Consider the following 144179-nt stretch of genomic DNA (forward strand, 5'->3'; position numbering starts at 1 on the left):
GTGAACTACACTGTCAACAAAATTCTCAGGCATGGACAGGAAATCTTTAGCTAAGTGATTTGAGTAAGATGATCGTTTGATAATATTGCCAAGGTGGCAATCATGCAGGAAATGATGCTGCTCTGCCTTTTATCAGGTGCATAAGTGATGAAGACACTGTTAATTGCTGTCTGAAGGAAAGCCAGTTTAAAGTAATAGGACATTAGAACGGACTGTATTTCAATCAAGCAGGGATTGGACAAAAATTAGAAAACCAACAAAGGTTAATTATCTGTATTCCTGTATTATATCCTAGTCCTGTATCTTGGCTTTCTGTCTTGAATTTTGTGGAAGCAGTTACAATTTGTCAAAGCCTCCATACAGTTATATACAGTTGAGTCTGCTTGAGCCCAGGGCTGAATGGCAGAGTGTTCAGGATGAACTTTTACACATGTGCAAGCTTCCCCATTGACAATTGCATTATGATGCAGTAGCTGAGTTAATTGCTGCAAACAAGATGTGATTGGTTATGCAAGAATTGTAAACCAAGTAACATGAACAATACGTAGGTGACAGAATTATTTAATTTTGTACACCCTATTTATTCAACACAATATTTGAGTGAATGCAATCAAAATGACTTGGGACATTTGCACCATCGAAGGTAAATGGGCAGTACAAACTAAAATAATTGAAAGGATTCTGCAACAGTTTATTTTCAAAACGGATCTAAATTGAATACCATATATCCTGTAGGTTATCTACATCAAATCTGGCTTCCCAAAACCATGACTGCTTTTAATGCATCTTTTTGATGGAAAGATCTGCACATCAGAACATGAAAAGCTGCTGCTGTGATCCCACCAAAAGATTGAATCTTTTGTGAAAAACATTGGACGGTACAAATTGTAACGCTTCCACACTGCTTGCATCAAGAGCTTACTGAGAAATGATTACGCATACATTGTTCTCAAAGGACAACCTTTTTGCTATTACATTTAAGTAGCTGTTTTGACAGCATCAACTTCAGTGAAATTATAGAAAATGGCAGATTCCTAGGCATTGGGGAATTGTCTTTCTTTTACTGAAAGACAGCACTAATTTGAGTCTGCAAGGTGTTTAAATTGTTCTGAATAATTACCTTTTCTAAATCTTCCAGGGAAGCGAGGGTGGAAACCTGATACAGTGATTCCAGAGTGGTGCATGGATTCATTGCTTTTAAGACTATCAAGTCTTGGATACAGCCCTGCCTATCAGATCTCTGTCAAAGCCTTTCAGATTGGGTCCCAGAGTGGCTCAGCTGCTAAAGGCATGGCCACATGGTGCGCAGTGCGAGTGGTACAGTCAGAGGAGCGCAGGTTCGCGTCCTGGCTGTGAAACATTGCTGTTTCTCATGGGGATTCCACAGGGAGCATTGCATTCTCTCTGGCATTCCTGCAGGATGCAAAATCATCATTTTAAGTTAAAGTTTTAAAAACATTATAAATAATAAAAAAAAAAAAAAATACAAAACTTTCAGATCTACTGTCTTACCCATGATGACTGAAACTGACTCAACAGGGAGATGCAGCTTTTATAAATTACAGAATATATGTCTGGTATTTACACACTATGTGTTTTGATGGGGGTTTTTTTGTGAAGCCCTGTATATAATCGTGAACCTCCGATGAAAAATAAAAATGCCTGAAGGTTTCACAACAATAAAGAACTTGTAGAGAACTAAAAATATATTTGACAGGAAGCCAAAAGAATCTTGCGGGCAGTGTCTGTTTCTTGGTATTACTCACCATGGGGTTTCAAGAACAGTGTGTCAAAACCCAATCATTACATAGCAAACCACACAATGCACATTTCTACAGCATACCCTGAACCAGGACTGGGCCTGGGTTCCTGGAATACCAGCAGCTGCTCAGTGTTCAAACAAGCAGAACTTTAAACACTCAGTGACTTTGAGTCAGAACAAAAACATTTGTTTCTTCCTGTCTCGAGTGGATCCTGTGATACCATGAATTAATCCATCTAAACATATTTGGTAATCCTGAGAAGAAAGTCTGGCTTCACAGGCCCCTATTAGCACTAATCTTGGACTACCTAATGTTAGTTTAGGTAGTCCAAGACATGTCTGTGAAACCAGCCGTATGTCTGCATTCTCATAATATTTCATTGTGTCTCTGTTTATCACCCTATGACCCATGTTCTATGTACAGTGATTCACCAGTGGTCATTAGCCTTCGATCATTATTTGCTTTTGAAATGGCTCCTAAAAATCGAATGTCTGAAGTGAGTTCATATCAATAACTACTAGGGGCGTGCAGTTCTAATAAATAAATCTGAGAGGGTGTTTTTTAAAATGATTTATTCACTGCTTTTTTTTAAAGAGCAAGTTGTTTCAAATGTTATTTGCATGACTTTTTTTCATTTCTGTTACTACTTGATTGTGATTGCAATTATTAAGGGTTCTGGGTTTTTTGTTTGTTTGTTTTCCCTAAATCTGCCTTTTGAGTTCCTCTTTCCAATCAAATCATATGACAATGTGAACTTTCAACTCTGCAAATCCCACCTATTCTAGATGTATGTAGACAGGGATTAGGCAGGGCTAGGAGTTAAGAGGTCACATTTATATGCTATGCACTGTGTGTTACAATTCTGCTCACATAGGGTTTATTATCAACATTTTGTGTAGGCGAAAACGAGACCTTTAAGACCTCTTCTTGAATGGCTGAAATATAACAATTCTGGTACCATACAAAGTGGTTATTTTACTGTCCATGTATACTCTTGGTCTTAATTGAAACCTTTATTGGTGGGCATTATCAATATCGATCAGAAATCATACTCTTGTGGTGCACTGGCTGCTGGAAGGGTCAAGAGTTTTGGCTATCAGTAGCAGCTGTACACAGGAAAGTGTCAAAACTTTCACCTGCCTATGTAATAAATGGATAACCCTCATAAACTGCTGTAAAAACATACAAGTGCCAGTATAATAGCCACAGATGAAAAACTGCCTTTCTACCAAAGGAAATTACATTTTAAAATATATTTTAACATTTTCCCCATAATCAAATCCAGCAGTCTGATCTGTGGTTCTAGTTTACAAATTCAATTTAAATCTGACACTATTGTGCCTGTTGCCTGGTTTCCTATTTGCAATACATTTTGAATAAGATTCAAAATCTGTCTTGCTGGACATAATGCAAACTGAATTAAAAACATGTAGTAGAACTCAGGATTGCCGACAGTAACCAATATGTATAAGGTGATTTTATATTTTGACTTTTCACAAGGCTTGGATCCTAGCCATGTGATCTTTAAAACGGATCATAAAACAGGTGCTGATCCTAGCCATGTGATCTTTTAATGCAGGTTGTATAAACATATAAACAGGTGCTGGATCCGGGCAGCAGTGTGGAGTAGTGGTTAGGGCTCTTGACTCTTGACCGGAGGGTTGTGGGTTCAATCCCCAGTGGGGGACACTGCTGTTGTACCCTTGAGCAAGGTACTTTACCTAGATTGCTCAAGTAAAAACCCAACTGTATAAATGGGTAATTGTATGTAAAAATGATGTGATATCTGTATAATGTGAAATAATGTATAATGTGATATCTTGTAACAATTGTAAGTCGCCCTGGATAAGGGCGTCTGCTAAGAAATAAATAATAATAATAATAACATCCATACTTCACAGTGAAAAATGAACATAGTGTAATTGGGACATTTTTCATGGCTTAGGTTGCTCAGTTTGGGGCATTGTTCCCTCTGAGCTCAGCCAGCTTGATGCTAGTATAGGGGTGTCATGTAGCAGATGCCATCTTTAGGGATTAACCAAACTTTAAAAATCCCATTGCCCTTTAACTTTGAATCATGTTTGCAATCATTCTGAGTGCTACTTCTTGCAATTGCTCAAATATTGTGTGATTTCTATAGGTCTGTGTTCAGGTGCTTTCACCAGAGTGCAGGAGATATTCTTCAGTTCCAGTTGCCTGCTATAGGTATTTGTAATGCAAGTTATTGAGTGATCTACCAGTCGAGTTTCCTTTTGTTTTGCTGGTAATGCACTGTAGCACGCAATATGGTGGTGGCCCTTACTAATATAAAGAGAATGCCGCCTACATTACATGTCAATGGCAGGCATCTAGAATTGAAGAGCTGCTCCTGAGCTCCTAGTTAAAGCACCTGACAGAGTCTTACAAGAAAAAAAGAAAATGCAAAAGAACCACTGAGGAGTACAAACATATAAACAGGTGCTGTGATCTTTTAATGCAGGTTGTATAAACATAAACAGGTGCTGATCCTAGCCATGTGATCTTTTAATACAGGTTGTATATCATAAAACAAGTGCTGATCCTAGCCATGTGATCTTTTAATGCAGGTTGTATATCATAAAACAGGTGCTGATCCTAGCCATGTGATCTTTTAATACAGGTTGTATATCATAAAACAAGTGCTGATCCTAGCCATGTGATCTTTTAATACAGGTTGTATAAACATAAACAGGTGCTGATCCTAGCCATGTGATCTTTTAATGCAGGTTGTATATCATAAAACAAGTGCTGATCCTAGCCATGTGATCTTTTAATACAGGTTGTATATCATAAAACAAGTGCTGATCCTAGCCATGTGATCTTTTAATACAGGTTGTATAAACATAAACAGGTGCTGATCCTAGCCATGTGATCTTTTAATACATGTTGTATATCATAAAACAGGTGCTGATCCTAGCCATGTGATCTTTTAATGCAGGTTGTATAAACATATAAACAGGTGCTGATCCTAACCAAGTGATCCTTTAATGCAGGTTGTATAAACATAAACAGGTGCTGATCCTAGCCATGTGATCCTTTAATACAGGTTGCAGAAACATATAAACAGGTGCTGATCCTAGCCGTGTGATCCTTTAATACAGGTTGCATAAACATTTTTAAATATTGTAATGCTATACCTAAAGGATGAGCACAGCAAAATGTTTTTGGATTCTGATAAATCGAAACTAATTGAAGGGGATTTCATTTGACGATTTTGTCTTGCTGATAACGTTTTACAGGAAATGCTAGATCCGTTATTTCGATATTGGCTCGCAGGTGACTTTTAAAACAGTATGCAAGCAGTGTACAAATGCACCTGCTGTCACCTGGCACTTTCTATACAAGTGAATGAGAGAGGCACCTTGAAAGCCATCTGCACACTGATAGGAACCCTGTTAAAAGCAATCTCTTAATCACAGAGGGCATTCATGCTATGAAGGATCGATTTAATATTGCAATTTTTTTTTTTTCTGGATTGCATTTAGGGTTGCTTGAAATTAAGCATCAGTTACAAAGATGGTATGTTACTGTTTTTTGTGGTTTTTTCCCCCAATGAATGAAACATTCTACATAAGAACATAAGAAAGTTTACAAACGAGAGGAGGCCATTCAGCCCATCTTGCTCGTTTGGTTGTTAGTAGCTTATTGATCACAGAATCTTATCAAGCAGCTTCTTGAAGGATCCCAGGGTGTCCGCTTCAACAACATTACTGAGGAGTTGGTTCCAGACTCCCACAATTCACTGTGTAGGAAAAGTGCCTTCTATTTTCTGTTCTAAATGCCCTGTTATCTAATCTTCATTTGTGACCCCTGGTCCTTGTTTCTTTTTTAGGTCGAAAAAGTCCCCTGGGTCGACATTGTCAATACCTTTTTAGAATTCTGAATGCTTGAATCAGATCGCCGCATAGTCTTCTTTGTTCAAAACTGAATAAATTCAATTAATTCAGCTGTGCAGAATTCTATTAGTCAGAATTGGAAGATACTGGTTGGTTTGCCTTAACTAATTGGTTGTACAATCCAAAATTTGTAGACAATTTAATCAGGTCCTGGCTATGATGAACACTGTTCCAAATATAAACAGTTAATTCTGTTGAACTGTGGTTGTTATGCTTGGAGGAAGACGAGATTTAGCTTGTATTAGATTTAAGGCAAAAGCTTGTGGCTGGGAAATGCATGGTTGTACGGAACTGTTTATAGATGTATTTCCCCAGGCCAAGGTTAAATAAAGATACATTTCCACTTCTAGAAGCTTTTGAAAGATGGAATGTCCCTACAGTTTTCAAAATAGTGCATCTCACATTAAAAAATATATATATATATTGGTATTTCCTGTCAATGTTATCTTTATAACAAAACATACTGGGGGGGGGGGGGGGGGGTTGCAAATCTTAAAGTGGTTGTAGCTTACAAAATAATTCCATGAATTCTCCATTCACTACACAGTTTAGTGTTGAAACAAACCAATGTTTAAAGGCAAGGCCAGCAAACTGAGAATGCTCTCTTATTTAGTACACAAATGTCGTGTATTAAAATGAAAATACATGTTTTCAGTATATTAAAAAAAAGAAATACTTCTGAGATCTATATAGTGAATGGAAATGCCCAACAGGTAAGATTTAAGAAATGAGTGTGATACACTCATGTAGAGTGTATCATAGATACAGCTGATTGTAAATGTATTTCTCCTGTTTGGAATATGTATTTACTTGTACTTGAGTATTTCTCATTTCGCAAGTCACTGGCTGCAAAGCATGTTAGTTGTTTGGGGAAGCAGCTGGGAAGAAAGAAGAAAGTGTTGAAGGGGAGGGGAATTTCACTACCTGAAGGTAAGGCTTGCAGATTGAGGGCTGCCTTAACCTGTTGTGGTACCTGATATCATTTTTTTAAACATGTACTTCTCTCAGAATTGCACATTTGATCCCTACATCGCCAACAAAAGCACAAGATTTTAAGAATTGTTTCATTAGCTAGACCCATTTGAGTACCATACAATCAGTCATCAAGCATCAGATGCATTACATTTACATACAGCCCTCTTTACATTTCCCTTACTCTTAAAGTGTTTTATAGTTTTTGAGGTTTGCATTAAGGGACATTGACATTGCTGTGACAGTAATAATGAAACTCATAAGTCAGTAGAGGTGAGGCATTATCTGGAAACAGGAGTTCCATTATTACAGAGTGTCATTAGTTAGTAAGGAACCAATTTTCAGGGAGGCTCAGCATACATGGTGAGCTGCTGTGTGGGAATGAGTTAAACTGGAATCTCTTTCTATCGAAATGTTCATTTTGTAAGTGTCAGGCCTGACTGAGTTACTGAAGACTTGAGTATTTCTCATGAAAAGTCACATGCTACATTGCAGGCTATGGTGATTCTGGGGCCTGTAACATGTTACTCACATTCTTTGTAGGGGATATGTATGTCACTGACATAGTTTGCTATACACTATAATTAAATTAGTAGGAAGTTGCTTAGATTTTGATTTACCTTTTTATATTGAGGTGAAACGTGTAAGAAACTGATGAAGGTATTAGCTATCTTGATGTTTCTTATAAATACTACCTCAGAATTTATATTGAAATTTTTTACTGAATAGATGTTTTTGTGTATTGGCTTTAATAAGCACATTAGACCTCACAATAGGTGGGCCAGGTGTCTCTTAAAGTCTGTGGTCATAGTCGTTGAATGTCTCCATGAATGAATACTTGTGGTTTGTGCAAGTACCTGTGTTTATAGCAGTGTGGTAACAGATTCTAAAACATTATCCGTCTCTCTAGGTGTATTACACAAAGTTTCCACCATCAATGTCAATCCAACCCCCGTTGGGCATGTTGCATAGTATGTTTCCATGGTGACTGAGATGGAACAAACAAACAGAGGTTAAGGAGGTTAAAGAAACAAGCCAGTTATATTCTGTAGTACACATTTACCAAAATAGTCTACTAAAGGACTTTGGTTCTTTTGAAAGAGAGTTAGTATGTGTTGACAATTAACTAAGAAAGAAGCAAATGAGACTTCTTACTTCTAACCACGCTGCGTGGTATTAGCAAATGAGGCATTTCTTGCATCCATTAAGGACATAGTGTTGCAGGGAGACAGGTTAATAGTTAAATCTTGGTGAACGGGATGATGTTTGAGTTTAGAGATGTATCTGGATGAACTATTGAGGCCACAGGGGTGTTTTAAACTTTTAAAAAGTCACCAGGGTTACTGAAATGGAAACACAAGGTGAACCGAAACAACGAGAAGATAACATCAGTGTATACACATACTGTCCAGCAATGATAGAATTGTGTACTCTTAATACATGCAGAGCAGTAACATGTGAGATTAGAGGAGCACAGTGCTGACCAGTTGTTAATTCCCTGTTCCAGTAACAGCTAGAAATGATGTATTACGGGCCCTCTTCATTAAGTTTTGAAGTAATTGTACCTAACAAAATAATTCCATACATCTGACTTGTTTTGCACTTTCATTAGCTACATAGGTCTCAAATGAGATTTTTGTTTTTAAGAAACCTCACAAACATTTTTAAAACAGGGTATCTGTTATGACTTTATACTAAAGAAAGTTCTAATTTTCTATGCCTTTTTCTCTATCTGCACACTTCCGGAGTCATTTCAACTCCGTGTCCTCGGGGTCACAACATGTTACTGACTGAAAGCATGTCAGTTGATAGGGGAAGCAGCTGATTGGTTATTGACTGGAAAGAAGCCATTGAATGGGTGGCGACCATTTCATCCTCCAGGTGAAATGACCAAGCAAGAGCAACACAATCAAGCATTGATATCAAACAGAGGTTTATTTAACCAAGAGTAGTACCAGATATCGCAGTTCAAAATAAAAATATGTGTTTAAAATAAAGTTCTTTAAAAAAATGGACATTGGAGAGCTATATAGAGAACAGAAGTGCGCAAGGAAAGACTTGCAAGTTTTTGCAATCTTTCTCAGTGGTTCAGCTCTACCAGACCCACCTGCTTTGCACTTACAGAGACAGTGGTGCGGTCTATTAAAGGTCGCACTGTCATATGATTTGAATGGAATGAGAAAGGCTGTTCAGTCTGGGCATTTAGAATTCTCCAGACATGCTCAAAGTAGCTGGAAGATAAAGGTAAAGCTAAAAAAGTTCATAACTCAATATTGGAGAAATTGAACCCTGAATCACTCCAAATGCTAACAAACACCATAAAATAGCAAGTGAAGATGATGACAACAGTGTAGATCATTTATATGACTACAAAATGTAAATGAGTTATGTTGGGGTTTCCTCTAAAATGTATAAGGAAAACTTCTGTCTTTGTTCCTGAGAGTTATAACCTCCCACTGCTGCAAATCGTTGCTTGATAGTTTCAAGAGAGTGGCCTAGTGGCAGACAGGTTTTAAGGTTGAGGATGCTGGTGGCCTTTCAGATGTTTGTTTATGGTGCATGCAAACAAACTGGAGATCAACAAGGGTGGTTGTAAACATGAAACTTGTGTATTGTAAATTGACCGTGATGTTGCGGGCCACTGCAGCTTTAAACACATAAGAATGATCTAACAGTTCTTACCCGGCATATTTGCCAGAGAGTTCAAGGAATGTCAATGTTACATGAGTAATTGTTACTTCATTACAGTATAAGATGCTGTACCATCGCTTGAGGTTATTTGAATGAAGCTTACTAGTGTGCGCGCTGCAGTGGTAACAATGTAATCAGTTCTCAGAGTCTTGTTTTACAGTGTTGCAGGTGTGGCAGAGTGGGTGTGTGTTTTTTAATGAATGAATCAGTAATGCCGTGTGTGGTGACGCATGCATCACTGAATCGTGTTTGCACAAAGGCAGTAATTAAATCGACGCCTGTCGCTTCTAAGAAAATGAACTGCGCCTTATCTTGAAAATATTGTTACTGATGTACTGCAGGGCAAGTCGGCGATGACGCATTAGTTGTAAAAGTTATCATTTTTAAAATATATTAACACTATCACATAGTTTAAAAAACAAAACATTTCATAACTGTGCTGCATTTCCTGTTTTGGATTTCTAATATCATTTTAAGTGTGCATCAAATCGTAATTTTTACAGATTTTTGAAGCTGATGGTCACTTTGTATACTTGATATACATTTACAATACAATCATTACACGAACAAAAGCTCTTTTCAATATTTAATATCACAGCACAGCCAGATTTGTTGTTGTTCTGTAGACGAGAGATTAGTGCTGCAGAATCGGAAGCTATCTCGTCCTCGGTTCCTGGGATAGAACAATGCAGTCATTTAAAATATTTTGTCTGTGAAATGTTACCGTCAAACATGGGCTATCATTTTCTGAAGGGCTGTGCTGTACAGCCATGCATTTAAACTGTAATTTAGATCCTTATAGTTACCATTGTCGGTACGTGGTATATTCGATGCATTAAATTAATGGTACGGTTTGAGGCATGCGTCTGCACCCCTAGTTTTATCACGAGTCCGGTGATCTGTGGTGTGCTAAATGAGACGGCACTGTTGTGAATGTAAAAGGGCTGACTGGGTTTGTGTTTTTATGAATGGAGGAGGAAACTCGTGTCGTGTGAGACTCACCGTTCAAAAACCTGTTGTTTTTCATTTCAACCAGCAGGGGGAATTTCGGAGATGCTGCTTTTGTGAGCGGGGTCGTTGCTTTTGAAGAAAGTGGCGACACAGAAACATTAAAGATTGCAATACAGCGACAGAGGAATGCTTCAAAATCATCACCGTCTGTAAAAGAATAAAGTGATGCTTAACAAGGATTGATTATGGAACTTTTGCAGTGTTAACAGCGACCCGCCTTTGAGCATTCATTTTGGATTTTAAAAAGCCTTTTTTTTCTACACCATTAGACTGGACGATTTTTTTTAAAGGAGAACCAGATTGTTTTTCCTCAAAAAAAAAAAAAAAAAAAAAGTTAATGTAGTTTTCGAATCTGTGTATATTACTCAATACCTAATTAACTATATGTATAGACCTATAGATTATTTAGATTTATTTTTATGTCGCAATAAAGTAGATGCATATTTTTGTGTACTGTACATAGATCTGGATATATTTTAGTTGAGTTTGAACAAGTTTTTAAATGTGACGTTTTTTCACAAACTGAATTAAGACGCTATTATTATTATTATTATTATTATTATTATTATTATTATTATTATTATTATTATTATTATTTTTTTTAAATAGACTGCATTTTGCTTCAAGAAAAAAGGAAGACTTTGGATAGTTACTAAATCTAAAGAATGGCAGCGCACCTAACGGCAGAAGAAGAACAGGTAAAAAAAAAAAAAAAATCAATGTTTGTATTCCGTTTTGTGTTTTCTTTTGTTTAACGTTTTAAAAGTCTGTTAAATATTTTTTAGGGGAAAAAAAAACGTTCATAAATATTGTAATTATTCATACTGCAAACTACACGTTTTACATGTGTATAAAAACTAACATGTTTATAATTCTATATGTGTGCATGTTTACATTTTAGCTTTGCACACAAGAAATAACATTTGATATAGCAATGGGTGGCCCTTTAATGTTTATGTTATGTTAACTTATCCTGTTTAATTACTAACCCGGGTGTTTCTTTGCAGTTTCTTTGCGATATTAATATAATGCGTTGTGTTTTTAATATATCTCATGTGTGACAGTTAAATAAAATTAAAAAATATAAAAGTTAAATTAAATATTGTAAAAGTTGTTTTGATATAAACGCACTGTTCTCGGGCCTACCGTCTGAGTTTACGACAAACAGAAACACGAGGAAAGACATTTTCGCCTGTATTTCCACAGTATAGTAAATCTTGTTTTTTTTTGTTTTTTTTTTTAAAGGCAACCCCCCACCAGAATTGCTCATTTAAACCTCGCTTTTGATGTTACCAGTTCCTAATCATTTAAAACGTCAGAAAGAACATTGTTTCCGTTTTATTTTGGTTGCTGCGGGGGTTGGTAGAACGAGAGCATGGTTAACTGTGTATGTGCCAGACAGGATTGGGCTGAATCGAGACGTGGGAGAATTTATGCTGCGTGGACGAGGGGAAAAAAAGTGCTTGTATGCATGACCTGACAATTACGAAAAGTCGCATCCCAGGCAGTTTATATCTAATGTATTACTAATGTCGCCATTGCTTACACAAATGTCAGGGCATACGAGATAAAACCATACAGGCTGTTACCACATCTTTGCCGGTCCTTTTTGTGTAATGATGAGACTGAAAGTGTTTTCATGCCATCATGCCACGGCGAACGAGCCCTCGTGTAATAATTGCATTTATATTTTTCCACTCAAATAATAGCTGTATTAATTTTTACTTTGACATGTGTCTATCTGCTTAATTTGAAACTTTATGACAAATATAATATACACCAGTTATCCTCCTAGAGCTGTGACCTGAGGATGGGTTTACTGTCCAACAATCTCGTCTTGAAACTGATGGCAAGCACACACAGGTTGTTTATAATGCCAGACCTGTCTTCTGTTTTGTTTCTAGGTAGCAGTGCCTGAGTCTTGCCCATATACAGGGGGGCGCTAAACCTCTGCAGGACATTCTCAAATTAGTTGTACAAGGAGCAGACTAAAACGTGTTGTACTTTCTACACTTTTGAAAGCCATGTAGGAACACAAGTTTTTTCCCCCTTGAAACCTGCTTTAGTGTGTGAATAAAACACGAATAACCCTCTTCAGTTTGTTGCAGTAGAAGGTTATAACTGTCATGCTCCTTGGTAGCTTAGGATGCAAAAATGAAAAAGTGGGATGCTTTTTTAAATTGTGTTTGTTGTAACATATGTGAATATATATTATGTAAACACATCTGTCTCGCTTAGTGAGATGTGAAACAATCTGTTGCTTAAATGTAAACCTATGTATACAGTCTAATTTCTCCCCACTGTCAAACCACATGCAGCTGGCAGTACTGTAACCCTGATACAATTTTCTTCCATGCTGTTAATGATATTTCCTTTACTGTCAAGCGTCTAATCCACTGTTCCCATCCCCATCGCCTCATCTGGCAAGCAGCTTTATCTGGGCACATCATTTCCGCGAGTCTGACTGCAGTGGAAGTGTGTTCGCTGGTAATTGGATCACAGGCTGACTTTGTCCGGAGATCAGGGCCCCTAGGGGGGCTTCCCAGCCCAAGGAGCTCTGCACTCAGGCAGCTGTTAAAAGCGATTTAGGCTTTGGAGGGGGAGGAAAAAAAAAAGCTCCCAGGAAATGGATTGGGAATGATGATTGCAACCTTTTATTCCAAAGCATTATTGACTTGGACCGGCACTGCTTCACAGGAAAGCACAGTGCCCGTAGCCCATTAGCCTTCATGACTCAGTGGTTAAGGAGCCAGGACTGTAGTAGTGAAACTGAGGCCTGGAACAGCCAGGCTTATCAATTTAGGTTTAACATGCCCATATTTTGCGAACCATTCATCCAAGTTTGATGGAGACTTTCACTAGCAGTAGTTCTGAAGATTATCATAATGTCATACTTTTTCGACTGTGTTTAACTGAGCGATTGAAGGACATTTGTTGACACTTTGCATGGACACTAGTCTGTTACTAATTAAGGCTATATCTTGGAAACCACACGTCAGATATGAAGGACATATTTTGGGAAGTAAATGGCCAGAACCAAAATTGTGAGTTCTGATACTATCAATAACTTGTGCTAAAGAATGTCCTTGGGAAATGTCATCACAATTGGATAAACAGTGCTAAAGAATGTCAGGTAGCCTACAGCCTCCACTGTATCCTGGGGTTTAAGTGTAAACGAGGCTAGTAAAGAGGATTGTAAGGGCTAGTCCATGGTACTGCAGGGTTTGTAGGGAGGCCTTGGTGCAGAAGACTATTTGTGATGTTGAGGAACCAACAATTGTGAAGTTCAAAGCTTGCATTGAAAAGTGAGAACTCTGTGAATTGTACTTTGTGTGGGGATTGTGATTGAGTCCCAGATACAAACGTTGACAATATGGGTTATGTCAAGGAAATCTTCTGTCACTGTGCGATTATGGTGGGGAAAGGATTTGCCAAAATATTGCTGGTCCAACAGTGATGTACAGCTATGGCCAAAAGTTTTGCATCACCTAGAATTTTAGAAAACTATAATTTATTTATTTTATTTAACATCATGTAATCAAGGAAACTACAAAATGATATCGCAGAAGTCTACCAGAAGCCATAATAGTAGTATTTCATGACAGATTTTGAAATGTTACATTTTTCATTTTTTTGTTTTTTCGTTAAGTGTAAGGAAAACTACAAAGCGGTGTGTAATTCAATATGTTAACGCAACATTATTCAGCATGTTTCATTCGACATTATGAAGCAAAATGAGTTAATTCTACAGGGTGCTGTAGCATTATTTGAGGAAAGGTGCGCAAGGTTGTGGTGTGTTCAAGTAGACTTGAATAATGGTCTTTGGTGGCTTTAGCTATGTAGTTACTCTAACAAACATTCATTGTGGAAGCTACCAGAAAGTTTAAATTCCACAAGCAGAACCAGGTCAGTTTTGAAGTGTCACTTGGCTCGCGTTCAGAAAGAACTGATGATGGCAGCAATCGACAACATCCGGTTTGGTTTTGTAAAGGGGGAGGGCACTTTCAGGTAAGGGTTGGATTTTTGGGATTTCATTCCGATGATGGCAGGTCCCAAACAGAGCTCTGCATCCTGTCCTTTTAAGGGAATGGGGAGCTGGCTCACAGCCTGCTTTATGGGAAGTCGGTGACCTTGGCGCTTGTTCCTGGGGAATTAGCTGTTTTGTTTGGTTTGCGGGGGGGGGGGGGGGGAGTGAGATAGTACTTAGCTTTTTTGTAAAGTTTATTTTTATTAATGGAGCTGAGAAATGTGGGTCCTAAAATGCTCCTGAGATGTTTTTAACCCGTGTGATAGATGACATAGCGTTCAGCGTGGGTGCCTGTGCATTGGTTTGGTCCCTGACATGAGCTCAGCTTAGGCCAGTAGTGTACAGATTAGGGAAGTCTTTGAGGGGGGCAGCTAGTGAGCTAATAGCTGCTCTTTAATCAATAGATTTCATCAAAACTGTACTGATAAGTATTAACGAGTAAGCAGCTTCAAGCGTCATTTGAATTGCTTTTTTACATGCCGTTGCTATTTTATGATTTTGGTATTCTGAGTGGTTCTCTTACATTGAGTTGTCTTTTTTTTCTCTTATTCTACCTGGCTTTGAGCTTGTTTGAAAAAAGTGCCAGCCCTCCTCATTCCAGTCATAAAATGCTATTTCAATGAACCCAGAACCAATCCGAATGGTTCAAAACAACATCAATAATAAGGGAGTAAACATGCAATCTAAATGACGTTTGACTCTACTTACTCTTCAATAAATGACAATGGAGAACTTTGTGATGCTTTCGTTTCTACCCTGAATCCAATTGTGATGACACTTGGTATGGTCATTCCTTAGCATCACAAGGATATTGAAATACTGCTCACGGTTTTGCATGAGTTATATGCTAGAAGTTTAAAGGTTTAGAGTAACTCTAAAATGAGATGTATCCTTGCACTCTACGTACACTGTGGACATACAGTATCCTCCAAGAAGACCAGGGAAGTGTAAACTCAAAGACCTTATCCCTCACCTGATTGTCTGAGCTGAGGAAGGCTATTGTGATACCTTTAAAACTTTAGAAAGTGCATGATTTCTTGTTGAAAAATATCTTGCTGTGTGTTATTGATCTGCATTTGTGCAGATTGTCTGCTGTATAGTTTGTGTTAAGTACAATATACATTAAAGCATCAGTTCTGTTTATTTCTTGTGTAAGTGTAGTACAGTAGGCACATGGTAGGAGAGTAATACAGTGAGTTATGCACAGTAGTCATGGCTAATACGTTTTGCTAGTCCCTTGGCTTTAATGCGATTTGACTATACCTTGTTAAACCATGGAGTATTTAAGTCACACAGAGCCACATTTGCCAAGTTTGTTGTTATTATTATTTATTTCTTAGCAGACGCCCTTATCCAGAGCGACTTACAGTCATAAACAAATACATTTCAAGAATCACAGTACAAGTAATAATACAATTAAGAGCAAGATAAATACAATGACTGGTTCTAGCAATTACAAGTATGACAAAATATGATTCAATAATGGAACAGATAAGTGTCAGTGATATAATTAAATACAAAATACTACAGATTAAATAACACTTGACAGATTACAGTACTCTAAAGTACAGCATTAAATGCAGTACAATAGGGGGCAGATAAGAGCAAGTAAAGCGCATTTAAGGAAGAATGTCCAGGGGGAAAAACAGAGGAGTTCTACAGGTGCTGTCTGAAGAGGTGAGTCTTGAGGAGGCGCCAGAAGGTGGTCAGGGACTGGGCAGTCCTGACATCTGTAGGAAGGTCAGTCCACCACTCGGGGCGAGGGTGGAGAAGGAGCAGGCTCTGGAGGCAGGGAGCGTAAAGGAGGTAGAGCCAGTCTTCTAGTGCAGGAGGAGCTGAGAGGTCGAGTGGGGGTGTAGGGAGAGATGAGGGTCTGGAGGTAGCTGGGTGCAGTCTGGTCAAGGCATCTGTAGGCTAGTACAAGAGTCTTGAACTGGATGTGAGCGGTGATCGGGAGCCAGTGGAGTGAGCGGAGCAGTGGAGTTGCACGGGAGAAGCGAGGCAGAGAGAACACCAGGCGAGCAGCAGAGTTCTGGATGAGCTGGAGCGGATGGGTGGCGGACGCAGGGAGGCCAGCCAGGAGGGAGTTGCAGTAGTCTAGGCGGGAGAGTACCAAGGCCTGGACCAGGAGCTGGGTGCCGTAGTTGGTGAGGAAGGGTCGGATTCTTCGGATGTTGCTCAGGAAGAATCGGCAAGTGCATGTCAGAGTGGAGATGTGCTGGGAATAAGAGAGGCAGGGGTCCAGGGTGACTCTGAGGTTCTTGGCTGTGGAGGAGGAAGAGAGTGTGGTAGATTCCAGAGCAACAGAGATAGAGAGATCAGAGGAGGGGGAGGAGGAGGAGGGAAAGAAAAGGAGGTCAGATTTAGAGAGGTTGAGTTTGAGGTGATGTGAGAGCATCCAGGAGGAGATAGCAGACAGACACGGGAGAGGATGGTGGAGTCAGAGGTGGGGAAGGAGAGGAAAATCTGAGCATCATCAGCATAGAAATGGTATGAGAAACCATAGGATGCGATGAGGGGGCCCAGGGAGCGTTTTTGAGTCCCTTAAATTTTTTGAGAGTCGCTGGTTTTCTTGCAATAGGTGACATGACTTCAACAGTTAAAAATGGTTGTAGGAGTGGTTTTAGTGATTGACTGGTGTCAATGTATATGCAAGTCATTAGAACACAAATCTGGAATTTGTGTAAACACCCCCGCTCCCCTCCCTCTGAAATAGGTTGGGCTTGTTTGAAAGCCAGAGCCGCTGCACAGAATTTGGATCTGCAGTTCCATCCTGAAGGGAATTGCTTCAATGAATCAGCTGACCAGTGTTTGTAAAGAAGGACCTTGCAGATCCTGTGTGGATGGAAACAGCTTTCTGAAGGACCGTATATACAGGATGTAAAAGTGGCTGCTTTCTTTTTTTTACGACTTCCCCCAGGGCTCTGCTGTGTTTATCTTTTCTGAGTGTTTCAGTGCAGAGTCGAAACATGCAAAGCGTAATGACACGCTTCTGTTGGATCCAGAACGATCAAATACGTGAATAGAACATTGCAATGAAGCGTTTTATTATTGAAGATCTTTTTAATTGTTAAACAATGTCACTTCCCCGTATTCACTTGTGCAGAAGAAGCCTCTCTTTATTACACATTGGTTTCTGTTCCTCTTAATGATGGAGTTTAGACAGTGCTGATGACTTACTGGATATTGAAGGTGGTGACATTTTAAAGTGTTTTTACTGGAATTATTTATTTTTTTAGTGCATTACCCGTAGTATATATTCATTTCTCTAAACCAAGATGAGTCACTTGCAGAAAAGCTGCAGCGCCTCCTTTTAAACAGTCAAGAGATTTTGGTGCCCTTTTCAAAAAAGCAGACCTTATTCACTGTCAACTTTGTTTTTCCATTAGAAATCGAGTAATCAACCAACCACCAGTAAGGATTTGTCAGAATTCTAGAACATCTTACCCAGTGTGCACATAGAAGAAACGGCACCATTCTAAAGTTAAAAAGTCACAACACTATATTTTATAGCACTCTTTGTATGCCTGACCTAACAAAGACTGTGTGAGAAATATACTCTTATGATTAAAGGTAGCCACTGAACACTTCCAAGCATACAGTAGAGACTCAGGCTTCCCCCTTTAAATTAGATGTAATAAAAGTTATTGTATTCCTTCTCAAATGTGTACCACACTTGTAAAATAACGGAAGCGCTATCAAAAAAGATTTAGTGACAGATCTATTTCTAAAAATATGGAACCATTTTTTCCAGCTGGATGTATCCATCTTGTGTAATGTATTCTTCAGTAACTTTGATTACTTCAGATAGTCAAATATCAATATAAGTCATTTTCTTCTCCAGGTCATATGCTACTATGTGATAAATGCAAGGACAGCAATGTTCAGCCTGCTGATGCAATAGTAATTGCCCTCACACCAAGATGCAGTAGCTTTCTACCATTAGTAATTTGCAATTGTTCGGACTGAGGTATATATTGCTAAAGAAAGACAGTCTGGGGTGGTTCCCTCACATTATTGTATTTCTGAAGTGTGTGCTGTATGTGACGTCGAAGGAATGTTCAGTGGCCCTATTGCTGTAAAACTAAAGTAACAAGATTTTCATAGACTTGGTCTGTAGTCAACAATAGGCTGTCGCCACATTTGTGCTTCACTTTCAGGAAACTTGTGAAATCACAATGACCTGAAATTGACTTGAATATTACTGGCACAGCACATTAGAAATCCTGCAAATTATTCAGCAATAACAACTGGCCATAGTTTGCGTTTGACACATTTTACTTTGTATGAATCTACACAGTGAATCTGCAGTACACAGTATTGGTAGGTGTGCTGTATGTAATTACGAATGGCATACCTTGCACATCTTTTTGGTGCCCCTGTAGTTCACTGATCCATAATGAACAGCTGAGCTTGTAAATATGGAGATCATGCTTTTGTGCACATTCTGCAGACTTGCCACCTCGAGTGGCAGCATATGGTGGCCCTACACCTTATAGACAGTGTTGTGGCAGGTCTCTAAACCTGTAATCAGCTACAGCATGCCTGTCTGCTTGAAGCTGCTTGTAACATCAGCCTGTCTAGCTCTGAGTATCTGTGCATTTCCTGCTTGGAAGTGGCGCAGTTTGTTTTTCCTGCTGGATTTAAAGAGTGTCTCTGACGAGGGGACAGCTGTGTGTTTTGGAGATTAGAGGTTGTGTGAACACACTGGGGCGCTGACAGGAGTCGAATGCCATGCATGTCTTCCTGTGTTGCATGATGAATAGTCTTTGCCTAGATTAACCCTTTAATTGGGAGATTCCAGATGTGACTAGCACTGCAACTATGGATGGGGTGTGCACACTATTAAATTTGATATTTTACAGCTACAGTATCCCAGAGTCATGTTTCTATTTTGAACAATAATTTCATGGTCTGTGTTTACCATATACTTCCTGAGTTAGAAGTCTTGTCAACTCTCAAAGCTTATTTTAAGAATTTAGCCTTTTCTTTTAAACAGATTATCTGTATTCTATAAATAATCACCTAGGATTAAAATATATTGGAGACTCCTGTAGTTTGGAGTGTTTAGCTAGAGGATCGATGTCCACGAAACTTGCTTTGGACATTGTTTAGCAGATTGAAAGTATTAGGAAACACCTGCCCACCTTCCTTTATCTACAGATGTATGGCTCGGTGTTTACTTTCACTGGAGAATCTAGGAATATATGGATCAACTTGTCTGTCCAGCTGTATCTCACACTTGCATTTTACATGTACAGTACATATAAAGGGTGTTCAATGTGTCGTGGTGATCTACAGTGCATATAAAGGGTGTTCAGTAGGTCGTGGTGATCTACAGTACAGGGTGTTCAGTGTGTCGTGGTGATCTACAGTACAGGGTGTTCAGTGTGTCGTGGTGATCTACAGTACATATAAAGGGTGTTCAGTAGGTTGTGGTGATCTACAGTGCATATAAAGGGTGTTCAGTAGGGCATGGTGATCTACAGTACAGGGTGTTCAGTGTGTCGTGATGATCTACAGTACAGGGTGTTCAGTGTGTCGTGATGATCTACAGTGCATATAAAGGGTGTTCAGTAGGTCGTGGTGATCTACAGTACATATAAAGGGTGTTCAGTAGGGCATGGTGATCTACAGTGCATATAAAGGGTGTTCAGTAGGGCATGGTGATCTACAGTGCATATAAAGGGTGTTCAGTAGGGCATGGTGATCTACAGTGCATATAAAGGGTGTTCAGTAGGGCATGGTGATCTACAGTGCATATAAAGGGTGTTCAGTAGGGCATGGTGATCTACAGTACAGGGTGTTCAGTGTGTCGTGATGATCTACAGTACAGGGTGTTCAGTGTGTCGTGATGATCTACAGTGCATATAAAGGGTGTTCAGTAGGTCGTGGTGATCTACAGTACATATAAAGGGTGTTCAGTAGGGCATGGTGATCTACAGTGCATATAAAGGGTGTTCAGTAGGGCATGGTGATCTACAGTGCATATAAAGGGTGTTCAGTAGGGCATGGTGATCTACAGTACAGGGTGTTCAGTGTGTCGTGATGATCTACAGTACAGGGTGTTCAGTGTGTCGTGATGATCTACAGTGCATATAAAGGGTGTTCAGTAGGTCGTGGTGATCTACAGTACATATAAAGGGTGTTCAGTAGGTCGTGGTGATCTACAGTGCATATAAAGGGTGTTCAGTGTGTCGTGGTGATCTACAGTACAGGGTGTTCAGTGTGTCGTGGTGATCTACAGTACATATAAAGGGTGTTCAGTAGGTCGTGGTGATCTACAGTGCATATAAAGGGTGTTCAGTGTGTCGTGGTGATCTAAAGTACAGGGTGTTCAGTGTGTCGTGGTGATCTACAGTGCATATAAAGGGTGTTCAGTGTGTCGTGGTGATCTACAGTACATATAAAGGGTGTTCAGTGTGTCGTGGTGATCTACCTTAAGACTCACCTCTTCAAACAGCACCTGTAGAACTCCTCTGTTTGTATCCTGGGACACTATCACCCTTCATGTAAATGTGCTTTATTTTGCTCTTATCTGCCCCCTATTTTACTGCATTTAATCCTGTACTTCAGAATACTGTAATCTGCCAAGTGTTTAACCTGTAGTACTTTGTATTTAATCACATCCTGATGTAACTATCACTATTTAATCTTATCCTGATGTAACTATCACTATTATCTGCTGTATTATTGAATTGTGGTTTGTCACACTTGTACTTTGCTTGAACAAAAGTTATTGTATTTCTTGCTCTTACTGTATTACTTGTATTGTAACAAATGTATTTGCTTACAATTGTAAGTCGCCCTGGATAAGGGCGTCGGCTAAGAAATAAATAATAATAATAATAATAATAATACTGTGCATATAAAGGGTGTTCAGTGTGTCGTGGTGATCTACAGTACATATAAAGGGTGTTCAGTGTGTCGTGGTGATCTACAGTACATATAAAGGGTGTTCAGTGTGTCGTGGTGATCTACAGTACAGGGTGTTCAGTGTGTCGTGGTGATCTACAGTACATATAAAGGGTGTTCAGTGTGTCGTGGTGATCTACAGTACATATAAAGGGTGTTCAGTGTGTCGTGGTGATCTACAGTACATATAAAGGGTGTTCAGTGTGTCGTGGTGATCTACAGTGCATGTAAAGGGTGTTCAGTAGGGCATGGTGATCTACAGTACATATAAAGGGTGTTCAGTGTGTCGTGGTGATCTACAGTGCATATAAAGGGTGTTCAGTAGGGCATGGTGATCTACAGTACAGGGTGTTCAGTGTGTCGTGGTGATCTACAGTACAGGGTGTTCAGTGTGTCGTGGTGATCTACAGTGCATATAAAGGGTGTTCAGTAGGGCATGGTGATCTACAGTACAGGGTGTTCAGTGTGTCGTGGTGATCTACAGTGCATATAAAGGGTGTTCAATAGGTCGTGGTGATCTACTTTTTCATGATACCGATAGCTCTAATTTAGCATTTACATCCTTAGCAGGGTCTGTTTGTCTGTATAAACCTGTTTTGGGGTATACCACAATAGCACATCAAGTCAAGAGCATCCTGTATTCAAATTATGTATAGAGATTAAATAGTTTTGAAATTTTCAAAATTGTCGGGCACGTTTTAAAATCCTTTTTAAACTTAACAGAAGAATCCTTGTTTTGTATTGACTCTTAGATATCATAGTTTATTGCCTATTTGTTGTATATTCTGGTCTGTCCTTATTGCATTTTTTGGTTAGAAACTTTATGAAATGCTTCTTTGATTTGAAAATTGTACAACTCGCATTCAGATGGAAGCTGACCATTCATGTTGGACTATCTTTACAAAGTTTGAACTAACTCTTCACAAACATACCATGCTTTTGATAGCATTTACTTTGACAAATCTACACAGAATAAATAAAGGCAGAGCTACGTGAGGTGGTCAGTTTAACCTTGGCTTTTCCTCCATTCAGGCCACAGTTTTTTTTGGTTTTTTTTTTGACAAAGGCAAATCTACGAATAGATACAGTAGTCTTTATTTGAGTGGTGTCCTTGAAAAATCTTTCTCACAATTTCAGATTTTCCTCGTCTTGCTTAGTATTCCCATATGGTAGAAAAAAAGATATGGTGGAAAAACCCTCCAACATTACCTTTTTACCAGGAAACCCCTCATTTACATTATACATGTTGTGAAACTTCCTGTTTTAATCATACATTTTAATACTAAAATAACATTTTCAAATCTAAGATGAACTTAAAGCTTCAAAAGAGACAGATCCCATCTCTGGAGCTCTACAGCCTCTGTAGGGCTGGCACTACACCATGAATTAAGTGTGTTTTTGTTTTGTTTTCTGCCGGTTCTTCCCAATTCTGCCCCACTGTCCTCCCCTTTCCCAGGCTACAAAGCAGTTCCTAGAGGAAATCAGCAAGTGGACGACACAGCACAGAGTCTCCCCACTCTCCTGGAATGTGGCCGTCAAGTTCCTCATGGCCCGAAAGTTTGACGTCCTGAGAGCCATCGAACTGTTTCACTGCTACAGGGTAAGGGCTCTGTGTGGGAGTGGGTGTGTGTATCTGCTCGGTGTGGGTGTGAGCGGGAGTGGGTGTGTGTATCTGCTCGGTGTGGGTGTGAGTGGGAGTGAGGGTGTGTATCTGCTTTGAGTGGGTGTGAGTGGGAGTGTGTGTGTGTATCTGCTCGGTGTGAGCGGGAGTGGGTGTGTGTGTCTGCTCGGTGTGGGTGTGAGCGGGAGTGGGTGTGTGTATCTGCTCGGTGTGGGTGTGAGCGGGAGTGGGTGTGTGTATCTGCTCGGTGTGGGTGTGAGCGGGAGTGGGTGTGTGTATCTGCTCGGTGTGGGTGTGAGCGGGAGTGGGTGTGTGTGTCTGCTGTGTGTGGGTGTGAGCGGGAGTGTGTGTGTGTGTCTGCTGTGTGTGGGTGTGAGCGGGAGTGGGTGTGTGTGTCTGCTGGGTGTGAGCGGGAGTGGGTGTGTGTGTCTGCTGTGTGTGGGTGTGAGCGGGAGTGGGTGTGTGTGTCTGCTCGGTGTGGGTGTGAGCGGGAGTGGGTGTGTGTATCTGCTCGGTGTGAGCGGGAGTGGGTGTGTGTATCTGCTCGGTGTGGGTGTGAGCGGGAGTGGGTGTGTGTATCTGCTCGGTGTGGGTGTGAGCGGGAGTGGGTGTGTGTCTGCTCGGTGTGGGTGTGAGCGGGAGTGGGTGTGTGTATCTGCTCGGTGTGGGTGTGAGCGGGAGTGGGTGTGTGTATCTGCTCGGTGTGGGTGTGAGCGGGAGTGGGTGTGTGTATCTGCTGGGTGTGAGCGGGAGTGGGTGTGTGTATCTGCTCGGTGTGGGTGTGAGCGGGAGTGGGTGTGTGTGTCTGCTCGGTGTGGGTGTGAGCGGGAGTGGGTGTGTGTATCTGCTCGTGTGAGCGGGAGTGGGTGTGTGTATCTGCTCGGTGTGGGTGTGAGCGGGAGTGGGTGTGTGTGTCTGCTCGGTGTGGGTGTGAGCGGGAGTGGGTGTGTGTGTCTGCTCTGTGTGGGTGTGAGCGGGAGTGGGTGTGTGTATCTGCTCGGTGTGGGTGTGAGCGGGAGTGGGTGTGTGTATCTGCTCGGTGTGGGTGTGAGCGGGAGTGGGTGTGTGTATCTGCTCGGTGTGGGTGTGAGCGGGAGTGGGTGTGTGTGTCTGCTCGGTGTGGGTGTGAGCGGGAGTGGGTGTGTGTATCTGCTCTGTGTGGGTGTGAGCGGGAGTGGGTGTGTGTATCTGCTCGGTGTGGGTGTGAGCGGGAGTGGGTGTGTGTGTCTGCTCGGTGTGGGTGTGAGCGAGAGTGGGTGTGTGTGTATCTGCACCACATTCACATTTTAAGTATTTTTAAATTCAGCACTATTGAGTATTTCAATAGTAATGGATCAATTCATTAAAGAATCAGTGTGTTCTTTGTCTTGACTTTAAAGTGATTGTAGGAAATAAAATAATTCCATATACTATACCTATAGGCTTCAAATGTCCAGTTTTCAAAGAAACACATGTTTTCTTAAACAAGTATTTTTTTTTAATTTTATTTTAAAATATGATATCAAGTACTTCACTTCGTTAAATCTTTTGTTTGCAAGCCATGCATGCTGTCATTAACCAGTCAGCTGCTTCCCCTATTGACTTCACCTAGAAGATGCTACCGAAGTTAAATTACCTAGGAAGTGCAAATGTATCAGACATCTAGAGACCTGTAAACTGAGAACTTTCTTTAACTTTGTGCAGTACCAGATATCCTGCTTTAATATGAAAATACATGTTTTCTTTAAAACATGTTTCTTTTAAAACTGCACATTTGACACACATGTAGAAAATGGTAGATCAAAAAACAGGTATTTCGTTAGCTATAAGAAACGAAAAGATCTGAGTAAGCCAATCACTTACAGAAGATACACCCCCACCACGTCAGTTATAAGCTCATTTCTTCAGTCGTCTCATAAACAACTCGGATGGTGTTTGTTTTTTGTCTGTAATTTCCATATCACAGGATATGCCTGCACGGTTTAAACCTCACATGAGGAGGGCTGATTCACAATCATACAACATGATTATCCCAAAGCAAAGCAGCTGTGTCAACATGTCTATCTGTGTTTACAGAGACACACCTGCAGGGTTATGTGGGATCACAGTACAGTATCTCCTTCTCTCTTTATTAAACAGCATTTCACTGAAGCTGATATGCAAATATGTTTGACTAGATCTCTTCAGAGACGAGACAAGGATCAAGTTTTCTGCATTTCAGCGTCTGCTCAAAAGTACAGGCGATTGAATTCGTACACAGCCACATGTCTGTGGTGGTTACATTTTCTGAACAGTTTAGTTTTATACCATTTAAAATGCTGTTCCATTCAGAACATTGGCTCTAACAAAGGGCAAGGTTGTTTTTGTGTATAAGAGATGGCCAAAAAATGAAATATTTACTAAGGAAGTTGTTTCACCTTTAACAGAATCACCATAGTGTATATTTGCAGACATGAACTTGTCTATTGCCACATTTAGCATTTTTTCCATTTGTATCAAATCCTATCTAGGCCTACATCCATTTTCTTATGTTGTTGTTGTTGTTATTATTATTATTATTATTATTATTATTATTATTATTATTTAGCAGATGAACAATATATAAATTTGTCTTAAATTTAAAATAAAATAGAAAAAGAAAAATAAGGATACAGAGAGAAATGGCAGATTTAAAGATTTAAAATACAGAACTAACTAACTAATAAAATAGCATAACATAACACAGAAACACCCAGAACATCGTCAAAAACAGCCAGTGTCCTTTCCCGATGTTCTTACACGATCGCTGCACACGCTGCCACTCCCACCGGCAGGGAAGAGGAATCCATAGCAATCCTTCATCGGAGGCACTAGAAACAGGTGTGTGATGGACGCAGGTGAAAACAACTCATGTAAACGGCATCTTTAAACAATATATGTTAATATTATAGCATAATGCTAAACAGCAAACTGAAGCCTGACACTGTTCAAAGGTGGTGCTCACATAGAAAAATTGATGCAGAGTAGGAAAAATTGCTTTAAAATTAGAAAAATTGCACAAGTGGGCCTACATATCATCACTTGTCGGGAAAATTCCCATAGACCCTTATCCCTTTTCTCAAGCACTTAACGCCTAAATATGGTACCTTAATAATATACTTAGTTTTAAGGGACTGGACATAGAGAATCGCCTGTATTCACTCTATGACAAGACTCTATGACATTCTAAGCAGTGCTCAAAGCCAAGACAGGACACACCAAAAACTGTGGTGTATTTCATTTTGTTTTCTAAACAGCCGTCTATTTTGTTTGTAATGTCTTCAAGTGTAATTTGCTGCATTGTTGTTTACAGTAATCCGGCACAGTGTTGTGCACTGTTATAATGCACTCTGTCTCCCCTGTGCAGGAGACTCGCCTGAAGGAAGGAATCGTGAAGCTCAAACCACAGGAGGAGCCGCTGCGCTCAGAGCTGCTGAGCGGCAAGTTCACAGTGCTGGTGAGCCCCAGAGCTTTCTGAAGCACAGAGCCTCAAACACTGTGCTGACAATCTCTGTAATCAGAGTGTCACTACAGTAGTATCTGACTTCCTATTACCTGAATCAGTGTTCTGGTAGTCTTTGATTGGTGTTCTAATCAGTTTAAACACCCCTCTAGCAATGGATTTCCAATAGCTAATACATAGACGGCATGTAAATGAAAATAATGGTTGTCTAGTTGTGTTACCTTGCCAGGATCCCCTCGATGGATACTTACCTGGTTAAAATAATATGAAATAAGGGAATAGAGTAGCTGTGTGTCTTGCTGTGTTGGAATATTATATCCAGGGAGCCTGGAGTATTTAAAAATGAGGGTCGTGGTGACTCATCTAGTAAGGGCCATACAGGCAGGGGAGTCCATAACCTTGGGAAACCTTCATCTGTGATCCCCATTCTGTAACATTGTTGCCCTCTGGTGATGAGAGTTGAGATTCATTTTGAATTCTCAGTGCTGTACTGCCTGCACTATCTGAAAAGGAAGGAGTACACGTGTAGACAGTAGCTGGTGTGGTTTGTTAACCCCAGCCCTACTGGATGCATTCCCCAGCACAGCCAAAGCTATTGGATTTGTTTGTAGCCTTGCATTCATTCCAGCTCGCTAGGGAACTAGCAAAATAGGTAACGGTATCAAAACTGAGGAGATCACTAAATACGTAAAGCTACCAAAATTTAAAAGACATGGTGATACAATTGTTTAATATACTGTATTCAAAATGGCACATACAGTACTGTACGTTCAAAAATATTATTTACTTTTCATTTATTGTAATTTACTGTTCACGGAGAGTACAACACATTGTACTGTAACAAACATTTGATAATTTTTTTCTATTTAAGAAAACTGCATGCCCATAGCCCTGTCTTTGGTGCCAAATTGACTATTACAAGCATGGCATTTGGTTATGATATATAGTGGAATAAAATGCCTTGTATTGTAAAATACTGTGCCACTGGTGTGTACATAAAACCTCCTTTTCTTTCCAAAGAGTGTTCGAGATCCATCCGGTGCCTCCATCGCCCTCTTCACAGCCAAGCTGCATCACCCCCACAAGATGGGGCACCATGTGGTCCTGCAGGCCTTGTTCTATCTGTTGGACCGAGCCGTGGAGAGGTAAGGGGGGGCCATCGTTGCAGAGGATCTGGAAGCTCATTTTGACTCATCAAGTACTGTTGAAGGATATGTAGGTTCCTAACCCGTATGTTGTTGGTTTCTGTTCTTGTTTAGCTTTGAAACCCAAAGGAATGGCCTGGTGTTTATATATGACATGGCTGGCTCCAATTACACTCACTTCGAACTGGATCTCAGTAAAAAGATCCTGAGCTTGTTGAAGGTAAGATGTGAGATTTACCTATGCTAGACACACACAACACCCATAATATCGTATGATGTGTGTCCATAGTACCTCTCTTTCCTCTGCTAACTAAGAGTTGATAAAGTTTTAAACTAAAATACTGGATAATCAATACAGTGGTACAGATGGTGTATTTTATTAGATTTATTTCACAAGTTTTAGAAATGTTAATAGCAAGTTGTTCTTGCATTTGAAGAGATACTGGGTACATTAAGAAAGTGAGCTGCTCAGAGCAGCGTGCTCATTCCACTCCTGAGCAGCTCAGAGTGCTACAGAGCAGATTTCATCTGTGATCTGAATGAGCAGAAAAATTCTGTGTCTGAGCCGCTCGGTTACTTAACGCACCCACTGTTTATTACATTAAACGTTATATACAGACACTAGTTTCAAGACCTCATAACTTTTGGAACAACGGGCTACAAATCTGAAAGTACACAAAATATTCCATTGCTCTGGCAGTGAATGATGTCAAATGATAGCCGCTGCAGTGACACAAAACTGAAGAAGCAATAAACTGTAAGTGCCATGTCTCTCCCTGGTGTCTGCAGGGTGCCTTCCCGGCCCGACTGAAGAAGGTGTTTATTGTGGGGGCGCCTGTCTGGTTCAGAGTGCCCTACAACCTGCTGAGTCTGCTACTGAAGGAGAAGCTGCGCGAGAGGGTGAGGCAGGGAGAACAGGGCAGCTGGGGGTCTGCGGGGAAAGACGTTCCTCTGTGGACAGCCAGGCCCAACAAGATAAATACAATACAATGCAACATGGTTTTATACAGCTGTTTGTAGATTTAACACAAGGTTTACATGCCTAAAATCTGTGAAGCCAAAGTTACATACAAAAAAACAATAACCTTCTCGAAAGCAGACACGAATAAAACAAAATGACAAACCATACAGGCCATACCACCAACAGCTACCATACAAACAACCCTGAACTAAGAACAGCAATTCTATAGTCATCATCCAGAACTTCAAAACCCTCAATCATATTTCTAAGGTAAAACCAAGTCAGGTTAGCTAGCAGAAATGTTTGTCTACGTGACTTGGTTTTACCTTGTATGATGTGAAAGTGCCATTAGGTTATTTTTCACGTGTTGACTCGCATTACCAGAAATAGCCCATATCATCCCTTAGGGTTCGCTTTGTCCTTGACTTGCACTCGACGGTCATCTTGAAGTGACAGGAGAACACGTGAAAAACAGCAGAAAAAAACTTCTATTTTTGAGTGAATAACTGAACAGTGTTTTCTGAGCCAGCCTCATGTTAACTACTGTCTATTGAGTCACATCTTCTAGTAGCCAGGTTAGAACCCAGGCTTCCAGAGATGAGCGGCTAATGTATTCACTCACTTCGCTGCCCGAGATTAATTCTTGCAAATGTGCTTTCTGTGGCCTTGATACAATCCCCCTCGCTCCCCCAGGTTCAAATGGTGAAGATGGCTGACCTGCGGCAGCACATGCCCCGTGACTGCCTTCCTGAGCACCTGGGTGGGGTGCTGGCTCTGGACCCCCTGGGCTGGAACCGGCAGCTGCTGGCTGGGCAGAACGGCCACGCAGACCCCCTGGATGAGCTGGTGGCAGTGCCCACAGGGCCGAGTCGCGAGGAGCCGTCCGTCCACACCCCTGGCCTGGAGTCCATGACCCTGCAGGAGCTGGTGGAGCATCTGAGGCTGGTGCCGCGCACTGGGATCTATGAGGAGTACGATGAGATCCGCCGTGAAGCCCCTCCTGGCACCTTCAACTGCGCCCTGTGAGTGTCACGCTGCACGCAGTCACACTCTTCCACAGCACTGCACTACATACAAAAGATATTTACACCAAATTGTTATTAATATTTATTTTCTATAATGAAAAAACTCCAAAAACAGTATAAAGCCTTAAATAAGTGTTTCTGGTTTTGTAACTTTTTATAGAGTGTCTTTTTTTAAAATGTGTTCATTACAATTGAGGGTAAATGGCTTTGAAAATCTACAGTACTACACATGTTTTCTCTAGATTTAAAGATATTTTTGCTCTCCTTTTGTATCACAAACCCTTGATACAGTATGAAGGGCGTTTTAAGACCTGAGCTAAGAGTGAAAAAAAGAATTCTCCCAATTTTCACCCCATTTACAAAATTTGCCCCATTTTATTTTCACAAAATCAAAACAATTGCAGTTCTGCCTGATAAACTACCCCTATTAAAATCTAAAATATATGGCCACATAGAGTAATTAAGGGCATTATCACATATAGTAGTTTGTTTCCAAATGAGTTAATTAAGAAGAAAATTAAATTAACTCAGTCCAAACAGGTAGGCATGATGCCCTGTTAAGTCTCTTATCATTTCCTCTCTGTTTTTTTTTTTTCTCTGTTTCTTAGAGCTGCTTGTAACCAGGACAAGAATCGCTACGGGGACGTTCTCTGTCTGGACCAGACAAGGGTTCGACTGAAGACTGGAAGAAATGAGGTAAACCTTTAAGTCTTTGTGCTTGTGAAAGGTGGTGGATTATCTAAAGTCCTTTCTATTGAGCCCCAGAGCAAGGATAGCACAAACAGTGACATCACTATACCTAATGACAGTGCTGCTGTTAAAATATTCTTCTACAGTATACACAGTTTGATTCTATGATTGTAACTAACAAAAGAACTCCATACACCATCTCAAACGTGTAGATTTTCTGAAAGGGATGGCAAGCAAACGGAGAACTTCCTTTTACCTGGGGTAGTATCAGACGTCATGCTTTTAAAAGTACAAATTCCATGTTAGGCCATCTTGTTTCTCTGGAAACTACACATTTTTGACCTATAAAGTCGATTTGCCTGACGGGTGCGATTTATGAAAGTATTTTGTCAGCTTCAACCATTTTAAATTGTTTTCTATGGTGAACTGTATAATTGATTATTATTGATGAGTGAAGCCTACCCTCGTATCTCTTTTTAGAGCTTACTTTTTAATTTTATTTGCTTGTACCCGCAGAAGTCCGACTATATAAATGCCAGCTTCATGGACGGTTACAAGCAGAAAAATGCCTACATCGGTACTCAAGGTACGGACTCCAATTTCAAAATATTTGTCTTAAATTTGTAATTAAGTAAACCCAAACAGTTTGTACTCCTAGTCTCTCATATTAGGGCCTACAGTATATCTCAGTGTCATGCAAGCATGAGCAACCCGTGCATCTTTTGCCACTACTGTTTTTACAGTGCCCACCCCTAGACCCTCTTAAAGGTGAGGTTATTTGTTCAATTCCGTCTTGTGACTGCCAGTATTTATCTGCTTTTGTCATATAACTTGCCTTTAAGTTTGGCAAAACTATATTAAGTGGTATAACTGTTTGGTATTTGGAGTTCTAGCTAGTTTGTCGGGTGAGTGGAGGATGGAGATATAGTGGAATGTAGCTAACGAATTTATTTCAATGCCCACATTGTAGCAGTGTTGTGAGCAGTTTCACCAAGCTTTGAATTCAAAGTCCCCCTCCTCAGTCTTTGTTTAATTAAAATTGTCATCGTAAGTTTATGGTTAATTACGTGTGATATAAACAAAAAGCACAATGGTTCATCGTGGGGGAACTAAAAAATAGAAAATTGTTTGAGTAAAGACATTACGTGTTTGTCTCCCCTTATTTCTGCTTTACCAACTTGGAATCAGTGTGTATCTGCTCTTAATATCACAGAAGCTTCTAGAAGAGGCAATGCAGAGTGGCAGCGGATTTTGGATCATATTTGAACATAATGTATAAAATGGCACCTAATCCTAATGCACTGACAGAGGTTCATATGAAAATAGGGGTCTGAAGAGTAATATATATCCCCTCTAGGATGCTTATCCCCAGGGATATATTGGAGACACCAGTACGTGTGTATGTCCCACTTTAAAGTTTTACATCATAGAACTGCTCATCCAATTACAGTAAGGTGAATCTTGGTTAGGACAGGTAATTGGGAGTCTGGGGTTTGAAGGAGTAGCTGGTCTTTTATTAACACATTTTTATTTATATCTAGAGAACCAGTCATCCAGTTGTGGTAAAACGTGTTTACTAGATTCTTTACCACAAAAATCTGTGATATATTGAGAAGCTTGTCTGTCTGTATGAACAACTTTTTTGTTATACTGAGAGATTTGTATTTCCAGCCGTGGTGTGGGATGTATGTTACAAACTTGTTTAGTTATTTGTTCATTCGTTCATTTAAAAGGTAGTCGTTTGCATCTTCTAATTTCCAGAGATGTTCAAAATGTGTGCCTTTATATAAACATAGCCACAAAGAGGCTGTCGGGCCTCCCTCCCTCCCCTCTGAGTGAGTCTCTGTCTCTCCAGGACCCCTGGAAAACACTTATCCTGATTTCTGGAGGATGATTTGGGAGCAGAACGTGTTAGTCATCGTCATGACCACCAGGTACTTGCAAAAAAAAAAAAAATGGAATATTTAAATGAAATAAAAAATTTAAAGTGCAACGCAGTGAGAGGAACCTTAAATCCTGGTCTGCAACGTGCAGCAGAACAGAGAACCCCCAGGTACTTAAGAATAGGAACTACAGTTGAGCAGCTGAGTTTATTACAATGAAACATTTTCACAAGGAAACATGCTCTTGGCAGTGTGTGAGTTATGTGGATGGTTAACAGTGAGTTAGAGAGGGACTGCTGTATCGTTTTAGATTGGAAAGCTGGAGAAGATAAAGAATTATATAATTTAGTATATGCTTGTGGGCTGGACGTTTGCTATATGTCTGTATTGCATGGTGACTTCACAATACAAAAACGTTGTAAGGGGTGGGTACTGAGACAGTAAATTCACCATTTAGAAAAATTCCAAGTGGGATCTGTCTGAAAACTACTTGGGACTGATGAGCTTTTTTAGAAATAGCTAAATAGAGACGCATCTAAACGGATGATTAAGTGAGTGTCTCTGCTTCATCCTCCCTGTGTTTAGGACAGACGAAGGAGGTCGGAAGAAGTGCGGTCAGTACTGGCCCCTGGAGATGAACGGACAAGAGGTGTACGGCCATATTGCAGTGGTGAACCAGAGAGTGGACAACCACAGCCACTATAACCTGACCACTCTGGAGCTGCACAACACAGAAGTGAGCAACTCGTAAAGATCCATACCGAATGAAACTGTGAGCGAGTGCAGAGCAGCAAAAGCACTGCCAACCTGGATCTGCATTGCACAATGCATGTGAATATGGCTTTCCAAAACTCTTAACAGGCATATTTGTCTGAGTAAATCTGATACAGTGGAATGAAGCACAGGCATGCACAGGGAGTCTGTTGTACCTGCCTCGAATTCCACAATGATTGATGAAGGAGTAAAAGCAGTTTAAGCTCAAATCAATGGTCCCCTCTAGGGGCATGGGTTAGAATCTGGCTTAGGTTACAAGTAGACTATAGTCCACATAACATAAGCAGCTCAACCTGACAGTATCAGCTTGAGCAAGCCCACAGACTAAATGACAGGGGCTATCATTGATAGTGCTGTTCTGTTTCGTGGGCACTGTGTTATTTTTGTTTTAATAACATACTGTTGCCTCTAGATAGCTACATATATAAACATAAAGATTAGAGGTGATGTCCTTTAGATATACCCACCTATGCAAAATGCATAACTGTTTGATTCATAAATATATATTTACATGTACAGTACTTACCGTGAATGCAGGTCATGGAGATTTATATATTTTACAAACTATTATATTTTTGTCTTCCTATTGTCAGTTAAATATTAAGAAACGTATTTAATTGAAAAATCACTTGTGAAAATGCAAGATATCACTGGTACAAAATAAATACATATTTTAATTCCTGCAGAGAATTTAAAACATCGGCACTGTTGAAATCCTTACAGTAGCGCTCAGACTAGAGAGACTCCTGAGCTTTGCTAGGGATGTTGGTTTCCCCTGTCTTATTGTGGTGTGAGTGAAGAGCTTCCTTGGTTTGGTTTCCCCTTGCAGACCTGTGAGCAGCGACAGGTGACCCACTGCCAGTACCTGAGCTGGCCGGATTATGGGGTACCGAGCTCAGCCGGAACACTCCTAGACTTCTTGGGTGTCGTGAAGCGGCAACAGAAGCAGGCGGTCAAGGCCCTGGGCCCTCCATGGAAGGGCCATCCAGCAGGGCCACCTATAGTCGTCCACTGCAGTGCTGGAATCGGCAGAACAGGTACCATCAGTATTGTAAGGGTTGGGTCATTGAATAATTTACTCTCCAATTTAGACACTTTGTGAGTAAAATGTATTTTGGGTGAGTAAAATGCAACATTATCTTAGTCATGCATATTTGCAATAAATACTATACATACTTTTAATGCAAACATTTGGGGTATGCATTAACTACAGCCTTACATTTTAACTGTAATGTTACTGTGAACTGCTGTACAAATACTTGGTCTTGCAATAAAAACAAAAACAATTATTCTTACTTGCTTATTGACTACAGACAATATGGCGTGAAGCAAATAAACACAGAAAAGGAACATTGTTTTATTTTTATTCCAATGCTGCAATTGGAATATACTTAACAAAAGACCTACATGCACATACTATATATTTCTAGCTAGCTTTCACTTTTTATATACTGTATGAGATTATTGTTTTTGGTTACTTTCAGTTTTTTCTGTCACAATATGTATAGTAACTCTACAGTACTTGCACACTTCAATTGTACTTTCTTTCCTTTGCTGTCTTCGCACATTCTCTCATTTTTGAAGTGTGATTTTTAGCTATTGATAGTCGAGAAACACAAGTGGTAGAATTCCGTGCACAATGAAGGTCCAGTGTGTAGCTTCTATGGCTTGAGTTTAATGAAGTTCCCTGTCCCTATCCCCTCCAGGTACTCTGTGTGCTCTGGATATCTGCCTGTCCCAGCTGCAGGATGTGGGAACCCTCAACATTTACCAGACAGTACGGAGAATGAGGACTCAGCGTGCCTTCAGCATCCAGACCAGCGACCAGTACTACTTCTGCTACACCTCCATCCTGGAGTACGCCCAGCGACAGGGGGCCCTCACAGCCAATCAGTAAGGACTCCCACCACCCCACACCCCCAAGCGCTGGACCAATCACAAGACTGACCAAATCACTCCCTCTCTGGCAGAGCCACCAATGGGCAGACCAATCATGTTTCAGACTGAGCAAAATATGTGAGTCCCCTAACCAAAAAAAAACAAGCGTCATCAGCCAGTTGTAACAGCAGGAGCAACTCATTTATGGGACACCCTTGATTGAATAGAAAAGTAAACCAGTCTTGCCTTTTGAAATAGGACTCAGACATGCAGCTCAGCAAACTGTCCTTGTTATTGTGCATTGATATAGAATGTTGTGGAGATTATTGTTCACTTTTGTTGTTTATTGTTGAAATGTTCATCTTTGTGACTAACAGGCTCACTCTATATTATGACATCCCAGACAAATCCCTAGAACCAGAATACTAAAGAATAAGAAACCTGGCTATATACAGTATGGTATGTTAAGGTTTCTTAACATGTGGGAACAATTAACTGCTACAGCAAAAGACGTTGCAAAATAGCAGTCATTGACAGCTACTGCATGAAAGAACCACACAAAACTATTTTTGTATGGGTGGCTTTAATTTCGAACAGTCAGAAGCCACTATTACAAGTTATTAGATGTCACTTTCTGGGTTTATTATCTTTCAACAGATTACTTTAGAAAATCTCATACATCTGCACTAAACTTGTAGTTACTCTCTTGTGGTTTGACTCGATGTGCTGTGAATGACACTAGAGAAAGGATGGAAATGAGACTTGAACCCATTGCATTGCAATTGAATTCAATCTTAATTAGTACTTTCGAATGTATTGGGTAAATATCTGGCATTGTTAAGCTTGCAGTAAAGATTTGAAGAGTTACAGAACACCCAGCAAAGGGAATGTGTTTCTTGTAAACTCCAGGGAGTTCTGTAACACTCTAAATGGACGGCTGTGAAATGGGACTCCTTATTTCCATCCCTGCTATGGTAATTTGCTGCTGTTGTAAACAAACCTTTCTTGTAATGCTTTGTAAAGTTTCCTAACTCTCTATGCCTGTTTGTATTCCTCCCAGACCCTCCTCTTGTATATTCATCCCCATTTGTACCCCTTCCAGACCCCCAGATCCCTCCCAGACCCTTCTCTTGTATATTCATCCCCGTTTGTATCCCTCCCAGACCCTCCTCTTGTAGATTCATCCCCGTTTGTATCCCTCCCAGACCCTCCTCTTGTGTTTTCATCCCCGTTTGTATCCCTCCCAGACCCTCCTCTTGTATTTTCATCTCCCTGTTTGTATTCCTCCCAGACCCCCAGACCCTCCTCTTGTGTTTTCATCTCCCTGTTTGTAACCCTCCCAGACCCCCAGACCCTCCTCTTGTATATTCATCCCCATTTGTATCCCTCCCAGATCCCTCCCAGACCCTTCTCTTGTGTTTTCATCCCCGTTTGTATCCCTCCCAGACCCCCAGATCCCTCCCAGACCCTCCTCTTGTATATTCACCCCCGTTTGTATCCCTCCCAGACCCCCAGATCCCTCCCAGACCCTCCTCTTGTGTTTTCATCCCCGTTTGTATCCCTCCCAGACCCCCAGATCCCTCCCAGACCCTCCTCTTGTGTTTTCACCCCCGTTTGTATCCCTCCCAGACCCCCAGATCCCTCCCAGACCCTCCTCTTATGTTTTCATCCCCGTTTGTATCCCTCCCAGACCCCCAGATCCCTCCCAGACCCTCCTCTCTTGTTTTCATCCCCCTGTTTGTATCCCTCCCTTGTGTTTTCAAATCCCAGCCACACTCAAGATGTGGTGCCTCCACACCAATGCCAGTCTTGCCTGTAGAAACTAAGTAATTAACTTTTATGAAGGAATGAGGGGCTGTTGAAAATGCAGTTTTTATCCCATGTCTACATTTGTAGGATTGCTCGTGTTTAAAAGAGGTGGGACTGAAGCAAGTTCAGGCTCCCACAGTCACACTGGGTCAGAGGTGTGAATTTCAGATAAACCTGGCCTGGCTGTGAAAGGCTATGTTAGACCACCATCAGTGACTCTATTGTCAAAAGCCTTGATATTAGCCTGAATTATATATACAGTCTGCAAAAGTGTTTTAATGCATTTACTTTTGCATTGTAACATTAGTGCCACTTTATAATAAGTGTGAGTAATTGTAATTATGTATGAACTTGCACATGGTTTCTTAGTGAATTCATATTGAATTCATATCAAGTACATTTCTTTTCATGACCCATTCCATACTCCACCATAAAATGATTTTATTGTGAAAAGAAATGTATTTTTCAAGTGTGACCAGTTTCTTTTTGCTTTTGTTTTAAAATAATACAATATTTTAGTTTATATATATTCTATTGTGAAATATCTTCAGGAAGGTCTGTTTTTTATATAGCTTTATTATTATATAGTGTATATATATATAGCCACAGTATTTTATATTTTACCATGTTCAATTGAGACTTTAACAATAAATACTGTAGAATTAAACTTATTTCCTCCCATGTTTCAATTCCACGGTATTCAAACTTGAATCCCATTTTAAGAGTCTATGAAGGGAGATGGTTAAATTGCATAGAGTAGTGATGACCAATAAAAAAAACGTGCCTTTACTTTGTGGTATGGTGAATACCTTTTATATCTCCCCAGCTGATGCAAACTCCAATAGATATTGCACCTCCAGCAGGTGTGATATGCATTATAATAATCTAATATCGATATATTTACTTTAATAATATCATTGTTTTAAAACAACTGATGAATGGATATTACTTCCTCCATTTAAAGTGTGGAATAATTTAGGCATATTCAATATATATATTTGTGAAATCTCATAGGAAGGGAGTTAGGTAACGCAATGAGATTCCCTTTCTGAAGCCTGGCTTAATTCACAGGTACATTCTATAGTTTTGATTCAGCTCCTTGGTGCACTGAAGTCTCTGTGCAATTATCAGGCTCTGTTGAGACCCAGGACATTCTGTTGCATGTTTGGAACCAGACATATGCAACAAGTATGTACAGTATTTACTTTTGTTCTCCATTTGCAGTGTCCTTTTCCACAAGCTCCTAGATCCCCAAATGCTGTTGCTTGTTGGGTAAGAGGTTCACTGGACTGAACTGAAAATCAATATACAGGGAATGCCCACAGAAGTGAAGCATCTCCCTTAGAGTGTATATCTTTCAATGTCATTTCAATCGCTGTCTAGTGTTTGCAGTCATTCCGAGTTGTTCTGTCGCTCCAATGAGTCATTACCATGTTCCTCTAATCTGTCTTTACCTGTCTGGTGACAATCTGACCTTCCAGCTCCCCTAACCCTACCATTTCTATATGTACCATAGACCGTATATGTATGTAGGTGGGGCTGGCAGAGTTGACATATTGTCCCATGATTTGACAGTGAGGAAGGCTGTTAAATCCTGACACTAAGGATATGCCAGACAAGCTCACAGCAACGGAAAGCCAGGTAAAGATAGATTAGAGGCACTGAAGAAACAGAACCCTCAACGAGTCGAAATTGTTGCAAACCCCAGATAAGTCAAGCAATGCACAATGGCATTTGAAGCGACCTGGAGTTTTCATGTTTTTCTATTAATGTGTATTTTTACAGTGTAGCGCAGTAATAAAAAAGCAACATATCTGATTTGAATATGACGGACAGTGATGACACAGTGCTGAGTGTATGCTCGCTGTGGTTCTTTTATTTTCACTGTGACTCAGGTGAAGCGCTTTCAGCCGCTCACAACACTAACAGTTTGAGGGAATTCATTGGTTTCCTGCCCCCGTTCACTTCCTGTGGTAAACCTGGCCCCACATAGAACAAAATGACTAACCTTTCATTGACCCAGAAAGTGTAAGTGTAAACAGATATGCTGAGAATAAGTCATACAAATTTAGAACTTCCTTTAACCAAAAAATAATACCAGAGGTCAAGCAGAAAATACATGTTTGCTATAGCATGTGTTTATTTAAAAACTGCACATTTGAGAACTATGTACAATTTATGAATGTATTATGTTAGCTATAATTTACTTGAACATTTTAATTTCAAAACTCAGAACATGGATTGCTTAGTTCACTTTGTCATGTTGGTATCCAATCATGAATTCCGGTTTAATTCAAAATGATAGTGCTTGTTAGCTTTTGTGACATAGACATTACTTATTTAATTGTGCTGTAGCCCTGATGTAGATGTAGTTTTAATTGTGGACTTGGATTGCAAAACACTCGTTGACAAACAATTCTATTCCTGATGTTTTAATCGTTATTTATAATTTGGGAATATCCCACAAGGACAGAGATTACTGTACTTCAAGTGTGCAGAAGTATGCTTGAAGTGCATTCTGAGGACAGTTGCTGGATACTGCATTGTACCAGTAACATAAAAATGCCTTGGAATTGTGTTAAGCATATATTTTTAATATAAATATTTCGTTGATGTTTTTCAAGTTTTTTTTTTTAAGACATATCGGAGTTTAATAGTCAATAAGATACAGAATGCAATGTGGAGCATCAAAGGAGGTGGAGCTCACAATTGGGTGAAGAAAAAACACGTGAAATGATAATACCCTTTTTTTTAAAAAAGATGCAATATAATAATTAGCCACCAGGTGGCGCCAGTTGCTAATATAAATTCCAGTGGTGTAAGCCCTGATACAGATTTTTTTTTTTTTTTCACAATTTTTTATTCAGGTATTTGCCCAATTGACAGTTTCTGTACTGTTTAAGCATGTATGTCTTGTGCCAAATGCATAGATGAATTCTAGAAACCAATTTACATGAAGAAAGTAAATGCTGTGTTAAAAACTCAAAATTACTAAAACAATGAAACAAACTGTAACAAAACAAACACTTTACTGATTTTTTTTTTGGCTGACGTCTTTGGTTTAGTTTCAACATTTTCGACTGGTTTCACAGAGTCCGGCTGTCACTAAACTTGAACTACCTTGCCCAGCAGCCAGTTCACCATTAAAAAATCTGTGCGATTCTGAGAAACCAGCCTTTTGTGAAAAGCTAAACATTGAAAAGTAGCATTCTATTGACAACTTGTGTGTTTATTTACTGTATATATTCATTTGGCTATTTCTTTGTCAATTCAGTTTTCAAATTATAACGGAAACTCCTATATTTGCATAATAAATAAGCTTAGCTATGCTGCAACTAAAAGTGTTTTTGTGGTAATCTAGTGTACTTCTTTGTGAGAAAAGGTTATGCAAAAAAAAAAAAAAAAAACAATCTAAGTAGAGTTATGACTTCAAAAACAAATGCCTTAATTGTATGCCACATAAACCTCATTGTAAGCTATTAGTGATCCGATGATCTTGGGCACCCAAGTGAAGTGGCTTCTTTCTTTAGGGCTAGTATGTTATGCCAGCAAAGCTGACTGTATAACAAAAAGAAGCATCCATCTACAGTATCTGCATGGACCTATGCTGTTTAAACCACTTGCTTTGATGTTGCTCTATTTATTATTGTTCTTTTGTATTTTGTATCCAGTTGCAATCATTGTATTCCTTTCTATTCTCCAGTGCAAAGTAATGTACTATTTATTTTTATGTCAATAAAAACAGTATACCAATAGTCAGATTTCTATTTATTTATTTGTTCATGCTTATTCAGTTTCTTGTCTCGTTTTCTTGCCCTGTGTCTCGTTCCCTATTCCAAACTGCTGCAGCCGCCGGTTCCGTCTAAAATCTACAGTCCAATCTGCGATGTTATTCAGTGGTCAAATGTATCACGTTTTTCTATAATTGCCATCTACACACTGAACATCACTGAGCAGAACCATCTACACACTGAACATCACTGAACAGAACCATCTACACACTGAACATCACTGAACCATCTACACACTGAACATCACTGAACAGAACCATCTACACACCGAACATCACTGAACAGAACCATCTACACACTGAACATCACTGGACAGAACCATCTACACACTGAACATCACTGAGCAGAACCATCTACACACTGAACATAACTGAACCATTTACACACTGAACATCACTGAACCATCTACACACTGAACAGAACCATCTACACACCGAACATCACTGAACAGAACCATCTACACACTGAACATCACTGGACAGAACCATCTACACACTGAACATCACTGAGCAGAACCATCTACACACTAAACATCACTGAGCAGAACCATCTACACACTGAACATCACTGAGCAGAACCATCTACACACTGAACATCACTGAGCAGAACCATCTACACACTGAACATAACTGAACCATTTACACACTGAACATCACTGAACCATCTACACACTGAACATCACTGAACAGAACCATCTACACACTGAACATCACTGAGCAGAACCATCTACACACTGAACATCACTGAACAGAACCATCTACACACTGAACATCACTGAACCATCTACACACTGAACATCACTGAACAGAACCATCTACACACCGAACATCACTGAACAGAACCATCTACACACTGAACATCACTGGACAGAACCATCTACACACTGAACATCACTGAGCAGAACCATCTACACACTGAACATAACTGAACCATTTACACACTGAACATCACTGAACCATCTACACACTGAACATCACTGAACAGAACCATCTACACACCGAACATCACTGAACAGAACCATCTACACACTGAACATCACTGGACAGAACCATCTACACACTGAACATCACTGAGCAGAACCATCTACACACTAAACATCACTGAGCAGAACCATCTACACACTGAACATCACTGAGCAGAACCATCTACACACTGAACATCACTGAGCAGAACCATCTACACACTGAACATAACTGAACCATTTACACACTGAACATCACTGAACCATCTACACACTGAACATCACTGAACAGAACCATCTACACACTGAACATCACTGAGCAGAACCATCTACACACTGAACATCACTGAGCAGAACCATCTACACACTAAACATCACTGAGCAGGACCATCTACACACTGAACATCACTGAGCAGAACCATCTACACACTGAACATCACTGAACCATCTACACACTGAACATCACTGAACCATCTACACACTGAACATCACTGAGCAGAACCATCTACACACTGAACATCACTGAGCAGAACCATCTACACACTGAACATCACTGAACAGAACCATCTACACACTGAACATCACTGAACCATCTACACACTGAATATCAATAAGCAGAACCATCTACACACTGAACATCACTGAACCATCTACACTGAACATCACTGAGCAGAACCATCTACACACTAAACATCACTGAGCAGGACCATCTACACACTGCACTTCACTGAACCATCTACACACTGAACATCACTGAGCAGAACCATCTACACACTGAACATCACTGAACCATCTACACACTGAACATCAATAAGCAGAACCATCTACACACTGAACATCACTGAACAGAACCATCTACACACTGAACATCACTATACAGAACCATCTACACACTGAACATCACTGAGCAGAACCATCTACACACTGAACATCACTGAACAGAACCATCTACACACTGAACATCACTGAACAGAACCATCTACACACCGAACATCACTGAACAGAACCATCTACATCACTGGACAGAACCATCTACACACTGAACATCACTGAGCAGAACCATCTACACACTGAACATCACTGAGCAGAACCATCTACACACTGAACATCACTGAGCAGAACCATCTACACACTGAACATAACTGAACCATCTACACACTGAACATCACTGAACAGAACCATCTACACACTGAACATCACTGAACAGAACCATCTACACACTGAACATCACTGAGCAGAACCATCTACACACTGAACATCACTGAGCAGAACCATCTACACACTGAACATCAGTGAGCAGAACCATCTACACACTGAACATCAATAAGCACAACCATCTACACACTGAACAGAACCATCTACACACTGAACATCACTGAACCATCTACACACTGAACATCACTGAGCAGAACCATCTACACACTGAACATCACTGAACAGAACCATCTACACACTGAACATCACTGAGCAGAACCATCTACACACTGAACATCAATAAGCAGAACCATCTACACACTGAACATCACTGAACAGAACCATCTACACACTGAACATCACCATACAGAACCATCTACACACTGAACATCACTGAGCAGAACCATCTACACACTGAACATCACTGAACAGAACCATCTACACACTGAACATCACTGAACCATCTACACACTGAATATCAATAAGCAGAACCATCTACACACTGAACACCACAGAACCATCTACACTGAACATCACTGAGCAGAACCATCTACACACTAAACATCACTGAGCAGAACCATCTACACACTAAACATCACTGAGCAGGACCATCTACACACTGAACATCACTGAGCAGAACCATCTACACACTGAACATCACTGAACCATCTACACACTGAACATCACTGAACCATCTACACACTGAACATCACTGAGCAGAACCATCTACACACTGAACATCACTGAGCAGAACCATCTACACACTGAACATCACTGAGCAGAACCATCTACACACTGAACATCACTGAACAGAACCATCTACACACTGAACATCACTGAACCATCTACACACTGAATATCAATAAGCAGAACCATCTACACACTGAACATCACTGAACCATCTACACTGAACATCACTGAGCAGAACCATCTACACACTAAACATCACTGAGCAGGACCATCTACACACTGCACTTCACTGAACCATCTACACACTGAACATCACTGAGCAGAACCATCTACACACTGAACATCACTGAACCATCTACACACTGAACATCAATAAGCAGAACCATCTACACACTGAACATCACTGAACAGAACCATCTACACACTGAACATCACTATACAGAACCATCTACACACTGAACATCACTGAGCAGAACCATCTACACACTGAACATCACTGAACAGAACCATCTACACACTGAACATCACTGAACAGAACCATCTACACACCGAACATCACTGAACAGAACCATCTACATCACTGGACAGAACCATCTACACACTGAACATCACTGAGCAGAACCATCTACACACTGAACATCACTGAGCAGAACCATCTACACACTGAACATCACTGAGCAGAACCATCTACACACTGAACATAACTGAACCATCTACACACTGAACATCACTGAACAGAACCATCTACACACTGAACATCACTGAACAGAACCATCTACACACTGAACATCACTGAGCAGAACCATCTACACACTGAACATCACTGAGCAGAACCATCTACACACTGAACATCAGTGAGCAGAACCATCTACACACTGAACATCAATAAGCACAACCATCTACACACTGAACAGAACCATCTACACACTGAACATCACTGAACCATCTACACACTGAACATCACTGAGCAGAACCATCTACACACTGAACATCACTGAACAGAACCATCTACACACTGAACATCACTGAGCAGAACCATCTACACACTGAACATCAATAAGCAGAACCATCTACACACTGAACATCACTGAACAGAACCATCTACACACTGAACATCACCATACAGAACCATCTACACACTGAACATCACTGAGCAGAACCATCTACACACTGAACATCACTGAACAGAACCATCTACACACTGAACATCACTGAACCATCTACACACTGAATATCAATAAGCAGAACCATCTACACACTGAACACCACAGAACCATCTACACTGAACATCACTGAGCAGAACCATCTACACACTAAACATCACTGAGCAGGACCATCTACACACTGCACTTCACTGAACCATCTACACACTGAACATCACTGAGCAGAACCATCTACACACTGAACATCACTGAACCATCTACACACTGAACATCAATAAGCAGAACCATCTACACACTGAACATCACTGAACAGAACCATCTACACACTGAACATCACTATACAGAACCATCTACACACTGAACATCACTGAGCAGAACCATCTACACACTGAACATCACTGAACAGAACCATCTACACACTGAACATCACTGAACAGAACCATCTACACACCGAACATCACTGAACAGAACCATCTACATCACTGGACAGAACCATCTACACACTGAACATCACTGAGCAGAACCATCTACACACTGAACATCACTGAGCAGAACCATCTACACACTGAACATCACTGAGCAGAACCATCTACACACTGAACATAACTGAACCATCTACACACTGAACATCACTGAACAGAACCATCTACACACTGAACATCACTGAACAGAACCATCTACACACTGAACATCAATAAGCACAGCCATCTACACACTGAACAGAACCATCTACACACTGAACATCACTGAACCATCTACACACTGAACATCACTGAGCAGAACCATCTACACACTGAACATCACTGAACAGAACCATCTACACACTGAACATCACTGAGCAGAACCATCTACACACTGAACATCAATAAGCAGAACCATCTACACACTGAACATCACTGAACAGAACCATCTACACACTGAACATCACTATACAGAACCATCTACACACTGAACATCACTGAGCAGAACCATCTACACACTGAACATCACTGAACAGAACCATCTACACACTGAACATCACTGAACCATCTACACACTGAACATCACTGAACAGAACCATCTACACACCGAACATCACTGAACAGAACCATCTACATCACTGGACAGAACCATCTACACACTGAACATCACTGAGCAGAACCATCTACACACTGAACATCACTGAACAGAACCATCTACACACTGAACATCACTGAGCAGAACCATCTACACACTGAACATCACTGAGCAGAACCATCTACACACTGAACATCACTGAACAGAACCATCTACACACTGAACATCACTGAACCATCTACACACTGAATATCAATAAGCAGAACCATCTACACACTGAACATCACTGAACCATCTACACACTGAACATCACTGAGCAGAACCATCTACACACTAAACATCACTGAGCAGGACCATCTACACACTGCACTTCACTGAACCATCTACACACTGAACATCACTGAGCAGAACCATCTACACACTGAACATCACTGAACCATCTACACACTGATCAATAAGCAGAACCATCTACACACTGAACATCACTGAACAGAACCATCTACACACTGAACATCACTATACAGAACCATCTACACACTGAACATCACTGAGCAGAACCATCTACACACTGAACATCACTGAGCAGAACCATCTACACACTGAACATCACTGAGCAGAACCATCTACACACTGAACATCACTGAGCAGAACCATCTACACACTGAACATAACTGAACCATCTACACACTGAACATCACTGAACAGAACCATCTACACACTGAACATCACTGAGCAGAACCATCTACACACTGAACATCACTGAGCAGAACCATCTACACACTGAACATCAGTGAGCAGAACCATCTACACACTGAACATCAATAAGCACAACCATCTACACACTGAACAGAACCATCTACACACTGAACATCACTGAACAGAACCATCTACACACTGAACAGAACCATCTACACACTGAACATCACTGAACCATCTACACACTGAACATCACTGAGCAGAACCATCTACACACTGAACATCACTGAACAGAACCATCTACACACTGAACATCACTGAGCAGAACCATCTACACACTGAACATCAATAACCAGAACCATCTACACACTGAACATCACTGAACAGAACCATCTACACACTGAACATCACTATACAGAACCATCTACACACGGAACATCACTGAGCAGAACCATCTACACACTGAACATCACTGAACAGAACCATCTACACACCGAACATCACTGAACAGAACCATCTACATCACTGGACAGAACCATCTACACACTGAACATCACTGAGCAGAACCATCTACACACTGAACATCACTGAGCAGAACCATCTACACACTGAACATCACTGAGCAGAACCATCTACACACTGAACATAACTGAACCATCTACACACTGAACATCACTGAACAGAACCATCTACACACTGAACATCACTGAACAGAACCATCTACACACTGAACATCACTGAGCAGAACCATCTACACACTGAACATCAGTGAGCAGAACCATCTACACACTGAACATCAGTGAGCAGAACCATCTACACACTGAACATCACTGAACCATCTACACACTGAACATTAATAAGCACAACCATCTACACACTGAACATCACTGAACAGAACCATCTACACACTGAACATCACTGAACCATCTACACACTGAACATCACTGAGCAGAACCATCTACACACTGAACATCACTGAACAGAACCATCTACACACTGAACATCACTGAGCAGAACCATCTACACACTGAACATCACTGAACCATCTACACACTGAACATGACTGAACAGAACCATCTACATCACTGGACAGAACCATCTACACACTTAACATCACAGAACCATCTACACACTGAACATCACTGAACCATCTACACACTGAACATCACTATACAGAACCATCTACACACTGAACATCACTGAGCAGAACCATCTACACACTGAACATCACTGAACAGAACCATCTACACACTGAACATCACTGAACCATCTACACACTGAACATCACTGAACAGAACCATCTACACACCGAACATCACTGAACAGAACCATCTACATCACTGGACAGAACCATCTACACACTGAACATCACTGAGCAGAACCATCTACACACTGAACATCACTGAGCAGAACCATCTACACACTGAACATAACTGAACCATCTACACACTGAACATCACTGAACAGAACCATCTACACACTGAACATCACTGAACAGAACCATCTACACACTGAACATCACTGAGCAGAACCATCTACACACTGAACATCAGTGAGCAGAACCATCTACACACTGAACATCAATAAGCACAACCATCTACACACTGAACATCACTGAACAGAACCATCTACACACTGAACATCACTGAACCATCTACACACTGAACATCACTGAGCAGAACCATCTACACACTGAACATCACTGAACAGAACCATCTACACACTGAACATCACTGAGCAGAACCATCTACACACTGAACATCAATAAGCAGAACCATCTACACACTGAACATCACTGAACAGAACCATCTACACACTGAACATCACTATACAGAACCATCTACACACTGAACATCACTGAGCAGAACCATCTACACACTGAACATCACTGAACAGAACCATCTACACACTGAACATCACTGAACCATCTACACACTGAACATCACTGAACAGAACCATCTACACACCGAACATCACTGAACAGAACCATCTACATCACTGGACAGAACCATCTACACACTGAACATCACTGAGCAGAACCATCTACACACTGAACATCACTGAGCAGAACCATCTACACACTGAACATAACTGAACCATCTACACACTGAACATCACTGAACAGAACCATCTACACACTGAACAGAACCATCTACACACTGAACATCACTGAGCAGAACCATCTACACACTGAACATCAGTGAGCAGAACCATCTACACACTGAACATCAGTGAGCAGAACCATCTACACACTGAACATCACTGAACCATCTACACACTGAACATCAATAAGCACAACCATCTACACACTGAACATCACTGAACAGAACCATCTACACACTGAACATCACTGAACCATCTACACACTGAACATCACTGAGCAGAACCATCTACACACTGAACATCACTGAACAGAACCATCTACACACTGAACATCACTGAGCAGAACCATCTACACACTGAACATCACTGAGCAGAACCATCTACACACTGAACATCACTGAACCATCTACACACGGAAATCACTGAACAGAACCATCTACACACTGAACATCACTGAACCATCTACACACTGAACATCACTGAGCAGAACCATATACACACTGAACATCACTGAACCATCTATACACTGAACATCACTGAAACATCTACACACTGAACATCACTGAGCAGGACCATCTACACACTCAACATCACTGAGCAGAACCATCTACACACTGAACATAACTGAACCATCTACACACTGAACATAACTGAACCATCTACACACTCAACATCACTGAACCATCTACACACTGAACATCACTGAGCAGAACCATCTACACACTGAACATAACTGAACCATTTACACACTGAACATCACTGAACCATCTACACGCTGAACATCACTGAACAGAACCATCTACACACTGAACATCAATAAGCACAGCCATCTACACACTGAACATCACTGAGCAGAACCATCTACACACTGAACATCACTGAACCATCTACACTGAACATCACTGAGCAGAACCATCTACACACTAAACATCACTGAGCAGGACCATCTACACACTGCACTTCACTGAACCATCTACACACTGAACATCACTGAGCAGAACCATCTACACACTGAACATCACTGAACCATCTACACACTGAACATCACTGAACCATTTACACACTGAACATCACTGAGCAGAACCATCTACACAATGAACATCACTTAACTAGAGCCTTAACTGAACTGATAATTTGCTAAATTAGACCTTTTTAATTGTTTTCAGCTCTGAAACAGTTGTGGAGTTCAAATTACTTATAAAATGTTACAGATAACTTGAAATCAGCAATTAGGATTCTACAGGCATTATAAAATGACATTCGAAGTTACTTACTTTAATGGGAAACATCGGGGGATACAGTAGGCGGGAGAAATTGCCTTTACCTGCCTTCACCTGGATACTTGTCAAGCTCACTTTGTCAGCCTCAACCTGCGAAGTGTAAATAAAACCACCATCAAATATGAACTACGAACAACTGTCAATCTCTAATATAAGCTAGCATGTTAGGAGTTCAGATCAGTACTAAGGTGTGCTTGCAGAGCTGTGAGCCAGTATCATTGTGCAGAACTTTCTCCAATGGGTTACCACATACATTGTCTTAAAAGTCATCATAAATATATATATTACAACAATGGAGCAATACAAATAAACAATGGCAAAGTGCACTGGATCTTAGCTTCATTACTATATCATTGTGCTTATGACTGAATATGCAATGTTCCTTAAAATACACATCCAAAAGCACCGCATACTGAAATAGCTCACTTACAATGAGGAAAATCACACCCAAATAAGAGACTTAAAAAGGTAAGGAAAATATGTGTGCTTACTGCAAGAGATATAAGTAAAGGGCAAATTCCACCAATCGTCCCTCACTAAATTCACAAGCACCAACAAAAAGAATGTATCATTAAAATACTGCGTCTCTGTTGCAGTCAAGTGGAAAAGACAAGGTATGAAGATGATGGATTCTGGATATTTCTAATGTACCCCTTATGTAATGTGTAAATAATTGATGGCTATTCATGAAACTGTTCTAGAGTTCAATTGGGCCTATTTACAGAATGTTTTAAAGAATGGTTTTAAGGGCTATTTTAGATTAAACACTGCTTTGAAACACGAGACTAGACAAATAAACCATCTCTAAAACATTTGAAAAAGGTTTAATAATCTTGATTGAATTCATCAAAATGGGCTTAAAAACCTTAACAACGTTTCTTAAACCATTCCTTACAATTTTGTGAAAAGAAGCCAGCACTGTTAACCACAGTATACAGAGCATCATATAGATAAGAAATGCTAACCCTATGGCAACGCTGATAGAGTAAACAGATACATTGTCTTCGAAACGTTTCTTTAAGGCCACCTCAGTACAAACAGCAAAGGCCCAGGCTTTTCCCGTGGCTATACTATATATTTTTTAAAATATGCTTTACCATTACCTCTCTGTGCTTTACAATGCTTGCTTACTGTGCTTTCACTGTACTTAATTACATCAGCTGGTAAACATGGTTAAGTATACAAAACAATTAATAATATATTAAAACAGGTAAGAAATGTCAGGTCACTTAATTTATCAAACGTTTAACTATTAATCAGCAGTGTGGTATATTCAATTGAACTAAACAGCTGCAAATCTAAACACACAGCTTTTACATACAGCAGCATTAAGCCTCTTGGCAGACAACAGACCACTGTAATTTGATTTAAAGGGTCTATAATGTTGATTGACAGATTGCAAATTGAGTAAACCAGTTTAAAAGTCATCTGCTGTGAAAATGAGAGCAAGTGTATGTTTTATGAAGTCATAAAGCAGCAAGAAGTTGCAAGACATCTTCAAGCTCTATTAAACATCTGTTGAGTTGATATTTTTAACATGGGCTTTGAGCTTCTTCTTGTATATACAAAGACGAATTCCTTGCTGGTTTTATACTGTTCAAATTGTTTTTACTCCTTTCAGGAAAATTCCCCCTTGCCCTTGTTGGTAAATAGGGCCCCTACATTTTTAAAAACAAATGCCTTATACATACAAGCGAAAACCTTTCCTGTCAGCATAAACAACAGCTATTGTTGGTACTTTTAAAGTGTTAAAAAACAAACGCTTTTCATATCTATCATTAAAGTGATTGTAACTAACAAACAGATTCCATAAATCCTACCTCTTGTGCACTTCAATTGTATTCATTGTATAGGTCTCAAATGTACACTTTTGAAAAAAACACATATATCTTTATTTTAAAACATGTTATATGGTACTACACTTAAAAAAAAACATCAGCTTCTTGGTCATTAACCAATCAGTTGCTTCTCCTACTGAATGACATGCTTTCAGCTGGTCATGCTTTGACCCAGAAAAAGCTGCAGAAGTCAAATGACCAAGAAAGCGTGTAACACATTTCTTGAGATTAAGGTGTGGGAACTGAGAACTTCCTGTAACACAGGAAGTGATTGAGAAGAGGAAACCAAGCACTTCCACAAACTTCTTGAATTGTGGCAGGCCCCTCCCTCCTTCCTCCCGGCACACTGGATGACTTCCACTGCTGCTCTGCTTGAAAAAGGACGTTCACATAAGAAAGAACAAATGCAGAATGTGAACTAAATGATCAGTCGGCCTAATTATTGTCACATACCAGTTAAAAGGTAATGATTCCATGTTATATTAACAATTGCCGTAAAATGAAACAGTGTTACGAATTAGACTATGCCATTTTAAGGTGACATACGCAGTGCTATGATGATTTTTTGTGCTAAATGTATTTTTTTTCGATATAACCTAACTTAGCCTAGTGGGGGCTCCCATGGCCTGAGGCCACAGGCAATTGCCCTGGTTGCTAGCCCCTAAAACTGTCTCTGATGGCAGGCAGCTACAACTGATGAGATGCTCCTGTTGAAAGGACCTCAACACCGATCAATTATTATTATTGGTTTATTTAGCAGATGCCTTTATCCAGGGCAACTTAGAGAGACTAGGGTGTGTGAACTATGCATCAGCTGCAGTCACTTACAACTACGTCTCACCCGAAAGACGGAGCACAAGGAGGTTAAGTGACTTGCTCAGGGTCACACAATGAGTCAGTGGCTGAGGTGGGATTTGAACTGGGGACCTCCTGGTTACAAGCCTTTTTCTTTAACCACTGGACCACACAGCAATCACATTAAAAAGCACTCTGAATGATTGCAAACATATACAATACAAATGTATTGGAACAGTAAAAAAAAAACTCCCATTCCATTTGAAATGACTTGGTCTTTAACTGTAATACATGTTCTTCCCTTTAAACAGCCCCTGAAGGTACAACACTAAAGATATGTCTTCTTCTTCTCATCAGAGCCCATTGCTGGGCCATGAGATTAATTTTACGGGGGATCTACAGCATAACATAAGAGCATAAGAAAGTTTACTAGAGGACCATTCAGCCCATCAATGTATATTTTTATAACATAGGAATCAGTCATGAGAGGGCAAGCCCATTTACACAAACGTGTGTGCTAGAGATGCAAGTTTAGGTGTTTAAAAAAAGAACCCCCTTTATTTTGCTCTTTGAAAATGACTGTGAGAAATCGCAGTGTTTCGTTTTTAAACTAGGGTGTGACAAATACTGTACAGTATATTTAATGTAATTCTTCATAAGTGCGTTTTATGTTCAGTTAATAATTAGGCACGCTGCTGTTAAATCGACGTTATATGAGCATATGAAAGTGTATAGAGCAACGTGTTATCGCCAATGACAGCTAGCCTTCAGATTTGTGGTCAGCATTCATCGGACAGTCTTGCCAGTATTTTCTTTTCAGGGTAGTCTTTGGCGGGTTGTATTTAAATAAGAATGACGTGAACGCTGGTGTTGACCAATGCAAAGGAAAGGGGGCGTTTCCAACTATTTTGTTACAAACACGAATCCGGACTCTGAAGCTTCTCTTTTTTGTGGGTATGTAACAGCTGTTAAAACAAAAATATTACGGTTAAAAACTTCACCTTTGCAACAAAATAACAAGTCCGTATCGCTTGTGAGACACTGTGTGATGTGGAGAATGTGTACGCTGAGATCCGTTTTGGCAAATGTGTTATTGATAATTTAAAAAAAAGAAATCAGGAAGGGTATGTGGGTGGTCGGTTTATTTTCATTTTTATTTCCATTATAACATTTTCAAATCATAGCTAAGCCTTCTGAAATCGATGCAGCTGACCATCGGGTCGTTTTCTATACTTGATAATGTGAATCTCGCTGAACGGGAATCAGCAGTGTTGAGACTGCTTTGTGGAAAAGGACCAGGTTGGACATTTTGCTCAGAAAAAAATAGCAGTAAACAAAAGCATTGCAGCTCGTAGATTAAGACGTGGGTTTTTACAGTAAAAGAAATCTAATCGGATGATTGTAACTGGAGGTGTTGTTTATTTTGCACGTCTTAATTCCAGCACGCCTTTTTTTAGATAAAAACAAAAGCCGTTTAGTTTTTTTTTTCTCTCGTCGAAATATTACCGTGTTTCGTTTGATGCAATGGAAGATATTTAAGTTGGTGCACTGTACTGTATGCTTGGTCTGTTTGTGGGGGGTCACGTTTGGGTTCCTCCAAAACGCTGTTGTGGAATCCTTTCTGGATACAACAACACAAAGAAACCGACTAGTACGGTACAGGAAAAAATCGTACCGAGGTTTTTGCCGCGTCGAAGCAGATCAGTGGCGCTAGCATTTATTTGTACTATTTTTAGAAATATAAAAACGGTATATCTTGGCTAACTGTAAACATGGATTAATTTGAACCGTTGCGTTTTGCTCATGTGTTCGTCATATAGGGGAAGAAAGTAGGCGGAAAAGCTGTTTTTTTGTAAAATGTACATATTTTTTTAAAAGAAATACCGGTAATAAGGTCGATATTTGAAACAAACCGATGCATTTCTGGTATATTAATTGCTTTTAAAAAGTACGACAATGTTGACCCATTACTGAAGAAATTCGCGATGTGTAGCTTCTTGATAAACCATTGTAGCATAAGATGGGCTACACGACTGAGTACTACATTGACAAGTGGGACGGACCCTTCTAGGTGATTCACAGTTGCATACCGTTTTATTAACATAAATAGTTTTATGTACAAATGCATTTGTTAGGTGAAGTGATGGCGTTGTAGTGTCATACGCATTGTTTTTTTATAAGTGATTATTTGTGTGTTTTATGAACTGTTTTGTGGCAGAACGTGGCTGTGACGCCTGCAATCTGTAGAAAATGCAGATGGAGGGAGAAAATATTTTAGAAGCTTGCCAAAACCCCCATTCCTAAATCAATTGCGCAGAAACCGTTGCGTAAGGCAGAGGTATTAGGGAGGGTTGAACGCAAAGATTTCGGAGGGGGAGAAGCGTTCCGTTATCAACATGATGGGAATCCCGGCCAGGCTGCTAGCCCCGCCCCTCGTGGGCAAGGATTCACGCAAAGGATCCGCCTGTCGTAGGAGGAGACTGTTTCTGTTAACGGATTACTGATTGGTTAGAAATAATCCCGCCTGATTGTGGGCGGTACGCCGTGGATGTTCCCGCCCTGCCTGGTCATCGCTACATTGTCACGTGAGCAAATAACTTCAGGAAGTGGTGATCTCACTGGGATTGCATAACTACGCGTTGTGGTGATACGGGAGAAGTTGTCACTGTAACATAGCAAGAATCAAAATAAAACACGCTGAAAGATGTGGCTTTTTCGGGAAAATTGCTTCTGCATCTCCTATTTAGTCCAAGAGAGATTTGTTTTCCTCTCGCGAGATTATTGCCAATGGTTTGTTTACAAAATAAATTAACATTACCGCGAAACGGAAATTCATTCCTCTTTACAATTCATCACCGCATCCAGGGTCCGGTCTCAGCCAAAGGGGCCTGGCTAAAGCAATTAAGTAAGATTCTTAAAGAAAGGGCGCTTCCGGCGGAAGCTATTTCACAACGTTACGGTCAACGCAAAACCTGAAGTCTAAAATATAGTGTGTGCGTGTTTGGGGTGGGGTGTAGTACTTATATGTATAACTTGTCTAACCCTCGTGTATCTAAGAAGTGTTAAAGTTAAAAATATATACATTTAACCCTATATTTGGAAATGGTGTTTTTTCATGGAAACGTACAATTTTAGTTTTAAAATTGTATTTTTTTTTTTTTTTTGCAGTATTATGCACTCCCAAATGCTTCAAGTTGAAAATAATATAGAACCATAGTGACCAAAGAACGTGGACATATTTGAAATTTGTCTTCTCAACCACACAACAGACACGAATTTTGCACAGTAAACGGTATCAGACATGTCAAGCTTTAGTCCACTTCAATTCTTAATGATTAGCCAAAACTACAGCCGCAGTTTGCGTTCTAGTTAAACGCCGGAAGTTAGTTAGTTGGGTAGGGTGTTGCCTAGCCTGCGAGTTTTATTTGCACCGTTGAGTCACGTGATGGTAATGGGCGGGGCTTCACAAGATACACAACCCATTTGTAACTTGAAAGTGAGCTTCTGTCCCTAAAGAAGGTTTTAATTAAATGTGATTCAGTCATTTTACAAGCAAACCAACGAACGGACTGAGCAGTATGGGCTGGGCAGCTGAGGCATGCACCTACTACAGCAGATTTAGCACCTACACCATCACCTTATTTTCCAGTAAATTCCTTCAAACAAAAATTACTTTTCTTACCTAAATACAAATTATTAAAAACAAACTTAGTCAGAAGATCCTGTCACAAACAGCTCACAATAATGATTGAGGTTTCACTGTTTTGGCCATAAACATAGTATTACATCACCTTATTTCCCAGTAGTTTTTTTTTTTTTTTTTTTAATCGTTTCAAACAAATGCCTTTGTTGTAACAAATTGCGCTTCACTGCACTTTTTAAAGCAACAAGAAATTGTTAGTTTTTCCAAATTAAAAAAAAACTAAGCTCACGGTATGTTGTTTCTGTCTAAATAATATTGTAACCTTTTAATATATTTTAATTAAGTTTGATCCTTAAAATGGGGGAAGCTTTTTTGCCCAAGAGCAAAATGAACCAAATACAACCGTCTAAATATGCGTGTTCATGCACCTTAATATATATATATATTTTTCTAAGTAGGATATTATTGTATTAATATTTGCATACTATTACAATACGTTCACCTGTAGCCTGGTGTAAACATTAATGCAGGGTTTGCTTGTACATACGCGCCCTTTCTTCGCATACGATGCAGCCTGTGTATAATAATGGAGGCAGGCAGGAACTGGGGAGGACTGTTTCATACGCTGCTTCCTCTACATTATGAGTGTGATTGTTTTACGCCAATCGCATGCCTGGAGATTTTCGAAGCCCCATCTTTACAGACGGTTTTTCAATTATGGGCGGAGTGTATGTAAAGTATGAGTGACGGGTGGGGGGGGGGGCCGACGTGAAGAGGCGGGGCCTTGAAGTTGACTGACAGAATGTGTTTACCAATCGCATACTACAGACGGTCTTCCTCTGTCGGCCCCTTTCGATCCGCGGCCAACAGGAACCCTGCCTGGGCGGGAGTAGACCGCCTCCCAGCCCCGCCTCCCGACAGAGAACGGAGGTTGTTTTCTCTGAAGAAAAATTTCCTTTTGCGGTCTGGCGCCGAGTTGTTTATTTTCTTGTTGTTTCTGTTTTTAATTGCTTTTTACCCCTATCCCCACGTCTTAATTTAACATTGTAATTCCCTTGTTTTAAATATCGGCGTAGTTTTAAACAAAACCGTAATTACCGAGTTATTTCTGTCACGGGTCGCAGTCGTGCGAGGAGGTGAGTTGTTTTAAATGTATTATTTTGGGTTAAGGAGGTTAAAAAAGAAAGTTTTCCCAAAAATGTGTTCGGTTCTGAACCCAGTATTCTGTCCCGGTTTGATAACCTGATCGGTTTTACGTGGAGAAAAGATGGGTATATACATCACTAGCTAACTGAATTCAGTGAATGTGATTTATTTCAATTTTTGTTAAATATTTGAAGTTCGGGTTGTTTTTGTAAGTGTGTCCCGCTTTGCTTTGTGACCCGGATCTCCCGATCCACTGCAGACCAGTTTCGAAGGACCTCTATTCATACCACTGAGGTTATGTTTGTCTGCAAAGCCCAGCACGCAGCTTCCAATTTCGCATCGTGTTTACTACTCGAGGTCGGTGCTTGGAATTTGTGACACTGAAGGCCGCACAGGGGGAGGTTAATGAAAGAGGAGGAGGGAGTGGGGTACAACTCGAATTCACTGCTTCTATATAAACAGTGAAATATTTGATGCGATCAATGTGTGACAAACGTGTGGACCGGACACGATTGTGCTAGCTATCAATTCGATTGTATTGTTGGATCGAAAGGATTCGACATTTGTGTTGTGACGTTACCATTTTTGCAGTTAAATGATCCTAAGCATGTGCTTTCGTGGACGTTTCGTAAATGTGCTTTGTGCTTTTTGTTTGTTTGTTTTTTCTTAACTACAAATAAATGTATTTTAAATCAAAAGACAGGTTTAGCAAAACAATTTTGGAAGTTTAGCACTGTACAAAGCAGATTCTGCTGCGAATACCACAGATGGGTTATTAGTAAAACAAAAGTGTGCAAAAACACGGACTTCATTGAACAAACAAATCGAAAGGAAAAGCCATTAATTGCGCACAGAATTTTTATTATTATTATTATTATTATTTATTTTTCGGAACGCACACAACTAAATGAAACCGAAAGGATCCATGCCATTGATCGGTTGGATTATGTACTGTGTAGTCGACACATTCATTTGGTTTGTTTGTACACAAACGTGTAACAAGCCCCCCACTGTTGTTTCGTGTGTACATTTTAAGGAAATCGAAAAAGAAATAAAGTAAGTCAGAAGATTGTTATACTGTTTGTTCTTGATTGTGCTCCGGTGGTTAAGTGCAGGCGAACACGGAGCTAGTGTGGAAAGGCTGCTTCCGTGAGACATACACATTTCACACGCTGGTGGCACCGTGGTGACGTAACGGCGGATTCTGCAGCATGTGTCCGTCTGCATGGAGTTTAAGCGGAATGCAGTCATAATGAACTGGCTCTTAATGTACATTCTTTTGGGTGTGACTTAAGATCGCTGATTTATGTACAGGCATATCCGCCTTTTACATTTTAAACAACTGGGTGACTCAAAATGATAAGGACTATAAAACGTGATGATAATAGGGGAATACTGTAAGCCGTTTCATCAGAGAGGTCTATAGTTATTCCAGCTGAAGCGAACCGGTAGTGGTTACTCGACATAAAACACAATGCCAGAATTTAAATTTTTTAAAATATGAAAAGCCCTTAAAACAAGCTTGAAATATGTGTTTCTTCTTTTTGCTCAATACTATAGTTATCTTCGTTTGAAAGTGTTTTAGTTACAGTGGCATCTGGTGCAGCATACAGGTAGTGGACAAAAAAATGGAAACACCAGGGTAAATGAGGGACACCAAGTATATTGAAAGCAAGGGCTTCCACACAGGTGTGGCTCATGCGTTAATTAAGCCAATAACATCCCAGCATGCTTAGGGTCATGTATAAAAATGCTGGACAGGCCTGGTTGCCTATAATTATGGCTAGCATGGCTGCAAGAGGAGACCTCAGTGACTTTGAAAGTGGGGTGATTGTTGGGGCGCGTTTGGCAGGAGCTTCAGTGACCCAGACAGCTCAACTTGCTGATGTTTCACGAGCAACGGTGTCTAAGGTGATGTCGGCATGGAACTCCGAGGGAAAGACATCATCAGCAAAGGGCAACAGCGGGCGGAAGCGCATACTCCAGGATCGTGATATCCGTGCATTAATTCGAATTGACAGGCAAAACAGACGAGCAACTGCAGATCAATTGACTGCAAATTTCAACCTGGGGCACGAGCAGCCAGTTTCATCAAAAACGGTCCGTCGAGATACCATAGTGGCCCAATGCCCTATTAAGTGACTTTACATTGGTGTTTACATTTTTTTGTCCACTACCTGTATGTTTCACTAAGTGATTAGGAAAATTATTATTATTATTATTATTATTATTTTAGTAAGAAACAGCACCTTTAGGACTTATTTTCACAGAATTACATTTTTTTTAAGCTGTCCAATACCTTAATGCATCATTTTTAATGTGGAAAAGTTTCTATTCAAACTGGGATCAAAACTACCAACAAATTAGTGTATAGGAGTTCTCCACAGCCAATTGTGTACTGGCTGTTAATTGAATATCCTATTCTGTATATCTATCTGAATGCTACCAGAAAAAAGTGAATTGACATTGTATTAATGATTTCTTTCTATGAAGCCTTTCTTTTATTATGCAGTGTTCCAATATTGTTTAAGTAACAAAGTGTACATCTACAGCTATGGCCAAAGGTTTTGCATCGCCCTACAGAATGAAGTAATTTTACTTCATAAAGTCGAATAAAACCTGCAGAATAATGTTATGTTAACATATCGAGTTACATACTGCTTTATAGTTTTCCATATACTTAATGAAAAACAGGCAAATTGAAAAATATGACAGTTCAAAATCTAACGTGAAATACTGTGCTACTATTACGGCTTCCGGTAGGCTTTTGCAATATAATTTTGTAGTTCCTTTGATTACCTGATGTTAAATAAAATATCTAAATTATGGTCATAAAGTTTTAATTATGTCTCAATCCTCAATTCTAAAAATTGCACCATTTGTGATTGGGAGGGGGGACTGCTTTATGTTACAGAACTACCAGGGCATGCAGTAAAAGTGTTTTTTTTTTTTTAATGTAGCACTTGGTTAAATGCTTTGTGAATATCAGACTAAGTATTTAAATGCCTCAAAGCTAGAATTCAATTTATCCACGTGCCTATGTGCATTGCTCTCTATTTGGAGTAGGCAGCTCCAGCCCAGGAGTGCTGTTCTATTACAGATTTAGTAGGTGTAATTCATTATTTTAGTACAACCTGGTCAGGTTTAATTGGTTCAAATAAATAATTAAGGAGCAAAGACTTGTATTACAAGGTTGCCTAACTCTATATGTAATATATGTTTATTTATTTCAATGAAAAGTTTCAGACTGGTAACATGACAGTGCTTGTGTCCTCTTCCTCAGGTTTCGAGGTCCCCTCGAGGTATGAGTTCACAATGAAGAGGCGATTGGATGAACAGGATCCGGTTTTTGCGTCTCAGCAGCGTCGCCTTGCAAGCAGCACGGAAAGCTTCCAGCACCGTGTGCTGGCACCAGCGCCGGCAGTGTACGAGGCAGTGTCAGAGAACATGCAGCCCACCACTGGCATCCAGTACTCCGTCCCTCAGGGGTACCAGGTAAGCCCTGCAGTGGACACCGGGACCCTTTGGATCCAGGTAGTGCTGACTCCTTTATATTTCTATCCACCGTTGTATTAGAGAGCACTTCCTAGCAACCTTCTGCTTAAACATTTTCATATATTTTAAATATTATGCCTGTTTTAACCCCTCACATATGAGAAGCAAGAGTGGAGTAGATATGATTATAATATTAATAATGTAAATTTATCCTATTCCATCAGCATGTGTGCTTATTCCTTTTAGTCCCAACATTCACAAAATGCCTTAATGTCTGTAATTCTGTTAGTAATGGATAAAACACTTTATATTCTCACTTTGTTGGAAAATACAATGTCATTCCATGATGTAAACTTAAAATGTCAAGGTATAGGCTATATATTGTACCTGCATGCAAATACTATGTACTTGTAGGTGCACCTCTCCAAACCTGTTAATGTTTTGAATCCCTGTAACAGCTGAAGCTGCTCATTTCATAAAGCAGTTATTGCCTACCAGATTGTTTCCCTGTTCCTGACCTAGCATTGGGTTAATCTCCAGTTACTCGCTTATATGTTGGAGTTAATATAGGAACAGAGTTCAAAATCTGCTTAGGGTCCAAAATAAAAATTAAAATATTTCATTTTTAGCATTGTTGTCATAGCCCTGGTTTTGGTGTTTGACTGTAACTGTATGTAATGCACAATAAAACCTGTATTAAATAGTCACACTGTAACCAGCTCTTAACTGCTGATAACCTTCAACACCCTAACATGCCACCTGTCTTAATTATCCCCAAACATTTCTTGTTCTGAAGTGCACGGTGCATGCTTCCTCCCTGCAGGTACCGACAGTGGCCCAGAGCTCCAGTAGCCACGGGCACGCCCCAGGGACAGCTGTGCATAGCGGGGGGCATCACCACCCCCCAACTGTACCACCCCACAGTGGGCAGGTAGTGCAGAGCCACCCCCATGCCCCTACACCCACCGCCCCTGTGCAGGGCCAGCAGCAGTTCCAAAGGCTCAAGGTGAGTGCTGTGGGTCCATTTCAATGCACAGCACCTTTTCTTCACTGGACAGGGTGGGGGATTTTAACTGTGCTGAAATATTAACACAACATAAAAAGGACCGTCGGATTTAAATTTTATAAAAAGTGGAAAAACTAACATTGTCTGGTCATTACTAGTCTGCTTTAGCAAATTCCTTTTAACTTGGAAATCGTTTGTTAGAATACCAATTAATTCTGTACTGAAACGGTTTTAATTCAGTTTTTGCCAACTAGTAGTTTTTCTTGAAGACGCCATTAACAATACAAGTGTAAGCTGTTAGGATTTTTTTGGCAAACAGATTACCATTTCAGAGCAGGTTTGGAAACAGAAAGTGAACCTTGGTCCCGTCCATTACTAAATAAAACAAATCTGCTGGCAGTCAGCATTCACTCCATCCCAGTTATGGTGATCTCACAGGCTCACTACTTTCTGTACAGTTGAATTACTATTTATTTTGCTGTTTTGGATATCATTCAAAGCTAAAATACTCGGTAGTGCTGAATTTAGAAATACTAAAAGAAAGTTAATAAATTCAGTGACAAAGTTTTGACTAGAAATCTTTCACTGTCATCCTGCTGTCTGACATCTGCTTCTAGTTGAAACATTTATCATTGAATTTATTAAGTTTCTTGTACCATTTCAAAATGCCATGTTGGATAAACCAATTTGGGCCAATTAATGGGATATGCTCTAAACCGTTTAAATGAAGCTCTCTGATGGCTCTCATATGAACCCTGAGAAGGTCACAGAATGTAAAGAGGTTACTTTATACCATATCTCCTTTCATGTAGGTTGAAGATGCTCTGTCCTACTTGGACCAGGTGAAGTTACAGTTTGGGAGTCAGCCCCAAGTTTACAATGACTTTCTTGATATAATGAAGGAGTTTAAATCACAAAGGTGAGCATCAGCTTTTTTACTTTTTTTTTTTTTTTTTTTAAACATATCTTTTGTATCTTCTTGTTTGAATGATGATTTTGTCTGAACTACATAGTGGCACTTTCCACATTTGGTTAAATAAAAATGAAACTGAAGTGTGGGATTTCTGTTCCAGCATTGATACTCCAGGGGTGATCAGCAGAGTCTCTCAGCTCTTCAAGGGCCACCCAGACCTGATTATGGGCTTCAACACTTTCCTGCCTCCGGGGTATAAAATAGAGGTGCAGACTAATGACCTTGTGAACGTTACCACACCAGGGCAGATCCATCACATCACCCCACATGGCATCCAGGTGCAACAACTGCCCTTACCCCAACCAGCACAGCACCAGCCCCCGCCCCCAGCACCAGCCACTCCTGCTGCAGCACCTCCTGCTGCCCAGCCCACACCAGCAAAAATCAGCAAGGTGAGCATTCCAGACATTTCAACATTGAACTGGAGTGGTCTAGGAAAGAATGCCCCTTAGTATTGCAGAATGGTAAACAAAGAATAGATTTATATATAAAATATATACTTTTCTGTTGGTTTTCTTCCTTCTCTAAAAAGTGCAGCACTTAGGGGGGTGGGGATGGGGGGAGGGAGGGGGTAAATGTTTTCCTTTCTGCTTTTGTCAACACAAAAAGTGTGACTCATGGCAGAGAATGAGGCTCTGAAATGTAATTTAAGATAATGTAATATTTGCCCCTTTGTTAAATTGCATTTTTTTAGTTGCAGAGTGTATCTGAATGACAGCACTAGTGTGACAATTATCTTTCTTTTTTTCTGCTCATTTGCAGCCCCTGCAGTCTCCAGCCCTGACCCCTACCAGCCAGTCCAATCCGTCCATCCCCCCCTACGCCTCCCCACGGTCCCCACCAGTGCAGCCCCACACACCCGTCAGCGGTACTCCTGCCAGCGCCCCGCCACTGCAGAACAACCAGCCTGTGGAGTTCAACCACGCCATCAACTACGTGAACAAGATTAAGAACCGCTTCCAGGGTCAGCCTGACATCTACAAAGCCTTCCTGGAGATACTGCACACTTACCAGGTACGAGCTGGGGGCTCTGTGTGTCTGTAAATAACTTGGATTGGAACTCTTAATGAACATTTCAGGGATTAAAACTTGACTGATTCATTCCAGGTTTTTACTTTGAGCTCAGGTGTGATTTAATTAGGCTGTGCATGTTTGCTGCTGTCTCAACCAGACATAATCCTAACACTGTTCTCTCTGCAGAAGGAACAGCGTAATGCAAAGGAAGCAGGTGGGAATTACACCCCAGCGCTGACGGAGCAGGAAGTCTACGCACAGGTAGCCCGTCTCTTTAAAAATCAGGAGGACCTTCTCTCAGAGTTTGGACAGTTCCTGCCAGATGCCAACAGCTCTGTGGTGAGTGTCAGGTTACAGGAAAACTTTGTCTCCCCTTCGGCTTAGAATATACGGTCGAAGAGAAGATTTGGAATTAGTCTGGTTTTGTCAGAGATATTGATTGATCAGAGATTTTTAGAATGAGCGCAAGGGTGATTTTTCTGTCAACATGGAAGGAGTATATCCAGCAGCGTTTGATTTGAACCCCCTTTAGTTTAATTTCCTTTTCCCACAGCTGTTAAGTAAGACGACAGCAGAGAAGGTAGAGGCTGTGCGAAACGACCACGGTGGCACTGTAAAGAAACCCCAGCTCAACAATAACAAGCAGAGACCCAACCAGAACGGCTGTCAGATCCGCCGGCACTCTGGAAGTGGTGCCACTCCTGTTAAGGTAGAGAACACCGTGGACTTGAATGTACAGAGAGGTCTGGATTTCACACATGCAGGTGTTCTAATCTGAGGTCATGCTTACCAGTTTTATGCCCTTAGTGGTCTGTTACTGTCTCAAAGGCAGTAGTAGCATACTGTACAGGCTTAAATCAATCCAGCCAAAAAGACTGCAATCTGAGTTTTTGCGATGAACACCTTTGCCTCCACCTACCTACCATTGTTGCAGGATTTTAACCTAGGTCCTGCAGTTTGTGCTGGATTCTTTGGGCCAATGCACAAGGATGAAAATACTGTCCTCTGCTCTGTTTACTATGATTTTGTGATAATGGTAAGATCGCTCTTGGTTTCTTTCAGAAGAAGCCCAAGCTCCTGGGCCTGAAGGATCAGTCCCAGACTGAGGCTAGTAAGCATGGTGTTGGAACAGAGTCACTCTTCTTTGAGAAGGTAAGAATGACTAGCAGCTAGACTCGTCTCCAGCATGAAATTCTGTTTCATGAAAGAAACTTGCTTGCCCAAATAAAACTGTACCTTTTGTCATGTACCATACAGAATCAAAAGTAATGAGCTGGTGAACTAACCCTCTATCGCAAGACCTTTTTCATTGTCACATTTTGTGTGCAAGTAACATATTACAAGTTTGGAACACAATTTTTCAAATTAGGAATGTCGTACAATACAGAGCGGCTGCAAGATCTTTATTAACATAATACTAAAGTCTTCCTAAATTTTAGTAGGGATGCACTGATAAGAGATAGATATATATAGATAGATAGATATATATATATATATATATATATATATATATATATATATATATATATATAATTTATTTCTTTCTGTAAATTACACATTGCATGTTCACTGTTGTAAATAAACCATTTTAATTTTGATGATAATGTCAATATCCTGAAACAAATCGTTATGCTTTCATTCTAGCTTTATATTATTAACAATGTCATTGTTTTAGAATGAAATGGTACACATGTTGCACTCGTTCAGAAAAGCTTAGTAAATACCTTTTCTGCGCTATTTGATAAAATGTTATGTATATATATATATATATATATATATATATATATATATATATATATAATGTGCATTTTGGTATGTTGACTATCAAGACAACCCTGATCTCAGATCCGCAGGCAAAAACATTGTCACTAACATTGTAATGGGTCATTTAGCATTCTTCTCAAACATGAGTTATAGATTTGAAACTCTGTGCAGCAGAAAGCCAGCTACATTGAAGCAACAGAACTCGGAACAACTGCAAACATTTTAAGACCATTGTTCTTGAAATACAAAGCAAGATTCTCGGTTGAACAAGCTGACTTCTGTTTTGTTGTTGTCTTGCAGGTCCGGAAAGCGCTCCGCAGTGCAGAGGCGTATGAGAACTTCCTGAGGTGCCTTGTAATCTTCAACCAGGAAGTTATCTCCCGGACCGAGCTGGTGCAGTTGGTGTCGCCGTTTTTAGGGTCAGTCTGTGTAACTTTCATTTATAAACGAATAAATAAAAAAATCAAGTTGACAAACGTCTTGGTTAATGGCTAGAATTAGTTACAGGATTCAATGTAGCAATTTTTGCCATTCATTAGAAGGATACATATATTTAATTACTGTTGTTCCCTTTGCAGGAAGTTCCCAGAACTGTTCACCTGGTTCAAGAATTTCCTGGGGTACAAAGAGTCATCCCACATCGAGAGCTTCCCCAAAGAGCGGGCCACAGAGGGCATTGCCATGGAGATAGACTATGCATCCTGTAAGAGATTGGGCTCCAGCTACAGGGCTCTCCCCAAGAGCTACCAGCAGCCCAAATGTACTGGCAGGACCCCACTGTGCAAGGAGGTGAGATCATCATCCAGGGATGGAAATAATACTGTTGCATGGCAATTTGGCCCTAGACCTGCACTGTCTAACCTATCAAGAGTCACGATAGCTAGAAAAATGGGCAGAGCAACTTCTGTTACACTCTGTATAGGATTGTGTTTTACTTGTGCTTTGATACAGATCTAGACACTAACACAACATGACATATTTTATAAAATCAAGTCAAAGTAAGCAGTCAAAAAGTAGAAAGAGTCTTCCTGAGAGAGAAAGAGAGTGTAACTAGGGAATGACATTTGAACTCTGCACTTCATGTTGAATATTTTGAATGTTTAAAATTGAATGTTTAATTAGCACTGTGACCACTAGAGGGTTATTAAGCTAAAGTGTGAATAAACTAAAACACACATTTGAGAAGTTACATGACCGAGCCGTCTAACAAAATCAGTATCTATATGGCTGAAACCTTTATTTTTAACTTGGCTTTTTTTTGTACATGTGAGATGTTTTTGTTTAGAATTTAAATGCAGTAAGAGTAGTTTGCTGTTGCATATCAACTCAATACAATTTTTTTATTACCAATGTGGGTTTGTGGGTTGACAGGATGGCCCAGTCGTGTTTATTTGGGTATTTAAATCCCGTTTTTCCTTCAGGTTTTGAATGATACGTGGGTGTCATTCCCATCCTGGTCTGAAGACTCCACCTTTGTGAGCTCAAAGAAGACCCAGTATGAGGAACACATTTACAGATGTGAGGATGAGAGATTTGAGGTACATGATAAAGTTATAGCTTTAAAGTGTTACAGAACACCCTGCAGTGTTTACAAGAAACACATTACTTGAATCTGTGCTGTGTCTTGTGTTTTCTTTATCATAGTGATATCTTAATTGTTTAGAAATGATTTATATTTACAAGGAGTTAACTTCCTTCTGCCACAGTAAGCTGCAAAACTGGGAATACAAGTTGCATTTCTGTGGGGCTTTCCAGTGTAACAATAATACATAAAACCAATGTTAGTTTGTTAATCAGTAGCATTGGGCTTTAGCGGATGGAGGCATGTGTTTTATAAATGTGACACACACACTAACCCTGTGATCACTGTCCCCCCCCACCGCACCCTTTCCCTCCTAGCTGGATGTAGTCTTAGAAACGAACCTGGCCACGATGCGCGTGCTGGAGACAGTCCAGAAGAAGCTCTCCCGAATGTCTGCAGAGGAACAGGCGAAATTCAGACTGGACAACACGCTGGGCGGCTCCTCCGAGGTGATCCACCGCAAGGCCATCCAGAGGATATATGGTGAGAAGGCGCCTGACATCATCGATGGGCTGAAGAAGAACCCAGCTGTGTCCGTCCCCATTGTACTGAAGAGGTGAGGTTCCACAATTTCACCAGCAGAGGACAGTATTTTCTTGCTGTGTAATTCTGGTGCTTTCTGCAAATCCAAAACGCTTGTGCATGGTAAAAGTTGAATGTAATTGTACCATGGAGCTGGGGAGTTTTGTTATACAGAAAGGTAGATGGGAAAATAAGTTTGACGAAGCTGTAAAAGCTTTTAAACTAGTTCACTGCTGTGAACTGGTATACTCGCAAACTGATTTTACTGTTAGTTCATAACAGCTTCTGGATATTGTTAAATCTGTATTAAATCAACCTGTGAAAGGTTTAGCAACATTTGCTCAAGTATAATAGCAACAACTCAATGCATGCGAAATGTTTTAAATGTAAGATATTTCTTTGCAAGATAACTGAGAAAATGATGTTTAAGTGGGGTCTCTGAGTCGGCAGGGGTGTTGCGAGCGGTGAGCTGAGAATACAGATAATAATGGGCATACAAAATTGGGGAGAAAAACTGGGTAAAAGATTGGTGACGACTAAATAAAAAATAAAAAAAATAATTTAAAAATATTACACACACTTGTATAACTGTCACTATTGTATTTTTATGTACATCTGTAGAACTGCTTAAATGCTGACATACTTGCTTTATTAATTTTAAATAAGGTTAAAAACAAAGGAAGAAGAGTGGAGGGAAGCCCAGCGAGGTTTCAATAAGATCTGGAGGGAACTGAATGAGAAATATTACCTGAAATCCCTGGACCACCAGGGCATTAACTTCAAACAGAATGACACCAAGGTGCTGCGCTCCAAGACACTGCTCAATGAAATCGAGAGTATCTATGATGAGGTAAATATCGTCGGTAGTTAGTAAAAGGATTAAAGAGCACTTGCCCCATTTACTGAGGTTTGACAGCTGAGGTAAAGCAGAGCCTTCACGTGGTTAAGCCTGGTCGACATGCTGGGAGTAGTCCAGAAGAAGCTCTTACTATTGTTAGCAGTGCAATAGGAGACATTCCAGCCTGCATGATTTTGTAATTCTGCTAAAGCTTTTTTCAACAGATCATTTTTCATAAACCTACTGACTTCATATTTTCAATTCTTTACTTTGACATAAGCCCAAAAATGGCTGTTTTAAGATACTGGCTTTACCTTTCATGCACAACTGTATTTTTTATGATTCTAGGTTTCCTTATGGGTATTGTTAGTTGTTTCCTTTAAATTTTACGTAAGGTTGCTGTAGTTTGTACAGCAGTACAACTATCTATTTACTATAAATGGTTTATCTTTTTAATTGGCTTTTACTCACCCCCTGCCCAGCACGCTTTGAGACGTTTTATACACAGCTGTATTCTATGACTCTTAATCAGTTTTCATAATGTTAACATAGTATTGGTGTGTGATTTACCAATTTCCAAATGATGATGTTTCTGTATGTAATGTTCATTCTTATGTTCATATGTCACTCACAGCGGCAAGAGCAAGCATCAGAGGATAATGCCATTCCACTGACGGGACCTCACATGACGCGATCTTACGAAGACAAGCAGATCCTGGAGGATGCTGCCTCCCTCATCATCCATCACGTCAAGAGGCAGACTGGCATCCAGAAGGAGGACAAGTACAAGATCAAGCAGGTCATCTACCACTTCATCCCAGACCTGCTGTTCGCACAGCGAGGGGAGCTCTCCGACGTGGAGGAGGAAGAGGAGGCAGAGATGGAGCTGGATGAAGGCAACGACAAGAAGCACAACGGGGTGGCGTCAGGAGGGGGAGGAGGGGGCAGCCCCACCAAGTCCAAGCTGATGTTCAGTAACACTAACGCTCAGAAGCTTCGGGGCTCGGAAGAGGCCTACAACCTTTTCTATGTCAACAACAACTGGTACATCTTTCTGCGGCTGCACCAGATCCTGTGCTCCAGGCTGCTGCACATCTACGGACAGGCAGAGAAGCAGATTGAGGAAGACTGCCGTGAGAGGGACTGGGAAAGGGAGGTGCTTGGTCTCAAACGGGACAAGAATGACAACCCTGCCATCCAGCTCAGACTCAAAGAGCCCAGTAAGTACCGCACTTGTCTCATAAGGGGTCCTAAGAGGCGGCAAATATGTCTACTGAGATTTAGAAGTTGTTGTGTTGACTTATTTTGCATTTATTCTGATAAGTATTGATCTGGGTCTGACCGTTTACCAGTTTCTTCAAAGTTTTGATACAAATGATACTCTATCAAGTCATTGAAATGCAGAGCACTTGAGATTAATTATGATACTATTGATGAAATCTGTCATTTTCATACAGAAAAGACAAGCAAAGACAAGCGGTTTTGGGCTAAAATCAACTAACTTTACCAGGGGGAAGTTGATTTCAGGATTGCATTATATCAATCCAAGTAAATATTACTTCACATTCACCCTGGTTATTCCCCAGCAAACAAAGTTTCTTGAATTGCCATACTATAACAATCATTTACATTTAGGGCTTCTGATTATTGTTTTTAACCGATAAAACCCTGATACAAGAAAAATTAAATTGGTCTATAGCCAATAAACACTGGAAATGACTGGACCTCTCAGAACTGAGGCAATTTGAATTAGCCTATTTGACCAGTGTAAAACCATTTAGTTAATTAACAAGACTAAAACTACCTCATGAGAAGATACCAAAATTGTGTTCAATCTATTGATTTATTAATCAGATAAATACATTTAAAAAAAAAAAATATAATATATATATAATTTACAGCAAACGAGTATTTAGTTATTTATTTATTTTTTAAATCTGCAGTGGATATTGAAGTGGAGGATTATTACTCTGCTTTCCTGGAGATGGTGAGAAACTTGCTGGATGGGAACATGGATGCGTCTCAGTATGAGGATACTCTGCGGGAGATGTTCACCATCCACGCTTACATGGCATTCACCATGGACAAGCTCATCCAGAGCATCGTCAGACAGGTGAGGAGCCCAGGGAAACAGGCAGGTGATAAACCTGGCTGTGAACAGTATCCAAGTCGTGTGCACAGTCTATATGGTAACAGCTCAGATTATATGTCATTGACAGGGTTAGCCGCCAGACAGAATATCATTAGACAAGTCACCTAAGCATTTCAATTTGATCTACTGTACAGCAGTATTCTGCACTTAGCAGGCTTAAACAGTAGTATCTGACAAGCAGGACAGAAATCAGTACTTCATATAGCTATCCCAGTGGATGGGTTGAGCAAGCATTTCTTAAAGCAGGAGGTACATCTGACCATGGTTATGACACAAAGTTGTTATACCCTGTGCTTGTTTCTACTCCTCTCTTCAGCTCCAGCACATTGTAAGTGATGAGATCTGTGTACAGGTGACTGAACTATACCTCTCAGAGAGTTTAAATGGTGCCACAGGGGGTCTCCTGAACACACAGTCATCCAGAGCTAGCTCAGAGGTGGCCTACCAACGCAAAGGAGAGCAGCTCATGTCTGATGAGAATTGTTTCAAGGTAAGATTTTGTTCAACAAAACATTGTTTCAGAATACATTAATTGTATGATCCCATGAAACCATAAGTGTGAGTAAGAGAGAGTAATATACTTCGTACATTTAGGTTAATAAATAGTAAGCTTGCATTACAACTAAGTTACTCTGCATTAAAATAGCATAGTAGTAAAACTGCACACAAGTAAAAGGGATGTTCAGTATCATTACTTCACTTACCTCCTTGTTAGAGACCACCTTGCTCTCTCTCTCTGTATTATAATCAGCTGTAGGATGTCACAATGATTCCACTGTATTAATATCCCTGTCCATTTCTGTCTTGTCTGCGCACAGCTGATGTTTTTCCAGGACAGAGGGCAGGTGCATCACACCATCGAGCTACTGGACACGGAGGAAGAGAACTCCGACGAGCCTGCAGAGGCTGAGGTGAGCCTGGGGCAGGTTAGCCTTGCATGAGGAATACAGCTGTCAAAGTTTGTTTAACCATGTATTTAAGACCACATGTATGCAAGTAGTGTCTGGTTTTTAGAGTAACTGCTGTACCTGTATAAGGATTACAAAAGCCACTGATCCTCCAAAGCTTCAGTCCAATGGTTATGGTTGTTGTGAAACTGCATTTATTGCCAATTCTCCGACACGGTGGTGGTATTTGGGATTGATTCAGCTCATTGATCATGTAGTTCGGTTTGGCTGTTCTGGTGGTAGTAAAAGGTTTAGAAATGCTGGTAGATGAAGAACAGAATCCAGAGTATGTTTCTTACAATACAGATTGTCATTTTATAGGGAAACTGCAATTAATCTTAATGTTTGGTAGACTTCTGCAACAGCATTTTGGAACTGGACCTTGCGTATATTGGACGTGTTCTCTGTAGTGATTTTATTTATCTTTTTGATTTTATTATTTAATTCTGTAAAGTTCTCTTACAAAGTGTGCACAGCACACCACTGGAAACTTGCATCTTCATCAACCTGTACAAATTGCCATACCCTGAGTATGATTTAATTTAACGAAAATATCAGAAAAAACATTAACTAAAGAATATGTTTTCAGAAACACAATTTGCTTACTTACTTCAGCAGAAAATGGCAAAGATGTATCCGTTTTAGAACGTCTGTGCATATTGAATAACCCAGCTGTTTCTTTGGGATAACTACACAAGCAGCCATCCGTTCATTGTCTACTACCGGACACCAAGTGGCAAATTGGAGGACACAAGCATCTGTTTTATTAGCAACATGCTACAGTTACAGTTCATTCCTTTCAGCTTCAACGCTTCCTTATTTTCAACACAATTTCAAGATCTCTCCAAGGTACTTTTTGCTTTTATGATGGATGTGCAGCTCAATGTAACAAATGACTACAAAACAGATTTAGGCATGTCGTTACCATCAGGGGAACACAGCGCTTTGTTTCATGCTGAAGCAAGCATGCTAATTGTGTGTCTGAAAACTTGTAATTCTTTAGTTTCTATGTTAAACTTTGCTCGGTTTTTTTTCCTGGTTTATTTTTTTCCTTTTTTTAAAATTAAAAAAAAAAAAAAAATTTAAATAACTTTTAAGGTGGGGAATTGAGATTTTGCTGGTCAAAGGTCATTCACATTTAATTTTCAAAGAAAATGACATCAGTCTTTCGTTCAAATGGTTCGAGACATACAGAGATTTTGTCAGTTAGTCTGCTCCAAACCTTGAACCGACTCCCTCAATAGCTTCTGTATTGAAATGATGTTAGGTATCCTGATTTTGTTGCTTTTGTGACGGTCTACGTTAGTAACACGTGGCTTTATGTTTTGTTTCCAGCGCTGGTCAGATTATGTAGAGCGATATGTGAACTCCGACTCTACCTCCCCGGAGCTGCGAGAACATCTAGCACAGAAGCCTGTGTTTCTCCCAAGGTGAGGGTCTGGGGCCTGTCCCAGTGAACCGAGTGGTCTGTGCCGAAGTGCTCTTTGTACGACTGAACCTGCTGCAGCCCTGTTACAGCTGTTTCACGAGCTTCTGGGCAGATTCTTTTTTAAAATGTTTTTTTTGTTTAATACTGTCTAAAGCCTGCTAAGGAGGCATGCACCACATTTGTGCAAAGAACAACAAGTCACAATTGTTTTCAAAGCCTTTGCCGGCTCAAAGGACAAGCACTGTTTTGAAGTGGTTTTCTGTAGCTCCAGCAGAAAAGGGTAAGGTGATCTCGAAATAGATGCATAAAGATTTTTCCTGAGATTTATAATAATTGAAATAGAATAGAAAAATAAGGTGAGATGAAGAAACAGATAAAGCAGTTTTCTTTTCTGTTACAAGAACACCCAAGTGATGTTCTGTATGTTTCCTCTATCTGCAATAAATTGGTAAAAGGTATAAGGGAGACCAGTTTAAAATATCAGCATTCTAAAGATAATATAGCACGATCTGTGCTAGATGTAAAGGGTTGTCTAGTGGTTGTTTTATGGGGTAACCTACCCTTGTAAAATGTAAGCCAACATTTTGGTACATTTTTGCAGCACATCATGATTTTCCCTGGCTCATGTTAAACAGGAATTTCATCTATGTAACAAGGAAGAAAAAACTGGAGCCCTTGTTTTGTCAAGGTTCGTCCATACTGAATTTTTTTTTTAAGGAAATAGGCTCCGATTGCCCTTTGCCGCCTCCTAGCAAGCTATGGCTAGTATTTACTTGTAAGTATATGTATCGGTGATGGACGCAGAGCAAAATAATCACAACGGTTACAGAAGGGACCAGGAAGTTCATACTGAGAATGCAGGGTTTTATTCTAATCTGAAGAACTACAAGAAACAGTGGAGATATACAAACTTAATTCAATTCTACAGTTATGTATTGCTTGACTCGGACCACCTCGTTTTAGTGGGGTTATTTATTGTGTAAAATACTTGATTTGTCCCCCACCGCCCCCCACCCTCAAAAAAATATCCTGTAAACAATTTGATGTGTGTGTCATCATCCCTGAAAAATAAAAAAGAAAGATTGAGGATTTTGTTATGGAATGTGTTGCAAACATTTTTACTGTAGATATTCAGATAATGGAGATAGGAACACAGAAATAGATGAACAGATATGACTTGAATGTGTATATTATTAATATTGAAATAATGTAAATAGAAATTCCTATTTATACCACCAGTTGTAAAACAGTTGAACACTGTAATCAGTGTCTCTTTGTGGGTACCAGTTTTAGGTCTGATGGTGCCTAAACTTCGCTGGCCTTATTCATACAAATATGTAACTTTGAACTTTTCTTTTTTAACTGATTCAGATTCTTTCATTTTCTAACAATAGTATAAAACTGTGTCGGTGGTATAAATAGAATACTTGAACGTGAAGAATATTCATGTGGCCTGGCATGGTAATAACATTCTGTTTGTTGAATTGAATATTCTGAATGTTCAACTGTTTTCCATCCCATATCTTTTGTGCACCTGTATTTCTTTTAAAACTGATGAATTGTATGGTGTAAATGATCCTATCAATGTATAGATATAACTTTGTATTTACATGATCCTGTATTTGTATATGATCTTATAGATACGAGTGTGTAAATGGTTCTATAGATAACTGTGTGTAAACCATCCTATAGATACAGTGCACTCCCGTTATATATTTTTGGTTTTGGGGTCTACATTACACAGTGCTGGCAGTGTTAAAGAAGCAATATGATTTGATTGATTCATTACACCTGCAACACTGTACTTTATAGAGGGGCTTGTAAATAAACTACTGGTCTGCATTTTATTCCACACATGTTTGTGTATTTTTTTTTTCAGAGCTTTGAGAGAATTGTATGAAAGGGTGATTGGAACAAAGGGACACTCGTAATTAAAATTTGCGCTGCATTTGGTAACGTCAAGTCTTTGCTGCCTTTTCTCTGTACATAATTAACCCAGGTTGGTGGTCAACGTGGGTAATTACAAAACCATGCAAGCTCTTTTGGTGATCGACACGGTTTTAAAAAGGGTAACATGCAAGCATATGAAGTTCTGAACAAGATTCAAAAGAAAAAATACATGGGGGTAAAAGGGGGGTCTTAATGATTAAACATCTTAATGAACTGATATGAATCTGAAACCAATCCTGCATCAGCTGGTTCAGGTCAGTGTTCCAGTTTTGTTTTTGCAAAGTGTTTTTTAAACTATTAAAACTGTGGTGTCTGCGCTGTGGGTGTGATTTACTTAAAACTGATGTCAAGACCTTAGTATTGTGTGCGTACCCATAAAACCTTTTGAGCTGTCTGATTTAAAATAACAAGGTTTTTAAAATATTTCAAACAAAAACGAAAACCTAGCTCACATTGCTTTCTTAAATCGCCGCTGAATCTGTGGTGTGTGTTCTAAAATCTTTGTTTCATGGAACTTTGGCACATAGTGGGCAGAAATTTCAGAAAGGTGGTTGTTAGGCTTGCTACAATCTGTTGTTGTTTGGATTACTTTCAAACTTTTTTTCTTTTTCAATTTTGTTTTTCTCCTATGTGATTGCTTGAACACAGTGCAGCATTTTATTTAATGTACCTTGTTGTAAATATTTTTGATGGTGTAATGAAAGTGCTGACCAAAAAACTACCTGAAGCCATTTTTTGTTGTGTTTTTTTTTTTTGCACCTGTCCGGTTAGCATGCCCATTTATTTATTTATTTAAGGTGTGCCCCGGCACCAACTTACATTGCAAAATATATGGTTCATGGCTTCACTCACCACTCGCCACTAACTCCTACGGTAAGTACAGTTTTAAATTTATTAATCTATGGGGGAAGAAAAATCTTCAAATAAGCTGTTTGGACACTTGTGCATTTTTAACATTTTGGATAAAATGTTTGGTGCCAGGGATATAACCCCATAATGAGTTTCTGTGGATTTGGCCGCGTTCTAACGGAAGTGCACTGTATATAGATCTGTTTAATGCTGTATGCCGTAGATCTAAAGTTACAGCTCCGTACGGGGGCTCGTATACAATCTGTGCCTATATACTGATGCAGGTGTGCATTGTAATGTGCGGGCTCTGTTTCCAAAGGAACCTGCGACGGATACGAAAGTATCAGAGAGGACGGGAGCAACAGGAGAAAGAGGGCAAGGAAGGAAGTGGGAAAAAGTCAGTGGAGAATGTGGAGAATCTGGACAAGATGGAGTGCAAGTTCAAGCTCAATTCATACAAGATGGTGTATGTGTTCAAATCAGAGGATTACATGTACCGGAGGACAGCCCTGCTCAGGGCTCACCAGGTATGGGTCTGATTGTTACACATTAGGGTTTCTGTTTCACTTTAAACAAAATAAAAACCTTAGCTGCATAGTATTTTACTAAAATATTATGGAGATCATTTAAAAAAAAAAAAAAAAAGCATTTTAACAGTACCTTGTATACCACTACAGTAGATTGATTGAATGTGTGAAAATCAATGTAGTTTATAATTAATTGCAAAACTACAATATGAAGATTACTATAAATATAAAATACTTTTTTGAAAATGTGTAAGATCATTTAAATGACCGATAGTTTAATATTTGATTTATTAAACGTAAATTGATAGCCTTCCTATTTTATTGGGCAAACCATTCTCAAAGGAAATTGTTGCAACTGGATCTTATCTTTTGGAAAGTGACTAGCATTGCAGCCTTAGACATTCTCTGGCTTTACAGGCTCCCCTCTTTCAGCTGCTTTGTCTAGGCTCAAGGACGAAAAGACTAGGAAGCATGAGTACTAATTGCCTTGTCCTGTTTGGTTTGCAGTCCCACGAAAGGGTCAGCAAGAGGCTGCACCAGCGTTTTCAGGCCTGGGTGGACAAGTGGGCAAAGGAGCATGTGACCCACGAGATGGCAGCCAACACCAGCAAGTGGCTGATGGGAGAAGATCTGGAGGGGCTGCTGCCTTGTACGACCACTTGCAATAAGGAAATCCTGCACTTCATGAGCATTAACAAATACCGCGTTAAGTACGGCGCGACATTCAAAGCACCGTAAATTGGCAGAGATTTTTTTTTTTTTTTTTTTTTGGAGGGTGGGGTGGAGGGGGTTAATTCATATTTGTGGTTGGGTCTACAAAATCTTGTGGTGGAGATACAAAGCTGACTGCCGTATTGTATCGGTTGCCAGCAGGTATTTTTTTGTTTGTTTTTTGGTTTTATCAGCCTTTTAGATGTACCTGCATTTGCGGGGCCTTGGTGCCAAAATTAGAAAATCTAGTCATTTTTCTTTAACCTTCCCAACCCCACCTCCAAACCAAAACCATAAACGCAGGCCTGTGTTATAAACCAGTTGGGGGATTTCTTTCTCTTGTTGCAGGTATTTTAAAATGGGTACAGGTTTAACAGCAGTCAGTGAGCACCAACCAGCAGTGGATTGCTGCACTTGATGAAATGTGTTAAGAGACTGCTTTTGTACAAAAATAAACACACAGTTGCATTTTCCTGATATTTCCAGGAATTGATTTCTTGTGAGTGAGGGGCTGATGGAGATCATTGCAAACTGAGATGTTTGCTAGCAAGGAAGAACATCGCAATTTCCAAGTTTTTTGCCCTTTTACAAAAAAAAAAAAGTGAAGTATGTATTAGACTTGATACAACTGGGTTCTTACAATTTCCAGTAGTGATAAATACTATTTCATCAAAATATCAGCAGTTTCATCCTTGCAGCAAATATTTTGGTATGTTGTAGACACTTCATCCTCTTACTTACAAGAATGCAGTATTGAATTCCTGACAGGAGCTTAGTTATACACAAGTTTGGTTACCTGATTTCAGGGCCTAGTTAAGATAACAAGCGTCCTGAAAGGTTAAGCAGACTGAACTCTTTTAAGCAAGATTTTTTTTTTTTTTTTTAACTTATTCGAATGGCAGGCAGCATTGTTTTAAATATGCATGTAGCAGAAAGATGACCTGTGTAAATGAAAATAGAAAGTCATTGATTTGTGTAAAAAAAATAAAAATAATTAAAAAATGAGAATAGAAAAATGGAGATCACTTGACTTCTGGCCACAACATATACAATTGTATATCTTGTGACATGTCAGATTTATGATATATATATATATATATATATATATATATATATATATATATATCCATCCATCTCAGCTATTACCTTAGCTTCCCTGGTACTGTACCTGCAATGTTGCTGGCAATGTCCAATGCCATAACACCAGCTTTTATACCCAAAAGAACACCAATACAAATGGATAACCCACCCTGCTTTTGTTTTTGTAAATAAATTGTACATAGTGTCAAACCTTTTTCATTACAGAGATCTGCATTGATGTGATAGCGTAATTCAAAAGCTTACTGTGTACCTTAGTGAGAGGTGGCTTAAAGTTAGTACTTGTATTTAAAAAAAAACAGAAAAAAATGCAAGACAGTTTATTACAGTTTTTACCAAAGGGAGTTAATTATAATGGTAATGTTTCCTTTTTTTTGGTGTTTTTTTTTCATTCTTTTTAAGTAAAAAAAAAAAATAAAAAAAAAAATAAGTTCATTTGATAAGTAGAAATTTGTCCAGGATTTTTTAAATATAATTCAAAATATCTATATAAAAAAAAAAAAATGCAAAAAAAAAAATATATATATATATATCTCTGTAGAGTTTTTGTGACTCTTGTACAATGTCTGAACTGTTGAAAGTTCAAAATTAGAATTAGCCTTTTATATCATACTGGTGTATCACTGCCCCATTCGAGAGAGATATATATATAATATAATGAATGCCTGGTCTGCTATGGACAGTCTTAATATGAATGCACTGCACAGCACAGATGGGGTTACTGGGACAACTCCTACAGATTCACTTAACCAGCTTAATTCAACTGTCCACCACCTTCTCAGTGGAAGCCTGGATACATTTCTGCTAGGAAGATTTACCTGTATTTTTTAAAACAAAGATGTCACGGCATGTCTCTTCTGTAGATCATCATGGCCCCTTTATTTCAACTCTTTATTTTTTAAAAAATAATAAAAATTGACATTTGTAGCAGCTGAACCTAATGTTTTTGATTAAAATCTCCAGTATCCATTTGTTTTTGGATACCTCTGTTATGGTTGAATAGTGGGATTGAGGGTCTGGTTTTACCATGAAGAAGCCAGGAAGGGAATTGGGAGAACTGGAAGCCCAGCACCCTTGTGTGTTTGCAGTGTTTATTTGAGAACAGCTGGATTACATTAATGGTGATAATAAAGATTGAAGGTAGTTTTCTAAAATGGATTATAATAAAAATTAATTAAAAACCATAAGCACAAAAAAATACTCCCGTAGTATTGCCCTCCATCCTGTGTTTGCAAGTCAACCTCCAATACTTTATTATTTATGTTCCCATTCTTAAATTGATGCAACTGTTCGCCTTGTTTCTCTCTTCACTCTCAGATCAGAATTGGTTTCTTTACAGCCAGCAGATCTGTGTGGCTTCAGTGTAAGACGCATGGTGCTCTCACACTGGGTAGTTTCAACCTAAACAAACTTTAGTCCAGTAGACAAACTATTCAACAAGATGTGTTTTTCAGCTGAATCTCTCCAAATCATTCTTGAGCTTGGTTAAAAACATGAGGACCATCTAACTTGTGTTATCCCGAGTGTTGCTTTTTTTCTTTTCTAGTTATGCCTTGGCTTCGTTGCTTATGAATGAGCAAGTACTGACGGGTAGTGTGTTTGCAAATAGTCAAGTCCTAACTGAACTGGGCAGTGTGGCCTAAAAGAAACACCAACTGAAAAGAGCACAAATCTCTGGAAACAGGTTTATTAGCATCACAAATTAAATTTAGAACATTTTTATTTTCCAGCAAATGTCTGAATTGTTGATCAATCCTTGTCATGACTAAGGACTTGTAATAAGGTTGTTAACCTGTTGAAAGCACAAGCTCTGTTTAACATCTGTGTGTTTAAGCTCTACTTGCATGTCGTCATTTTGGGCTGTTCTTCAAACCCTGTGTCCAGTGAAATGTCAGTTGTGATGTGTTAGCCCTACTCAGGGCCGGCCTTAGGCTGTGTGGGGCCCTGGGCGGTGATGATTAGGTGCTGTGTCCAGAACAGCAAATGAATGCTACAACAGTAGCAACCATATCTTAAAGTGAGTATATAGGTGCACATCCATATACTATTGTTAAAATACGGTAAATAATATTAATGATATTAATATGTTAATTAATACGTGTTTCAGTTAGTTTGTTAGACGTTACCATTTGATATAATTCACAACTCAATTCACAAAGCACTCGGAATTCCAGTCTACTTCAAACATCATGTATTAACTTTTTCTAAAATGGCTATGTCCCAGTAGGCCTATTGACAAAGTATAATGCTTGACTAAGTGGGTTCTGACAAACTAAAAAAAAATGCCTCTTTGACACAACACTCTGGCATTATCAAATCCTTTTCTTTTTCTCCCTTTTTCTAAGTAAGAACATAAATTACAAAGGCATGTTCCTAGCTTTAGCGCCAGGAAAGTCCTTTTATCAAATTTGAGTATTCTAAATTCTTGGCAACTTCGCTCTCATTTGACAGTGTAGCCAAATTTGACAATCATTTTAGAGTGATGGTTGAGCGCAAATTATATATATATAAATCTTGATGAATTTCAGGCTAGAAATGCTTCGCTCACCAGAAGCAACCGTCACTGGAATGATCTGTCGACGAATCTGTTTTCATGCATGATGTACTCAGGCCTGTATTAACGAGTCTACGGCCCCCAGAAAACTAGGGGCCCCATAATTATGAGCTTACATATTTATCTCCCTTTTTTTTTTTAGAAGGTATTTTTAGAATGTATTTGTGTCGTGTGTACATCACTGCAAGAGCAGTAAACACTGTTCACAATGTTACATTTTAATAATTAACACTTGACACTCCCCGCCCTTGAAAATGGTTTGAGTGTTTTTGACACGCGACCTGCCTGTTTTTAGTGGAATGCCAATGAGCTTGACCCGCAGTATGTAAATTAATGTATTACCACTATGGTTGCGCACGCTAGCTGTAAAGACGTATTATAACTGCTGCTGCTGATATGCTAAGTAAATCAGGGATTTTGCTACCAACCGTCACTACTCAAGTGGAGTTGCTAAACGGAAACAAAAAAAGAAAAATGTTTCAAAGAAGCAGTCCAGAACATTCCAAAGCTTAGCGTGTTTACAAAAAAACGGTCAAGCCCCTACAATACAGCTGTGAAGTAGTTGAAAAAAACCACAAGGAGCAAGACGCCCGTCTGAAGCTGGTAATGTTAAGAAACTGCAGGCAGAAGAAAATGCGTTAGAAATACACCAGCCTCTTACTAAATTCGAAGCTTCTCAGCAAAAGGTACATTTATCTACCACTGACCACATTTCTACAGATCCTGCACTGGAGAAAATCAGATGAAATTGACAGGCTGTTTCGTGTTGCTAAAGGATCGGCTGTGTAGAAACGCGGACGTAGGAAACTTCCTGACTCAATGTTTACTTTTGCGATGTTCTAATTGTTTCCAGGTAACCAGACAAAGTTATCTCTGTTGGTGCTCTGGCCACTGCATTTCCTTTATGAAAATGTTCTATAGAATTCTACAGAGATTTTCTTTTGAGTTAATTCTCCATAGAAACTCTATAGAGTTCTTCTCTGTAGAATCCTATGGAACTGTTCCATAGAACCAGCTCTCTATGGAGATTTTTTTCCCTCTATAGAGTTGCTCCATAGGGCCAATTCTCCATTGAAATTCTAGAGTTTTTTTTCCTATAGAATTCTAGAGAAAAATTTCATAAGGGTTAAAGCATTTAATTTCAAAAGAGCAAGCAGTGTAAACAATACTTCAGTCAAGTCGCTTAAACCAAGCAACAACTAAGACAGAAAACAAAATAAATGCTATGGTACACATACACAATAACGAATTTCAATTATAGTCCATTAATAAAGCATAAGAATAAAAGCAATAAATAACGAATGTATAATAATGTTTGACTGCATATAAACCTTGGGCCATGTCTAACGTTTGTTATAAAACGATACCATATTTTACATATTTTATATTAAACAATTTATTTTTAAAGACTAGAAAATATTCAAGTGTAGTCTGAATTGTTAAACACAATCACACCTCAAACTACCCCCCGAATTGAGGTTGCGTGTTTCTTTTCCTCAGGCACTCATACGGACGCCTTTCAAATGACGCAACGGCGCAGTGATTTTTAAATGCTTTTTTTTCGCGCCGAGGTGACGTATCCTTAAAAATGAGGTTACATGCAACAGCTCCCAAAAGCTAAACACTCCACCCAAGCTAACACTTACCAGATGAACACCATTGCCCTTAAATATATCGAATCTCTTAACACCAAAATTAAGAAACCTAAGACGGCAGATCTGAGTAGCACAAACGTTTGACTTAACAAAACAATAGCTCACGAATCAAGCTACATTGAATTGTATTAATGGATTAGATTTACATTCGCTGCAACAACTGATTTGGTTTTAACATAAATCCGTGATTATATGCATCTAACCAAAGCAGGAGTATTTTTTAATCAACATGTGTTTATAAACTAGCAAAGCTTAACTTTCCTGGTAAATGAAGAGGCTTGCAAACACAAAACATAAAATTACAATGTGTAGTTATCTGTTAAGTCTACTATTGCCCAAATATCTTTTTTGACCCGCTGAACAAAGATTTAATTCATAAATGTGTAAAAGTGCGCTGCGATATGTTTGCTATTACTTTCCCATACGACACCTTCTCTCCTGTGCATGTGGATGAGTATGGGCTGGTCATGTGAGTAGTCCAGACCCAAACTATCAGCATCTATGGTTGCTAAGGAATAAAAAAAAAAAATTAAAAAAAAATTAACAAGTCTCCAGAATTTAATGTTGCTGGCGCTATATTGTGAGAAGTGTTGAATTTAAATCAAGGGAAGTAATTGTAAAACTTTACAATGCATTAGTAAGACCTCACCGAGAATACTGTGTTCAGTTCTGGTCACCTCTTTACAAAAAAGGATATTACTGCTCTAGAAAGATTGCAAAGAAGAGCAACCAGAATTATCCCGGGTTTAAAAGGCATGTCGTATGCAGACAGGCTAAAATAATTGAATCTATTCAGTCTTGAACAAAGAAGACTACGCGGCGATCTGATTCAAACATTCAAAATCCTAAAAGGTATAGATAATGTCGACCCAGGGGACTTCTTTGACCTGAAAAAAGAAACAAGGACCAGGGGTCACAAATGGAGATTAGATAAAGGGGCATTCAGAACAGAAAATAGGAGGCACTTTTTTACACAGAGAATTGTGAGGGTCTGGAACCAACTCCCCAGTAATGTTGTTGAAGCTGACTCCCTGGGATCCTTCAAGAAGCTGCTTGATGAGATTCTGGGATCAATAAGCTACTAACAACCAAACAAGCAAGATGGGCTGAATGGCCTCCTCTCGTTTGTAAACTTTCTTATGTTCTTATGTTCTTCTTATAATTGCACCCCTAAGAGTTTTGCACGCACGTGACGAACACACTAAATCTTGCTGCAGTCAGGTTGAGCACGGGGCCCCCTGAAGGATGGGGGTCCTAAGCGGCTTCCTCACTCACCTTGCCTTACGGCCAGCCCTGCTGCACTATGAGGTGTGATCCTGTCTGTCTCCAGATCCTTTGTTTATAGTAGAGAGCAGCATCGCCACAAGCAGGCCGACTGCAGGCAAATGGTCCAATCAAAAACATTCTGCTTGATCCCATGGTAATAGAGCACGAATTCTTGTTTATATTGTAAAGATTGATACTTACAATAGATCTCAAAGACTTACAATACTGGACAGTCAACTGAACACACGACTTCAAACTGGAAACAGGCTAAAAGACCAATGGTAGGAATGTTCCCATTGAAACACAGCTCTCCTGATTTTCTTTATATAAAAATATTACATTTTTTTAAAAAGCACAAAAATACTGAATTAGTGTTTTAGTATGATCTGGTCAAATGTTTTAATTTATTTGATGCAAGTTTACAAGTTCATGTTTGTGCTTTTCTGTCCCTTTAAGAGCCCGCTGGTTATTGATAGAGCCCTTTTAGCCAAAATGACTGCCACAGTCTTTGGTTGTCTTGCTTTCTCTCAGCAGAAGGGGGCGCTGTGGGATATCCTAAGGGAGTAAAGGATTCTGTTGGGTTCAGTAACCATACCCAGCAACGTGAGAACTTGTCAGATGATCGTAAAAATGCCCATTTTGATTATCAGTTTTTTGTTGGGGGTGACCTCTGCCAATGACGTTAGTATTGCTTTAAAACTTGTTTCAAGGGTTTTTTCAGCAAAAAAAGAATGAATGTAAGGGCTATCCCTCCTTGGTCCACTTGAGCTGGAATGTCCTAGATGGGACTACCGTTCCCACTTTTTTACTGCTTATTTGTGTCTTAGTGTGTCTGTTATGAAACATGAAAATGAACAAGTAGAATTGTATTTAATCAAAGTTGTCTTTTTCAGGTAGCATGTCCTGTAATCTATTCCTGGAAACAGTGCTGTCTGTATAATGTAATAATGGCACAGAATAATCCAGGCTGTGTAATCTGTAGAGGACAGGTCTGCTGCACTTGAACAAATCTGTACAGACAGGTGAGATGCGCTTCATTCCTAAAGAGAAGACGTGACCCACATTTTGCACATTAGTTCGCCAGTGCAAAGAGATGACGAGAGTTGGCCTGACAGATGCTTACGGGACAATTTCCTACCAGCAAAGTTAATGAGCAAGTTCAAAAGGCTTGCACACAGGACCATGAGAATTGCAAAGATGTTTGGCATGATTACATTATAGGAGCATGTCCCATTTCACACTGTTTGGGTCAGACTAACTGTATTCATTTGCGCTGTGTTGTGGCAATTCACTCAATAACAGCAGCTAAAAAGCAACTGAAGCATGAAGTTCAATCAAGGGTTAGAAACAGTGTCCTGCTGACCAAAATGAGTATCTTGCATTAAACAAACTCTGTTTCTTTTGGCTGTTTGCTTTTGGGAAAACTGGATGGCTTTGCTCTCGATACTGTGTGTTTGCACGAGCTGAGGCTCCAGCACGTTACCTTGTGGATTTCTGAAATGTAGCCAAACTGCAAGTGTATGACCAATTCATTCTGCGTGTCAGCGGGAGCCCTTTTACGTCAGATTTTATTATCGCTTACAGAAGTTAACTGGTTTGCAGTGAATGAAGTATATAAAATAGTACAATCACGTATTAAAGCTAATGTTGCTGACAGTAATACTAATGGATACTCACTGATATGGACTGAAGTTTGATGAACTGTCTGTTTAAGATATTACTATAGTATGACATTATCGTCAACTATCTGTTATGAGTCTAGTGGTCAGCAGAGGATCTGTAATTGATTGGAGCCACCTCATGTCATCCCTATGTATAAGTAAACACTGTAAGAGTGGCATACATATGCATGTAAATACAGACGGACAGGCACCTCGTTTTATCCCCATATTCTGATTATCTTCAATAATCTGTGCTGAAGAAGGCTCAAACCAAATGCCATCACAATTAGATAAGCAGTGCTGTAGGGAAATGTAAAATACAAAGCGCAATGTGCATCTCAACACGCAGGGTCTGCGTTTTGGGGCAAGGACAACTTTACAAGGGTCAGTTTGACTCAACCCACAGGGTTAGGGTTAGGGTTTAGCTGATAGACAGGGAGTGTGCAGTCTCCCCAGGAACCCACATGTGTAATAGCTGGTCTGCTATATAGCAAGCTGTGTGTTAGCACAGTACTTTGAATCTACACTGTATGTTTGTAGATTCGGAACAACAAGATGATGGTGTTTTTCATGGGGTAACTCCAAGATATCATGTTCAGTCTCAAATCAGAGTTTTTTCAAATACAATTTACCATGCTTTTACTTGGCTTTCCTGTCTGCTGTGTTACTAAACTTTTCGAAGGAACAGAGTCAAGACATTACCTTATAGAACCCAGCTGAATTTTTTTAACATGACCTTGTTTCACTTGCCAAATAAATTCATAACAATCTTCCACATGTATGAATCAGAGGAAAGACCAGAGGCAAACACAAACCACAAGACGTCAAATAAAACTGGCATTCAAGCTGTAGGTTGTTTATTTCAGATGGCCTCTTTTCATGGAAATATAAAACTCCAAGCAGTCTAAACCAGAAGACAATAGCTCACTAACTGTATGCGTCAATCTACACGACAAAGCAACTGATCTGAATGCCCCCCCACCCCCCCCCCCCCCCACCAACTTTCTAAATCTGCCGGCATATGAATAAAATGAATTGTTTCAAATAATGGGTCTCTTGATCAATGCGGCACTCGATTCAAACAGGCAATGTTAATGAAGATGGTGTTCATACATCACAGACCACCACTGTTTGACAGTGCTTTTTTTCTTGAGAAAGCCCAGAGTGTGTTTTCTGAATTGAAACTCCACACAAACAACTTAGAAGGATCACAATTGCGATATTCAGTAATGTTGGGTACGTTGATGAAATCATGTAAAATTGTCCATCATTAAATTAACAGGCCACTGGACATCAAGCTCAAAGCATTGTTAGGCACTCAAGGGAAATTAATTCCTTCATAAAATATCAGATCAAAAGTAGATGAAGTTCTGACTTTACTTGGCAGCTTATAGGTCAAACCGAGGCAACAGTGAATTGACGTGGCTGGCCTGGAAAGTGAGAGGCATGTTTTTCCCACTTCAGCGTCAATAAACAGTTTTTGAAATTGTGCTAGCTAAGAAAGAGAACAGCAAGTGTCAGGAACAATGTATTGCATATCTATCACTGTTTATGTCCCTAAAAGTTTTAATAACTAAAACATTTTCTCAAACATTACTTATAAAACATTTCACCGTATTTTCCAGACTTTTCCAGTATTTTCATTTCGACTGTATGTTTCACTGTCATTTCCTCATTCACTACCTGTGTTACAAGTAATAAGACCCCCAATAGGTTATTATGGGGAGCGTGGAACACATCATTGAAAATATCGATTCCCTGTAATTAAGACTTGGATTTTTCTGTACAATTTTGCCAATAATACCGTAATAAATCAACTTTTAGTGGAGCGTATTTATCCCATCGTTACTCGCCTGGTTCCTAGTAGCTGATTGTCAAGTTGGGTCTTAAAGGACCTCAGTGATAACACGTCAACAGCGTGGTTTGGTAACCCATATACCACTCTCTGTAGAAAGAGCCGTCGTCTACCCTCATCTCTTTTTGTAGTCCTCTGGTCCTGGTTTCACTGCTGTACTTCATTGGTTAGGGTTAACTTTGTCACCTCCTTTTAAACATTTGAAAGACTTCTTTGTTCTGTCACACCAGTGTTGTTGTGTTGTGTTCAGAAAAAGGTTTTATGTGAATACAGGTCAGTAACGAAGGCTGTTTAAATGCTTGGTTGTTGAACAATCCACTGCAGAACACCCACACCCGATACCTGCATGTGTTGAAGATCAGGGAGACGTTGTTGAGTAGCCTGGGTTCAATTTCTACATATTGTTACACAGAAATGTGCTGAATAGACTTGCATGCTCTGTTAGATGCACTCAGATTGTAATGTATTTAGGTCTGCTGCTGTTTAGATCAATTTAATATCAGACCTCATAATATTATTCCTGTGGTGCTGCGGAGGGTGAAACTCATTTCAATGGATATCCTTCCTCATTATGAAACATTTCAACTGTTTCCCGGTAATGAGCAGGTTCCAGTTGTAACTGACGTTTGGTATCTGATGAAAATAAAAATGCTGTTTTGTTACATCCCGTTTCAAATTATATTTACAATTGTATGTCAAAATGTCAATGAATTTGGTTGCACATGATGTAATAAATATTGCCATGTTTCTTTTTTATTCTGTGATGCCAAGCCATTACAGCTGACTTATGATCATGAAGTATGATGATCTGTAGGTGGCCGCACATGGTGACTGGGGATTGAAAATACATTATGAGGCTGTATAAATTCAGATGCAACTCTGAAAGGAAATCTCCCATTCCCTCCCCTCTTCATATCAGAGTTTAATACAGCCGCCACTAAAGCACTGGGCTTGTTAAACACAAGCAGCACTTCTTCCATAGGGAGAGCGTGCACAAGCTGCCGAGATATGAAATAATTACAGTGGCCTCGCCACCCCAAACAGGCTGTCATTGCTCAATTGAAACACAATTGAAACACAGAGCTCAGTGTGACGTCCCCGAACTGTGTCAGAAATGAACTTCATTAAGAAGCAAGTCTCCTGGGCTTGTAAAGTGTGTTTTAATGGGACTGGCATCTATCATGCCGTACCTTGATCACTGAGCAGAACCTTCATTTTCAACACTGCATGCTGTTAATCACACTGTGCTTCCAGCCAACTGGAAATCGTTGATTTCTCCAGGGAGGAAATAGTCTTGTGGAAAAGTTTCCATCTGAATTGAAGTTTCACTTTATTTGTCTTTCCTGCACTTTGATTCTTAGGCACTTTATGCTACTTTATTAGGTCGGGGTTGTTTTTAATATGTGGTTTGATACGTGGTAGAAATCCACACTGTGTAAACTCTGGCACACTTTTTTACTCGCTGCCTGTGCTCAGTGTTTAAGTTACTAAACGTATTGATTTATGCTTCATGTCACAATCCTCTGCAACTGTCATCTTCCCATTCCATTCACTGATTCCTTCCAATCGCACATAGTCTAATCCGTTTTTATTTTCTGGTTCAGCTTTGCTAAACATTCCCTCATGATGGGATGCCTTCTTTAGCTCCTAAAAGTCCCCCAGTCCCAACTGGAAAAATTCATTGTGTTCAGTTCTATACACGTTTGTTCTTGTGTGTGAATTCAGAGCACGTCATCCATCGCTGGTTGTGTTTATGGGTTCAGTGACCTGTTATTAATTGTCCTGTTGTGTCTTTTTGTCCTAATATACATTTTTTATGACCCCATTTCTGAACACGGACCATCCTTCACACCTCTCCTGTTCTGGCAACTGTCCCCTAAACTACAAACAACTTTAATACAACCGAAACTCAGGGTGTTGTAGTCATTTAATTCTAATATATATATATATATATATATATATATATATATATATATATATATATATATATATATATATATATATATTATATCATTTTAGGAATCCTATACACTGAATTGTATAATTATTATTAATGTCAAATTCCTGACAGTAGAACTAAAAGGTTTAAGTCTTTTGTGTTTATAAACAGTCAGCTATTCACAAGTAATTTCCTGTGAAGTCGTATACATTCACAGCCACTTTCATAAAGTATGAAACAAATTGAAATCTGCTTTCTAATACTTCACTAGTTGAGATAAAAGTAAATAAAAGGAAGTGACATCAGAGAGAGCAGAGCCTTTTTTATTTTGTAATGTGGAAGTATATCACACAGTTCTATCATACAAAAAAAACACATTGCACAGAAAAATCACAATGAACACAGGCTTGTGGCTATAGTGTTTAAAGCTGATATCATTCAACATTGCGGGTTTGAGAATCTTCCAATGTTTACTCTTAATGGCTTTAGATAGTGCCATTGCACATTGAAACAGCACAGTGAGATTCAGAAGTGGGGGGGGGCAGACTGCTTGGGGTCTCTCCACCGAGTTTGCTTCTTGTAGTCCTGAACGTCGCCCATTCGACAACTCACTAGTGTCTTCACCCTCGTAAATAAATCCGTGTGCACACCACTTCGTCAGCACCGAAGGTCTAAAACAAGAAGGGAAAAACATTCGAGATCACACATGTGTCTTTATATGTCTTCTTGTTCAAATGAAAATAGGTATTAAAAGCTAAAGGCCACTTAAAGAATAAACAGTAATGGTAGATGAAAGGCATTTGTCACACTGATGGGCTTAACAATTTCCACAGCAGCTCAAAGGTGTGCGATTCTCTATCATTTAGCAGTTTCAGTCCCTATGCTGTTCATTTGCTTCAACCGCTGTGACATTGCCAGACAGTCACATGATGAGACATACTAGACATTGCCTCAGAGACTGTCGCACGATATGAAGTATAAGCCAGCCTTTCGTGCACGAAGAGCTGCTTTTTACAGTTAATGCAACTTCATGGAAATTATTTCAATGGGCCAAGTGTTCTTACAGGAACTGAAAAGTTTGATCCCATCACCCCAGTCCTTTCAGATCGACACTGGCTTCCTGTCAGTGATTTCTGTTAAAGTGTGAAGTGCCTCTCAGGAAAAGCCCCCTCCTGTTGAGCTGATTGCTACCTGCAGGCCTCTCGTCCTCTGAGCTGTCAGATGGCTGTGTCTCAGTACTCCATCTTTTAAAGACGGGGCATTTTGCCAGCTTTGCTCCTCGTTTTTTGGGAAAGCCTGCCTCTTCAGCTTCATTCTAGCATATAATAATTTAGGTCAGAGCTGAAGGCAAATCTATATGATATAGTGCTTAACTGTCTCTTAAGAATTGTTTTCTTTTACTCATTGTAAAATTCTTTGCTAAGTGTTTTCATGAAAGGTGAAATAAATACATGTTTTTGTTGTTATAGGCGGAGCCCATCATGTAGCAACACAAACTACCAGATTTCAGAGGTTTGTGGTGATCCATTTTCTTCTTTCTTTAGATCCTGAGTGACACGCAGCAACTTATGGATTCGTCCTCTGAAAAAAGCTCCAGGAAGATCCATGACTACAGGAGTATTTACAGACAAAATGAACACATCTACGACACTTCTAAGGTAATGCTCTAACCCTTTTAAATATTTACTTAACCTAATCTTATGATCATATCATACGTGTTTCACTTTCTCTAAAATACAATACAATATAAAACATTTCAATTGCATTAGCCCTAAAATAAAAGCAAATTACTTACAATATATAACAAAAAAAATAAAAAATAAAAACCATGTTCCCAACCCGGACATGACCCAGACCCGTTTTACATAGTGGAAGGAAGCCCAGGACACAAGCCGGACCATGCTAACTTCCAGCAATATAAAAAGATAAAGCAACCTAAATCTTAAAGGTATGAGTCCATCCCCTCTGTGGTGTCTAAATATAGATACTCCTGTAGTCGCATATGCTCTCGTAGCCTTCGCAGTGAACGAATCGATAACCAGCGAACATGCAGCCAAACAGAACCCTGTGCCCTGCCAAGAGAGCTCCAACGCCAGGGAATATCACCACGGCATTGACCAGCACTGGAAGAGCCGTGGGAGTTAGTGGCATCTTCAGAATCTACAAGATGGCTGTAAAAGCCAGAAGACCAGAATGGGGCAAACCAGGGACAGGACAAAGTTAGAGCTTGTTCACATGTCTTTTAAAAGAGAAAAATATCTAGGAAGTATCAATTGTGTATCAGAATAATATCTTTGAATCTGAAAAACACCTCTTAAGATACAGCCTTCCCATATAAAATAACTACCACAGAACAATCCAAACAGTTTCCTAGTGTATACTGCAGTCCATACTATAGTATACATTACAGAGTTTTTGGGTTGCACTTCAGTATCTTTGTCTGTTGGTTCTATGCTAGCTGTTAGCACCTCAGGTTATGACAGATTAATACAGCATTCATGAAGGTATTAGGTACGCTTCATACCATAGTGTCAACTTCAGATAAGCCATTACCAGCATGTTTCTTTGAGGGAATCACATTTGTATTAGCCATCTGTCTTTCAGCAGTGCCAGGGGAGTCGTTACAGACAGAAGCAGCGGGACAGGATCAAGTCAGTACATTACACTCGCATCCAAACATGATCAATTAAGCACATTAACATACACAGGCCTGGCTCAGCAGAGTTTTAATGGACCCAAACGACTTAATGGGATCAGATAATACATTCGGACTGGAAGAAGCCCTAGAGGCACAAGATCATTTAGCAGTCGGGCCCTTAAACTATACAGGTGGATGTTAATGTGAAATTGCATGGTTTTAATGCGAAGCCTAGTAAGAGGGAAAGTATTTTAGAAGGGATGTGTAAGGCGGACATTTTAAAACCACAGGCAGGAAACATAGCCCATACGGAAAATAAATATATTTTTAATATATGGAATTATATATTTTTTAAACCTGAAATGTATTTATAATATATTTTCTTAAACATGACATGTTGCTTAAATATATTTATAATATACTATAATTGTATTTTGTAAATCAACATATTGACATGTATACATTTTATTTTTCTAAATTATATTCAAAATACATTGTAAAATATGTTGTAAATAAATGTATTCACATTAATATATTTAAAAGTGTATCCAGTGTTTTCAAACAATATATTTATATATTGCATATAATGGGAGACTGCAACGGTCAGGTCATTTAAAATAAGAAGGCTTCATAAGTTTATCCATGTACAGCAGATAAAAACACAGACGCTGTGATTTTAATTCGGTAAATAAGTTTATTCTTGACGGAACAAATATGGTCGTTAATCAATCTTTCTGCAGATACCGAAGTGTTACAGATACCTCATAAAAAATAACTGGGCTGAGCCTAGTATTTAGAAGAAAAAAAAGAGAGGTCAATAACAATCAAGGACACAATAGGCTGTTCATATTTTAAGTCACCTTATATTTAAACTGTATGCCCACCAATATGAAAAAAGAATGAAATTGTAAAAATGTATTTCCAGTTTATTAGTGTTTTTTTTTTTACTTTCATAGCTCTATTTTCAGCAACAATTCCATAGCTTTTTAATTGGAAGCAGCAGTTTTTTGTAACGTCTCATAGTTTCAGAAGAACAATGTTAGCAGGTCTACAGAGAAGCAGCCCAAACACCTGTTGTAATGCAAACAGCCTTTTAGCATATGTTGAAAGCTTTTCATTTTTGTACTTGAGTGTTTTATATACACTGAATTTTTACAAAATGTTGATATATTCCGTTATGTTTAAAGATAGTAGTTATTTTTAAGTGAAATTGCAGAATTCCATTCCTTTCTTATTTATTTGCTTCATATCTGTTTGGTGGAACACATGCAAAATATGGTGTGTGTCCAGGCACTTTACATTATGTAATATATTGTGAAAACATTATATAATACATGTTTAGTAAATATATTGAATAATACATTTCTAAAAAATACATGGACAATATAATTGATATAGTGTTACCTGAAATTATATTTTAAATATATTTTAAATATGTTTAAGCAAATACATTGTAAATATATTTTCCATATGATGAAAACGGGCCAATTTTGTAATATGTTAAATATATTTTATATAACGTTACATACATAATACATATATTTTCCATATATTTTATCATTCCCAAAGACTATGAGTTTTATATGAATAATATGTTTACACAAATATATTTAAAATATATATTTTTGTAGTATGGCAGTGTTCATGTTTATCTCAAATTGTTGGTGTTTTTACATTTCATTAAATCCAGTGCTCGCTTAATATCACTCCTGTAATCTAATAAACCATCCCGATTATAATGAGAGTCAACAGGGACACGCTTCTGATAATATCAATAACATTTATTAGTCAACTTAATATCACTTTGGCAAATAAAACCACGAGATTAGTGAGCCAGTACTTTATTTCCGTATCTGTTGTATCAACACTTCTTCAGTGTTTTTTATGCTTATTTTTCCAGTGAACTGTTTAAGTCAGCTCTGCTTTTTGTCACAGTTTCTGCAGAGTCCCTTAACATTGTGGTATATATTGTGGCTCCCCCTGCTCTATACAAGCTTACAGTTGAAATGTCAGACCCTTTTTAGACACAGCTGGGCACAGCATTCACTGTCAGGTGGATTTATCTGAAATGAACACTTGCAAGCGTTTAAGTCCATGTTGACTGTAAAGTGTACCCTTACTGCCTTTAGTTTATAAGGATCCTTCACTAATTCACAATTTATTTAGGAAATTGTGTGTCGTCTATAGAATCGCCTGCAGAAACACATTCATTTACCTTTGCTGTCACCCGTGTTGTCATGGAAATCTATTGGGGATAGTTTTATTCACACATCTCAGCTTTTACCTGGCAGCATATGACAGGAGAAAAATAATTCCTCTTCTAGACACTGTGAAGTGAGGGGTGTAGGGACAGAAAGCCTTATTGAAATAGAATGATCTCTCTACTGACACATTCTACTGAATTCAGAAATGATTCCCCGGCTTATTTATGATCCATGAAGTGTGAATAAAAATATCAAAATCGGGCTGTGTTGAAAACTATATTGCTGCGATACGGCGGGATACAATTTATAAGCACTACAGGGTGTTCTGTACTTTGATACAATAAAAAACAGGACAAAACAAAAGGTTGATAGTAACTAGTTTTGGGGGTTAACTGTAGGCTTCACTGTACTTTTGAACCTAGTGTTCTGAAATATAAAACTTCAAGTATGTTCAATGAGTTATTGTGGGGCTCAGACCCATTCTCAACCCACCTGTAGCACAGTAACTCTCCATGGCTGATCATTTATTAGTTCCATCACGCTGCAGTATTGCGCAGGAGAGCAGTTTGGGGGCATGATGGGGCCCTACTTTGGTTTCCCATTTCTTAATCCATGATTTAATGCATTTTATTAGGGCTCATTTTACAGCAGGGTTAGAGGTCTGCACCACTGAAAGCATGCCTCTTTGGGCTGCATGCATAGTATATTGAGTGTGTTTTTTGAAATTTGGTAGTTTCCTGTTCCAATAAAAAAAAGACATACAAAGTCTAGAATGTAGCATTATCAATATTATTCTATAAGCTATCCACACTACCTAAATAAGGCACATTTTCAAAATGTGATGATTGCGTGAACAGGGTTTTAGTAGCTTTACATACCAGTCTTTGTGCGTCTTTTTTTTTTTTTTTTTTTACTGTAGCAGGAAACTACCAAGTCTTAAAAAACATACTCAACATACTTATGAACTAGGAGCTCCACTGGCAGCCTATTGACACACATGCATGGCATATCTATTGACTGTGTATTAACATGGAACTAAACTTCAGCAAATGGTTAATGAAGTAATTATTCTGTAAATGATATCTATTTTGCTTGTGTTATTGCTTTGCATCGAATCTGGGTAAATAACTAACAGATCTTACCAAGATCAATTCGTCCCCAGTCAGCTCTCTTGTCCAGTATGTTTTGGGACCGTCTCCATCAATAAGGGTCTGCTTACAATAGATCTTATTCTCAGTCTCCCAGGTCGCCAGGCTCTGCGGACAAGAAAATAATTCACTGAACATGACAACCCTTAAAAGAGTAAGTAGCGGGTTTTCAAAAAATATAGCGTTACACATCCCCACTTGATGCTACAACTGTTTAAATAACGTACCTGTAATTGTTCTTTTCATTGTTAAAACCCTGACAACTTTTACACTTATAACTTTAAAGTCTGTTTCAAAGCTCTTTTCAAAATAGCCACTCTAGTGCTCTGATAGTGTCAGGATTATTGCCCACATTGTCAAACCGGTAACACGAGAACGATCCATGATGTGGTACGTGACAGAAAAGCCAGAGCACTAGTTGTTAGTTGTTTTTTTTTAATTGTCGCTCTTCCTGCATCGATTGAGGACAGATCTCAAACCCCAGTGCACCGGAGCGGACATTTTATGTTGTTTGCAATAATTCTCACTGGGTTCTGTTGCTCACATATTCAGTTATCATTTTTATCAAAATCTCAACGTGACTTTTCATCCCTGCTTACCCCAGCTTCTCTACATTTAGACTGATAGAGTAGGTGACAGAGTTGAAAAGTCACACCGTCACATGATTTGAATGAGGAAGGCTGTTCAGTCCCAATGTTTATGATTCCACGGATAAGCATAACGCACGCTCGAAGCCAAAGATAGATTTCATGAAAAATGGCAAGAACATGCATAACCTGCTCCTGGTGCAGTTGGTAGCAGACGTTGCCTATTTACTTCACAGAGAGAGATGAGAAGGATGGAGGAAGATTGTATGCTGCAACCAAAAGGAAATGTAAACAAACTGGACATCCAACTAGGCCCAGTAGAATGCCAAGAATGGAACTAGGAAATAAGGCAGTAAATAGTCAAAGCTTTTAATATTGTATTAGTACAGCTACTACAAAGACCTAGTGTTACTTGGGTAGTACGGTACTTCTTAGTGCAGATAATGCTACATTTACTACTTGGGGATGTTTGGCAGCTGATCCTTTCGAATGAGAATAGTGTGAATCACCTTAAAAATAAATGCAGCAAACGTTTGCCTTATTGACTCACTTCCTGTTATAGTACACTGGAACCAGGCAGATGGTTTAATTTTCTTCCAGTAAATAATTGAACACACTGCATAAAGCTGCACGGTTTCTTTAAAATGTCCTCAACGAAAAAGATAGGAATATTTTTGATAAATATCGCTCTGTCCAGTACAAGAAGGATACATTTCTGTTGGTATTTTTTACATTTATTTATGTTTTTATTTTGTTTGATAATTTACTGGTATTGAAAATAGAATGCCTTTAAAAGGTGGACATAAAAAATGAAATATTCTACGATTTAGCATTTACTGTTTTTCTGGTAAGCATATAAATATTTAGGAACATTTATAACTACTAAATTATGTTTCTGCGGTGCTCCAGTCTTTGAAATTAACTCAGTTTTTTTTTTCCACCAGTCAGTATTGAGTCAGTGTTACATATTTCCATGAAATCCAATACCAAATACCATAGTTAAAATGCAGTAAAGTCTTTGCTTAGCACGACATTCAGATGAGTCTCCTGTATTGGACCATGCGTCACCCCTCTTTCTCACAGGATAGAGACACACATAGATATGTGACTCCACTTTCTGTCTGTATTTTCCCAGCATTTTCTCGAATTTGAAAGCATTTTTCTTCCTTACCATAAATCAAAATAATTTGAAATCTGGAAGTCATTTTGCACAGCTGTTCTGAGGTAAAGTCTGTGAAGAGGTTTGTGTTAATTAACTACAGGTGGCACATGCAGTCTTATTATTTTACAAGGGTTTCACAACTGTACATAATAAGGCTTTGAACTATACAGATGTACTAATTAATAAGAATAAGGGATTCCAATAGTTTGGTGCTTCATGAATTAATTTGAAGCATTTCATTTTGAATTCTGAAACCCAGAGTGGTTTTATTGAACTAGAGCCATTTTATCAATCTGTTGTAGTTCCAAATTTAAAAATGATTCCTCGTAGAACCTAAACCAAAATAAAAAAAGGCTCCACCTGGATTGAAAATACAGTATATCCCCACGTAGACTGTAGACAACCTAAGATTTAACTGTAACACTAATTCCACATGTAGAAATCAGACACAGATAACTGGAGCAGCCTTTGGATCCCAGGTATAGATGCAGGCCACCAGTACATGCACTGCCTCCCATCTCCCATCTCCCCAGACAGGAGCAGCGGTCCTAGAACACTGAACCTGGAATTAGAATGTGAAAGACGTACACAGGAGTCACAGACCCCAGGCTCTGGCAGGTTTAGCTGTGCAGTTCTCCTACATCCTGTCAATTAGTCTGGGTGAGACCCTCCACACCACAGAGCTCTTTATCTTCAATGACTGTGTTATGTGGCGGGAGAGAGACCCTTGTATAATAAGATTAGATGGTGACATGAGACTGGTGGTGAATAAGATCTCCTGTGTATAATGAGATTGATGATAAAGTGCTAACCTCAGTTTTTAAATAACAGTACATTAACACAACAAAACACCCTCAATACCAAAACAAACGACAATGTCCTGCAGATTTAAAGGGTTATTCACAGATGACGGGTAGAAATTAGTGGAAGAACAGAATAGTGTAAGTGCTCTTAGAAAAACAATAAGCAACAAAAATCTAGTAAGAAATGACTTCAGCCACTTGCTCTCCATGGGATGTTAGGCAGTGTAGACTGACAGCCCTCAGAAAGCAGCCAAGCAAATTTCCTACTCTGACGTTTAAAATGAATTGTTAAAATCATTAAAAAAAATAAACGTTTTTTTAAATTGTTTTCCAATGTTATTCTCAACATGTCTTCAATTGTTAAAAAGAAACACTGCTAGTTGTATAATTTCTATCTGCTATGTCACCATATACTATACGAAATAATATACAGCAGAACTGTACATATAAGGCTGTAATTCTATCAGGGGTTTCTGGTGACATTGATAAATGACTCAGGCTAGTGCTCTCATGGTTTATATGTCATCAGAAACCCTTGATAGAATTACAGCCTTATGATGTAAGATTGGGTGTGCATTATTCTTTATATTATAAATCACCAAATTGTACTCAGGTACTACTATTAACCATAAACAGTTGTTTAATTTTTTCATATTAAAAATACAAGGTTAAAGACAGCTCGCGGTTTACTTTAAGGTAGTCTTTCTCAGTTGCCAAGTCATTTCCCTTCACAGTGTCTTTGGGTTCAAAACATGTCACTGGCTGGGATGTCTGTTATTAGAGGAGTAACTGATAGACCGTTAAGCGTTGAAGGGGAGCTGAAGCGTTGAAAAGCCTACCGCAGAGAAATCTCTCCGGATATGAAATACACAACAGGTGTAATTCCTGGGTTGATTTCCATTTCTGCCCTGAAGAAAACTGTCACTTCAAAGAATGCACAAGTGGCTCCCTGCTGTTGAGAGCTGATTAGTTGTTTGTGAAGCTGTCTTCCGGTTGCTTTGTCAGGTGGTTGTAATTGTCGGCTCATTCAGAAGTATAGTAATTGTTTTGAGTTTGGCAAGGTCAAGGCTAGTTAGATTTCTTGTCTTTACAAACACGTGAAGCATGCGAGATTAAGATTTTCATTCAGCTAACCTTTGAAGGCTTTTGAGGAAACCTGGAATGCAACCATTGGCTGTTATTCATAAATGAGGGTAGTATGATAATTACATTTTCAATTTATTTTAAACATGTTTTAAATCCCATTAATTGCGATGGCTCCCTTGTGACATCCTCTCTCAACGCTTTTTCTTCTTGGTCTGCTTTTTGGGTGGGGGCTGAACTCAAGTAAGTTTCTGATGCCCAGAAGAGAGGATCAAAACATGAGTAGCAGTGATGCTGATTTTTTTCAGCATGGCTTTCAGATCCATAACATTTTTCAGTACAATCAAGACTAAACATGATCAATAAAATCACAATAATAAATATTGTTCCGCCCCTATTCTAGACTCTTGTAAAGTTCTTGTAAAGACAGTTTCATTGCAGTAGATGCTGTCTCGTGCCCAGCCTTGTGCCTGTAGCATATGTACTTCCACAGATGACTTTAGTTTCTAGTAAAGGCTATGTACGCACAGGTGTTGAAGATGAGACTAATAATCGAATTAGGCTCGCTCTCTTACCTTTAGCCCCTCATTGATGATGCAAAAAGCCCTTGTGGGGAACTAACTGGAAGCCTCTTGTAATGGTCTTTAGCAGAGAAATTTAGTAACCTATGTCATTATCATTATTATATTTCAACTTTTTTTAAGTTATTTGTTTATTTACTTTTGCTGTTTCTTTATTGAATAATAACGGAATGGAAGACCTGCATAGAATGCAATGGGACAGCAGTGTCTGGCTGTTGTATAACACGTAACAGCTAATAAAAGATCATTCTGAAGGCCCTTCTTAAAGGACTGGGTTGTTTTCCAGGGAGTGGTTCACTTACCCTGCACTTCCTGCCATCCACGGTCTCCTCCTCGAACTCCACCCCGATCTGGAAGTTGATCTCGGTGGTTCGGACGGTGGTGGAGGTCTTGATGTAAAACTGTTCGCCGTTCTGTCTGATCTCCACGTGGGGTTTGGAAGCTGCTGCCCCTGCCACCTTTCTCAGCATGGCGTTCACACCTCAATGCACACAGGAGTCACATTAATAATACTAATAATAATGATAAGGATTTAGAACTATAATGCACCCACTGATTTGCTTTGATATCCTTATTTACCCTTATAAAAGATAAAGCTTGGTAAAGCACAGAGACGTATGGTAAAACATATTAAACACAGCAAACCGTTGTAAACCATGGTAAATGCATAGCATAACCACAGGAAAATCATGGGAAAACTGCTAAATTACCGTTATAATTTACTGTGGTAAACTTTTATAAGGGTAACTGTTGGAGAAAATTAACCCTTTTATACCAGAAGGAACTGCACCAGTCTGTCTAGGTGTTTTATATTCTACAATGCAAGAAATATACAGTACAATTGTATATATGAAACACAGTAACTAAGATACAAATTACTGGCACACTACTTGCTATTTAAAAGAGTATTTTTATTTTCAATATTTATTTGAGCTTTTTTCCATAGAGAGCCACATGTTTTGGAGACTCGTCTTAAATTATTATTCAGGATGCAACTTCAGACACTGATGTAATCTACACATAACTTGAGCTTTATTTATTTATATTCCCCCTTTACCATATGCAAGCCTTGTTCCTTTACACACTGGGTACTGTGGATAATTCAGGGTCTAATTAACCCTAAAATCATAATCCCTGGTGATAAACCAGACTGCATCAAATAGGAACCATGTTTAAGCATTCAGAATGTACTTTTTTAGTCACTGTGAGTTTCTTTTTCTATTAAAATCCAAAAATGTATGTGCGAGAAGCATTCACTTCATGAAATTTGATTTGATTTAAAGTTGAATCCTTTTGCATTCATATAACATTCAGTTGCCTCCTCTTTTGTCAAATAATAGTATGGAACGGTTATGTGTGTTCATATATGACATACACATTTCACCTATGTTTCATATCGACATGGAAGAGAAATATATTTCTGAATATAAAATATGTAGCAGTATATGAAATTGGCCCACTTAATATATTTAAATATATTCTGATTTTACGGGAGGTGGGGGTTGCTGCAGGTTAGTTCAATAGCCTCCGGGTTCTGGGGTTGAATCTCGCTTGGGTCTCAGTAAAGAGATTGCTAGTCTTACATAGCCCCTAGTGGACGGCAGCCGACATCACAAAGCCATGGCTTGTCACTTTCATATGAGAGAGGCCCAGGACTCAGTTACAGGGAGTGTACTGGTGATCTGCATTCGAGGACAGGGTTGGAAATACAGGGGTTAAGGGGCAATGGCACCCCCTTATAAGAAACAAGAACAGGTAGGGGGTGTTGACCATATTTTAAAAGCATTTTATAACGCTATGTTGGAGACCCATTGTTACGATTTCTGTTCCACCTTATAAAGAGAATGAAAGTGCTCGTGTAAAGGCATTATGGGTAAAATGACAGCCATAGCCATACCGTCGTATATCTGGTTTTGCTTTATAAAGGGCTGTCTAAGGCACGGTACTAAGGATTTATACAGCATAGGAAGTTCAGTTTCAATAGCTATTGAGTGATTGGAAAAATCGAAGGAGCACTTGGGCAGCCCCACTTACAGTATATTTGAAACAATGCAGGGAGAAGCTGGCATGGTGTTTGTGGGCACTGTTCCAGTGCAGTGTGATTGTCAAAACATATCTATGTATATCTTCTTATCTATCTTTACTTTAGAGGTTACCTGCTCTTCCAAGCTCCAGAAAGAATCCAAGTAATTCATCTTTCACAGTGTCTCTCTTTCATATTGACTTGGGAGGCTCACTCCCTATTGTTTTATATTCCCTTCTCTTGACACTCTGAATGCCATTCATCACCCACCCAGCAGGCACTTTCTAAATGTCTCCATCTGTCCAGGTCTGGACCAGAAATCAGGAGAATGCCCCTGCTGCCCACCAGACATTAGCTTTGTGTCTCCTTTTTTTCTCTCTCGCACTATAGAGACCCAGTTTTGGGCAGCACCTGTCCAGCCAGCCGTAGGAGATATTCACACACTACACTGCATTTTCAGTACTGTAAGTCATGGCATTCATTTAGACATTCAGCCACAGTCAAGTCTTATACAGTACAGTCCATTCTCATCTTTTATTGATTACAAAATATGCCGCTTGTAAGTATTGAAAAAAATGTAGCATGCTGAATTTCATTTTGTCTTGTGCTGTAGGATTCAAAACCTTTCCATTTGACTGTTTTAGCTTCAAGACTGTGATTATATACCTTTTAATATTGCCTTATTGTATCTAAGCAGTATCATTTTGGTGATGCGCCGGCTTATTTAGTGGCTTTTTTCTAGGCACTTGAGTTTTAATATAAAGAAATATAACTGTCCAGACCTACGAATGGTGTCTGTTCTCTGAAAAACGAGACTGGGTTCTTAAAATGAGCAATACTGTATTTGTGTGGGTTACCATATGTAATTGCATTTTTTTTTTTAACAATACATTATTTGAAACCACTTAATAAATATTTCACTTACAAATGTGCTTGGGAGGTCTTTAAATAGAACTCAAATATTTTTCAATCAAAATTGAATTCTATGTTTGCAGGTTATCTCAAAAACACATTGAAATGCATAGCATTACTGTAACTATTTATTGATGTGAAATAAGCGCTTTATTTGTATTTTTGCCTCTGTTACAACACATTAGGTTTTATCCATCATATATTTTCCATCTTAGACAAGACCAAAATCTTGATGATAACGCCCGGGGCAATGTCCAGAAAATGTATTAGGATTAAATAGGTTTCATCTTCTGAGTTAGCTGTCTATGTAAGACACACAGCATCTCTGCTACTCTATTCATTTTATACATAGAAACCATCCTTTATAACTTTGAAATTGAATGCAAACTTATTATATTGCACGAATGTAATAATATATTGTAGCAATCTAAACATCCTTCTTTGTGTAAATAGAGAGTAGGCATCTATCTACACATCACAGTAGGAACAACCAATGATTTTAAATGATAGCATTTTAAACCTGCAATATTGATGTACACTGCCTCTACACACATATGCAATCATTTTAGCAGATGAAAATGACTTACCAAGAGCTTTAAGAAGTTCATCGAAATTCTCACTGCTCTTCATTTTCCAGGTCCCGGCGAAGTTGGGCATTTTGAAAGCTGAGTTTGTGAGCTTGAGGCTGGACTTGTGGATGTGAGGTTTACAATGAACCTGCTTCTGACTGCTCTCCTCTCTGCTCTCTGGGTCTGCCCCTCTCCCTCTCTCGTTCTCTGCCTCTGTCTCATCTGTGCCACTAGTTATAGCAAATGTCTTAGTCTGAGTCACAAAGTTCCCTCCCCCTGCAAGCCCTATCCAATTATATAAACAAAGCCCTGGCTAAAGATGCTGCACAATGAAAGAAGCAGACGGAATCCCTGAGTGTATTAGCATTCTTTAACCCCTTCCTGCTCAGAAGCTGTCACTAATAATGAATTAGGAATAGTTCTTGATGTATCTGTTCTTGTCAAACTGTCGCATGTGTTTTTATATATTTGTGTCTGATCACCTTGCCCTGGGTTATGACTGATGGGGGTTTCCTGGTAAATAATAAATAAATGAATAAATAAATAAATAAATAAATAAGGAGACACCAAATAATCATTTTAGGGTTTGGTTTTGAGTCTGCAGCAGTATTTCTTTGTTAAAAATGTCCCAGCAAGACTGTTCAACAACTGGCTCTGTATTCATATATGGCTAACTGAGCTTCAAAATGTTTTGATTGAGGTGAAGTATCCCATTTAGATCTCATTACAAACCTGAATAGGAAAGTATATAAAGAGAAAACCACTCTCCTGCGAGGGCAATGTGAGTTTTGTAAAAGCAAAGGGACCGATGTCCCTAAACGACACATAGGAACATAAAAACACAAGAACCGCTTGCCCCTACTAAGAGGATCTCATTTCATTGGACAGAATCTAACTGCTTTTGATGTTTCCAGTGTTTAGATGTTACTCCTTCACCTGCTAGGCTATTGCATGCATTTGTACTGTAAATGTGTAATTAAAGTGCTTTCTGCCTTCTGTCCTTAACATGTTCAGCTTCCATGTACGCCCTCTCATCTTACTCTGTGCATCTTTTGAAGGAGTGACCTATGCTAACTTTATACTGTTTAGGATTTTATAAACTTCACTTAAACTCCTTTTTTCCATTCTAAGCTGAATAGATTTAAATCCTTTAACCTATCCTCATAAGTAGTTTCCCTTCTTTGTACCCAATAATGTTTTGTTTGTTTGTTTGTGGACACAGTGTATAGAATACAGTATGTACACTCTCTATGCTGAGTCAGTGAGGGGAAATATGATACTTGATACTGCCACCTAGTGAGAGCTGAGGGAATTGCATTCAAGAACATGGTGACATTGTCACCATGGTTCACATCCCAGCTTGTCTTCACAATACATCAGTGGGATTTCTGATGTCCAGAGAGTAGACTGGACCTTGATTTAAAAGCTATACAGGACAGTGTCACCTATACTGACACCATGCTTGGGCACTGGATGAGTCATCAACACCACTCTGTGCAGCCCCTGATTTTCAATGGTACTGACCAGACCCAGCATGCTTAGCTTCTGAGATGTGGCGAGATCAGACTCCAAGCTGGCCGTAGACGTAGCGATATTAAAAACAAAGCTACAGTTTTCAGCATGCAGGAGATTGCAGGGGGGGGGGGCATAACTTTCCTTTCTGGAATAGAAGTTCCATATTATAAATGGAAGTTTTGTACCATACCTCAATAAGCCAATTTTTCTGACATATACAAAAACTAACCAAATGCTTTTATATCGATCGACATTTGTAGTGCAGAAATAACCATTGTGAACTTGTATTTGTAGCGGGCACGATGCATGAGGACTGAGCCAGTGCCCCTAATGAAGAAGGATGATCCTCCGCTACAGACAGACAGGCAGCGTGCCTCAGAGACATCATCTTTCACATGAGACAAATCTGAGGCTGGGTGAGTACGGGGGGGCCTTAGCAAGGTCGACACCATTAACTTGGAGGCCAGCTATTCTAAACAAGGTCAGTGTTTGTCCAGATAGCCCATTTTACAGAATCGACCCCTCCGAAAATCGATTGTTTCTACGACAGCAATTAAAAACTCCATATAAAATGTCTGTAACTAACATACCCTGTGAAGGATACAAGTCAGACCCTGAGGGACTTTCTCCTGATCTACATGTATTCAAAGTATATTCAAAAACCTAGTGTTACAAATCACAATTTGAGTATCGCTCACCGTGACCTTGTTTCCACTATTGAAATTCTCCTCACCATATTTCATCACAATCGCATGGCTAGTTGCTTAGATGAGTGTGACATGCCAGAACCCTCAATTCTGTATGTTCCTGTGGTTGGGGATATGCATTCCCCACAGGGGATTAAAAAACATTAAGCTACCGTTACAGAGCACCACTGTAGCTGGGCAGGGCCCTGCCTGTAAATAATATTGTTGTGTGGTGATTTGGTGGTGGCTGGCAGGGATGGGGTTAATTTCCTATCCCTGCCAAAATACATGTGAGACTGTGGCTGGAGCTAATTGAATAATTGATGATTAGGCTCCAGCCACATGCTATAAAAAAGGGGAAAATCCTTTGTTTGGTGGAGGTGTTTTGGGTAAGTGTTTGTGCGGTGTTTACTTTTTGAAAAGAAGAACGGTAGTGAAAGCTAATGCGCAGCCTACATGTTTGTATTTTGTTTAAACCTTTTGTTTTGGCCCTTGCGCCAGTTATTTTGTAATTGTTTTATTGTGAAAGTACTGTTTTTGTTTAGCTGTTTTATTTTTGCTCTGTGAGCAGTGTTCTGTTCAAGTTTTTGATTTACTTTTGTTGATTAAACCGCGCAACAGCGCGTTAACTGCAGTTTCCTTGCCTCTGAGTCTCTTTACCTGTCGAATAACACCTGGGCCCACGACGCTACCCTGTCACAACCACCTATTCCCGAAGCAGCAGATAATCAATATTTCAAACCCCAGGGACAGCATACATTCTAACACATTTACTGTCATTTTAATCTCGTTATAATCTCCGCAAACTCTTTAAATGGTCATAACGCAATAGTTTTACCATATGTATTGTCCATTTTAGCCTTATTGCATGAAAAATCAGGGTAAAGTATTATAATGTAAATATGGTGAATATAATAGAAGTGGTATTCAATAGCTTACAGAAGTGCCTCAGTAGAGCTGTCTCATTAGAATGCACAGCTGGTTATAAGGCGGTAGGCTTGTGGTCCCTTAAAGCCACCCCCCATCCTTCTTTATAACATGTTCCTGTTTTAAGGCAGAACACAAAGAGCCTGACTTGTGGCTCTTGACTGAAGTACAATGCTGCCATGGTGTTTCACCATTCACTGGTCCATGTTGACAGTGAATCGTCCTGTATTTTACTTTGAAAGGGCCCTTCTCCAATTGGCTCAATATTTCACATTTCTTTGATGTGTAAGTCAGATATTGAAATAGTATAATGAGGAAGAACTTTATTTGAATTCAAATTTCTTCAGGTGAACTTCAGCTGTAAAGATTTCATTTTAAATATACTGTATTTGTTTGCTTACATGAATCATTCATATTATCAAAGTGATATAAGGAAGTAAATCAAATCTTGTTTCACAGCATATCAAAATAACAATTCCAATCTTTTTTTTTCAATTTCAATTTTATTTTCTGCATTGTGTGTCTAAATTGCATATTCGAAGGTCAAATCTAGCTGTACTTTGTTCCCTATATGTTTTAACTGCTAAATTGCCAATTACCAAATCATGTGTACCATTCATAACCATTAAACACTTGATAGTACTTATTATATAGAAATACTAAAAGAAACCGAATACATTTAATGACAGACGTGTTTTTCAATGTTTGTCATTGAATTTCATTCTTTTAGTATTTCCAAATTACTTGTATCCTAAAAGGTCTTTTATCTTTCCCACATGTGATAAAAAAAAATCGTTCCAGACACATTGAAATAATGTCCTGATTTCTGCCATTGAAAGATCATTGATCCAATAAATTACACCAGTCGCAGCTGCCACCAATCTTATGCTTTACATCTGCCTTTTTTAAAACAAAGCATCAAGGTGATCAAACACCAGGAAATACTGGTAGCCGCTGGATAATTTCAAATGAATCTCCTCATAACTGTCAGCCTTCTGAATTTTTAACCCTTTGTATGAGCTCCACGGAGCAGCCTGCAGCTACACCAAGGTAATACTGCTGTTCTGTAAATCTCCAAGTCCACTAATACTAAGTAGGAAATGATCTGATACTAGTACTGGGTACTACAGTACTTAAATGTATTACTACTTTTTTTTTATAAGGTGATGTTTTCAATAACTGAAATATGAGCGTGTACCTATTCACAGAGCTGTTTTTTGGACTGTTTTTTTTAAGAGGGTTGGTAAGCATTCTGTTAAACTGTGCTCTAAGGACAGGTTACATGCCATATTTAGAGGCTCTTATTATAACAGAAATCATTTGGCACAGTTTGAGCAGCCAGAAGCGCATGAGATAACATCTCTTATAGAGACACCCTACACAAAGACACATCCTGAGTGCTGTAACTAAACTTCTTGTAAAAGTGGAATAATTTAAGCAGTCTAGTCTCTATTTAATACTATTTAAAAACCTACCAAAACTTGCAATTGTCAATACTATATTCCTGGGCTGCTGTACAATTCAAATGAATGCCTTTGTGTAATTGCTTTTTGGACTGGGGACAAAACAAGTTAGAGATTAAAGCTACCCATTCAACACTTTTGTTCCAGGAACAAGTTAATTTACTGTCTTAACAAATGTGATTGAGTCTTCTGTATAAAAAGAGCTGTCTGTCGATGATTCTCAGTTGAATTAATCTATTCTTGAATGGTGGATGCTTACAGCATTGTTAAAATGCATTTCCAATATCCTTTCTCTGTCATGTTCCATTCACTTCAGGAATTAATGGTATCAGGTACCAGATTTCTTATATAACTTATTTCTGTTTTATTTGTTTTCACGCGCCAAACTTGTTTATATCGATGTTGAACGGTACCTGTATTTTTGTTCAAATGGATTTAAAACTGTCACTTTGATTTCTAGAAAGGCTGTGTCTGTGTTACTTGTAACAGAGAAAATAGATGGTCTCTCTGTACAGAGCTTTGTGCTTTGAAAAATGTATGCTTCAGGCTTTAGCGAGACAGTTTGGTACATCACACCTGATTATCTAACAGAGATCAATGGTTTTCATACACTAGAAAGGTGCCCTTCAAAACAAAGGGGCAGACAAATACAGGATACAGTGTAAGAATAAAGGAAAACCTATGGACATAAAAGCTTAACTATCATTATAGATTAACCCAGGAAAGCGAGAAAATAATGTGCAGGATATGACACCATGAACTGCAGAACATAAATGTATTTCATTATATTATATTTAGTTTAAAAAAAAAAAAAACTAAACTAGTTTGATTTGTGAAATATATGAAGCTATTTGATTTTTGATATTTACGCTCCAATTCTGTTATAGTCAACACCTTTTAATATCACTTCAAGGGGACTGATCAAAGGGGTGCGAATAAGCAGAGCTGACTATCAGGAGACTATCACCAATAACCTGCCAAAAAAAGAATTAAAACACAGAACTGATACAAAAGTATTGCTATTATATTCAGCTATGGAACTGGAAATAGAGTAATAGGCCCCTTATAAAAGATGACCACAGTAAACTACCCATGTTTTTTTCCAAGGTTATGCTATGCATTTGCCATAGTTTCTCATACCTCTCTGGGCTTTACAATGCTTATCTATGTTTTATTATGTTTTCTCTATGCTTTATTACATGTTTTCAGGCAGTACAGATGACTATACTGTACATGTAAAACACACTATTTGAAAACATAAGAACATAAACGTACAGATTAGAGAGTTGTGTATGCTAGGTTGTGCTTATGTCGGAATATTTCAATACTGTACGGCAACTTAGATATAAACTCCATATTGAATTACGTATAAACTACAGTAGAAATCAGTTGTATGACTGTGATATTAAGCGGGTGTTGTTTAAGAGTGCTTATTAACATTGTTGACGTTATTGACATGTTTTTTTAAGCCTTATTCATAAATTTATAAAAGCAGGTTTTAAAAGGAAGAAAAGTGTGGGGTTAAGTTTGGGGCCTGTATTCTGAAATAAATGTTTGTTTGTTTTTTCCGTGTAGGGTTTTTACCTCCTCCTACTCCCTGAGACCAAAACATTAAGCGGCAGATGATTGAGATTATTGCAAGCACACTTTTCCGAGTTCCACCTGTCTTGCTGTTTTCATTAACTCATTTTCCATTCAGGGCAGTCTATGTAGGCCTCATCCTTTTCAAATGCAGCTTTCCCAAAGGCTTCCCCCAGAGGAGGAGGCCACTTTTGTTTACTAATTTCCCCCAGGCCAAATCTGTTCCTTTTGATGGTCTTCATCAATCTCTTTAAAATCTACCCTCAAGACAATAGAAGATAGTTTATGTACAGATGGGACTCGAACACTTTGTCATCATCCTGGATAAGTGACCGGTAATAGACCCAAACTATCCCCCAGAGGATACCGACTGACCACTGCACGGGCCATAAGCCGCCTCAGAGACAATAAATTCTGCTTCCTACGGCCAGGCATGGAGAAAGACTGAAGTAAAAGGCTCACTGATGAATTATATTTTGGACATGAATAAATTATGGCAGCAAAAAGCAAATAACGGTAGTAAATTTTGCTTCTAAATTTAAATGTTGTTAGCCAGGGGATCTTGAAATAGAGGTGTTCTGTCTGAGTTACTCACTGCGATCTGTGGAAGAACTCATTCAGATGATGTACAGCAGCTGTTAAAGATGGTAATGATTTCCTGTATGTAGGTTTTCTGAAAAATGAAAAATGAAATATACCACAAGTTTATTTAATTATATTTCAGACACAGTATCTGCAGTATCAGTAATATCAAAAATATATTGTGGATTGTAAATTACGTAAGAGAAATCCGTCAATTACTCTTTAGCAAACGCTGAATAAATAAGGGTCTGCATATTTTAATTTGTTATCTAGTTTGGAGTTATTTACACCCATTACAATTAAAAGTGAAGACCTGACCCAACACGAATATTCTTCACAATCGCAATAGCATCACAACATCAAGCCAGATTTGCTTTATATTTGGTTGTTTTTCAAACTTCATTTTCACTTTCCTCCACTCCAAGTAATAACAAATAATAGAACACCAGAATTCTTTATTCTGTGCTGCAAAGCGAGTCCCTCTATTCACAAAACTTTAAGGAGTGTTTCAGATCTTGTAATGTGTGTGTGTGCATCAGAAAGAACGGTATTATCCATGACATCACCTGACCCTTAAATAAGCATTTATTCAGGAAGCAGACTTTAAAACAGAACTTCAGCATGTAACAATAAACTGCCGTGGGTCTTAAAAAAAGAAACCGCCCCACAATGAAATGAATGCTTGGCTTCTGTGTTTCAGAGGGAGAATGTTTCAGCTCCTAAATGCATCACACGGCTTATTCAGAACCCCGGAGAGCGGTGAACAAGAAAAACACTTCCAGTACCACTTGCTGCATGTCCTTGTGGTGCCTGTTACTGGCTGCTAGCTGGAGAGACTGTACAGGAGCTAATTAGCAGCTAATTTACAGGACCACAAAGTTGCTGTTGATTCCTGGCATAAACACCTTTCCCATGGTTTATTTCCAACTCACTCCAATAGAAGCAGGCCAGGACACGTACCTGAATCCGCAGTTCATTTATAGGGCTGCATTTGAAAGATTTGCATATCGTTGAATTAATGTTTTTGAAAACAAATCTAGATTTCCATCACAACAAAAGGGAGGGGGATGGCAATGATAATCATGATAAAATGAATAAGAGGCACGTAAATTGATTTTAAAACACTGGTTAGTGCTCCTTTAAGTACAATTTCAGGGTACAATATTTACAGCCAGCATTTAAAAGGTCCATGTAAAATATAGCATAATGTTGTCCATTGTCCATATATTGTAAAGAAAGTCACAGCAGAAAGCAGTTCTGGTAGACAGGCTTGATCCGTCTTATCCTGAGGCAAGAGTCAGAACAGTGACCTTAACTCTAGGCCAAGGTGAGTCCATTACCTACAGAACACCCAATGCCTTCTCACTTGGCTAATTTAATGGAACAATATATGATTAGGTTTGTATGTTTTTCTTCCATTTTGTTTGTGGTTTACTCAACAGACCAACCAGCAGCCCCTGAGGGGGTGCCCAAACCTTGACCTTATCCGTTCCAGTAACAACATCTACAAATAAAGATGCCAATATTCACCCCTCCCCTCCCCTGCCATCTCCATTCTCATTTATCAAAGCTGACCTGGGTTTTGGAAGGCGAGGGAAGGTTACAGGGCTGGTGACCCCTTCCTTGTGCATGGAGTGACTCAGACTGGCTTCTACAGCACTGCTGCTGTCTTTAGAACTGAGAGCTCCTGTGGCAGTCTTGCATGACTTTCCATTAGCGTGCATCAGGGGCCTTTTGGATTGAGGAATATTGTAATAGGGTGCCTCAGTATTGAAGAGAAATGTTAATATGAGGCCAACACAAGTTCTGCTTATAACATTTTAAATGCCTGTAGTTGTAGGTGTAACGGTGCAATTTAAAGTGTGTATGTACCAGGTAAATGTTGCAAAAATATCGAAATACTAAAAGAAACTCAATGCCAAACGTCTTGAAGTCTTTCTCAATGTAATTCAAGACTTCTATTCAAAACATTTGTAATGAATTGGCATCCCAGCCCATTGAATTGAATGGAAAGGCAAGGGCTGGATGCGAATCTCATGCCAACTGGTTCAAACACTGCAGTCAAGAGGAAAGTACAGGTCTTGTTCTGCTATCAGTATTATTAAATCATCAACTGGAGACCCATTACATGTGTGTGTTTGAATTTATTACATTTATTTGAGCTGATTAGTTATGGAAATCACTTGTAAACCTCTAATATTGCATGCCTAAAACCACGACCAAATGCAGCCTGATTATCAAAACAAACAAATGTGTATTTTTACAAAGAAATGTAATTCTAATGCCCAGCTTCAGCTAACGCAAACTGTAATTATTCTGTTCTGATTCCCCCTATGTGACCTGCTTAACTAACGCCATTTACACCTCTGCAACAATGTCTTAATACGTGCAAAAACAGCATGTTACTCTTAATGGGACCAAGAGATCATTCACACTTTATCAAGCGGGGGTGGAGTCCACATCACCCTGTGAATCAAAACTAATTTCTACATTGAGAGACTTCTAGTTGAACCATTTGTCACTGAATGCATTACATTACTTTCAGTAGTACATTTTGAATAATAATCTATACAAAATAGTGTGTCACCTTTCAGGTTGCTGCTCATGGTTCTGGACATACAACTACACGTGTGGGGTAATTTCTTTCTTCTGACTTTATTGTATTTTATAACTGCTCATCTGTAATGTGAGATTTTGTAATGTGAGATTTTGTAACAATTGTAAATCCTGGATTAGGGCATCTGCTAATAATAATAATAATAATAATAATAATAATAATAATAATAATAATAATAATAATCTAGACTCTACCTAACACCTGCATGTTTACGTGCTGGTTTATTGACAGATTTCTGAATGCTTGTCATCTGTACAGTCTGCTGGTGTCAGTTGCCATTATAGTATAAATCTGTGTGTGAAGGATTAGATAGGCCACACTGTAATATCTTTGATATCAGTTAATATTCAGGGCACTCTATCCCATTGTTACACTGGTGCATAATCTCCATCTCAACAGCACTCTGATCCCCACATCCTATTCCCTAATTCACGTAGGAATGTGCCTCTTTCTCTTTCCAGGTTTCTTACTGGATGACATGTATCATTGGCAACACTTTCTGTGCTTTGGGAAAAGAGACAACACCATTTAATCACAGCTGTAAATGTCAAACACAGATCACAGTCCACTGCCTGAAAGATTACAGAAATGTCACTTCTTTGGGGTCGTCTTCCACAGCCAGTAGTGTAAGACTGTGTTTATGTGAAGCCTCGATTGGCCCCAGCATGGATAACCTCCTTTGTATGAAGGCTGCAAGGCCATTTGCTAACCGCGTTATTGTTTTGGAAAGCTCCTCTTTTCTTTTGTTACACATCATAGTCTTATTAATACAAACTAGGTTGGCTTTCACCATTGATCCTAGGCTTACTTTGTGTTTAAAGTACTTAAGGGCTTGGTACCCTCTTACTATGGAAGGACTTGCTTGTATTTTACTGTAATGAATCTGCTCTTAGAGGATGATGAGTTAATAATAGTGACACCAGCATAAGACACATACTTACCTCTTGATGACAGAGCACGCTCTTAGATGTGTGGTAAGATCTTCGTCTTTGGACTATTGGCAGCCAGGGAGATACTGATTTAACAAGGCAGAGGTTTTAATTGTTCTGGATGGATACTTGACCATCAGGGAAGTTAAGAGAAGAAATCTGCAGCTAAATCTGTTCTCCAGAGTGACCCAAAGAGTCAGTCCTTGTGAAACTTCAGTCTTGGACATGAAAGTACTTACCAATCAAAGTCTGTCAGATCTACCCATTGTGACTGAAACTATCTTCTAACACGGATATGCAGCTTTTATATATTCCGAAACACATCTTGAAGACTCACATAACAAACCGTGCGAGGGGCAAGTCAAATACAACAAATAAAGTATTTAAGTCAGGAAAACAAATGTGAAAATACTCTTTTAAAGAACCTTATGGCAATTGTTATTACGAGGAGAGGTGGAGGGTAGGTGAACATTTCCGAGGACATCCATGAAAATGGGATTAGAAATAGAAGCAGATCCTCCACAAGCAACACATTTATTATTACTCAAGGCTGAGGTTATAGGGTCAGCTCCCTAGACCTTTTTTAGATTTCTCTTAACCAAGATGTGCCCTTCCACCTTCCAAATATCTTCAATAACAATACAATGGTTCTGCTGGGTACACGAGTACTGTATATGGGGAGGTTACAGTCTTCTGAGTAGATACACTCTAAGAAAAGGGTCAAAATGCACTATATAAGTGTATCTGTGTGTGTGTATATATACAATAAATATATTTCGAAACTATATATTTAAAACATATAGTGAAATATAAAAAAATGGTCACAAAAATATATAATGTGTGTGTGTGTATATATATATATATATATTAGACATGCATTGACATCTTTAAAATATATCCAAATATATAAGGGAATATATGCTTCCATATACTTTGAAATATGTTTAATTAAATAAAATGTCCATAAAACAAAAGAATACTTCAAAGCATGCTTCCATACATTTTTATTTATATTATAATATTTTCTGACATATCGTAACATTGCTGTTACACATCCATTCTACCCAGAATTAAGCAGATTCAACAGTTAAATCAACCCATTTTTATTCACCCAACACATACAGCTGCAGAGCATAACACAGGTCAGGGAATTCAACACACAGTTGGGAAAGACAGGGGGACACACCAAACGGTAACACATCACACTTACCCCAGACAAGACAGGACAGTGGTACACACAAGGGGGACAGAACAGTCCATCTGTCCTTCAGAGTCGATAGAAAGTCCACTAGCTCTGTCCCAGCATGCCCCGCTCCTGACATATGCTAATTAGGTCCCCGATTCCTTGTATTGTGAGGTAATGTCATTTATATTTGTAATGTAAGTTGTTTTTTGTCAAGACAACAATGACTTGTGTGTGATAATATGTGTTGTAAAGGATAAATACTAATTAATAATAAATCAAAACTATAATATACGAGTGTTCCTTTGCTTTCCTATGTTAGTCAAATATAATGTCTGGTAAGGAATTAAATTTAGACCCGAGATAACATTTTAGGCGTTGTTAAAATGCACTAAATAAAATGTGTATGTTACAGAAACAGTGTGGACACGCCACGGCATGCAAAGTAGCCTTTTTTTCTAGAATGTATTGCTATACATTTTGATGAAATCCAAAATGTATTTTAGTATTCTGCCATCTATAAAATGTATCATGTATTCTTGTAGGAATGTACTGCAATATATTTTGAATGTTTTCTGAAATGTATGAGAGTATATTTAAAGATATATTACACTATACAGCATATATTTAGTAATGAGGTGACAGTATCTTACCATGTTTTTTAAATATATTTCTGTTGCTTTGACATATACTGCAATATATTATTTTTTCCGTATGGGTATATATAAACACATGCTTTGATATTTAGAGTTAATTCATTTAAAACGTTTTTTGTCACTACTCTGACTTCGGATTCAGTCGTTCAGCAGCAGGCGATAGGTTGTGCTTTAAATTAATAGACCCTTTGTGACGTTTCTTTATCAAATCTACCGTTTCCTTTTTTTTTCTGGAATTCTAATGACAGTGATCAGCAGAGGTTACAATTCTTGTCTTATTGGCCTATAACAAGCACTAATTGTAGCACAAGAGCAGCTACAATGGAATATACCAATCGTTCATTTGTTTTTTGGATTTTAATTTAACTTAAACATGGCCAACAAATTGGTTTCTGACTGCAAGACTGCAACGGTGCAGCTGAGTTAGAAACCGTTATCTGGGGCATATTGCAATAAATAAATAAATAATTAAATAAATAAATAAGTAAGTAAAGTTTTGCATTTGTCAGGAATACATTCGCCAATATTTTGCAATTGTGGTATGCATATATATATATGTGGTAATCTATGGCTAAGGGGTGTTTCTGTACATGTTATGTTGCACATTAAGTAAGACCAAGGGATTACAGATGGAATATCTGTGACAATATCCCAGGCTTTCCACAGTCATAGGCGCCTGTATATACAGGTACTTTATTTCCCTACAGTCTATTCATAGTATTTTTCTAGCTCTTCTCGACTGGCTGCCTTCCTGAAGTCAAACCGATTCCATCTCAACTTACCCGGAAACTGTTACGGGAGGACTGCTTATCCCACAATTCTTTGCGCAGAGTAGTCATGGCGGCGTGCTGTTGCTGAACAAAACATTGTGGATTTCCATCGGCGAATAAAAATAATTAAATAAGATACCCCGGAAAGGTGAGAGCTTTTATGATTTTTCTTTAGAAGACCATGCATTAATACATTGACCAAGTACGTTTCTATAGTTGTGCAATTGTTTGTAACACCTGGCCATTTTGTGTTAACTAATAAAGTTAACTAAGTAATTGAGGGGCTTATCGTTTTCCTTTAAACGTGTTGATGAATATGAACGGCGTGCATTTAATTTAGTCCACACAGACAAGTATATACCGGTACAGTTATGTGTTGAGGTTTTGTTTATCTGCTCGAGCTACTTACTGCCTTGTCATGTTAAAATGGTATGTGTTCGCTTTCTCTTCTCTTCTGCAGCCTTGTATGTTTGCATGTCGAAGACTTAAATTTAATATTTTACTTCACCGTTGTTCGTGCTTGTTTGCATAGTGAAAACGTATTGCCTAGTCCTAGTTTCCTGGTGATAAATGATATACATCATGTTAGTAGCGCAGCGCACGTTCAGGTCTCACTTTTTATATTTAATTAAAATTAACAATAGACATATTTTATAACAGATGCACTAAACGTTAGCATATCCTTGATTGTATTGAAATGCTATCAAAAATAGTTGTTAAGATTTATACTGCTCTATGATCTTGTCTAAAGCTTTCCAGAGACATTTCAGAACAGTTTAACCTCTTGTGCGTGCCAAGCTTGAACGCCTAAACCTTGGTCAGAAAAATACATTCTGTTTCACCAATGAGAAACCCCGATTTTTCAGTTTACAGTGCAGAGCTGAAAATGGCGCTTCTTTAAAGAAAGACCCAGTACTGGAATTTAGTGTCATTGACATTAATCTGATTTATCTTTTCTCTTAATTCCAGGCAACAGTACATTCTGAACCATTCATCATTTTGCAGAAAGAATAGAAAATGAGCACACAGGTAAGTTTTTTTTTTTTTTTTTTAAACCATATATCATTTTATTTTGGTGCCTGTTCAAATGGGTAATGCCAGGTGAGTGGCTATAGCACTGTCATCTGTGAGGTACAGTTCCAACAGAAGCATATGAGAGCTTTTGTCTGTAATAGTAGTATAACAATAATATCCTTCTGAGCCAGCTAAAAAAAAAACGGCATCCAAAGTTATTAAGATAGTGAATTAGAATGGTGCCTTGTCTAGTCACATGTTAAGTCACCTTTGTGGAATTAGGTGTTGGATATAATAGAGACCTTGAAACATCACCTGTTCCAAAACTCTGCTTGTGGCTGAGTGAACTGTCCTAAACACTGTACTGATATGTGTTTTTAATATCTTAATTTCACTTCTCAAGCCTAATTTATAATAAAGTACGTTACAATATTCATATCTACTTTTTATCTTTTGAATTTTAGTACAGCATACTTTTCAAGCAAGAACATGGTAAGTGTTTTTAAATGGTCCATTATTCTCAGTTTACTTACTGTTTACATACCATTCTATCAGGTATACCATGTTCCTTACTTTACCCCATTACCCCAGGCAATGCTTCATTAGTGTTCCCTAAAACATCCCATTCTAGTTAGACATGTGTCACACAATTGGTTTACCAGCTGTGCCTGCAATGTATTGACAGTTTCTCCTAAATGTTCCCTTGTAGCTCATGATGATGCTATTTGGACTGCGGCATGGGGGAGGAGTGAGAAAGATGGCTCTGATACTATTGTGACAGGGTCATTGGATGACTCTGTAAAAGTCTGGAAGTGGTAAGTTATATCCTATGCAAGGATTTTTATCAGCTAGCTTGGTACAGGTCCTGTTTTCTAATGTCCAGATACACTGATTTGTTTGAGGTTATCTGTAATATTTTTTTTTTTCTAACAGTTTATGCAAATATTGAAGACATTTCTTTTTTTTTCTATAATCCCCCAAGGATGAGATCTGTGGAAACATTATTAGAAACAGTTGATCAAAATTCGTGTTCCTTGACAGGAAGCATTTTTAGATTATAAAAATACAGCCGTTTCACTGAATTCCTTGCCAATAAATGCTTTACCATTGAGACATCGTCCTGCTCCTCCATTTAAATGCTGCATGATTGTGGATGGTTCTACACACTGATATGTGGGGATGGAGGTGGCTCAGTTGGTAGTTTTGCCTGTTTTTCATAACCTTGAGCATCATCTGTAAAGCAGTCCATAGTGAGCAATGTCTTTTTTTTAATTTTCCAGGACAGATGAGAAGCTGGAGTTACAGTGGTCTCTGGAAGGTCATCAGCTTGGGGTGGTGTCGGTGGATATAAGCCACAATGGTGCCATTGCAGCCTCCAGTTCTTTAGATGCCCACATACGTCTCTGGGATTTGGATTCTGGCAAACAGATAAAGTCAATGGATGCAGGACCAGGTACCGGGATTGAATTTAAACAGATTATCCCTTATACAGTGTGAATTTAGTATGGAGATTCATTGGGAGAAGATTTTCAGATTAACAGAGTATTGTCATCCTTACTATTCTGTATATTGTACCTATCCTGTTAAAACCCACTCCCTATTCAAGACATCAAACATTCATTTTAAGTAGTGTGTCTTTTGATAACAAATTATTGCTACTTCAATAAATTAACATCTTTTTTCTTTTGATTAAACTGTGATTCAGGTCAAACATTTTAATGCAGTTTGATTTGATTGCTTTGTTTCAAAACATCTCCAGTAACATCTTGTCCTGTTCACAGAGCCACATGCAAATAAAATCCAATAACCATACCTCTCTAATGAGGTACTTGCGTGAGGTTGGTTTTATATCGAAGCAACAAGAAATGTGGTTGTGTTTTTCAAGAAGTCCTCTCTTCTTACATTTTCATTAAGGATAAATGAGATATTTAACATATGATCTTAAATTCTGATCTGGTTAACAAAGCAGGCTCAGAATCCCCCTAAATGTCATAACTGTCCTGTTTTCTTGTCCCAGTGGATGCTTGGACCGTGGCCTTTTCTCCAGATTCCAAGTACGTGGCTACAGGAAGCCATCTGGGGAAAGTTAACATCTTTGGCGTGGAGAGCGGGAAGAAGGAATTTTCTTTGGACACTCGAGGGAAATTCATCCTTAGTATTGCATATGTAAGAAAGAATTGTCTACTTATGAACATGTATTTTTTAGGGCCTAGATTGTGGTTTTAGATCTATAAGACAATTTTGAAGATGTGTTGGAATGTGTTTTTCTTTCTGGAAGGGTTGACTTTTTCAGAGCCTCTTAGAATAATGCTGCAGTTACAGTACAGCATGTGTCTTTATGAGGGTATAACAGTAAAACACCCGTAACATGCGTTTTAAATCTTTCCTTGTTACAGAGCCCAGATGGGAAGTATCTGGCCAGTGGAGCTATAGATGGAATCATTAATATTTTTGATATTGCTACTGGAAAACTTCTCCACACGTTGGAAGGTAAACTATGTGTTCAGTGTTTAATAACTACTAAACACTCAGGAATGCTGGATTTAAATCTGAAGACATTGAAAAAGACTTCTAGTCTAAACGTTCATGTATTAAGTTTCTTTGAGTGTTTCTACATCTCAAACAATATACACAATGAAATGCATATTGATAGCAGCTGTAAAACCAAACTTCAGTATAATAATTGAATCAAGTGTAAAATATTGAAATCTGTTTTTTTATTCAAGGGTATGTTACAGATTGTTGATGAAATGTAAGTATTAAAGTCCTATATACCTGGGGACTTCCGAGTGGCGCATCTGGTAAAGGCACTCCGGGTGGAGTACAGGATGCGCCCTATAGCCTGGAGGTTGCCGGTTCGAGTCCAGGCTATTCTATTGCCGACTGTAGACGGGAGCTCCCAGGGGGCGGCGCACAATTGGCCGAGCGCTGCCCGGGGTGGGGGGGAGCTTAGGTCAGCCAGGGTGTCCTCGGCTCACCGCGCACCAGTGACCCCTGTAGTCAGGCCGGGCACCTGTGGGCTTGCCTGTAAGCTGCCCAGAGCTGCGTTGTCCTCCGACGCTGTAGCTCTGAGGTGGCTGCATGGTGAGTCTGCAGTATGAAAAGAAGTGGTCGGTTGAAGACACACGCTTTGGAGGACAGCGTGTGCTAGTCTTCGCTGCTCCCGAGTCAGCGTGGGGGTGGTAGCGGTGAGCTGAGCATAAATAATAATTGAATATGCCAAATTGGGAGAAAATAATTGGCATGTACTAAATTTAAAAAAAAAAAAAATCCTATATACGTAATCTGAATAGGGTCCAGGCCCAGCTGGTTTGTATTGCATGAATTTAACTGTCTTTGGAGCAGTTATTGTATTTTTTTTTTTCCCATTCAGGTCACGCTATGCCAATTCGATCCCTGACATTCTCGCCAGATTCTCAGCTTTTAGTAACGGCTTCGGATGATGGCTACATCAAGATATATGATGTGTAAGTTAAGTGTGGCTTTCTGTTTTGGTTTATAAAGACTGTTGCGTTTTGACAAGCACCTTCACTCAGTTCTGGGCTATTAAAGATTCTCATCAGATCTGCTGTAGATGGTCTGGCATCTTCAGTAATTTCCAGGGCTTGTTTATTGTGTTTATGTTTGCAGGCACATATCAGGTTTTATGCATTTCATACTTTTCTCTTGCTACAGACAACATGCAAACCTTGCTGGGACTTTGAGTGGCCATGGATCTTGGGTATTAAATGTTGCATTTGGTCCAGATGACACCCACTTTGTTTCAAGGTAAACAGTTTGATAATTTAGAGTTTCTTTGCTGAAAATGGGTCATGTTCTGTTCTGGGTTACATCCTTGGTTCAAAGAGTAAGCAGCTTCAGATTTCCTTTGATCTTTGCAATAATTCAGAGTGGTTCTTATTGCAGTCACTCTCATGCTGTGCTTTTCATCTGAGCTCAGGAGCGACTCTTCACTTCTAGTAGCCTGCGATAAACACATAATGTAGGCTAAATCAACCAATGTGTTTTTGTAGAAGGAAGAGCCAGCGCCATCTAGTGATCTGCCACTGCATCACATTCCCTTTTGTTTTGCTGGCGATACACTGCTGCTGGCTGTCTGATTTAAGACATTGGGGCTGATCTAGCGTAACACATGTCTGACAGGCAACTAGTACTAAAGAACAGCTCCTCAGCTCAGTTAAAACACCATAAAGGATTTATCACAGCAATTTATATATATATATATACACTACCGGTCAAAAGTTTTAGAACACCTCCATTTTTCCAGTTTTTATTGAACTTTACGCAGTTTAATGTCTCAATGTACTCTGAAATTAAAGCATAGAACAAATAAACAATTGGAGATAAAAAAGAAATCATGGAATCGTTTTGTTTAACAAAATTTAATCTAAATTTTTGACTCGTCAAAGTAGCCACCTTTTGCAGATATAACAGCCGAACACACTCGTGGCATTCTTTCTACAATGGAAATCAAATATTGTTCGGAAAGTTCTTCCCAACACTGTTGCAGAAGTTCCCACAAATGTGTTGCACTTGTAGGTTGCTTTGCTTTCACCCTTCTGTCCAGTTCATCCCAAACCAGCTCGATGGGGCTTAAGTCTGGAGACTGTGCTGGCCATTCCATGATTTGAAGCCTACCGTCTTGTTCTTTTCTTCTAAGGTAGTTCTGACATAGCCTGGAGGTATGTTTTGGGTCATTATCTTGCTGTAGGATGAACCCCTGACCAACTAGGCGTATACCAGAGGGTATTGCATGGCGCTGCAAAATGTTGTGGTAGCAGTTTTGGTTCAGGGTGCCACTCACTCTGTGCAAGTCGCCGACTCTGGATCCAGCAAAAGAGCCCCAGACCATCACGCTTCCTCCTCCATGTTTGATAGTTGGTGTCACACACCGAGGAACCATCCTTTCGCCTACTCGACGGCGTACAAAAACCCTGCGTGATGAACCGAAGATTTCAAATTTTGATTCATCGGTCCATAAGACCTTCTTCCAGTCTTCAGTAGTCCACTGGCGGTGCTTCATGGCCCAGGCAAGACTCTTTTTCTTATTTTGCCATCTTAGCAATGGCTTTCTTACTGCCACTCAACCTGTCAAACCTGCAGCTCGAAGTCTTCTCTTCACAGTTGAAACTGAGACTTGTTTACTTCGGCCAGTTTTAAGCTGTGCTTGAAGCTGTTGTCCTGTGAGCCGCCTATCACGCAAGCTGTTGACTCTCAGAAATTTGTCTTCTGATTCTGTTGTGGCTTTGGGTTTGCCAGACCTCTTCCTGTCAGAGTTTCCTCCAGTTTCCAAGTGCCTTTTGATGGTGTAGGAAACTGTACTCACTGACACCTTGGCTTTCTTTGCAATTTCTCTAAAGGAAAGACCTACACTTTTAAGGGTTATAATGGTCTGTCTGTCTTCCTTTGTTAATTGCCTTTTTCTCGCCATTATGAGAGCATGTGGCAAAGTGGTTGGTAAGGGGAACAGGTGTAGCGGTGATGCGATGCAGGAGTGACAGGCAGACAACGGTAATTTTGTGAATAAGTGTTTATTGTGCTGTTTCCAGGTCTGGCGACCGTCAAATAATAAATCCCCGGCAGTACACAACAATGTGTAAAGCACGGGGAGCGTGAATAATCCCACACAGTCCTGAACAGAAAAACAAATGCACGGTCACCAGTCCTGGGTGAACTCAGTCGTGCAGGTGCTCTGTGCAGTGGTGCTCCGGATAGTGCTTTTGTGGCGACAGCTCCGGAGGTGTGCTTTAACTGTCTAGTAGTGCGAAAAAAGACAGACAATTACAGACAGACAGAAATAACACACAACACGTAACACTTAGTTCTCTTTTATATTTCTGAGAGCTCCTCTCTCAGTCCTTCTCTCCTCACGTTTAACCCAAACGAAGGAAAAAAACAGCGTTACCCTGGCCCCTATATGTAATCCCGCATGATATCTAGGTAAACGGTTGCAGCTGCCTTATTACTTGCAGCTGCCCCTCGTTTACCTGTCAAATCAATACGGTCTTACAACAGAGTCTCGCTTCCTTCCAGGCTGACCCACTTCCCGGTACCGGAAACGAACTGTCAGGCCAGCCCTTCCAGATACTTCTCCTCCCGTTCTTTAGCGCCCTCACAGGTCGGGAGGAAGATTTATCACCAGAACTCATTGTATTTCTGTCACAGAGCAATATACTACTTCCTGCAGTACAATACTGTCCAAATAATGCTTAAGAGGGTGTAGTAACACAGTCTGTTCCAACACTGCTTTTATACAGACAGAAGGTTTGTAAGTAATCAACAAAAGTTGGGACACCTGTAGGAATTGTTAGCATCAACTTTCAAGGCTTAATTTACTTCCAGTGCTGCAGAACAGCTGTAAGTTGTTAACCCATTACTTGTTCCTTGAAAAAGGCCTTTTTGTATAACTGAAATGTACATTATTTTTCAGTTTTTGGTAACCTAAACTTTTTTTTTTTTAACCTCTGGCAGTTTACCGCTTACCTTTGTACCATTTCAGGTTATTCACTGGACTTGAACTGCTTAAATTTCAATAAAAACTGGAAAAATGGGGGTGTTCTAAAACTTTTGACCGGTAGTGTGTGTGTACATATATATATATATATATATATATATATATATATATATATATATATATATATATATATATATATATATATATATAATATATATATATAATATATATATATATATATATATATAATGTAGTGTCACAATGTGATGGGTTTGGTTCTGTTTTGTGTAGCTCTTCTGACAAGAGTGTCAAAGTGTGGGATACTGGCTCAAGAGCATGCGTGCACACATTCTTTGATCATCAAGATCAGGTAAGAATAGATTACAGAACTGTAATATAGTCATATATAAAATGTGATTCTTGTTCCAAGTGTGGGTTTACTACCACAAAGTAACAGAAAAAAAACCAAAAACTGACTCATAAAATATAGATTGTTGTAAAAAAAAAAAAAAAAGTCTGTCAATGAGTTAGAATAGTAAATTCTCTGCAGTCACAAAACGCTAAATATTGCGTAACGACAGCAGGTTATTTAACTGCAGCTCAGCTCATGGAATTTGAAGATATGAATATTGCCCTATTGAATGATACACCTAAGTTAATACAAATATTGCTTGCCTGCCTTTTATGCCACATTTCCATCTGCACCATGAAACCAGTTTATAAAACTAAATCTCATCTGGTTCCAATATCAAAGTGGGGCTGCAGCCAGTTCCATCTACAGTTTACAGTCCAACCTGCAGTAAATCATACAATGTGTATCACTTTGCAGATCTCACATTTTTTATATCAGTGATGCACACATGGTGTTAAAGGTCTATTAGAGTTGCTACTTTTTTTCATAGCATTTGTAAACAGTAAAGCTATCTTTTTTTTTTTGAGCGTATTTTTCTTTAAATACATATTTCTCAAAAAAAAAGTAACCGTAAACATTCTAAATGTTTTCCATTTCATTTCTATGCAAGAACTCAAACACCCAGAAGCTAGACACATTTGAGTACCAATCCCTGATTTTCCTGTGAAAACTTACGTTATGAGATCTCTCGAGGTTCACATAAAGTGTAGCACGGACAGATACTTCTTCAGTAACAGCTTCAGATAAATTACTATAATGATAATGCACCTTCATCATAATGTGTGCGTTTTTCGATATAGGAAAATCTAAGACCCACGAAACAATGGCAATGTAAATTGGCTAAGATTTACTAGATATTTTTTGTTGGCACTATGTAAACTGTTACAGTAACACATGTGGGGATAGAAAACCCATTGGTGTACAAGACTTAAATTGTGGAAAGAAATGTTCTTAACCCAGAGCATAAGAATGCACTAACAGCAATGCTTTCTGATATCAGTCTACATCATATGAATTCAATCACTAAAACGGTTTCTGTCAAAACTGCCTGCCAGCATTAGTAGTTAAAGAGAATGAATCCAACTACTTTTTTTTTTTTTTTTTCCCCTATACAAATTTCCATTACTTATTCCAGGTGTGGAGCGTTAAATACAATGGAAATGGTTCCAAGGTCGTGTCTGCTGGAGATGATCGGGAAATCCACATATACGACTGTCCAGTTTAATTGTGGCTTAAGAGACTGGAAGAGTGAACAAACTGCCCCTGTAGTATGGAAGACATTCCCAATGGCTCTGTACCCGATACATCGTAGAACAGCCTGTGTTGGCATAGGATCCAGATACTTTTATTTTATTCTAATGAAAACAGCTGTATAAACACATCCAGAAGTTCACTGTGGATACAATTGGGAGGAACAATTCTTTTATTAAAAAAAGAAGCATTTATTCTGCTTATCTTGTTGTACATATAATTGGCCTCCTTGGCAAGGGAACCATTTGCTCCAAATGAAATCCAAAACGATAGCATCTTTATTTCCACATCATTGCAAGGGATTACAGAAATAAAATGTACTTATTTTTAATGTGGCTACGTTTCTGTTTATTTATTTTTTGTATTGGTTTGTTGGTGATTTCTAAATGGTAATGCTTTTCCATGAAGATAGCGTAAGAGATGCACTAAGTGCTGGGGGTTACTTCTCTTTGCAGTGTAACTGCTCCCTGGAAAGAGAATCTGCTGCAGATCGCTAGAGGCTACCATTAACAGGTATGCTTTGGGTTTTTAATGAATATATTATATATTGTAAAGCCATAAATATTTGTGAGCCTTTTATGCATTTTTCACGTATGAAAAAAGAAATTGCACCAATATCAAATTCCACTAACAATACATACTTTGTATATTGCAACAGGTGGCCAACATTTATGGAGCAAAAATTGAGCTTTATGGGTGTGATTCGCCAGATATTTGTGGCTTTACAGTATACGCACTAAAATGTCTCAAGTTAAAGCTTTAATAGGGCTCAATATTTCAATTAAACCTCTTAATGCAGTACAGTAAGTCATGTAGTGTATGTGGACAATGTCAGTCTGTGATGTATTGTGTATCAAACCACGCAATTCTGCCCAACGTGGCCCTTCTGTGGAAAACACTTTTGCTGTACCACACACTCCTATCATAGAGTGACACAGGTGGAAAATATAATGGTAGTACTTCTGTTTATACACCAGCTTTATAGTTTGTGGGAATATTCAGACTTTTATTTTTCATCAATTGCCACCCGTCATTTAAACCGCCCAAGTTTTGCACTTTTTTATATTGCACAAAAAACAGGAATGCAACATTCATTTGACTAACATTTTTATTACCATGTAATTATGACAAATGTATTTCACATTACAATACATGCTTTCACCAAACCCCCTAATAAACATTAGAGTAGTTACTTAAACAAACTGCAAATAAAACAAATTAAACCTTATCTGTGGACCATTAGAAGTATACACAAATGACATTGAAAATGTGCTGTAAAAAGTGCTTAGTCTCTACATTATGGAAAGTAAGGGAGTCCATTGACAATCTCCTATTCGGTATATATCACACAATAATAACATTTAAAACAGGTTCCTTAAAAGTAACAAGAATTACATTGTTTAGAATCTCATTGGTATCTATTGCCCCACCTAGTGACCAACATAAGTACTGCTAAAACACAACAAAATGCTGACCCGTGACAGTTTTTATATGTGTGTGCACATATATATATATATATAATATTATTATTGTTTCTCCTGAATGCTAAATCGTGCATTGCTGTTTAAGGGGTTCAGATAAAGCTACTGCTACCGATACAGAACATTGTTTTTATTCTAGAGGTGATGCTACAGTATCTGAATGGACTGTGAAGGTTGTGATTTGGAGTGCTTCTGCTCGAAGGGGGCATATTTAAATGGCTGGATTCACAGACCTCAATCAGCATTAACCTTGGACAGCCTGATGTTACTGTGGTCAATGTAGTCTGAGATCTGTGCTAGTCAGGGTCTATGAAACCAGCTCATGTTATATTAAGATTTGAGCAACATGTAAAGAATATAAATGCACAATAGTGCAACTAGCACGGCAAATTGCACCGATGTGCGCTGGTGAATGATTATGCTCCTCTATTAGTAGTCAGCAGGGGGGGTTTCGGGGAAGCCTTTGTTATCAACATGTTACTGTGCCTGTTCATTCCCTCACAATTGTGGATTCGTATACACATGTTCAGCTCAATCTTACAAGGCGTTTAAGTTATAAGGATAACAAGCTTTCAAAGAAACACATAAACTGTACAAAATCACTATACACACTGCAGCTCATACACATAATTAAACCATTTAAAATAAACACATCTAGTGGGTTTTATTTTCTCTCAGTATTAAAATGCAGCTTTTAAACTAAAAAAAAAAAAAACTAGTTTGATGTTAATTTGGGGGTAATGTGTTTTTTTCTACTTTCAACTTTCCCTCTACTTTTGCGATGCTGGGGGGAGGGGAGGGAGTATGTACAATAGATTGTTTAATTATACAAATAGATGTAATTATGGGTTTTAGGAATCAATAGCTGGTAAGGAATACACATTTTAAAAACAATTCTTTTTAGTTCCATTTATCCATTTGGAGTGTCCAAGTTACCAAACAAAAGCTTAATAATACTGTATTGAAATATACTTTGATTGTGAGATCCTTTAAAAAAAAAAAAAAAAAAAAAAAAATACAAAAAAAACTTTTAAAAGTGTCTGGTCCATTTAACCCCAGTATTCTGGATGCAATGCAACAGGGTTAAAACGAATTCCAGTTACATAAACAACATTTATTTTTCATGTCAACCTCTCTTAAAAATAATTAAAACATGTTTCTACTTCTATTACAAGGCAACAAAGTTAAAAGGCCAGCATACATAAAAAGGGTGTTTGTGCACAGAGAACATGGAATCGGTTTTGCTTTCTTTCTGCCTGTCCTCCTCTTGCAGTCTCTACCAATGTCTGGAATCCACAAGCTCCGGTCGGAGGCTCATTTTCTTCAGGGTTTCGTACCCGACCGCCATGACGATGGCTGTAGGTGTGGAGGAGATGATCCGGGCTGACAGCCCCTTAGTCATGCCCCACATTCCTTCTTCTGCTATGAGCTGCTTGAATGTCTCAATCACAGATGATCTGCCTTCAACCTGACAAACACATATACTTATTAGCGATACAATCAAATCAAAAGATGTTCTGTATTTAGGAAGGTTATTACCTTACCAGCCCATGATGAAAAATGTCAGTTCTTTAATTGTTTCAACGGGTTGCAGTGGCTTTGCTATGTAATGCAATCATTTTCAGTGTATTCTTTGGTGTAGATTTGCAAGCTAAGGAAAATCGCAGCAAATGAAACGGGTGTCAATCATACCTAATTATTTTCTACTGTTGTCTTTGGATACCAGTATTTTCATCCTACTCAATTGCGGCACGTCATCAGCACAACTGGTCAAAAACTGGTCAGTGGTAAAACCTGTTGTATAATAGGTTTCATGGTGTTCCCATGAATAACGCCAGTCAGATACGTAGTTTAAAAGGTGAGTTATCTATTGCAGTACTTTGTAAGGCCTGAAGAAAATTCCTTTTTGAGTTTAATCACATATGGATAAGCAAATCCCTAGCCTATTTTAAAATGTAAGTGACATACAGTGAAGCAGACAGCCTCTATATAACCTGAGAATGTCCTTAGCAAGTTTCATTTTCTGTTTTCATCGGCACTCCTTCCCAGGGAATAGGAAAAGATGATGGCTATGATGAATGTATTTCCTTGGAAAACGGCAGGAACCAAGTTTACCTCTGCAACTACTATTTTTAATGGATTTCATAACCTATTTCTGGTTTACACATTTAACATCAAACGCAATATGAACCAAGTTTGTACAGTGACTAGCTCTGTAACTGTACAGTACATCTTTACAGCATGTCATGTTGTGTCACTATTCCTACAGTAGGTGATTACCTGCACTCTGGCTCTCACTACGTCCATAGGGTTTGTGATTGTAGACGCTGTCGTGGCTGCCATAGGACCAGCCATGGCTTGAAGGAGGAGGTGTGGGCAGTTAGTGGGTGCCAAGTTGGACAGCTGCTCTGTGAACAGAACACACAAGTGTTAAACCAGGAGTGGAATGACCCTCCAGGACCGTGAGTGGACACCCCGGTCTTAAACTGTAATGCAGGAAAGTCATAGGCTGAGAAATGCTGTTTAACTCAATTCCATATCCCAGGCAAATGGTTGACATGCCTGTACTGTATATAGATATAGGTCACACTTTCGATTTTTAACTTGAGAACCATGTATTTATTTGTGTTGAAACTTGGTAAGGACATTCTTCAGCAATAGATAAGAGAGAATCTGGGCGATAGCAGGCATTTCCGGTCCGTCTGCTTCTCACATTTCCACTTTTACTAACAGCGAGACAACGGCTTATCTGATTGTGATAAAACCTAGTAAGGAGGTTCAGTTACTTGTCACCCTCTCCATATGTTTACATATGGTAAATGTAGGTCAAGATACTGACAGCTCTAAATCTACAACTGGAGTGGGGCTATATGTTACCAACATGTCTACAAAACCATATTGAATGCCAAATAATGTATACCCTATTATCAACTTAATCACATAAGACTACCTTGTATAAAACACCATATCCTACATTGCCTTCTTTTGCATTTTGTATACAGTAGAAACAGGTTTGTTTGCTTACATTGTGTTGTATGGTTTAGCGATATGAAGACACATTTTCTATTGAGGGAAGACAGATCTAAGGGTTAGGGTTAGGGTTAGGGTTAGGGTTAGGTAGTGGATTCTGTTGTTTTTTGATTTTGATTAAAAACAAGGTAGTTTTTTTTTGTTATCACAACATGCATTAACACACTAAATGACCAGAATGACTGTGTAGAGGTCATAAGTGGAAGCTCTGATCAAACAATAATTATTTAAACACATATTACATTTTATTGTACAACGAAACAACATAACTTAATCACACCTTCAATAGTACCACCAGTACTGTAAAATATCTAATAGGCAATGTGTCTTTTTAAATGTCACTGATAAAGTTTATTGAACAAATGAGAATTGTATTAAGTGTTTAAAGTTCGGGGTGTATTGTATTTTAAGAGATGCTATTGCCCACAAAAAGGATGACCTTACCTGCATAGAAGTGGTAGAAAGGCCACCACACAGCACTATTGGGGATGTATGTTAACAGCGAGGCCACATACCCTCTGTAGAATCCCCTAAAGCCGTCGGTTGTGAAAATCTGAATGATAATGTGCCTCGTCTGTCCGAATGTCATTTTGTGCTCTGCAGGTCGTACCCCTTTGGCATTCACCTTAAATCGGCCCATGTCGCCTCCCTGTCCCTGCATCATGAGGTGCTGCGAGACCACATCAATAGGAACTGTGATGCTCTGAGCCACGAGGGACGCAGACCCGCCTGCCACAAGAGATTTCACAGTATTGTTCGAGGTGTAAGTGGACACATACTTCCTAACCAGTTCATAGGTGGTGATGTAACCCTGACCGGATATCAATGTGAGCGTGTTGACCAGGAATCCCCTGTAAAGTCCGCGGACCCCCTCGGACCTCAAGATTTTAAAGAAGGCATCGAAGGTCCCGGTGTAAAGACTCTTCCCTTTCTGCACCTGAAGCCGGGTCCGGATCAGCGTGGCTGGGTACACTCCCGCCCGGATGGTCATAGTCATAAACACCCCGAAGGAGTAGAACTTCTTCTTGTCCAGGTCTTCCCATTCTATGATTTGAACGTTGCGCTTCTCCTGCATTCTTGGCCCCGACAGCTCTTGACATCAGATTCGTGTTTCGAACTGCCAGAGGGCAACAAGCAAGACAAATCAAACCTTTCTGTAGAGATCAAAAGGTGTATAAAACACCCACAAAGAATAATAAGCAAACACTTTCATTTCCTACAATAATAATAATTGTATTGTCTTCTATGACAATGATATTATAAAACAGCATACACAAACACAGTAAAAAATTGATCAAGTTTGGTGTTTTTGTCCCGAGTGGCAGTATGAATGGTTGGTGACTGAGATGGTTCTCCTTTTTCTCTATTGCTACATTACTGGCTGCCATCTTGCTTGCAGTACTGTACATGCTTTCCGGATTTTAAAAAGAAAAAAATCATGGGATAGTGTGGCCTTTGAACTCTGTTGACCACATCTACTTCATGATGAAGTGAAGTCGGCATTAGTACATTAACTTTGTAATAGTGTAGTAGGGCTGACGCCAGACAACAAAACTTGCCCCGTTTGATCTAATGAATAAGTAATTGACAGGATAATTACATTTGCTGCTGCTGTCTCAGTTGGGCCCTAATAGTTTAATAATATTATGACCATCTTCCGTACTGTTCACTAATGTAATGATTACATATCCCATTTTAGCAAATGATAACAGAACTGTTTTAACACAGGCAGGTCTAGTACACGAGCAGAGAGTTGTAGTGTGCAGGTCCTCAACTCATCCCGTAAATACCAATATTATTACTGAGGATTGACGTTCATAAATCTGGCAAGCACACCGCCATATCAATGAGAATACACCGTCATGCAGTTACAAAACGATGTCCTTGCTTACATTAAGTTCATTCATATCCCATCCCCCCATAGATTCTTCTGCTGTTTTAACTCATAAACACCGATTGTACACCATAGTCATACAACAAGCAAAGAACAAAACACAATTTGACTTTACTAACCTATCGATTTGTAATACATCGTTATTATATTGTACAAGTGTGCCTGCCTACAGTTTCCGCGCCGTTCCATAGCGACGTGCTCACAAAATGTTACCTCAGAAAAAATGAAATGCTACATTTACCGTATTCAGTATCTTCATGAATCCATTTGCATGGCTATTTATTTTAAAACATACCACATCAATGTTTGAAAGCACTGGCCTACAAAATTATCACAGAACCCCAACCATACATAGACTTGTACGAAGGTCCGCCCAGTAGTCATGCTGCTGTCAGTCAGCCAATGGGAGCGCAAGGATGCCATGACACCCACTGGCGTGAAAGGTCAACATTACCAAACATGTGTAATCATTCTGAATTTAAAGTATAAGACACCAAAAAAAATGAGCTCAATCCAAACATGTCTGTGATAATGTTAAAAAATATTTATACAGTTAGAGTTAAATGTTGGTCAGTGCAAAAAATGTTAAGTGTTTTGGTTCTGTAACCAAGCTATTTTCCTGTTCACGTTTTTATCTAACCTTAGAATAATGTATAACATTGTGACAATTGGTGGTTGTATTACTGTATATTCCGACGTGTTTGTAAGCGTTTTCACATTATGTCCTGTTTATGTGATTGGAAGCGAACGCTGTTCCGCTGCAGAGCGGACGGAGTGGCGGATGAGCTGTGAGCACGGAGTGCGGTGATTGGTCGGGAGGCAGGGAGGTGTTGCTATGGAGGAGAGAGGAGTGCGTGTCTGTTTCAGATTCCGTCATGGCGCTCGCTGTAGAAGCTTCAGGTAAGGGGCCTCAGCGAAATAAAATGACAAAAACAACAATGACACTGTTGTCTACTAAAGCCCGGTGACAGCGCTTGACACGCGTTTTGGGTTAGGATATATTTCTGTAATGATTGGTCATCAGATTGGTTAGACGGCCTTTTTCTTTTTTTGTTTGTTATGAAAACATAATTTGAATTCCGTCTTTTTTTCATTTTCAGAACATCCTTGACAAACCGGAAAATGATTCTTTTTTGGGGGATGGGGGGAGGTAGTGGATTCTGTTGTCTTTTGCTTTTGATTAAAAAGTATTCGTTTAAAATAAACACATTTCCCTGTTTCACTGTTTAGCTGCTCCTACTGTCAAAGGTAACATGACTGAGGGTGCATATACTAACTGTTTTCCAGGCCATAATCTTTCTTGCAAAAAGTACTGGTGTTGACAGCTCAGCCTGGCTGTTTATATTTTTTTATTGCTGTATTATTTTGTGTTGTTGACAACCGATTTTATTTTAGGGTGTAATTGAGAATGTTCTCTCTTATGTCCGTATCTTTACTTCTTCGGTATAGTTTTTACCTTAACCCCACATGTACGTTCTTCTGCAAATACTTCAGTATTGCAGAACATATTTTAACCAGTTGAGCGTATGTTGAATTGTACAGGACGAGCTGTTTCTAACTTATCTAAGGACTCTCTTCTCAATTGTCTTTGTTAGCTCTGATGTGTTATGATGAAACGGTACACAACACGAATATAATAATTGCAGTTTCAAAGTGTAGCGTTGTCTATATTGTTGTTATCTTTCCATAGCACACACTGGTGGTATGCAATGTGTTAGATAACAAAGATAAAGCAAGGGTGGATCTACACTCTTTAGAAACCATTTTAGGCGTTCACAGAAACTTAAATTGTGGTGTTACATAATCCTGTACAGAGTCTACTGCAACAGAAGTCTTTGATGCCAGCTAGTCTCTCTTATTTTATTCAGAATTGAGATGTTGTTGACTGGGCTGTTGGTTTACATTCACCAAAGCTAGCACCTCCACCCAATCATAGCACAGTACAGCAACTTGCAGCTGTAGGTGATGTACATTTAAATATGTATGTACTATACTGATGCATGAAAAGACTAATTTTTTTTTTAACGTAGAAGGAATAACGTTCTTACAGCAGAAATATAGAACAGTGGGGAAGAACAAATAAGCGAATACATATTTAATTTAAGTCTTAAGATTATTTATTTTTAGTACAATATAATATAATTGAGCAGTCTTAAAGTTTTATATATATGATGAGGAGCAGTGCAGATAATGATTTGGGTCATTGAGTTTACCTGCCATAAAGTGAGACTTTAGCCTCTCCAGCGGTGTCAGCTGTGATGTGGATGGCGTTCCTGCTGCAGGCCTGTGCTGTATTCAGAGTTTTGCTTTTGTTTGCCGCCGCAGGTCCTGCCACCTTTTCATCACCTGGTTGACTGTCCTTCTGGTAACACCCACAGCATTGACTTTCTCCATTATAGAGGACCACATGGCCTCTTTAGTAGCATAACTGATGTTGGCTGAGGCTTTTCCAAATAACTCAATTTCATGCTGATTGACCTCAGCCGTAAGGACTCTTAGCTCCTCCTCAGAAAATGTATTTTCTTTTCCGTTTGCCAAGAGGACTTTGCTGCCCTTTCTCTGACATATTTTTTTGGTTGGTTTGGTTTTCGTGCTCCACGAATCTCATACAGCACCGACTCCTCTCCTAACTCACCTCTGGGCTGTAAGTGCGATGGCTGAATAGCCCGATGCACAGGCAACACTCACTGCGGCTCATTACACTATGTAACACAATTTTTGTTCCTGGGTAGTAAGTGTTATTTCCTAATTGCTTATGCCTCAAAAGTATAGAAAATGGCTATTATTCCCCACAAACTTTGCTTTTGTGACCAGGACAGTGATATTTTGAAATTTACCTATTTCCAATGAGAAAACGGCTGAATTTGTGTCTTTTCGTTCACATAAAGTCAGAAAAAAACAACATATGAATCCAAATTAACATGTATTTATACTAAAGTAATACAAAAATGACTACAAAAGATTTAGAAGTGAGTAGTTTTTCGAGATTTACGATTATACTGTAAATCACTTCCACGAATCAGCCCCCAAATGTAGTCTCCCATCATGTTCTCGTTATACTGTCCTTGGTAGCGGCGTTCAAAGTCCAGTATATCCTGGTGGAAGCGCTCGCCTTGCTCCTCCGAGTACGCTCCCATGTTCTGTTGTGCCGTAGTTCTTCACCAGAGTCTCAACCAGCTCCACATAGTTTTCGGCCTTGTGATTTCCCAGGAAGCCCCGAACCACTGCGACAAAGCTGTTCCAAGCCGCTTTCTCCTTACTATTGAGCTTCTTGGGGAATTCATTGCACTCCAGGATCTTCTTTATCTGTGGTCCAACGAAGACACCGGCTTTGACCTTTGCCTCAGACAGCTTAGGGAAGAAGTCTTGAAGGTACTTGAAGGCTGCCGACTCCTTATCTAGAGCTCTGACAAATTGTTTCATAAGGCCCAATTTGATGTGCAGTGGTGGCATCAGCACCTTCCGGGGGTCCACCAGTGGCTCCCACTTGACGTTGTGCCTCCCCACAGAGAACTCGGTCCGCTGTGGCCAGTCCCGCCTGTGGTAGTGCGCCTTGGTGTCCCTGCTGTCCCAAAGGCAATTTCCTTGATGCTCATCTTGATAAATTCAAGGAGAACATGGGAGCGTACTCGGAGGAGCAAGGCGAGCACTTCCACCAGGATATACTGGACTTTGAACGCCGCTACCAAGGACAGTATAACGAGAACATGATGGGAGACTACATTTGGGGGCTGATTCGTGAAAGTGATTTACAGTATAATCGTAAATCTCGAAAAACTACTCGCTTCTAAATCTTTTGTAGTCATTTTTGTATTACTTTAGTATAAATACATGTTAATTTGGATTCATATGTTGTTTTTTTCTGACTTTATGTGAACGAAAAGACACATTCGTCCGTTTTCTCATTGGAAATAGGTACATTTCAAAATATCACTGTCCTGGTCACAAAAGCAAAGTTTGTGGGGAATAATAGCCATTTTCTATACTTTTGAGGCATAAACAATTAGGAAATAACACTTACTACCCAGGAACAAAAAAAAAAAAAAAATTTGTTACACGGTGTTATTTGTGCATTTGAGTAATTTGCATTGCTCTTAGAGTAAGTAGCGGGGTTCTGAAAAATACAGCGTTACACGTCCCCAGGTATTGCTACAACTGTTGAAATAACATACCTCATTGTTAACATCCTGACAACTTTTAACACTTATAACTTTAAAGCAGTGGTGGGCAACTTAACCTAATTAGAGGGCCGCAGGTTCGGCCCTCATACAACTCCAAGGGCTGCAAGACCCCCTTTATTGCAATTACCAGCCAAAATTATACATTTTAATTTAACCAATGCAATAGCTTGCCAAAGCACTTGCTGTTGTGAAGCAAGGCCACTCTTAAGCACTGCAAGCTGCCTAGTGGATGAGGGGGAGTGAGAGATTTATTTATTTTTTCGGATGGATGAGGGGGGCGCAGGTAGATGAGTCGTGGAATGAGAGATTTATTTATTTTTTCGGATGGGCAAGGGCCCCGCAGGGACATGCGTTGTGGGCCGCGGGTTGCCCACCACTACTTTAAAGTGTGTTTCAAAGCTCTTTTCAAAATGCGCCTATCCTTACATCAGCCCCTATGTGAGTAACATGTATTTTGGGTGAGTAAAATGCAACATTACCCTAAAGTCATGAGTTCTTTCATAATACTGCACATACTTTAATGCTAACTTATGGGGTATACATTGACTACAGCCTTACATTTTAACTGTAATGTTACTTTGAACTGCTGTACAAAAAGTTGGTCTTACAATAAAAACAATAATTTTTATTTGCCATTATTGACCACAAGCAATATGGTTGTGAAGCAAATAAACACAGAAACAGAATTCCAGTGTTGCAGTTGGAATACACTTAACACACACATACTGTATATTTATAAAGAAACAATCATATTGTTACTTATTGGTTGTCATGCTATGGCAATATAAAGCATTCCGACTCTCTCTAAACACAGTATATTGTGTTTATTATATAGATTTACCTTCCAAAAATTTGGTTGACAGATAGATACATTGGTTGGTTAGGTTGTAACGGTCGGCTGTTAGGAGTGCCAGGTAAATATTTAATCTTCCATAATTAACGTTAGTTTTCACCAAGACCATCACTAGGACATTGTAATAAACCCAAGTTAATCAAGTTACCCCTACTACACCCTATTTTACCCCAGGGAAAAATCAGAACTACAGAATTAGAGCAACTTACTGACCCCCACAAAAGAAAATGTAAGAAGAAACCTGATACTGCACTGTAACATTTATTGAACCAATTCCCCACGCACTCAGCAGCTATAATCAAATTACCCTCCCCCACACAAGTAAATAAATTCTAGTTCATAGAAAACATTCTTTCCCAACAATTAATATTTCTAAAACGCACAGATAATTTATCTGCACAATTTCTTCACTGTATGGACACTGACCGCTACGGGCACTAAGACGGTGCTGAGAAATCCAAAATCAAGAATCCAGTCGTTCTTCTCCAGTCACAAACACACATTGCAAGTGAGTGGATTCAACCGTACGTGTTTTTTTTTTTTTTTTTTTTTTAAAGCAAATAGTGGTAAGTAAATGCGTAACTCATTGCTTTAATATAAACTGACCTTAGGTAACCCATGATGACTCAGAAAAGGCTTTAATATTTAACTGTAAAGACCTGGAATATCTATTAGTGATCCCAAGAGATCCAGCATTTTTTAGACTTGACCTTGCTACAAATATACAATGGACGTGAATCACATTCATTGACCTAATGAACCAAACAATCGCAACTTACCTGTTTAGTCCTGAACACATCCTATCATTCAGTCCTTGGTTGATGTGGAGGCATGTTGAAAGACCTGCATGAGTTTTGTGAATTAGCTCCCCACCGACAGACTTCTATTATTCCTGCATTGATCTTGATTTATTTTTAAAAGGGTTTTTTGGTTGTTTTTTTTTATAGGATATTGACAACTCTGTTTCAGTATGGTGTACAGTATACTGAGATTTACAATAATTCAGTGTTATCCAAAAGCGATTGTTGGAACTTATTGTTTGTGAAAGTATTATTTAATTAAGTAAAATTCTGTTTGCTGTTTTTTGTTTCAGAGCACCCTTTCCAAGATTTAATTGAAATACTCAAAAGTGAAAAGAATGAAGACAAGAAGTTTTTTAGTCCTCAGAAGCTTAACGACCCCAGATACGGTAGGTACAGTAAACAAAAGAAAAGCTATCAATCCTGCTGCTTTCTTTTAAGAAATTATAAAGTAGATTAAGGCTTTACAGTGTATTTATTCATGTCATTTTTTTCTGGCAGAGTCCTTGCCTTTTTCAATCCGTGTGCTGCTTGAAGCAGCCATCCGGAAGTGTGATGGTTTCTATGTGAAGAAAGAGGATGTCTTGAACATTCTCAACTGGAGGCAACAGCAGAACAATGCAGAAGTGCCCTTCTCTCCTGCTCGTATTCTCCTTCAGGATTTCACGTGAGCATTGCTGTATAATAATAGATCTGAACTGGGGGGATGCGGCCCCCTAAGACCCCCAATGCCACCAGCCTTGCACTCAGTGCATTGGTATATGAGAGTTCCATTCAGCTTGGAATTCTGTATTCCAATGTAAAGATATTCTTGGCACATACTTTGTAAAGAAACACACCATGTCAGCCACCTACTTGTGTATTTCAATAAATTATACGTACAGACAGGATACAAATAAGGCAGCGGGTGCAGCAGTGGAAACATTTAAAGGATTTACTTCTTTTGATAGACACTGTGATACCCCAGCATTCCTGATAATGCATTATTGTAGTCACGTGAAACTCTTGTTAGACTTTATCCATTCAGAAGGGGCTCTTGTTATAGTCGGCGCCACCTAATTGGGATAGTGATAATCAGGATTTCTGCTTAAATGGGATACAACTCTGGGAGACGGTTCTTCCCAGTGCTGTTTATGTCATTTAATTGGGATGTGACTTTGTTGAATTGGGATACAGTATTTTCAAATGATGAATGGAGATCGCTTTTCAGAGCAGGCTGCTGTTGCAAAGAAAGTTGGCGTGTGAACATTACAGGTGCGATTTAATTTTGTTTAGGAATAAAAATAAAAAAACACTCGTATTTTAAATGATGTGTTTAACATTTAATCATGTGATGTGATTTAATTGTTTTTCTTTTCATTAAGAATCAATAAAGTGTGACTCAGGTCGTCTCAACTGCCTCTCGTTTAATTGGGTCAGCCACTTATTCAGGATATTTTTCCTTCTCCCGAGACGTCCCGATAAAACGGCTCCGGCTGTAGTCTTTGGTCATATCTCGGAAACCAGCAATACGTACTTCATAAACTGCGTTTTATTTTTCCACATGTTTTTTTGTATATAATATTTACAAACTATGCTGTGTCATTTCCCCTTTCACTGTTCCATCAGGGAAGTTTAGTTCATAATGCTTGCTGTTTTTAGGACGTGTTACGTACAGTTTAAAATGTGGGTGATGATTTTTTTTGTTTGTTTTAGGGGTATTCCAGCACTGGTGGATTTTGCTGCCATGAGAGATGCAGTGGTGAAACTCGGAGGGGATCCTTATCAGGTTAACCCTCTGTGCCCAACAGATCTCATTGTAGACCATTCATTGCAAATCGACTTCAGTAAATGGTAATGTAATTGTTTTTTGTGCTTAATATATTTCTAATGTTTTTCATCATCTATTCTGTGCTCTGCTGCTTTTAATAAATACCTTGTATTCAGTGCTATTCTCTATACAATCCTCAAAAGTAATATTTTACATATGAAGAAATGTTTTCAGCTTATCCATGCACAATTTACTTTTTGGAGAATCGAGACATAATCACAGCATGAAAGGATGTTCCCTGCATTCTGTGCAAGCAACAAGCAATTGGCAGGACATTTGCGTACTGGCCTCCTGTACTGACCACCTTGTATGTGCTGTACTGTGTTGTTATGTCTGTTAAATATTTTGCTCTATTACAGTGCAATTCAGAATGCCCCAAACCCTGGAGGAGGTGAGAAGCAGGGATCAGCTGCCAAGTCTTCTCCTGCCAAATCACAGCCGCGCAGCTCCCAGTGTGGAGGACATGGGGGCTGTAAAGGATCATGCAGTGACGAGCCAAGCACGGATACGCCAGGAAGGGCTGCTGTCCAGATTGAAAACTCACCAATACTCTGCCCTTTCCATCTTCAGCCTGTGTCTGAGTATGATCACTGTTTCCTACATTTACATTGGCATTACTTTAATAGCTTTTCATGAATCCTATTTTTTTTTTACTTTTTTCTAAATTGTTGGTTTATTATAGGCCAGGCATTTACACTGTAGACACTCATTTTATGTGTTTTAGTAGATTTGTATTTAATTCCATTTTTGTCTTGATCAAAGGCCAGAAACAGCATTAAAGAGCCAAGATGCTGAATTCAACAGGAATAAAGAAAGGCTTCAGTTTTTTAAGGTATATTTATAACTCATTTACATGGTATTTTTGCTTTGCACCCTCATTGTGACTATTTACAGTACAGGGATTGAAAGCGTGCACGATTTCAGGGTTCAATGTAGAACTTTTAATGCCATTTACAATTAAGTGATTTTTCTTTCTCTGAGATGCCTTTTTTGTGTATAAAACTGCCTTTTGCTTGCTAAAAATTGTTGATCTTGTGAAGAGGTTTACCTCCAAAATTTCCAAAACTGACATAATGGCCTGGCACTGCAGTCAACCAGTGCACAGACATTCAGAATGTTCTCATAATTGCTTGCCATCATTTTTGTATAAAATCAGCTGTTTATTCGATTATACATAAATCTAAACTGTGAGGATAGGTTTGCTAGGTGTAATGTCACCAGAAATAAGAATAGGAGCTGTGATTTATACAGAAGTTCTACTTAAAACACCTTTAGTACAATGTAGTACAGTTCATTTCTGTGCTGGTAAATAATGTTTCACTTTCATTCTTTCACACAGTGGTGCTCTAAAGTCTTTAAAAATGTGACGGTGATACCCCCTGAGACTGGGGTTGTGCACCAGGTGAATCTAGAATACTTGTCCCACATTGTGCGTGATGATGGTGGTTTTTTATACCCTGATAGTGTGGTGGGTACAGACTCGCATACCACTATGGTTAACGGCCTTGGAATATTAGGGTGGGGTAAGTATCATTTAAAACATTTTTTATCTGATTGAATATATGTAAGAATAAAGTTCTAGAATTGAGTTGCCAACTTCAGATTAATTTTAAAGTGTTTTCCACCATTCCTGGCATAATCCCCATTTACCATATTCTTAACTTTGCCTGTATTTTACTTCTCGCTTACAAATCCTGGCTCCTATATTCCTGGCAGTGTGTTTGGGCATTGACAATAAAGACTTTTTGCAAGGGCACATTCCTCGAGCATTATCCTGAGTGCAGAGACCAGAATTTTAGTGTTGACCCTTGGTACGAGCCCTCATGTAATAATAAGCAAGTGCTTGCTATTAATAATTTCTCCTCTATTTTAGGGGTTGGAGGTATTGAATCAGAAGCTGTTATGCTTGGCCAGCCTGTCTCTTTGACGTTGCCCCAAGTGGTTGGGTGCAAGCTTGTTGGATCCATAAGCACACTAGCCACATCAATAGATATTGTTTTAGGCATTACTAAGGTAGGCATATTTTTGTGATATTATATCTTAGTTCTTTTCATTTTTGTATTTTTTTCTGGTCTTCATACATTTTTTTTCTGTTTCCAGCACCTTAGACAAGCAGGAGTTGCTGGTAAATTTGTGGAATTCTTTGGGCCAGGGGTTTCGCAGCTGTCTGCCGGAGACAGGACTACAATCGCCAACATGTGCCCTGAGTACAGTGCCACTGTGAGCTTTTTCCCGGTCGATGATGTTACTCTTAAGCACCTAAAACAGACAAGTAAGAAACCAATCATTAAATTAACAAAATCTAAATATGTTTTTGTAGACTCATTGTCGATACTTTTAGTGGCGATATCTCTTAGGCCAGTTCAGGTGTCCCCAGGGATGCTTGCTTTTAACAGACTTCATTGAAAGTCATTAACCTTTTTTTGCCCATTTTAGACTGAGTGAGAAATTTGTACTGCAGTTAATTTTATTGTATCTCTTTTGTTTTAGACTTTGATGAAGAAAAACTTGATATAATAGAAGCCTATCTTAAAGCTGTGAAATTGTTCAGAAGTTACCAGAATCCATCAGAAGATCCGGTATATTCACAGGTGAGGGTTTTGATTTTTAGAAGGAAATTGGTTTTATTTGGATTTATCGCCCAATAGATTAAGGAAGAAATGCCCTGGTTGTGAGTTTGCATAGTAAATGCAAAGAAGTATGTCTGTGTAATGTTGGTTTTTCAATAGAACATGTAGCTCTGTGGATTTAAATTATTGTTCATGTTACTAATGACCTTGTCATTTGTAAACTAAGTGCTGTTTAAGGAGCCTAAATCTCACTCCTGGCTTTGTGTCATTAAATGCAAACTGGGTGGGCCTGGTGATTCCCTAAAGACCAGTATACATGACGAAATATGTTCTGAAGTCTTTTTCCAGATTATCATTCCTGTTATACAGTCCAAAAAATGAAGGGGCATTTTAATATTGAATTGAGTTAGTGTCTCTGGAATAATGGGTTGTACATATATGTGTAAGGCTTAGGCAGTGTAGTAAAACATTGTGAAAGCATGGTAAAGTGCATAGAGGGATGGTAAAGCATATTAAGAAACATGAGGGAATTTTGTATGCTACAAAACATAGCTCCGGTTTACAATTCCAGGTTCAAAGAACAAATCTATTGTGGATCTATTTACTTCTTATTAACAGCAATAACCATGTTTAAGACTTTAAGGTGTGTTGTTGTCTTGAGAAAATGCCAGGAATCAATGAATGGACTCGATTGTCTTTTCCGTTGCATTAGGTTATAGAAATAAATCTAAGCTCAATCATTCCGCATGTGAGTGGTCCTAAGAGACCCCAGGACAGGGTAGCAGTGACTGACACGAAGAAGGATTTTCAGAAGTGTTTAAAGGAAAAGGTAAGCGGAGCTGGGTTTATATTGTACTGGTGCAGTGGCATTTGGAAGTGCTTTACTTCAGTGCTACACTTCCCGTTGAAGGAATGCATCCAGCACTGGTGAATTGCTTCTGGGAGTTTGAGTCCTTGTAGGAAAAACAATTCAGAATGTTACTTTTTTTAAAACAATCACTCTTTCTCACAGAAGCTGGACTCATTGACTCACATTTGAGTATCAATCACCGATTTACCTTTGCCTGACGTGTTTTATTATTATTATTATTATTATTATTATTATTATTATTTAGTAATTTTAGCAGATGTTTTTATCCAAAGCGACTTACAGAGATTAGGGGGTTAACTATGCATCACAGCTGCTGCTGCAGAGTCACTTGCAATAGGAACTTGGATTTAAGTCTCATCCGAAGGACAGAGTACAAGGAGGTTAAGTGACTTGTTCAGGGTCACACACAGTGAGCCCATGGTGAGCTGGGATTGAACTGGGAACCTCCTGGTAATAAACCCCTTTATTTAACCACTGGACCACCAAGCCTCCTCCTTCATGGGTCCTTACAAAGTTGACTGGGAGTGTTGTATTGAATTATCTGCACGGAGCCTTCGATTTAAATATTCTTCACTAACAGCTTAAAGTAAATTACCATTAAAAAATGTAATTCACCTTTAACATAATGTTAATGATCTAAAACTCTTGATCTGTATTAATGCACCCCAAGACATATTTTACTAATGTATTTAACTAATTCTGTATTTATTTTCAGATTGGTTTCAAGGGGTTTCACATTCCTGCTGAAAAACAAAATGAAGTTATTCCTTTCATGCACAAAGGAACCGAGTATAAACTTGCCCATGGTTCTGTTGTAATAGCTGCAGTGATCAGCTGTACAAACAATTGCAATCCATCTGTCATGCTGGCTGCAGGTGAGAGTCAATGGTTTAAGTATTACCTGTTGACATACAGTAGGATACTATATTTGCACTTTCATTACCAAATTAAGAAAACATTTGAGATATAGGACTATATATTAAAAACATATCTGGTCCCTTTTCCCGATGGTTATATGTCACATTTGCCCATTACTCTGATTTCACAGATATTCTAGAATTCTCTTTGCCAAGTTGAAAGAGTCTCATGCAGTACAAATTATTGGTTTGGCAAAGCTGCTGTTGCTTTCCTTTAAAAATGTCTGGGTTATTTAAAGCACCTTGACCTCCAGCTTAATATGTCTGCATTTACATTCTACTTGTATGTAGAAGCAGCATTCTGAAGATCACATTATTACACTGGGAGTGCTTTGTTTTATCTACAGGTACCTGTTTTGAAGGGGCTGACAGTTGTTCTTGTGTTTGTTTCAGGTCTATTGGCTAAAAAGGCAGTGGAGGCAGGCCTGGTTGTTCAGCCTTACATCAGGACAAGTCTGTCGCCTGGCAGTGGAATGGTTACACACTTCATTAGTGCCAGTGGTGTTTTACCTTACCTCAGTCAGCTCGGGTAGGTATTGGCTTTTGCTACAGAGACTGCAGAGAGTAATGTGCTGTGGAATCCAAATGCCTAGTTTAGTGGTTCTTCAGAGTTTACCCCTAAAAATATTGGGTCTGTTCGTGTTTTATGTATCCTTCTGTATTGGGGGTGTATAGTGGAGGTATGGTGCCTGTGCGAATGCTACACTGAGAACCATTCTTCCAGTTTGGATGAAACCTGGTACTGGCATTCATACATTCCTGAGGATATTGTAATTTCACTGACATGCTTTTGAAAGCATTCAGACTTCTGTTAAGTTCCTTTTTTGGTGGGGATAAGATTTTTGCTGATGCACCTTGTTTTTTTTAATGAATTATGTTTTGGATAGTACCTTGTGTACCTATAGTACTGTTTTTCTCATAATTTCCTTTTTTCGCAGGTTCGAGGTTACTGGTTATGGGTGTGAAACCTGCGTTGGAAACACTGCTCCTCTTCCAGAGACTGTTGTAGATGCTATTAAACAGGTTAAGCTTTTAAGCATATTTTAAACTTATTGTTCAGGTAGCAAATGGGCAAGAACACTAAACAAAGTCATCTTGTACGAGATACACAGAATGCATTTTCTTAACTCGTGTTATCTTTCAGTGTCAGTGGTTTTTCATTCTCTTGAAGATATTCAAATACCGTGCACTCTGTTTATAGAATCACATCTGTCCTGGGTGTTTTGATTCTTATAAGTGGCTGATTCTTAAAAGTGGACCGATATGATTACTGTGGTGCAGAATCAAACTTAGTATGAATGATAAGAGCTTGTTCCCTGGCTGCAGTTTAATGGGTTGAC

General features: G+C 39.1%; 6 protein-coding genes and 2 long non-coding RNA genes across 22 annotated transcripts in view; 5 read left to right on the top strand and 3 right to left on the bottom strand.

The window, feature by feature from the left end:
- Positions 1–10138: 10138 nt before the first annotated feature.
- LOC117429631 (tyrosine-protein phosphatase non-receptor type 9-like) lies at positions 10139–40294 on the top strand. Its single transcript, XM_058998482.1, has 13 exons — positions 10139–11049; positions 22750–22893; positions 26279–26368; positions 27395–27519; positions 27634–27739; positions 28309–28419; positions 29174–29502; positions 30114–30201; positions 30712–30781; positions 32051–32129; positions 32664–32814; positions 33682–33889; positions 34559–40294. The coding sequence occupies exons 1-13, from the start codon at positions 11017–11019 to the stop codon at positions 34747–34749; spliced, it is 1725 nt and encodes a 574-aa protein (XP_058854465.1). The 5' UTR covers positions 10139–11016; the 3' UTR covers positions 34750–40294.
- On the bottom strand, positions 29466–56340 carry LOC117429632 (uncharacterized). The gene is made up of 4 exons (XR_009308416.1): positions 56252–56340; positions 49468–49563; positions 33574–33871; positions 29466–29547 (listed from the first exon to the last, which is right to left on the bottom strand). It is a non-coding gene; the product is annotated as an uncharacterized LOC117429632 (long non-coding RNA).
- LOC117429630 (paired amphipathic helix protein Sin3a-like) lies at positions 52975–78764 on the top strand. 11 transcript variants are annotated; one of them, XM_058998476.1, is made up of 22 exons: positions 52975–53060; positions 60179–60429; positions 61214–61396; positions 62209–62315; positions 62470–62761; positions 63132–63383; positions 63570–63722; positions 63916–64092; positions 64446–64535; positions 65448–65566; positions 65726–65936; positions 66569–66685; positions 67047–67285; positions 67918–68101; positions 68724–69309; positions 70033–70202; positions 70558–70731; positions 71060–71152; positions 72524–72618; positions 75365–75440; positions 75736–75943; positions 76451–78764. In XM_058998476.1, the coding sequence occupies exons 2-22, from the start codon at positions 60211–60213 to the stop codon at positions 76609–76611; spliced, it is 3906 nt and encodes a 1301-aa protein (XP_058854459.1). In that variant the 5' UTR covers positions 52975–53060; positions 60179–60210; the 3' UTR covers positions 76612–78764. The 11 variants fall into 11 exon arrangements, with proteins under 11 accessions (XP_058854459.1, XP_058854460.1, XP_058854458.1 ...); XM_058998477.1 differs by lacking the exon at positions 52975–53060 and adding an exon at positions 53154–53230; XM_058998475.1 differs by lacking the exon at positions 52975–53060 and adding an exon at positions 56604–56885.
- A 10225-nt stretch (positions 78765–88989) lies between these two features.
- On the bottom strand, positions 88990–102615 carry LOC131700549 (cellular retinoic acid-binding protein 1-like). Its single transcript, XM_058998483.1, has 4 exons — positions 102411–102615; positions 99191–99369; positions 94667–94780; positions 88990–89353 (listed from the first exon to the last, which is right to left on the bottom strand). The coding sequence occupies exons 1-4, from the start codon at positions 102478–102480 to the stop codon at positions 89303–89305; spliced, it is 414 nt and encodes a 137-aa protein (XP_058854466.1). The 5' UTR covers positions 102481–102615; the 3' UTR covers positions 88990–89302.
- On the top strand, positions 90046–112410 carry LOC131700550 (uncharacterized). The gene is made up of 3 exons (XR_009308417.1): positions 90046–90340; positions 104202–104323; positions 112225–112410. It is a non-coding gene; the product is annotated as an uncharacterized LOC131700550 (long non-coding RNA).
- A 2844-nt stretch (positions 112411–115254) lies between these two features.
- Positions 115255–124767, top strand: LOC131700552 (superkiller complex protein 8-like). Of its 2 annotated transcripts, none has more exons than XM_058998488.1 (11): positions 115255–115449; positions 116271–116330; positions 116780–116807; positions 117025–117130; positions 117596–117768; positions 118333–118481; positions 118712–118805; positions 119689–119782; positions 119991–120083; positions 123061–123139; positions 124317–124767. In XM_058998488.1, the coding sequence occupies exons 2-11, from the start codon at positions 116319–116321 to the stop codon at positions 124404–124406; spliced, it is 918 nt and encodes a 305-aa protein (XP_058854471.1). In that variant the 5' UTR covers positions 115255–115449; positions 116271–116318; the 3' UTR covers positions 124407–124767. The 2 variants fall into 2 exon arrangements, with proteins under 2 accessions (XP_058854471.1, XP_058854473.1); XM_058998490.1 differs by lacking the exon at positions 115255–115449 and adding an exon at positions 115659–115730.
- Positions 124768–125522: 755 nt separating this feature from the next.
- On the bottom strand, positions 125523–131236 carry LOC131700551 (solute carrier family 25 member 44-like). Of its 4 annotated transcripts, none has more exons than XM_058998486.1 (4): positions 131079–131236; positions 129569–130060; positions 128194–128316; positions 125523–127381 (listed from the first exon to the last, which is right to left on the bottom strand). In XM_058998486.1, the coding sequence occupies exons 2-4, from the start codon at positions 130016–130018 to the stop codon at positions 127190–127192; spliced, it is 765 nt and encodes a 254-aa protein (XP_058854469.1). In that variant the 5' UTR covers positions 130019–130060; positions 131079–131236; the 3' UTR covers positions 125523–127189. The 4 variants fall into 4 exon arrangements, 3 of the variants coding, with proteins under 3 accessions (XP_058854469.1, XP_058854468.1, XP_058854470.1); XM_058998485.1 differs by having other exon boundaries at positions 128194–128321; positions 129388–130060; positions 131079–131230; XR_009308418.1 differs by having other exon boundaries at positions 127248–127381; positions 129388–130060; positions 131079–131235.
- A 362-nt stretch (positions 131237–131598) lies between these two features.
- Positions 131599–144179, top strand: part of LOC117429403 (iron-responsive element-binding protein 2-like) — a 19844-nt gene continuing 7263 nt past the window's right edge. The window contains exons 1-14 of the mRNA XM_058998484.1: positions 131599–131737; positions 136965–137060; positions 137173–137338; positions 138367–138504; positions 138841–139062; positions 139244–139313; positions 139821–140004; positions 140355–140494; positions 140582–140753; positions 140972–141072; positions 141764–141880; positions 142638–142797; positions 143233–143368; positions 143778–143862. Coding sequence (XP_058854467.1) covers positions 131713–131737; positions 136965–137060; positions 137173–137338; positions 138367–138504; positions 138841–139062; positions 139244–139313; positions 139821–140004; positions 140355–140494; positions 140582–140753; positions 140972–141072; positions 141764–141880; positions 142638–142797; positions 143233–143368; positions 143778–143862 — 1812 coding nt within the window. The 5' untranslated portion in view covers positions 131599–131712. The remainder of the gene's footprint in view (positions 131738–136964; positions 137061–137172; positions 137339–138366; positions 138505–138840; positions 139063–139243; positions 139314–139820; positions 140005–140354; positions 140495–140581; positions 140754–140971; positions 141073–141763; positions 141881–142637; positions 142798–143232; positions 143369–143777; positions 143863–144179) is intronic.

The sequence above is a fragment of the Acipenser ruthenus genome, chromosome 24 (genome assembly GCF_902713425.1).
Source record: "Acipenser ruthenus chromosome 24, fAciRut3.2 maternal haplotype, whole genome shotgun sequence".
In the NCBI taxonomy this organism is placed as follows: Eukaryota; Metazoa; Chordata; class Actinopteri; order Acipenseriformes; family Acipenseridae; genus Acipenser; species Acipenser ruthenus.

Coding starts and splice junctions, on each gene's coding strand:
- LOC117429630 (XM_058998476.1), top strand. CDS start 60,211: ATGAAGAGGCGATTGGATGAACAGGATCCGGTTTTTGCGTCTCAGCAG. Junction 63,384..63,569: donor AGATACTGCACACTTACCAG/GTACGAGCTGGG, acceptor TTCTCTCTGCAG/AAGGAACAGCGTAATGCAAA. Junction 66,686..67,046: donor GTGAGGATGAGAGATTTGAG/GTACATGATAAA, acceptor TTTCCCTCCTAG/CTGGATGTAGTCTTAGAAAC.
- LOC131700549 (XM_058998483.1), bottom strand. CDS start 102,480: ATGCCCAACTTCGCCGGGACCTGGAAAATGAAGAGCAGTGAGAATTTC. Junction 94,781..99,190: donor TGGATGGCAGGAAGTGCAGG/GTAAGTGAACCA, acceptor TCTTGTCCGCAG/AGCCTGGCGACCTGGGAGAC. Junction 89,354..94,666: donor CTGGGGACGAATTGATCTTG/GTAAGATCTGTT, acceptor TTCTTGTTTTAG/ACCTTCGGTGCTGACGAAGT.
- LOC131700552 (XM_058998488.1), top strand. Junction 118,482..118,711: donor TCATCCTTAGTATTGCATAT/GTAAGAAAGAAT, acceptor TCCTTGTTACAG/AGCCCAGATGGGAAGTATCT. Junction 120,084..123,060: donor GACACCCACTTTGTTTCAAG/GTAAACAGTTTG, acceptor TGTTTTGTGTAG/CTCTTCTGACAAGAGTGTCA.
- LOC131700551 (XM_058998485.1), bottom strand. CDS start 130,018: ATGCAGGAGAAGCGCAACGTTCAAATCATAGAATGGGAAGACCTGGAC. Junction 128,322..129,387: donor TTTCTACCACTTCTATGCAG/GTAAGGTCATCC, acceptor TTCTGTTCACAG/AGCAGCTGTCCAACTTGGCA. Junction 127,382..128,193: donor TAGTGAGAGCCAGAGTGCAG/GTAATCACCTAC, acceptor TGTGTTTGTCAG/GTTGAAGGCAGATCATCTGT.
- LOC117429631 (XM_058998482.1), top strand. CDS start 11,017: ATGGCAGCGCACCTAACGGCAGAAGAAGAACAG. Junction 27,740..28,308: donor AGATCCTGAGCTTGTTGAAG/GTAAGATGTGAG, acceptor TGGTGTCTGCAG/GGTGCCTTCCCGGCCCGACT. Junction 29,503..30,113: donor GGCACCTTCAACTGCGCCCT/GTGAGTGTCACG, acceptor TCTGTTTCTTAG/AGCTGCTTGTAACCAGGACA.